The sequence below is a fragment of the Rattus norvegicus genome, chromosome 8 (genome assembly GCF_021556685.1).
Source record: "Rattus norvegicus strain SHRSP/BbbUtx chromosome 8, alternate assembly SHRSP_T2T, whole genome shotgun sequence".
NCBI classification, from domain to species: domain Eukaryota; kingdom Metazoa; phylum Chordata; class Mammalia; order Rodentia; family Muridae; genus Rattus; species Rattus norvegicus.
The window spans coordinates 114,669,732-114,811,836 of NC_141541.1; the positions used below are offsets into that span (position 1 = coordinate 114,669,732).

At 51.3% G+C, this 142,105-nt stretch overlaps 2 protein-coding genes across 5 annotated transcripts; both read left to right on the forward strand.

Moving 5' to 3' along the window:
- Positions 1 to 1,743: 1,743 nt before the first annotated feature.
- Poc1a (POC1 centriolar protein A) lies at positions 1,744 to 70,234 on the forward strand. 4 transcript variants are annotated; one of them, XM_087563400.1, is made up of 12 exons: positions 1,998 to 2,111; positions 3,468 to 3,552; positions 5,643 to 5,814; positions 6,173 to 6,352; positions 7,857 to 7,964; positions 9,164 to 9,279; positions 16,376 to 16,509; positions 26,484 to 26,552; positions 29,294 to 29,386; positions 34,708 to 34,751; positions 50,800 to 50,943; positions 70,023 to 70,234. In XM_087563400.1, exons 1-11 carry the CDS (start codon positions 2,094 to 2,096, stop codon positions 50,894 to 50,896), a joined length of 1,116 nt encoding a protein of 371 aa, XP_087419526.1. In that variant the 5' UTR covers positions 1,998 to 2,093; the 3' UTR covers positions 50,897 to 50,943; positions 70,023 to 70,234.
- An 18,838-nt stretch (positions 70,235 to 89,072) lies between these two features.
- Positions 89,073 to 96,106, forward strand: Dusp7 (dual specificity phosphatase 7). Its single transcript, NM_001100547.1, is given in 3 exon segments — positions 89,073 to 89,589; positions 91,004 to 91,438; positions 93,937 to 96,106. Coding segments are annotated over 3 exon segments (1,260 nt in total). The 3' UTR covers positions 94,245 to 96,106.
- The last annotated feature ends 45,999 nt before the right edge of the window (positions 96,107 to 142,105 follow it).

Sequence of the window (142,105 nt, forward strand, 5' to 3'; positions counted from 1 at the left end):
CAGTTCCCAGCACCCACATGACAGCTCACAACTGTTTGAAACTCCAGTTCCGGGGGATCTGATATCAGACGTAAGTGTGGCACATATTCATACAGGTAGGCAAAGCACTCATGCATATAAATGTAAAAAAGTAAAAATAAAAACAACCCACAGGGGGTTGGGGATTTAGCTCAGTGGTAGAGCGCTTGCCTAGGAAGCGCAAGGCCCTGGGTTCGGTCCCCAGCTCCGGAAAAACAAAAACAAACAAAAAAAAAAAAAAAAAAAAAAAAACAACCCGGAGCTGCCCGAGGAAGGAAAACTAGGACTACGTAGAGAGACCTGATCTCAAAAGCAGAGCAGCAGCAGCAAAGTGATACAGCGTGTGAATTTATTGACATTCAATACATTTTGACATTGTAGAAATACACAAATGTGGCCATCACGTTTCTAGCGTTGGGTGCTCATGACACTTACAGACTAGAGACAAACTGAACACTGTTTATGGGAAGACTTGGAATCTGTCCTCTCAACAGTACGGAATGATCCAGAGTATTGTATAAGTGGGCAACTATTTTTGTCTTGGGACTTTCATAATTAATGGCCTATGTTAAACTAGCTTAAACATTCCTAACACAAAGGAACCAATTCTATGCCAACATAGTTAAAATAGGTTCAGATACATATCCTGTATCTCTCATCAAAACACTAAAAATTCGTTTTAATGGTGTGTGTGAGTGTGTGTGTGTGTATGTGTGTGTGTGTATACATGCGCGCGCGCCTCAGGAGACAGGAGGTGTTGAATTGCCTCTGAGCTGGAGTTACAAACTGGAGTTGTAAGCCATCTGATGCGGGAGCTGGGAATAGAACTTGTGTCCTCTGGGAGAACCGTATACACGCTTAACCAATGAGTCATTCTTTTAGATCCAGATACACTTCCCCACATGCCAGTTTACTGAGTTTACTGTCCCTGCAGATTTAGGGACACAGTTTCAAGCCTAGACATGTGGTAAGAAATCTCAGGACACAGCCAGATCCTAGTTAGTGTTTGATTATGGACAAGTTGGCTTCCTCAGGAGAGGTGATAGAAGGTTCTTGATTCTTACAAAACATCCAGTACAGGTCAGATGTATAGGTCACTCCGGGCCTTCACTGCAGAAAGTGGGAAAGGACGACCTCTGGTGGTCGGGTCCGAGGATTGCTTCTTTTACCTTTTTTTTTTTTTGGAAGCTCGGGTCAGGCTATGTAGCACAAACCCAAGATTATCCTCAGACTACCCAGTGATGGGAATATATCGACTTCTTTCAGACATACAGTATGTAAAGGCTTCTTAAGGCTAAAGAGTTCTGAGCAAGACGGGACGCAATCACAGTCCTCTTAGGACAAATGGGGAGGCAAGTCCTCAGAGTAGATGCATTTTTCCTGAGGTCACTCAGTAGAGAATTAAGAATTGAACCTAGGTCTCTCTAATCCATGGTTCTTATTCTGAGTGACTCCGGTTTTTTCTTTTTTTTAAAAATATACCCTTAAGAGCAGGAACGAACCACTCTGGGGTACCAAGGCGCTAATAACTGGTTTTCAGTGGCGCCTTGGGCGGAAGCTTTAAGCCAAGAGCAATACCAGTATCCTCCTTCCGGAATCCTTAAGGCCGTCACTCAAAATGGTAAAAATCCGCCCGTCCCGGGGCATCTTGGGAAATGTAGTTCTACCTTTATTAAGACTGTGGGGTAAGTGCTATGTAGAACTTCATTTCCCCGATGGCTGTGTGCTTCGTTACCAGAGCTAGAGCTGAAAGGCCGAAACCTTCATCTAGGATTTTTTAAGTTCTCAGGAGTTAAGTGTGACAGCGAAGTGAAGCTTTTGGCTGCTCGGCCGGTTACCTCATCTGGCAGAGCTAGAGGACAAGAACGTGGCGCCCATCGAGCAACCCAACTTCCGGTCGGAGGGCAAAACCTAGGGCGCTTCTCCTTTAATTGCGGTGGGCGGGACGCGGCGACGCCACCGGCGTTGCTATTGGCGGCGATTGGGGGCGCGGAAACTGAACTGGCACAACTGTCGACCCAGCTATCTCCCGCATTTGGGGCGCCGCTGGTACTACCAGCCCCGTTAGCCCTGCCATGGCTGCTCACAGCCAGGTAAGTCCCTGGAGAGTGGGCGCCTGGCTGGTTGGAACAATGGCCGCGAGAGGGGCGGGTGATGACGTGGGGTTCTAAGGTGACCTCCTCATCCAAGATTACAGGGTGGGCCGGGCATTGACTTAGCACCCCAAGTGCCAGGCTAGATGCTGGACCACCAGGGCGAACAAACAAGTCCCTGCCTCTGGGATGTACGATTTATCGAGGAAGACACAATCAAGGCCCGACCCTTGTCGTGGCCCCAGACGTGGCCCCAGACGTGGCCCCAGACGTGGCCAGGGTGAGCCTCGTAAGTTTGTCCTCTTCAGAGCAACAGGTCTTTTTGGAGGTGACATCCTTTCCCAACAAGTAGAAGCAGTAGGCCTTTGGGATGCCTGGGATGGCGGAGGCCTGCAGTGTGACATGGGCTTGATTCTGACCCCTCTTCCCAATCCAGAAAAGGACTCTAAATTGGTCTTTTAAATAAGAATTTGCTTCTACATGACCAGGTGATAGCTGGTGGCGCCTGAGAAGACTTGGGTAGAAATAGGAGCCAGACTTTTGATTGCCAATTTGATATTCTGTTTACATTTAGCCACACACAGATTTTAGGGGAGAGGAGGCCTACAAGCAGGAAACCGCTCAGGGAAGAAGGCATTGGGAGGGAAGGGGTCTCACTGATCAGGGTTGAACGTGCTTCTGCCCACTGAGCCTAGGATGGACACGACCTCACCCGTATGTTTCTAAGAGGCTCTGGTGAGGACAGGAGGCAGAATGAGTGAGTACTTGCTGCTTAGTTGGAGCCTCCCCCTGATCTACCCCACCATCTGTTAAAAGGCGTGGTCCTGCAGGTGTGCTTGGGCGGAGCTGGGCACTGGGCCTCACCTTTGTTTAGGGTAGGTATAGCTTTGTGGAATAGCAATGGCTTTCATAGAAATATCCTTTCCCAAAGTTGTTTTGTTTTTTGTTTTTGTTGTTGTTTTATTTTGTTTTTAATTTCTGATGTTTGAGATAGAGGGAGATAACTTACTATGGTCTTGGCTATTTTGGAACTTACCTTGTAAACCAGGCTGGCCTTGAACTCACTGAATTCCACCTACCTCTGCCTCCCAAGTGCTGGGATTAAAGGTGTTTGCCCCCACACTGGGCCCATATTCATTAGTTGTGAATTTATTGATTCTTCTGTTCGTTCTTGGATGCGTGTTTGCTGATTGTGTACCTATTCTTGCCATACTAGTTTTTAGTGGATTCCTTAGGATTTTCTACGTACAAGATCGTGATTCGAGTGCTTTTAACATCTCCTGGTTATAGGAAGAGTCTTGGTTCCAGAGAAGCCTTTGTTTCTGGTTACAACCATTTGACCTTGCTCTTTCCCAGGAGGACCCCTCACTGGAGAGACATTTTAAGGGCCACCGAGATGCAGTTACCTGTGTGGACTTCAGTCTCAACACCAAGCACCTGGGTAAGGGAAGGCGAGTTTTTCTCTGGGAGATGGGAACACCAGTGTACAGCTAAGACATGCTGCTTTTTCTCGCCCTTGGCTTTGGTTCTAGCTGCCAGCCTTCTGGACACTGGGCTGATTAGGCTCCGTAAGCTCCTTTTGCATGAACAGAATCTAATGTTCAGAGAGGTTAGGAGCCTTGACAAGGTCATGCAGCATTTATTTATTTAGGTATTCATTCATTCATTCATTCATTCATTCATTCCTCTTATTGAAAATAGAGTCTTTTCTCACAAAATATGTCCTGATGACAGTTTCCCCTCTCCCTACTATTCCCAGTTCTTTCCCACCTCCCTTCCCATCTGGATCTGCCCCCTTTCTCTCTCTCATTGGAAAAGAACAGGCTTCTAAGGGGGGGATAATAATAAAACATAACAAAATAAAAGGTAATAAGATAAAACAAAAACTATCACATCAGATTTGGACAAAACAAATAACAGAAGGAAAAGAGCCCAAGAGAAGGCACAAGAATCAGAGACCCTGGACTGGAGAAATGACTTAGCGCTTAAGAACACTGGCAGATTTTCTAGAGGACCTGACCCAAATTCAGTTCCCAGCACCACATGGCAGCTCAAAACTGTCTGTAGCTGCAGTCCCAAGGGATCTGACACCCTCCCACAGATATACTTGCAGGAAAAACACCAAGTGTACATTTTAAGAAAAAGTATTAAACACTTGTTTACACATTCAGGGATCCCATAATGACGTTAAATTGGAATTTATATAATGTACCTTGGAGGGCCTGGGTGCAGACCCATGCAGGCTCTGTGCATGCTGGTAATGGAGTTTGAAGAGAGAAACTAGGGCCAGGCGTGGTGACATGCAGCTTTAATCCCAGCATTTGGGGAGGCGAGGGAGGGGAGTCAATGTGAGTTCGAGGACAGCCAAGGCTACACAGAGAAACCCTGTCTTGAAAAAACCAGCAAAAGGTCTGAAGAGATGGCTCAGCGCTTAAGAACACTGATGTAATGGTTTGCTCTAAGCAAAGAAGGAACTGACACCATTGTTTGTTCTCTCCTTGGGCTTCTTATTAGGTTTGGTTCTTTCTTTTATTTTTATCCTATCTATCTCTATCCCGATCTATCTATCTATCTATCTATCTATCTATCTATCTATCTATCTATCTATCTATGTATTCTTTGGGAGAAGATTTCTCTGTGTAGCCTTGGATGTTCTGGAACTCACACCATAGACCAGGCTAGCCTTGAACTTGAAGAGGCTTCTTGCCTTTGCTCTCAAGTGCTGGGAATAAAGGTGTACATTGCCTCCTCCACCACCACCTGCCTTTCTTTTATTTTTAACTTAGATTGCCTTATTTTATGCACATGAATGTTTTACCTGCATGTACGTCTGAGTACTATATGTGTGCCAGGTGGCCCCAGAGATAATATCAGATCTCCTGGAACTGGAGTACAGAACCATGTGGGAATTGAACCTAGATCCTCTAGAAGGGTAGCAAGTGCTCTCAATCACTGAACTATCTCTCCAGCACCAAGTTGGGTCCTTTCTTTTATTTTTTTTTCTTTCTTTTAAAGATTTATTTATTTATGTATCTGGGTGTTTTGCCTGCATGTACATTTGTACACCAAAAGAGGGCATTGGATCCCATGTGACTACAGTTCTAGATGGTTGTGAGCCACCATGTGGTTGCTGGGAATTGAACTCAGGTCCTCTGGAAGAGCAGCCAGTGCTCTTAACCACTGAGCCATCTCTCCAGCCCCAAGTTAGGTCCTTCCAATAGTACAGGGCCTTTTGTGTCTGACAGGCTCTTAGAGTATCAATGGTGAGACCAAGGGCCTTGGGTTGTAGTACAGAAATGTCATGCAAATGTCCTGTGTTGGCCTGCTACAAGGAGAACTGCCAGGCCATAACTGTCCAAACTATAGGTCAGTAATCACAGATGCAGGCCGTCCCAATGGGATCCTGTCATCGTCCTTTGGGGAATGCCTGTGATGGTGGAGATGGGCTGTTGTGCCCCTGCATCCCTGGCATTGAGGTGGGTGCTCGTGATTCTTGAGATCTGAGAATCATCTTGTTACTACTCTCTTCAGCCAGTGGCTCCATGGACTCAACCCTCATGATCTGGCACATGAAGCCCCAGTCACGTGCCTACCGCTTCACGGGCCACAAGGACGCTGTGACTTGTGTGAATTTCTCCCCATCGGGACACCTGCTTGCCTCAGGCTCCCGAGACAAGACCGTTCGAATCTGGGTACCCAATGTGTGAGTTCTGGACTTCAAGGGACTGACAGCATCGAGGGACTTGGTATAAGAGCTGTCCCTCCTTGGGTCCTTATCCTGGCTTTGAGCTTGTCACAGTGGGACATGTGACCTCTGAGGTGCCATCAGAGGCTGAAGCTTCGCTTGGGCTGTCTCCTTATGTTGGAATGGCTGCTACCTGGTGTTGCGGCTCACACGAGGGTGGTGGTGGTGGGAAAAGCGCTTTGTTTCTGTTGGGCAGCTCTGGCCTCTTTGGGGTGAGACCAGGACACTTAGGCCTAGGGAGTTGGCGAGAACTTTGGTGTCCTTGTAGGTTCTCATGTCTGTTATGAGTCTCCTGAGTCTGGATGTCTATCCTCAGCAAAGGTGAGTCAACTGTGTTCCGTGCACACACGGCCACAGTGAGGAGCGTCCACTTCTGCAGTGATGGCCAGTTGCTCGTGACAGCCTCTGATGACAAGACAGTCAAGGTGTGGTCAACTCATCGCCAGAGATTCCTGTTTTCCCTGACCCAGCACATCAACTGGGTCCGCTGTGCCAAGTGAGAATTTCCTGTCTGGAGAACCTGGGAGCGTGAAGGGTTTGGGGTCAGAAGGGCTTGCAGGTGTCAGCTTGTAACCTTGGGCAGGTTGTTTACCTCCCTTTAGTGTACCCCTGAGTCTTATTTTTCTGTACGGGTAACTTTTTTTTTTTTTTTTTTTCCCGGAGCTGGGGACCGAACCCAGGGCCTTGTGCTTCCTAGGCAAGCACTCTACCACTGAGCTAAATCCCCAACCCCGAGTCTTATTTTTCTAATCTGTAATATGTCAATAGTGGTTGCTGTATTGAACTTGTTGGGGGAGCATCATTGAGCTCTATGTGACACATATTAGTCAGCCATGACCCTCTGTCAGGTGTGTGGAGCACTCCCAGGCTAGCAGATAGCAGCCGCAGCAGCCACAAGTCCTCTCAGTACCACGGTGTGCTTTCTCCTTGTTCCTGAGGACAGTTCTGCCAGCTAGGTAGCATCTTCTTTAGTTTGCAGAGAGAGAAACAGGCTTCCAACAGAGCAGTATCTACTCAGCTTAGTTATACTTCAGAGCTGCTGGGTAAGGACTTGGTGTGGAGGCCCTGGCTCTGGTGTGGGAGGTGGGATGCCAGTGGCTTGAAGAATTACAGAAAACATATTCCTGCCTGTGGTTTTGTCAGCTTCTTTAACAGAGCTTTCTCATGTCACAGCTCTGCTCCAGAGGAGGGTGTCCAAGGAGCACTAAGAAACCATGAAAGTCGGAGGTTGGGGACCACTGAACTATCTTCCTCTGGAAGTTTCTTATTCTCTATGACAGAACCATTCTTATTCTGGGAGGGCCCTGCTCAGAGAGCGGGTACTGATAGGGAGGGCAAGCCAGCAAAGTTGGGTGTTAAGTCCTCAGTAGACCTTGAATAATAAGTCTCAGGACCTCCATGTGTTTTGTTGGCCTTCATATTTTGCTGATGTCCTCATGTGGTGTTCCTGACCACCGCCATGTATCAAGCAGCACCATCTGTGTACTGCTATAGGCCATCTGTCTCCTGGGCGTTCTGTGCTACCGTGTGCTTGCTACGGGTGGGCACTGCAGAGGGTCTGTCTCACAGAGGAGGCCGCTTGTCCAGGATCACTCAAGGTATCAGAGCAGCACATGCCCGTAGGTGGTTCTCGGGTCAGGCAGTTGCTGGTACACACTTGGGAGGACTTGGGAGGCTGAGGCAGGAGGATTGCCACAGTTTGATCTACATATAGCGTTGCAGGCCAGCCAGTGCTACACAGTAAGACCCTATGTCAAAACAACAACATTAAAAAGCCTTAATGCGGGGTTGGGGATTTAGCTCAGTGGTAGAGTGCTTGCCTAGCAAGCGCAAGGCCTGGGTTCGGTCCTCAGCTCCAAAAAAAAGAAAAGAAAAGAAAAAAAAAAAAAGCCTTAATGCCAAAGAGTTCCTGGATCAGGCAATAGCACGCTAGAGGAAGTGGCTGTAGAGAACACAGTGTGGTACTCAAAGTAGTGTGACTTATGGTCCTGTCAACCTAGGTTCTCTCCTGACGGGCGGCTCATCGTGTCTGCCAGCGATGACAAAACTGTCAAGCTGTGGGACAAGACCAGCCGGGAGTGTGTCCACTCATACTGTGAGCACGGCGGGTGAGTCTCTGTCGTCCTCCCACTGCGGGTCCTGCACAGAGTAGGTCAGGGCATGGTGACCCAGGGGCCTTCAGGGGCTGGGCTGTGCATATATCAGCCCTGCTTGCTGCTCGTCAACTGAATATGCTTTTCATACGCACTTTTACCTTTTCCTTTGTAGATGGAGAGTTAAGCCCCATCCTTATCCCATAGACAGCAGAAATTTTTTACCTAGAGTTACACAATAATTTGGTCTCTTTTCCCCCTTTTAGTTTCTAGTTCTCAAAATTATAATGTGTCTTTCTGAACATTGAATCAACCCCCTAAACTGTATGTCAGAACTTAGTGTTCCCCCATGGTGATGATTTATGAATGAAAGCCTCGGTTCTCGTAGCTGGTATTGGCTCTTTGTCCTATGCCGCATTACTCAGGCAGAGTAGGCGGGGCCTCTGAGCTTTTCTACTGTCTAAGCAGACTGCCGCTTCACTCCTCATGCCTTAAGCTGGGCCTCTCCCACCGCATGGCAGGGATCCCTCCAGAGTGCCTGAGTATTTATGCATGTGCACTGGAGGCTCTTGACTGGTCTTCCAGAGACAGATGGGCGAGCAGCCCTTGTAGCACTGCCAGACCTTCCCACCCACAGCTCAGTTGGTGGGACCTGCCTTGGAGCTAGCCCTGGCAGAAGGACCCCAGAGCACCTTGGCTGACCTGCTGGTCTGAAGATAGCTATCTCCACTTGTATTTAAAAATCAGCCGGGGGCTGGATGTGGTTACACACACTTGTAATCTTAGTCCTGAGGAAGGGAGGTAGGAAGGTCGGCCGGGCGACATACTGAATATGGAGGTGTTGTCTCAAAAAAAACTTAAAGACAATGGGGTTGGGATTTAGCTCAGTGGTAGAGCGCTTGCCTAGCAAGCGCAAGGCCCTGAGTTCGGTCCCCAGCTCTGAAAAAACAAAACAAAACAAAACAAAACAAAAAAAAAACAAACTTAAAGACAGAAGAGGAGGGGAAGGAGGGAGGAACATGGTTCCTGATAAGTCTACTTTATGTCACTGCTGGTCACTGTTGTCAGCTGCTTTTTGGTGTCTCCTGGCTACCTGGTAAAGAAGCATGTTCCAGGTTGAGGGACCTGTGTGACCAGACACACAGGGAAAGGGCGCTTTGGGTGCGTCCTATCCAGGGAAGAACTCTTACAGTATGTGACTGTTCTCTCTCCAGCTTTGTCACCTACGTGGACTTCCACCCCAGTGGGACCTGCATTGCTGCTGCTGGCATGGACAACACGGTGAAGGTGTGGGATACTCGGACTCACCGGCTGGTGCAGCACTATCAGTGTGAGTGTCGAGCAGTGTCGCAAGCCCACAAGCCGCCACTGCTGAGACGGTGTGAGGGCTGGGCATCTGCTTCATTACTGCGCTGCTTAAATAGGCCCAAAGACAGCCCCGAGCTGGGAGGATTCCTGCGGCTGTTGGGTCCACCAGGATGAATAGTTGGTGTGGTAGTCATCTTGGCTTGGAACGTTGGTCAGGTGGTGCCCTGCTATAGCAGAGTCTCACACACGCTGTAGCTGCCGAGTCTTTGGTGAGTTTCTGGCTAGGACTGTTCCTGAGGCCTGCTCCTTGAGAGCGCTATACTACTCATCTCTCCCTGTGACGGAGGTGACTTCCCAGGGCCAAGGAGATGGGCTGCATAGAGGTTGGTGGGACCTTGGCCTCATGTTACCTTCCACAGGTCTTCCTACAGCCATGAAACACGTAGAAGGTTGCTTTAGCTGAGGGCCAGCCCTGGTGCCAGGCCTAGGCCTATGGCCCCTTCTTTAACTGTCACCTGTGGATACAGAGCAGCGGGAGTTGACATTGGGTCTGGAGTTCAGTCTTTAGCACTCTCTACCCCAATATTCCCGTAAGACTTCTGTGGTTGCTTCTCAGACATTGGAAAGCAGCACTTTCTTGGGCTGCCGAGCTGAGGAATCCAGGAACTGGGAGAAGTTCCTGGTTCGGGACAGGACAGAGTGGAGTGTGGATTCTGTAGCCAGCTTCAGCATTCTCAGCTGTGTGACACTAGGTGGTGGGTCAGTGACTCCTCTGAGCTCTTGGGACAGTGATGGGGTTCATCTTACAGGTGGCAAGCCAGGGCTTGACTTACCTCTTGTTAAGAGGGAAGAGTGGCTGGCACAACATGGCTACAGTGACAAAGATGCTGTTGCTGCTGGCCCCAAGTGTTCAGCAGGAGTCATCAGTCACTTGTAGAGACATACAGTCCACGGTGCCACCAGCAGGTGGCAGGCTTAGCCACCAGAACCAGGCCTTTCCTAGTCAGAGCCAAGGCACCTCCCGCTGCTGTGCTTTCAGAGGCTTCCAGAGCAGAGCAGTCAGGTGCACGTCCACCCTCTTTAGACTCAGAGGCTTGGTTTCTGTCCTGGCCCAGGCCCGAGTTAAAGGCTAGGGCTGGAGACTGGGCGCTGTCTCCATGTTGACTGGTGAAGGTGGCAGAGCAAGGAGAGTCTGGGCAGGGAGAGATGAGACAGGAAAGGGACCAGGGAGTGCAGTGGCCAGGAGCGCAGGCTCCTGTGTTCTGTGACCCTTGCCCATGAGGTGATAATCTGCTGAGAGAGTATGTAGGGGTATTACGGTATAGCGCTTGGTGTGGTTTGTGCCACACAACCCTACACTGGGAAAGAGGATTTCTAGCTGTCTCTGGAAGAGTCTCCCTGATAGATTCTTGAGTTCTAGCAGCATGTATCCATTGGAAGATCTTTGAATGCCACCTTTAAACCTAAGGTCCCAAATCCTAGTGACTGGTAACTTTGGGGCGTGACACTCGAGGAGCAAATGGAGGAGGGACATTTGAGAAGACAAGTGTTGAGAGAGATTCTGCTATGATGTGTGGTTGATAGACCCTGGTCATTGGTGCACGGATTTCCATGCTCAGTGTAGAATGAATCAGAGTGGTTAGGCCAAGGGCTGCTTATGTAGAACGAGTAGAGGCGGAAGCTGATGCCGTGCTGGTGGAGGGGCCACCTGGGCCTTGGGATCTGGGACATGAGAAAGAAGGGCCACTGCCATATTCTGAACCATTATGGCTGGAGCTGGAGGACCACTAAAGAGGAAAGGACTCCACAGCAGCCATGAGACCCATGAGACAGCTGGGGAGGGCAGAGTCCAGAGGAGAATGAGATCTCAGGAGGGGGCTGGCAGGAGGTGGAAGAGTTCAGAGGAGGTAGGGAGAGGACTGTGGGTTTCAAGGGAGTGGGCAGAAGTGCAGCTCAGGGCTAGCAGGGCCAGGAGGGCCTTGGGTGAGCATCAAGGCCAAGTTCCGAGTGGACGGGAGTGCTTGCAACCCACAGGTTCCTCTGAAAGCTTTCAGTGGGAGTTTGCTGCTTCTTTGCCTCTTGGGATGGAACTCCTCAGCAAGGCTGCAGGGTCATATTTCTCGGCTGTCCTGCTGTGTGTCGGAGCCTTGTGGGGACTTTGTGCAGCCTATAAACACAGCCGGCTTCCTCCTGAGCTTCCTGCCCAAGGCTGTGGCACCTGGTAGGTGTTCACACGAGAGCAAACTCACCTCTCAGCTTTGGGGATCACCTTCCGGGAGTGGGAGGGGGTTACAGCTCACTCTACTTTCCGATACTGTACCTCTGGCTAGGTCTGCTCAAGTCAAAGGCCTTCACAGAGAACTTGGCTAAAACTCTGCCAGGGAGGGTCACCCTCTTCAGTGCACCCATGGGTCTGTTTGGAAGCTCTCAGCACCGTTGTGGTAGCAAACCTCTGATCTCTCCTCTGTTCCAGATTCCTAAGAAACCCAGGTGAGAGATCTAAGGATACAAAGTTCAATGTCTCCCGCGGTGGTGCGGGATAAGAGGCTGGTGGGCTCTGAGAGAGTGTGGTTAGTGCTTGCAGTGAGTACCCAGCGCCCCGCGCTCATGCTTCTGTCCTCGCCTCGGCTGTTGGAGTAAAGCTTGCTTCAGCTGTGAGTTACAGCATGTAGCCAGTGCTGTTGGTCTAAGGTGGGCTGAGTGTCCTCCCCGGCAAGGTGTTTCTTGGCTCCTGCCTCTCACTGCAAGGAGCAGTTCTGATTTCCTAATTCAGCGAGGAGCCGATGGGCTGGTGGAGCCCTGATAGTGCCAGTTCCCGTGGAGGTGGATTAAGCACCATATGCTCAGAGCCCACGTTAAGACTGTTCAAACATCTGAGCAGCAGCCCCCGCCATCCCTGAAATCCAGAATGTGCTTTGTGGTTTTCGAACATGTGCAGGCCCATGATCCAAGCACAGGCCTGGGTGACCAGCAAGGCATGGCCTCTCCCTGCTTCATCCTCAGGTAACGTGAGGCTTGCCTAGAGCCACACAACTGAGAGCCAAATCTAGCTCTTCAGTAGGAAGGGTCTGGGAGTCTGCCCACTGTTCCCACGCTGAGTCCTACGCACTCTAGTGTTTTATTTACAAAGCTCCTGGGAGAGACGGGTTTTCTTGACAAGTTGTCAGGAGGCTTGGCTTGGTCATTTCCAGAAACTTGAGTTGCTAAGTCTTTGAGTTCTCTGGTCACTGGCTCCTGAGAACATCTGTGTACCTCCATCCTACCCAAGGGGTCTTTGCTTAATTGTATTCATTTTTGTAGGTATGAGTGTTTTGTCAAACATGTACAATACCCAAAGAGGCCAGAAGAGAGCACTGGGCCTCCTAAGACTGGAGTTATATTGTCTTGAGCAGCCATAAGGGTGTGAACCATGACTTGAATCAGGGTTCATCAGAAGAGCAATGAGTGCTTGTGACCACTGAGCCATCTCTTTTAATGTGGTACTAGGAATTGAACCTAGGACATCAAGCATGGCTTTCACCAAGCTATATACCCCAGTCTCATTACGAAGGCCTTTTTGCTCTGTTTTGTTTTTTGATTTTTTTTAAAGTGTGTGTGTGCGTGTGTGCGTGTGTGTGTGTGTGCGCGTGTGCGTGTGTGCGTGTGTGTGCGTGTGTGCGTGTGTGTGTGTGTGTCTGCAGAGGTAGAATAGGATACTGGATCCCCAGATGTTAGGAACTAAACTCAGGTCCTCTATAAGACCTGAGTTATAGGTTACCTGAGTTATAGTTATAAGCAGTACACATTCTTTTTTTTTTTTTTTTTTTTTTCCAGAGCTGAGGACCGAACCCAGGGCCTTGTGCTTGGTAGGCAAGCGCTCTACAACTGAGCTAAATCCCCAACCCCAGCAGTACACATTCTTAACTGTTGGGCTATCTCTCCAGAGCATCATGGAGGGCTTTTAAATGACTTTGCAGCTAGCAAGATACTGAGCCTTTTATTTGGTGTTCTAATTTTTTTAATTACATTAATTGATTTAAATGTTTGTTTGTTTAGAGTGAGTGCATATGTGTGTGCACGTTGCATGTACACACATGTGAATGTGCCATGGCATACTTGTGGAGGTCATAAGACAACTTTGGGGAGTTGGTTCTCTTTCTGTCATGTGGGACTCAGAGATTAAACTTAGGTTGTCAGGTTGTTATTTCTCTGGTCCTATTTGGGGTGTTGGGACTTAATGTATTAGTCAGGAGCAATGCTGGCTAACCTTCTTCACTGTCTCCTACCATCCCAAAGTGGCCATTTATGTGACCTTGCTTAAGGTGACTTAAGGGTCCTTGCTGCTAGTGTCAGGATACATTTAGGTATATTCAGCATTCCTTGGAGACCCAGAGCCACAGGAATACGAGTTAGCATCATGAGGAGCATGTTGGTCCTTGGAAGTGAGCAGACCTCTTTGTGACAGGATGTGGAAAAGGAGCTCAACCCCAGCACTATCTATCTCAGAGAATCCATCCTCCCAGGCACCAGGCTTTATCTGGGTCCCTTGGTATCCCTGGACTCTAGCAGGCTCAGGTTTGCCAAAGGCTTCTTCCTGTACACAAAATAGTGTCCGTGGAAAGGATTGTGTGTACTTAAGTCTCTCTCCAGGTTCTCTGCTGCCCATAAGCTGTAGCCATTTCCTGGTGTTTAGGGGCAGGGGCTACAGGACCCCACTGGCTCTTGGTTGACCTAGAGCAGTGTGCTGCTGAGCGTCTCTGACACAAGTTACAGTTCCCACTCTAGATCACAGCTAGGAGCACACAGCTACCAAATGATAATCTGTGTTGTCCCTGATATCTGCCATAAAGCTAAGGCGACTTGGACAGCTCAGGACGTCATAAAAAGGAGGTTGTTCTTGGACAGTCACTGCTCAAGGCATTGTGACGAGAGGCTCATCCCTTCGTTGGCTGTGAGGAGAGGCTCACCCCTTTGTGGGCATTTGAGAGAATATTATGCAGTGATGGCTTTTGGGGTTGGAATAGATGGATCCTGCCTACTACCTCAGCAGAAGCAGAGTGGAGGAGACTGTGGCCAGCAGTCAAGGCAGGAGAGCAAATGGGGATAGTGGGGGTGGGTTCTATGTCTGGATGTCCCTTGAGCCTGATGTCAGGCTCAGCCCTCCTCGGGGGTCAGTGGCTGTAGAACCCTGGCATTTGTAACAGAGTGGGGCTTCTGTTTCTTTCCTTTGGGGACAGTTTTCTTTCTCAGATAGTGATGGGGTACATAGTTTTGTGTCTACATAGACTGCTGTCTTGGTGGTTCTGGGGAAGCCCAGGGCTCCCTGAGCATGTCTTACTGTGCTCCACCTTTCTGCTACTGGCTGTGCCTCTGCTGCTTTGTCTTAGGTGGATCAGGGGTCAGGGTGGCCTTCACTCCAGGGCAGGCGGAGGGGTCTCTATTCTGTCTCCAGGAGTGGGCTGTAGAAACCTTGAGATCTTTTCCATGCTGCTTCCTGGAGTTGTCATTGGAACGTGTTGCTCAGATATAAATATCAGGTTACATAAAGCCTTGGCTGTCTCCCTAAGTGTTCCTGGGAACATGTCTGCATACTCCCCGCATTCATACACCAATGCGGCTCGCATCTAAAAGGCTCCTTGTAATCCTTGTGGGCTCTGCTAAGGGCCTCGGAGGCTCCTGAATGCTCTCAGAGCCCAGGTGAAAGCCTGGTTTTGAACTTGTCTCTATGTGTGGTGATGCCTACCTCAGGATCATGGTGACCTCAGCTCCACTGTTTCTCCACTAGATCAGTGGTAGTGACTAGGAAGACACTGGGTCTTACCTTTGCAGCCTTTAACAAGCAGGTCCATGCGTTAGCTATGATGTTGCTCCTGACCGCATGGGTCTACCTGTTTCTCTAGCTCCATACACAACATACCCTTAACCTCAAGGAAGGGCTGTGTAGCCCTCGGGGCTTCTGAACATCCATCATAAGTAACTGCTTCCTCTCCATTTTCTTTTTTTTTCTTTCTTTTTTTTTTTTTTTTAAGATTTATTTTATTTATTATATATAAGTACACTGTAGCTGTCTCCAGATACACCAGAAGGGGGCATCAGATCTCTTTACAGATGGTTGTGAGCCACCATGTGGTTGCTGGGAATTGAACTCATGACCTCTGGAAGAGTAGTCGGGTGCTCTTAACCGCTGAGCCATCTCTCCAGCCCTCCTCTCCATTTTCTGAGTTCCGCTTGGTGGGAGACACCAAGCTAATGGTGAGGGACTGTGCTTGTTAGTCTCTGTCTGATAAAGGTTGTGATGCCATGAGACACCCAGGAGTGAGTAGAGTGGGCTGGTGTGAGGCTTGTGGTGTTTTGGAAGGGAGCTGAGCAAGCTTCCTAGGGGGGTTTGCTTTGTGATCACAGACAGGGCAAGAGGCTTCTAGACCCATTGGGAACAGGAGGTACAAAGTCTCCACAGATGGGTAAACCACCAAAGTTGAGAAGATGGAGATTCTTGGAGAGTAAGGGACACCAGAATAGTTGGTTGGTTTGGTGGGAAAGGAGTCTTGAATGGGTAGAGGAGAAGGACACAGGGGCCAGAGGATAGGGATACCCATGCTGGCACTAGGGCAGAGGGTTCAGTTTGAGATTCACTGGTAGCATCCGCATGCCAGCCCCAGCATTGCTATGGTGCCGGCAGAGAAACTGCTCAGTTCAATCAGAGTGATGGTTTGGGATCACAAAGCAGGCTAGTGATGGGGGCCCAGGCCCCTCTGGCTCCTGAAAATCTCTGCATCTTCTGCTTGCTTGTCCCCATACAGGTCCCCTCCTAGAGGACAGCATATTGTGTGTACGTGTCCTCTTCTCTTCCAGCTTTCTGCTGAGCATTGTGGGACAAGGTGAAAGGTCATTTGATCCTTTCACTTGCTGTATGTCTCTCTTCCTTGTGTCTTCCAGTGCCTGCCTTTGGTCCCCATCCATAGATTGTGCCACTCTCCTGGGAAATCCATGGGGGTTCCTTACCTTGCTCATCAATGGCCATCCTAGCCCGGTCCCCTGAGGCCGATGCTGAAGTGCTGTTGACCCTTTTCACCTGTCTCAGGCTCTGGCTGTATTCTGGGGGCCTCTCAGCCAGTACCTGATGGCCATCTTTTCTCCAGTACACAGCGCAGCCGTGAATGCCCTCTCCTTCCACCCATCGGGAAACTACCTCATCACAGCCTCCAGTGACTCGACCCTGAAGATCCTGGACCTGATGGAGGGCCGGCTGCTCTACACGCTCCATGGGCACCAGGTGAGGGGCATTGGTGTGGCGTGGGGCAGAAGCACAGCTTTGATGTAGGTGCGGGGCTAGGTTTCACCTAAGGGGATTCATCTGAGGGGCATTCCCTTGGAGTCAACCGTGGTTCCATCTCAGCCTGGACAATGGAGTGAGACACAGAGATAGGCCTGGCACCAGCAGGAGCCAACCGGCCTTTTTTGTGACCTCAGTTGATTGCTGGGGTTGAACTTGGTGTGCCTGAGGAAGAAGTAGGGAACTGAGGTGGGGGAGGTGTGGGCTGAATGGACTCAGTTCCTAAAGAGCTCCTTGGTCTGGTGATTGAGTAGTGTCCTGGAACCTTAGTCACCAATGGTGTTCTGGGACACACTGATGTCCCATGACCTCAGAGACAAAGATATGTTTTCCGAGGTTGGGGCAAGAGAGGGAATCTGCATGTTTGTTTAAGGACTTCTGGCATTGAATCAAGGGAGCAGAAGTTTTCTACCTGAGCAGCTTCAAAGAACGTTAGCCCTCTGAACTCTGGTGGGTGGTGGCTAGTGTATGGCTCCTGCAGTCATCTATGGGAATAGGTCTGCTTGCAGCTCTCACTGGCTGTTAGCCCGGGGCCAGGCCTCAACCGTTCCCCTACCAGGGAGTTGTGCTGTAGCTGTCTTCTGCTAAATGGATCAGTCACCAAAGTATCGTCTGTTGGAACATCGTCACTGCGTGCAAGTCGGGTCCAGGGATTTTAAGTTTGTCCTTTACTCCATCTGTGAGCTGGAGGAAGGCAGGATAAAGAGTAGGTCAAGTCCTCAAGGGCTATGGGGGCCCTGGAGCGAGGTGTGGAGGATCTGGCCTAAGGCTTCTGAGCGGTTTTGGAGACCTGTTATCTGCTGTTACGTTACATGGAGTCTTTTAGCCATGGCTCAGAGGTGAGGACATAGCCTTTTCTTCTTTCTTGGGCCCTGAAAACTGCTTGTCACCCAGTGTAGTGGTGAGGCCTGTCTTCGCTGTGTTGAGGAGCTGAAGGCCCTGTCTTCCTTGGGCCACCACAGCCAGGTACAATGTGCAGTGGCCTGGAGTGTAGTGACTGCAAGCCATTGCTTAGACTCACGTGTAACCAGTGTGGGTCTTGGAACAGGAGAGCCCGTGAATGTCACCTCTCCTGCTTCCCATGGGCAAAACAAAAGCACTCCTCAGAAGCAACACGTAAGCAGGTGCATATCAAATGATGGCCCTGATTTTCCCTCTTTCTCTGAGGGTCCAGTGTTCTGGTGCATTATGCAGCACACAAAGGCAAACCTGTTGACATGGTTCTCCCTGCATCTGTCTGTCATCTGCTCCCTGCCCACTGGGTCACACAGGAGGGAGACAAAATGAATGTCGTGGTCCTATGCTCTGGTGCTTTCAGCACTTAAGGCAGAGGAGCTAAGGAACTAAAAATGGGCAGGCTGAGCCTTAGAAAACTCAAAGGGTTGGGTAAGAGTGGGCAGACCTGCCTGTCTCCTATGGTGTAGCTCAGATGGAGGTGATAGTCAGAATAGAAGTCCATGTATTTCTCTCTATTCATCCTCTAAGTTCCCCAGCCAACACAGAGACAGGGCTGTTTGTCACAGGTTTTACGGGTTTCTCTTCTTGAGGTCTATGATGCCCAGTCCTCTGTTGTGGTACTGCAGGCCCAGGGTATCCTAGGCTTGGCTTCTTCAGAGTTCTGCAAACTGGCCAGGAAGTGAGGGATTGTCTGGCCCTGCTCCATGCCCAGGTTTCCCAGGATTCCTGCCCTTTCTAGAGACACTTATTTTTAGTCTACCTACTTCCTCTTCAAGACCCCTGTGCACTCCCAGCTGGTGGTGGCCGCTCAGTGCTGTTCTCCACACCTGGTTTCCTCGTCCTCTCAGCAGAGGGTGGCTGTGTGAGCTTTCTCTTGGGTGCTTACTAATGTAGAAGTGGTTTCTGGTTTGAGAAGTTGAATGCCAGGGTTAGGGCAAGGCAGTGAATGTGAGGTCAGGGCTGAAGGGAGAAAAGGAAGGCCACGACTGCTCATATGTGTGGTAGGGGAGAAGGCTTATTGTAGATAAAAGAGAGATCATAGCCCGAGGCATACACATCTCGGAGAGGCCAGAGTGAACATGATCCTAAGCCAGGCCATGTGAAGAGGGAGAGGAGAGGAGAGCCAGGAGAGTAAAGGGCAGACAAAAAGGATTGGTAATCAAACGGCTGGATTATATAGGGAAGGGCAGCCCAGCCATACTTGGTAACCGAGGAATGCTGGCTTCTCAGTCCGCTTTGTGATGGTTTGCGACCTAACAAGGGCTGCTTGGGCCTTATTTATCCCAGCCCAGTCCAGCTCCCCCTCCTGGCTCTGCCCTGTTTGGAGGTTCAGTGTCAGCTTCCTGAAGAGGAGAATGACCTTGACTATCTGGGTCGTTGGTTAAAAAGCCCACCAGCTGGAGGAATTCTGTGCATATGGAGAACTATGGTCAAGAATGGTCTGATCTGGGGCTGGGGATTTAGCTCAGTGGTAGAGCGCTGATCTAGGAAGCGCAAGGCCCTGGGTTCGGTCCCCAGCTCCGAAAAAAAGAACCAAAAAAAAAAAAAAAAAAAAAAAAAAAAAGAATGGTCTGATCTACTCCATGCTTGGAGGTTAGTCTGGGCTATCTGTGACTTGAGAGTTTGTCAGCTGCTACCAAACAGGTTTGGCTCAGCTGCAGGAAGTTCTCTGTACTCTTCTGGTTGAGAGAGGATTTGCTTGTAGTCACATCACAAGAGGCTCTAGACCACCAGTTCCCAGTCCCAAGTACTACTCCACCTGGGAAATCCATTCCTGCCTTGATCTTCCAGAGAAGTGCAGGTGGGCTCTGGTGCCTTAAGCTTTCACATCCTGTTCCAGGGGGCAGTGACATGGTGGGAGATGAAGCGCAGCTGTTACCCCACACCCAGCTTTATGCAGCTTAGGAGCTCTAGGGCTGGCAAGCGGTTCCGCCCTGCTGATAAGCAGTGTGGCAGATTTGGAAGCACTTCTGAGGACAGGTGACACTGAGAGAGCCTCACGAGCTTCTCAGGACAGCCTCTCACGGCACAGTTTCTGCCGCACCCACTTGCCTATCACATGGTTTTGACATTTGCATTGTGGTTCTTACCCTTGGCTCTGCATCACTGATCTGGTTAAGATGCCAACAAGTCTCATGGTAGCTGTATCCCTACTTTATTGTTGTGTAACCCTGTTCTGGCCTACTGGGAAGGATACCCCATGAAACTAGGCTAAACTTGGGAGGACATCTATGGGTTATGGGGCTCTCACTGTGTGGCAGTCCCCAGGCATAATCCCCAGACCGCTGTCACAAGGATGTCCATTGAGAGAGAAAGCAACTTCCTTCTGCTTCCATTTCCACCTGAGGGAAGAGGACCAGCATGGGCTGAGGGTGGGGCCTGCGGGAGGTCAGCCTCAGTCATACCAGGAAATAGCCCTTGACCAGGAGGGAGGGGCTGTGCATGCTAGAGAGCTGTGCTTCCATGTTCTGTCAGGGCAAGGCCTAAGCAAACCTTTTGGGGAGACTGTAGGGAGGGTCCCACATAGGAGGAGGAAGGGCCAGGGCTGCAATGCTTTGGGTGACTTTCTTATCTGGGTTGAGGCCGCAGCTGCCTCAGTCCGTCTTCCCATCGTCTCCTTGGACACAAGGGCATTAGCATGAAGTAACTTGCCAAGCACCAGAACGAGCTCAAAGTTAACTCAGTCGGTTTTGGGTTTCTTAGATTGGACCTGTGTGCAAATGTGGAAGCAGATATTAGCCAAGGAGTCTGACCGTGTGGCAGTCTGGTCATTCTCTGGTGTATGATGGACCAGACTTCCCAGTGGCCCACTTGAAGGGCATTCTGTGTGCAGCAAGGGGTTTGATGTAGGGTAAAGGACCCCCACTGTGAGAATAGAGTCTCACAATGTGGGGCAATGGACTTAGTTTTGCATGAGTGGCTTACTTTGTTGAGCTAAAGGCTCACTCTGAGTTGAGGGGCTCACTCTCGGATGAGGAATTTGCTCTGTGTAGGAGAGCCTCATTTTGGGATAAGGACTGAGTCTGTTGAGCTAAAGACTTCCTCTGTGGGTTACGGGGCTTTCACTGTGTGGAGTGAGCTGAGGGCTCACTGCAGGGTAAGCAGGATTGCCTAGCTCCACGTCTTGTTTGTTATAACAAATGCCTTAATACCATACCTCCAGGCATGGTAGCATACTGTAGCGTCCCAGGATTGAGGACTCTAAGCCAGAAGGTTTATGAGTTCAAGGACAACCTGAACTACATAGTGAGCTATTGCCTTAAAACAACAGCTATAAATAAAAAAATTCCCTAGTTGGGCAATCGATGAAGATAGAAGTTGTTTCCTCACGCTCTGAGCCTGGGAGGCCCAAAGTCAAGGTGCTGGCCTTGGTGAGGGTTGTTGCTATTCTCGGCTTTCGAGGTGGTACCTCCACACCACCTCCTTCTGGGGAGGAGGCCAGGGTCACATGTTCTACCTCACTTGGCAGAGATTAAGTGGGCAAAAAAGCTAAGTCCCCTGTCCCCTCTGTCCATTTATAAGGCATAGCCTGACCACCTGATTTCTCTAAGACCACACTTTAGAACCCTCACTGCTTTGGGACTAGATTTTAACATGAATTTTTAGAAGAACAAAAACATTTGAACCATCAGAGGGATAGAAATTGGTAAGTTTATTGTAGGCATAAAGATTGCTGGTGTTGTCCTGTGGACCTGGCTTTGGAGCTCAGATTCCCGTAGTCAATTTTACAGTCTACGTTGCTTGCCTGCACCTGGGGCGTGTGTGGCTGGCTCTTCTGAGGTCCTTTGGGAACACTGGGGTGACATGGCTGACAGGCCAGACAGCTGGATGAGTTCTTCGCTGACTTGGACTTGCCTGAGCCCTGGACCTTTCTCGCTCTGCCTTAGCTTGGAGCCTCTCAGCAATGGCGGGAGGCAGTGGCCTGTCTACAAGGCTCTAGATGCAAGCCTGAGTGGACACTGTCACTGTTTCATTCACTGGATCAGGTCAGCTCCAGAGAGGGGCCTGCTCTGGGTCTGAAGCTTGGGGGTCTGCCTCGATGGTGACTGAAGCAGGAAGGAAGAATTCCCAGCTTGTGTCTCCAGTCAGTGCAGATTTAGGGAATTGAGAGTGGTGTGCCCCCTCATTTTACATCAGGGAACACCAGCAGGAGAGGGAAGGGCTTTCCCACTAACCGCAGCTGTCATTTAAAGCTTCGTGCCCTGAGCAGGTCCCTCACAGATCCGTGTGGCAAGTGTGGGGGCAAGATGCTAGAAATACAGATTTATTTTTCTGTGTTTTCTGAAGCGTAGTCTTGAGCCACGCTCATTTCGGTTTAAATCCCCTGGAGCTATTTGGGAGAGGATCGTGGGTGGGCGTGGGCAGAGAGTTAAATCTGGTATTAGTGGCTGTGCACTTGTATGCGTGTTACTGCAGACTGTTACTGTGGAGAGACTAAGCTGCACGCCATCCGGTGAGCACAGGCGCCTGCCCTAGTGTGGGTGGGAACGTTTGCATTGGACAGAGGCTGCTAGCTGTCCTCGGTGGGCTCCTGAGGGACCCACAAATGTGTTCTGGGCATGTGGACCATGCCAGGTTCTAGGCTGGGCTTGGGGAACTGGAGGAGAAAGAGGAATCTTTGGTGCTTGGGCAGCCCCTGGAGCTTCAGCAATGGAAATGAGATTCTGGAACGTGTCTCTTCACCCCGTGTCTCAAGTGCACTTAGTCATGTTCCAATCACTTCGTTTCTGAGTATGCTGGTAGTCAGCAGGGTCTACTTGGGATTGGTTGGACTCCTCTGGGAAGTGTAAGGGGCCATGTAGACAGGGAGTGGTAGCTTAAGAAACCTAGAGTGGGCCAGACCTTTTGCCTTCTAGCAACCCAGAGTGGAGAACTGGGAGCAGAGTCCTGGGTTGAGAGAGAGACTTGCTGTTCCTGGGTAGCACCTCCTACACAGAGTTGTAATGTCCCTGTGGGTCACCACTTCGATTTATCAACACCTGATAGGCTGGACTGAATTTCAGCACAGGGTCAGAGGCCAGAGCACCCACACCAAAAGTCCGCTGGCCTCCTAGTCACCACATCTCTGATGGCCACTCTTCTTTTTGTCCTTCTCAAGGAGTGCGTGGTGTGACAGCCCTGTTTGTTTACTGGTACATGGTGTGTCAGGGTACCCGGCTAGACTTTGGCCAGCATAGCTCTTAGGGCACCATGGTCGGAACCAGGTGCCATAGAGTCTGGGGGGAGTGAGGAGAGTGCCGAGGTCTGGACAGGCTGCTTAAGGGTAGTAAAGTATTCAGTGGAATCACTATGGAGCTGTCTGCCTACCCTCCCTCCCTCCATCCCTCTCTCCCTCTTCCTTCCCTCCTTTTTCTTGTTTCACTAATGCTTGCTGTTTAAAGGAAATAGACAGGGAACTGACCAGATGGTTTGTGGGTAAAGAACCTTGCTGCCAAGCCTGATGACCTACATTCTATACCCAGAACCCATGTGGTAGAAATAGAGAAGCGACCTCTGCAAGTTGTCCTCCTACTTCCACATGCGTGCCATGGTGCACACATGTTCCTGCCAAATAATTAAAGTGTAGAGGGGAAAAAAAACAAAATAGCATAGATTCTGTGAGTCTGGAAATTGACAAAGGAAAAGAGGCATGTGGTGAAATGACTGGATGTGAGTTCAGCCAAGCACAATAGGGTGACGAGAGAAGACAGGGTAGATAGCATGTGTATGCAGTGTTCATGACGGATTAAGAAACATCACCTCATAAAACCACTTCGGGGAAGGAGAGGCGTTGGCCCTAGCCGAGCTTAGGAAGCATCTACATGGATGCAGTCAAGAATCAGACAGGGTTGTCAGCACAGGGGCTGCTCTGCTAATGTGGGGGTGCAGGGCAGCTGGACTCTACACTGCTGAAAGCCCATCGAGAGATGATGCTCGGGCCACATTTAGGACTCAGTGTAGAGGGACCAGGGACAGACCTATCCTTGGGAGGGAAGAACTCAGCAACATCCCTGCTTGGAGCTGGCACAGTGCACAGGAGTGATTAATCAAAAGGGAAGAATAGGCCACCACAAAGCCAGAGCATACCATATTTGATCAGTGACATGGATAGAGGAAGATTCATTCACTTCCAAATAACTCACTGCCTGAAGAAGAACTTGGGTCAAAACTGGCAATCTGGGAGGGCATGCCAGTGAAAACATTACAGACTAGCGACTTCCTGGGGTCTGGCTAAGGTGGAGTCATAGACAGATTTGTAGCCTCAAATTTATTTAAGATGAAGGAAGATTGAAAATGACTGAAGAGCTCAACGTTGGAGGCTCTTGAAGGGATGATGAGGAAGAGTCCTTTTGTGGCCTAGCCTTTGAGGAGCAGTGAGCAGTCAAGTTAGAATGCTGGCGAAGGGAGGACAGAGGCTGGCAAGATGAGCAGAGGCTGGCATGTTAAGGCCTGAGAGCCGAGGCCAGAGCATGTCAGCATGGAGAGAGCCTGGTCTGCACAGTCAGTTTAAAGAACACATCATCATGTGATCTTGTCATCAAGCAAACATCATAGCCCGTACTTGACAAACCGAGGTGGCCACAATGGCATGGGGATGCAGTCTGACAGGAGTGCAGGCTACACTCAGTGCCCCAGGCTGCCTACTTGGGTCTGGGCTGCCTCACAAGCTGCTGGATGAGAGTTGTTCTCTCTAGGAATGCAGAGGGTCCTGGTTGCAGGTGCCCTGCGGTCCTCTTAGTAGACGTGCACTGCTGGGGAGGAGTGTGGGTGGGCCCCACAGAGCCTCCTGGCTGCTTGTGCATCCCTGAGTCTCCTGAGAAAGCACCAGAACTTCAGCCCCTGGCCTCTGGCCCTGATCTCCCTGTAAGCAGGGTGAATTCTCCAGTGAGTCACTGCTGTTGCTGCTGACATCTTGTTCCCAGCTTGGCATCTGGTGGTGGAGTGATGACAGGCAGGGGAGGGAGCCACAGTGTGTGTTTGCTTCCTTCATTGCTGGCCCTTCCTGGGGCTCTTCCCATGATCTCCGGGTGGGCAGAGGGGCCTGTCTGCTTTTGAACCTCTGTGCTCTGGTTTCCTTCCTGTTTCTTTCTTTCCTCTTTGTTTTTCCCGCTCACAGTAAAAAGCATTTTGTTGTCTTTATTATTATTATTATTATTATTATTATTATTATTATTATTATTATTATATCACTGCCATACATTCATCAAAAACTTCCAAATATGAAAATGGCCAAGATTGTCAAGAAGCAGGTAGCCATTCTTTGAAAGTGTGTCACCTCTCTCCATCAGCTGTGTAATCCCTTGCCAACTATCCACTGGAAGGGACATTCCGTACCTTTACTCTGCAGATGCAGCCAGTGGTGCTCAAAAATGGAGTCACATGGTCCAGGATGCCTTGCACCTGGTATTTGACACTCACTGTTCATGGATGTGAGTGGGCAATGTTCCCTATCAGTAAAAGTGGGTCCACACTATCTTGGTTAATGGTAGCTTAGAATTCCTGGGGCTGCCAGGGGTAGGGTATACCAGAGCCTGTGGCTGCACTTGTGTGGAGAAGGGAGATGACAGGCCTTGGCTTTAGATTGTGTCCACTTGGGCTTTGTTTCCCCCATCGTGGAGTAGTAAAGGCACACAGTGTCCTCTGGGGATTAGATGGGTTAATGCAGGTGCAGGGCTCTGATGCACGAGCTGATGTGGCACTCTCTCTGTCTCTCACTCCATTCTGTACACCTCTTAGAGAAAGAACTAGAAGTGGATTCTGGAAGTGTGAGCAGGCATGTACGCTCTTGTCTCTGCTCAATCTGCCTGTCTCCTGTGGGAGGAGAAGCTGCTCACGGCTGTAAGGTCTAACCTAAGCCATACTGAATGCAGGAAGTTTCCCTAGGCTCCCCTTGTCTCTAGTCCAGGCTCTGCTGCTGAAGGCCCTCTGCCGGGCAGTTCTTGTTACACTCTGGCCATCTAGAGGAACTGAGATGACCTTTGTGACAGATGTAGGAGACAGACTTTGACCTGGTTTGCCTGCAAAATGGCAGGCACTAGCCATGGTAAATGTATGGCTGGAGGAGAGATGGTTGTGTCTGTGGCTGTGACCAGATCCTTGCTTGGATTATCTTTCTGGAATAGATTCCAGGCATATGGGGAGGAATGTTCTTTCTCTATTGGGAGATCACGATCCTCCCCCAACCCCTCCTGTTTGTGTTTGTTGGAGAGTGCTGCATAGCATGTACTTGACATTCCCCTTTAGATGGTCACTCTGACCTTCAGTCCCTAGGAAGCCGGAGCAGCCCATCACCCAGTGTTCAGGCCCAAATGTAAGGAGAATGCATGGGCGTGGGCAGAGACATTGGCACCATTTGGTCCACTACCCAGGTGCCTTCAGTGTTTTCCTCCTCAGCCTGCTTCCTGTTGTTCATACCCCTGACTTTGCCTTGTTCGTTCGAGCCGTTGGCTTCTCCTTGGGCCTCCCATTTCTCTGGGCTGCAGCAGGGCACTGTTAGGCCTACATCAGAGAGGTGAGTGCTGATCTCAGCTGTGCATCTCTGATCTCCTGCTTCTTACTGGGGAAGCCATGGAAAGGAAGCCAGCCTGCCCAGCCTGCCGGTGTGAGCATCCTGCTCCCTCCCCTCTGCCTGCCCTTGATCCTGCAGCCTGACCTCTGTGGAGGTGTTTGGAGGCTGAGGCCCAGCCGTGCTTCTTGTACCTGAACACATGCAGGCTTCTTGGACAGAGGCTAAGGAGGCTGTGTGCTGAACAAGTGCTCAGACCTTTGTCCCACTGCGGCTGCCATTCAGGAACTATGCGTTTAGACTCAGAGTGACAGTTGGGGAGGGGTTGCACGGTCTGTATGGAGATAGGGTCTTATGTACTCCAGGCTGGCCTGAAATTCCTGATCTCCCCAGCTCCACCGCCCAATACTTGGACCACTGGTGTGCCACTATGTCAGCTGACCTTTGGTGTTTGTTCTATTGGTTCCGCCAGGGCCCTGCTACCACCGTTGCCTTTTCAAGAACGGGGGAATATTTCGCTTCTGGAGGCTCTGATGAGCAGGTAAGAAAGAATGGCCTAAGGAATCAGAACCCCACAGGAGGCTGGGGGCCAGATGCAGATGGGCTGTGGTGGCTTTTGGTGACTATACCCATGGTGAACAGACTGCCGGAGTGTGGGTGGGGGTACCCAGGTCCAAGGCAATGACTGTCCCTAAACAAGTCTTCAGGGATGACCTGTGGAAGTGTCTTAGAATAGAATGGGTTGGAAGGACTTTGAGCTAATTATCATGGTGAAAAAGTTGAAGATTTTCAGGTTTCTTTTCCCCGATTGCATAAACAGTGAATAATTACTGGATACTTACTGTAGATCTGGTAATGTCGTCAGTGTGGCAAGAATTTCATAGCTCATTTAGTTCTCCTGAGTCCTGTGGGGCGAGTCTTCCTATTTTATTCTTATAGATGAGAAAACATCCCAGCAGGCAGCAGAGACAGGATGGGCCCTGAGCCCAGCTGACTGCTGGGCCTCGTATCCCTGGAGCCTCTGCGCCATCCTTTCCCAGGAGCCTCTGCACCATTCTCTGTGTCCTTTTGCTTCCCAGCTCACTGCTCATCTAAAGGATCAGCATTTTCTGTATCTTGGCTGCAGAGAAGTCCTGTCCCACCTTATCACCACTTGACTGGGCTTCATCCTGTGAGCCCAGGCCTCTGCCCCGTCTGCTAAATGCCACGGACTTGTCTGCCCTTGGTGTCTAGCTCAAAGCCTGGCCCGGGAAAGGTGTGGAGCAGCGAGGGATGCACCTGTCAGCAGTCTCCCCGAGTACACACAGTGCCTTTTGTCCACACACTGTGGAGAAAAAGAGTGGTGGCCGAGAACACACTTGATCTGGTGGGCTGCCGAGAATGTTCATGCTCTGGGTGCTCAGCCTAGACAAGTCCTGTTGGCCTTCACAACTCCCAGCTGCAGTAAAATACTGATTCTCCAGGAAGGCAGAGGTTAACCGAAGGTTCTTTGTCCACAGCCTAGATAAGAGCCAGCTTGTATCTTCCCATCCAATCACTAGGTCCTAACTATCAGCCAAAGAGGAGGAAGGTGAGAGAAAACCTTGAGCCTCCAGTGAGTGTGAAAGCATGCTCGTGCTAACTGTGTAGCAGAGGTGCATGCTAAAAGCCGAGGTACCACAAGTCACCCGGCACAAGCAGGCTGCTTGCTGTGGCCATCCTCAGACAGCGAGACCGACAACTCCCTCAACCTTTTAGTTTGCTCGTGTTTTTCTGGGGTGACACTGGCGTTATGTCTACATTCATGCTGGCCACTGTGTTGCTGGTCACGTTAGGACCTTGTACGTGAGGTGTGTATGCCAGCATTCTGTCTGTAAAGGGGTAGATGAGGTACCCGTATGCCCGTCTCTCGGGGTGGTGTGAACAGTGGAGCTGTGAGGAGCCCTCAGAGGAACCACGTTCGTTGCTGTGTCCCAGTCAGTGGGGCGCACCTCGGGCATGTCAAGTCTTCACTGGGTGATAGACTGGTGGGATGTTTTGTTTTGTTTTGTGACCGCCATGGATGGCCAAGCCACCCACCCTGCAGATAAGCCTCGCAGCACCCAGCCTCCTGTGGCTTCTTAGCCACCACTAGGGAGTGCTCTTGCCTCCTGGCAGGGTGGGCAACTCAGCTTTTGTGAGGTGCTTTTAGGCATTATCCTGTTTGGGGAAGATACTGAGTGTGGCTAGTTATTTATTTGGAGTTTTGACATTTATTTATTTATTTTTTTTTTTTTTGGTTCTTTTTTTTTCGGAGCTGGGGACCGAACCCAGGGCCTTGCACTTCCTAGGCAAGCGCTCTACCACTGAGCTAAATCCTCAACCCCGACATTTATTTTTGTATCTAACTTTTTAAAAAAAAAATGTGAATAGGTGTTTGGCCCCTATGTAAGTCTGTGTATCGTATTTATGCAGTGCCTGTGGAGGCCAGAAGAGGGCGTCGGGTCCCCTGGTACTAGAGTTACAGAGGTTATAGTAGCTATGTTGGAATCAAACTGTCTGTCTGTCTGTCTGTCTGTCTGCCTATCTATCTATCTATCTATCTATCTATCTATCTATCTATCTATCTATCTATCTATCTATCTATCTATCTATCTATCAGTGTTGAGGCAGGATCTCATTCTTTAGTGCTGGGTGACCAGCTTGGCCTTGAACTCACAGATTTATCTGCCTTTATCTTAAGTGCATATGCTACTGTACCTGGCTAAGAGTGTATTTTTTTTTAATTGTTAAACTTCTTGGACTTAGGATAATGAGTGTGTTACTCCATTCCCTGGTGCCAGTGACTGTGTCACACTGTATCCTTCTAGTAGCTCTGGGAGGCGGAAGCTGGGATCTTTTCACAGAAGAGGGCGTAGGACATATGAGTCCCTCACCTGAGGCCCCACAGTAGGGGCTGGAGCCAGGACATTAATCCAGTAGTGTGGGCTGGAGTTTATGTTCACTGCTTCCCACAGTGTCCTAGGCAAGCCAACACCTTCAGGCCTTCCTTTCCAGATAGACAAGATAAATGGAAAGGGAACAAATGGATTTAATAGTGATTCTGACATGAGACATCTATGACACTTGGGTAGAGGGACAAGCAGGTGCTAAGATCTAATCATGCTACGTGGTAATACTCCATCTGGTGCCCCAGAGACGCCTTATCAGGGATGTGGGGCAGGCCCCAGAGTTGAGTTGTCATATCAGGTGGGAGCCACTACAGCTGAGAACTTCGGGGTTGACTGATTACCTCTCTCATTCTCTGCCTGTTGCTCTTGGTAGGTGATGGTCTGGAAGAGTAACTTTGACACCGTTGATTATGGAGACATGAAGGCACGGAGGCCCCCACCCCAAGCCAGCTCTGCTGGGACTCCGGTAAGTGTCTTGGCAGTTAGGGCTTGTGCCATGTGACTCTGGGATAGTCACAGTGATCAGGACAAGGCTCGGAGATGGGGGGCTGGAGGCTTCTCTGTCATGAGAAAGGAACCCGGTGTACCAAATAATACTTTGAGCCTTGACTCCAATCCAGAATGAACAGATCAGATATAAAGGCTACAGAGCAGTTTTAGGGTCCAGGATGCCCACCCTTTTGGTGGGGGTACTTTTGGGGGGCATATGCTGCTGCTGGAGTGAGGCCAAGGCATACAAAGGACCTGTCCCATGCCAGGCCTCCCTTCGATCACAGGACCCACGCACATGAGGTTCCTAGAGGGCTTGGGGCCCAAAGCCTCAGCTGGGACGAGTGGGAACGACACTGGTTTGGTTAGTCTCACTTCTTCCCCCCTCCCCCCTTAAACCATGCAGAGGAAGTTCCTTACCCACAAACTATTTTTAGTACCTTTGGTGATAAAAGGACATTCAGTTTTCCTGAGTAAAAATAATCTAATGTTGTAAAATAAATAATTGGGTGAAAACTGGTAACTGATAAAGGCTATCACTTATTTTAACTTTGGTTGAAATCCCAAAGGCTTTAAGCTTCTATGGCCGTGGACTGTTATCCTCTCCTCTGCCTGGGCCAAAGAAGTACTGTGGCCTCCTGGGCAGGAGGAAACTGGCTCGAGCCACAGGAAGTGGCTCGCCCAAACCCCCAGCAAGTCAAGGCTGGAACTCAGAATAGAACCAGGAAGCCTCCCAGTCTGTCCCAGGTTTACTGTGGCTGAATCTCTCCTACCACAAGGCCCCCAGTCTGCACAAGAGCTGCCTCTGGAGTAGGCCACATTGTGCCTACAGTGTTCTCCCAAGAATCTCCCGCTTGCCTGGCCACTGTGACTGCAGGCTTTCTTTCTGCTTCGTGTTTGAGCTATGGGCTAGTTGGAGCTCTTTGGGTGGCCCCAGAGTTCTCCTTGCTGCCAATCCCTTTTCTGCCTAGAAAGAACTTTGAATGGTGAGGCTTGGGTCCTGTGTGGGTCCTGCCCTCTATCCTGCAGCTCCCTGACTATTGGGCACTTGCAGTGAGACCAGCACTGCCAAGGCCTTTGCCTGTGCTCATTGCCTGCAGAGTGAGTGGGTGGTTCTTGCCCTAGTTCTCAGGTGAGACTCTCAGCTGTCACCATGCTGTCTCCTCAGAACAAGGCTAAGTAACCTGCTGGTGGCAGGGGCCTGCTTGACAGCCCTTCCTATCCTAGGGGGCTACTGCCATCTGCCTTGGGAAAATAGTTAGCATTCTTCAGGTAGAAGAAAAACTGACATTACTGACATTACTTCTATTTTATTATTGGATTTTTTTTTTTTTATTCTTTTTTTCGGAGCTGGGGACCGAACCCAGAGCCTTGCGCTTCCTAGGCAAGCGCTCTACCACTGAGCTAAATCCCCAACCCCTATTTTATTATTATTAAAAAGAATTTCATGTAATTATTGAGCATATTTCTCCCACTCCCTGCCTTCTCCTTTCTCTTCCCTCCCCTCCTGGTAGTTATCTTTGTCCCCTACAGTTTAACTTGTACTTTGATGTCGTATGTATGTACATAGGTTTATGAATCTGTATATAATGTAAGAACTACAAATGAGAGAAAACATTGGTGTTAGCCTTTCTGAGACTGCCTGATTTATTTAATCCGGACATCTCTGATTGCATCCATTTGCCTGCAAACAGCATTGCTTCATTCTTTTTGTAATTTAGTTGTTGTGAGTAAGGCTGCAGGTGTCCCTGGGATATGCTGACTTGGAGCTCCTCTAGTAAATACCGAGCAGTGGTAGAGCTGCTTTTAGTTGTTTGAGAAGCCTCCATTCTGAGCTCCACAGTGGTTACTAGCTTACATTCCCACCAACAGAGTGTAAGTGGTCATTGTGTCTACATCCTTGCTAATCTTTGTTGTTTGTTTGTTTCTTTTTTTTTTTTTTTTTTTTGGTTCTTTTTTTCGGAGCTGGGGACCGAACCCAGGGCCTTGCGCTTCCTAGGCAAGCGCTCTACCACTGAGCTAAATCCCCAGCCCCTGTTGTTTGTTTCTTAATGGCAATTCTGGCAGTACTGGGGTGGGGGGGATCTCATTGTAGTTTTAATGATTAGTGAAATTGCCTGTATTTTTTTTCTTACAGTTATTGGGAAGTTAACTTGGACAAACTGCCTAATGTCCCTCAACCACACGCAGAATGGGGAACATACCTGTCTTGTTTCCCAGAGCTTCAGGGCCTGAGAGTCTAGGGTGAAGTCACGTGGGTGGAGGAAACCAGCATGACAGGATGGAGAGTTGAAGGTGAAGGGCTCAACAAGACCCAAGGAAGCCAGCTGTCCCCAAACTACCCTGAGGCCCATATCAGGGCTCTTATTGTAGTCCTACCAATGGGTGGCCCTACATGGGACTCAAGCAGGGGGCAAGATATGAGTTCTGGTGGCCTCTGAACCCTGTTGGGTAGTCCTGGACATCTTCCCAAGCCTCCATTTCTTCAGCAGTTCAGAGTACTCCACAGGCATGTAATGAAGGCATCTAAAGAGACACAGTAATCTTAGAGTTATTCCTGGTTGAAATAGGAACTTCTTGTTCTTTGTCATAAGTCCCTTCTAGAGCCTTGAGAGAACAGGTAGACCTTCTAGACACCCCACCCCACCCCCATCAATGCTGTCTGAGGAGTTTCTCTGAAAGGGACAAAGAAGATGGCCCAGGGGTATTGTTCTGTCTAGTTTTATTGTGGGGGCATATATGGGTGTGTGTGTGTGTGTGTGTGTGTGTGTGTGTGTGTGTGTGTGTGTGTGTTATGTGAATGATAAAATCAACCATTTTAACCATGTTTCAGTGTCTATCTTAAGAAGCCATGAGCATCCAGTTGCAAAAACTTGCTTTCTCCAGCACAGGAGAATAAAAAAATTGTGGAATTTTCTCTCCTGTGCTGGAGAGAGCAAGTTTTTGCAACTATAATGGCTAGGTTCTCCTGAGGTAGGAAGGTAGCTGGTTAGTGAGTTCCCATCTTCCCTGGCACTCAGATCCTCTGTATGGCCAGAGAGCTCGGCTCCCCAGGGGAGCCCGGGAGCACTGCTTTGTCCTGTGAACTGGGTCCGACGAGCTCCCTCGCTTCTGGTAACCCTGGTTTGCTCAACCTCAGCAAGTTGCATTCAGGGCAGATATTCTTTGAGTGCAGTGCTGTGCACCGTGACATCTTTAGCATCCCTGGCCTTTACCTAATGGATTCCAGTTGCATCCTGCTTCCCAGTTGTGATGACCAGAAATGTCTTCAGATATTGTCAGGTGTCACTGTTGAGAATCACCGTTGAGCCCAGAAAGAAAGCAGTTGGGAGGTGTGGGGTGAGGCTGCGGGAGGAGTGTGGAGGGGACACTGCTCTAGAGGTGGGCAGCTCTAGAAGCCTGTGCAAGGAAGGGTTCTGCTCAGTTGGGTCAGGTTTGGATTCCCACCAGAAGACATGGACCAGAGCTCTCAGGTCTTAGTCCGTTTTGTAGAAATGCTGTTAGGTTGATCAGATTTCAGGCTCCCCTAGAGACGTTGGTAAACAATAAGAAAAGACACTTCACCTTTGCAACTTGGCTTTCTTCAGATTGGCTATGTCTTGCCCTTCCTGCTCAAAGGCTCAGATTCAGAGGCAATACCTAATGAGAGGCCTTGGGTGCCAGGGTGGTTTACTTCTCAGTCATGCCTGGACTATGCTGCCCCTCTGAGGCCCTTTGTTCCTCCAGCTCTGTGTTCCTTAGGCACCAAAGCAAGGCGTGCACCCCTAGGCATTTGGTGCTGTCAGGGAGTCCGTGGGGCCAAGTAAGTGTGGAACTTTGGACCACATGCGTTCTCCACTGTGGCCATTGGAAACCAGAGGGACAGACCTTGCCTGGACCCTTGCTGCTCTCCCCCACCTCCTAGCAGAGACTGGCAAGGACATCCTTGTGAGCCTGTAGAGGTCCTTCACCCTTGAGCCCCCCGCCTGTGACCGAGTCTCTGAACGTGACTTTCAGCTTTCAGATCTTGGAGTGAAGGCTGTCCTTAAACTCACTCCGAGCCGAGCTGCGTTCACTGTGGAGCTATTTTCAACCTCTGGTTGAAATTCACAGCTTATTTTTAGGCACATTTCATGTTGAAAAGCAAAAGCCATTTCCCAGCCATTCAGAATGAGAATAATGGGTGCCATTTTCCCTCTGTTCTTGGCTGAGTTGTACAAAGGAGGGATTTCAGGGCTCGTGGCTGGGGCTCTTTCTCTGCTTGGAAGGTTGCACATGAAGGATTCCAGGCCATGCTGCAGGCTGAGAGTGGGCAGGAATCTCCATGTTCTGCCCTAAAAGACTGGAAGGACTACTTTTGGGCAGATGAGTACCTCCTGGAGGGGGTATGTGTGAGTACCCAGAGGGCTTCTCTGTAGCAGCAGATGCTTGACTGGTGTTCCAGGGAACCACTGCTTTAGCCTGGTCCTTGCTTTAGCCCCGCCCACCATCTGTTCTTATTTACCTGCCCTCCTGCTCTCTGGACTTGAGGGTCTGTTCCTTAGGTTGAAAGACCTTGGCCAATTTCAGAGTTCACATCTTGCCCTCCTCAAATCTTCTCCAGGACAGATTTCTACCTCAGCTGCAGAAGTACTTTTACACTTCTTGTTTGTTTTGTTTTGGACAGGGTCTCACAATGTAGACCAGGCTGACTTTGAACTCAGAGATCCGCCTGCCTCTGCCTGCATAATGGAATTAAATGAGCGTACTACCATGCTCAGCTTTTTAACTTACTTTTTTTTTTTTTTTTTTTTTTTCCGGAGCTGAGGACCAAACCCAGGGCCTTGCATTTGATATCCAGCGCTCTACCACTGAGCTAAATCCCCAACCCCTTTAACCTACTTTTAATGAACAAGAATGCATTTATTTGGATCTATCCTTATCTTTGCCACAGTTAGAAGCCCATTATGCAATTGAGAAGTTGTGCTAGGTGGGGTGGAAGAGGAAGAACACCACGTTCTAGATAATTCAGTAAAACTGACAGAGGTAAAAAACCAACCCACTTCCTGAGCTCTCAAGGTTGGCTGCTCCAGGTTAGACATTAACCTTGATCTCTGGGTTGAGGGCTTTTCTCTGCTCTCCTCTCAAGATTGCATTTGAAGGAGAAAAGCTACCTGTGGTTAAGTGCTTGGCTTCTGGCTTCCGACCAACCAGTGATTGAATCCCATCCCTGCCTTGTTTGGGCTGTGACCCCAGCCAGTGGCCGGATCTCTGAGATCTTGTTTCCTCTTCTGTCAACCTGGGAGACACTGGGTCCTCCTCTTTTTGTACATTTCACAGGTGGTATTCAAGCAAGCAGCACTTGGCCCTGTTCCTGGCACATGGTGAGTGCTCAAGAAGCATAGCTATTTCGAGAATGTTCTTTTCCCCTTTAGGTCTTCTGAGAGTCAGAGTGATCAAGTGTTCATCAAATCTTCTGGGGTGAGGGGCATTGAACAAAGGTGTGGGTGCATTGCTGACTGGGGTAATTTCCAGTGCTGGCTTCTCCTTCAAGTGATTCTTATGAGGACCAGGGAGGATTTTAGACCCCTCCAAACATATATTGTTCGTTTGTTTTAACTGACAGATACAAAGTCAGATAAGAAAGTAAACGGAAACAAATCACACATAATACACATACACATCACACCACACATGTACACACCACACCCATCCATCACACCACACAAACACACACCATACATACACACACATATGCCATACACACCATGCCATACATACACACACCACACAAATACATACCATACATATACACATACACACCACACCATACAAACACACACCATACCCATCCATCACATCATACAAATATATACCACATATACACACATATACCACACACACAGTACCCCCACACAGCACATGCACATGCACACGCGCGCACACACACACACACACACACACACACACACACACACACACTCAAAACTCCTTAGGACAAGGAACCTCAGAGCCTTAGTGCTAGAACTTTCCCCAGAAAAGCGGTTGCCCTTAGCCCAAGGCCTTCTTGAGGCCTTCCTCTTCTGCCCTGTGCCTCAGGTTCTGAGGGCAAAGTCCTAGACGCCTGCTCTACCTTTGTTTTGTTTTGGGTTCTGCCGTGTAGTTCTGATTTTGAGTGCAAAGGGATCTGATTTCTTCTCCATGGCTACTTCCCCTGTTCTGAGGCTCTAGAAGGTCCTCAGTGCTTGCGGGGGTTGGCGGGGAGGGGGTGTTTCAAGACCTAGCTTTTCCCTACAGAAACCTCACCTAAGGAGGCAAAGAGGAGACCCATTTCCATCTGCCTCAAGGATTTCATCTCAGTGCCTTTTGGCTGCTGAAAGAAAATCCTATGGGCTAGGTAGCTTTTAAACAACAGAGGAATGCCATGTGGCATTCATGTCTCAGGGTTCTGGAGGCACAGGTGAGGGCGTGGTGGCTTCTTCTGTGTCCTACTGCAGTCGACAGTGCCCGCTAAAACCCTCTTATAAGGGCAGTAATCCTAATTGTGGTTGCTCCGTCCTCGTGACCCAGTTACCCCCAAAACCTTAGTTCCAAATGTGCTAGGGATTATGATTCTAGCATAAATTTTATAGGGGATACAAATATTAAGCTATTAGCAGTTTGATTTCCCTACTTGGGTCCTTTCCCCAGAATATAAATTTCTGGTCTTGGCATTTGCTCTTTGTGGGGAGAAATAAGGACTCAAGCTGGGTGTGATGGCACACGCCTGTGATTCCAGCCCTTGGAAGGTGGTGGGAGGGAGACAGGGGCCAGCCTGAGCTACAGGGGAGCCTGCCCCCAAAAAACAAAACACAAAGTGAAGGAAACTCGAATTCAAAGGCACGCTTAGCAGGCGGGTCGCTGAGGGCATTTGAAGCAGAATGAACCCCAGATTTATATGTCTTAAAAAGGAACTTCTCCCTTCTCCACTTGACCCCATTTCTGGCTCTTTTTTTTTTTTTTCCTCTCTCAAGACAGTTAAAGGGAATTCTTGGCTTCCTGTCTGCTCCCAGTGAGTCAGATACCCAGAAGTTACGCAGTCTGGAAAGGGGTTGGTTTTACAGGGCCCATCGCCCCATCACATGGTGCTGCCCCTGCCTCTGGGTTCAGGGCATCTCTGGTTGTTGAGCAGTGTCTCTTTATGTGTATATGTTGTGCATCTGACTGGTTGGCCAGCTTTATCCATTGTACCCTCACCTCTGTGGGTGATAGCTTGGTGGGTAACAGGGAGTCAGGCTCTCTCCTGAGGGGCTCCAATCCTCCCTTTGGTGTTGGGAGTCTGCAGATGTCAGAGGGCTCTGAGGGGTGACTTAGGGACAGTGGGGATGCTGATACCTGGTTGTACATTGCTGTGTGGCTCCTGGTACTGTTCATTCATGCCTAGACTAAGTCATATGACATTCTGGTGAATAGTTCTAGACCCAGTCAAGTACAGGCCCCTGGGGTGGGTGCAGCAAAATCAAGAGGGCCTTGAATGAAGAAGCGAAAGGTGTCTCCGCATTTCTCCTTCAGCATCCTCAGATCTAAGACAATACCCGGGCTCAGTGTGTGTGAGTACACACTCACAGGCTCAGTGTGTGCGAGTACATACTCACATGTAGAACTGCGGCATTGCTGTCTTAGGGGCCTGTGAGGTCTGCATTCCTACCGTCTGTGGTCAAGTGTGATCATTAGTGCCTACCGCTGCTGCTTAGTGTTACTCTGCAGACATGGGGTACTGTGGATCCCAGCACAGGACAGGGGACATCAGGCTACTCAGATGCCTTCCTGGTGTGAAAGTGGGAATCTTACAAGCACAGATTGCATTTGCACAAGGTGACATTCGCAGGAATCCATGTTAGCTGTTGGGATAAAGACAGGATTTTTAAAATCTTGGCCGCTAGCCTCAAACTCATAGAGATTTGCCTAGTTCTTGCTGCTTCCCCATCATTGGGATTAAAAGTGTGTGCCACCATGCCCAGCCAAGGCAGGCTTTTTAACATTTGACATTTATTCATTGTCAGAAGCTCCTCCAACTGGTTCTGAAACTCAGCAGTGCATCATAGCGCACATGGGGATGTTAAAACTTAGCTGCCGGCTGGGCTGTCCCCAGGGCGTCTGATTTGCCAGAGTTTCCACGTCTAACACATTTCCAGGAGACACTGATAGAGCCAGTGCAGGCCCCACTCTGGAAACACTGTTTGACATCCTAGACAAGGAGCCCTTCCTATCTTAGACATTTCTGTGACTGGAAGGATCTGGCCAGCTTTGTGGTGTGGAGCAGAGCAAGCATGAGAACGGGCTTCAGGCTCCAGGCATCTGAGGCTCGGCCTTGTCTCTTTTTTGGCTCAATTCTATTTTTTAAACCCAGGAAGCTGAAAGTGGGAGAAACAAGCCACATGTAGAACAAGGCCAGATGCTTGAGCCCCGCTCTGCTTCTCTGGGGCGCTGACACCTGTTCCAGGCAGAGCAGCTCTCTGCCATTGGCTCTCCCAGATGGTCGCTTCACGCAGTCTTCCCAGGTGTTCAGAGACTGGAAATTCTTTCTCTTTTCTTTTTCTTTCCTTTCCTTTCCTTCATTCCTTTTTTCTTTTCTTTTCTTTTCTTTTTTTAAAAAAATGAAACAAAACAAAACAGGATCTCTCTGCATAGCTTGGCTGTCCTGAAAATCACTATGTAGACCAGGCTGGCCTTGAACTCAGAAATCAGTTTGCCTGTCTTCTGTGTACTAGGATTAAAGGCCATCGAGTCTGGCCCTTTTTATTTTTAGATAGGTAGGTAGGTAGGAGGGAGGAAGGGAGAGGGAGAGAGAAAGGGAGGATAGAGAGAGTGAGTTGCAATGCAAGAGTGGAAGTCCAAAGACAACTTTCAGGAGTTCTCTCTTTCCACCATGTGGGTCTTGAACTCAGGTCATCAAATTTGGTAGCAAGCACCTTGACTCACTGAGCCATCTCACCAGCCCTAGAAATTTTTCTGACTTCACCTGCCCAGAGCAGCCCCTTCCCAGAGTAGGCCCCCTTCCCACATCAGTTATTCCCAGCCCTAGGACTGAGCTTCATTCTCCCCACAGCGGCCGGTGTGTGCTGGAAAAGGATGCCAAGGAGTCAGGGTGTGGAGGACGCGCACCTGGGATCCCTGAGGAGTGAGCTTGAGTGTGTGAGCATAGTACCTGGCAGGCTTTGGCCCTTTCCTTAAGGCGTTTGTTGTTTGTTTGTTTGTTTGTTTTGGTTTTTGGTTTGGTTTGGTTGGTTTGGTTTTAGGATTGGTTTTCATGGCTCCAGACTAATGAAGACAGCCTCTTTCTGGCTGTTTGCTCCTCTGGCAGCTGATGGCTGGGGTGGTACAGCAGCCCTCAGGCCACAAAGGGAGGCAGAAGCTACACGTCTGGACTAGACTACAGAACTACTTCTCATCTGAAATGGAAAACCCCTCTTTGCATTTTGTATTTTCCAGGTTGGCTAGTAGTGTTGACCATGTGGTGTAAGGGTGTTGGATAATACTTATGTTTATGTTCTTATTGGTTACCATGGCAAAGGGAAAAAAATCAGAATAGATGGTTTCCATGGAGATTATCTTACAGTTAGTTTCCCTGAAGGTCTGGACACTGCTGTGGGCTCAGTAAATACTCTTACTGCCGTCAGGGGCTTTCTCTAGGAAGAGCCATCGCCTTGTGCAGACATTCTTTGGACTTGGACAAAGCCACCTGCCCCCACAGGCTTACAGACCCTAAAAGGGTGGTGGCCCTGCAGCTCTGCTTCCTGCTGGAGTTTCCCAGCATGGCGTCAGCCCACAGCACTTGTTATCAAAACAAAAACCCTTGTGTGACAGAATAATTCAGATTAGCACTTGAGTGGAGCAGGTAGCATCCCAACCCCTTCCCCAGGGTTCTCTACTTGCCAACCTTACATCTTCCCCACACATTTTAGAAGCCCTCAGCGCATTTTTTAATTCCAGATACAATATTTTACTCTAAGTAAGGATCTTCCTTGACTATATAACCGTGAGGCTATTGTCACATCAACACAATTAATAATGTCTTCATAACAAGTACTTAGAACATGTTCACATTTTTCTACATTGTATCAAGAATGCCATTTCATGGGGCTGGGGATGGGACTCAGTTGGCAGATTACTGTGTTTGATTCCAAGCACCAAATAAAAACAAGTGTGGTGATATATGCCTGCAGTCCTAGCCTTTGGGGGCAAAGGCAGGAGGATCACAAGTTCAAGTCTGGGGTGTGGGGCTGGGGGCGGGGAGGGCATCTCTTCACTCAAGGAAGGATATGAAGACTCGCATGCCCATGTATATCATCCTGCTGTCTGCACACTCCTCTCACATCCATTGTTCAGAGTCAGGCCAGGAACAAGGGGACCTCCTGGACCCGCTGTCCTTAGGAAGACCCAACTTCTCCTGGAGCTATGATGGCTACATAGGCAAGCTACTGCTAGGTGACCTGGTCCAGGCACGGGGTAGGATTGCTGGCCTTCTTTGGAGCCTGCAGGGGGAGGGGAGGAGGGATGATGTAACTGTAGTTCATTCTGCTGCCTGCAGCTTCATTTTCCAGGAAAGAGAGGCCATAAGACCCCCTGGGACACAGCCTCCCTGGGAAGACCGGGCATTGGCAAAGGGCTCTAGCTAATCCGAGGCCAGCTGCTCTGCTGATTGGCTAGAGTCAGGCCTGGGTGTCTCTCGGCAGGCTCAGTTCACATACTTTTATGCTGTGCAAAATATGAATTAACTGAACTTGGGAGTGGTGCCTGGGGCATGGTCGGTGGCTCTGACACTCTCCATTGAACTAAGTGTGAAGAAAGTTTAAAATAGTCTAGCCTTTGTTCCCAGAGTTTTAAAATTCAACTCCAGTAGTTACAATGATCTGTCTTCGAGTGGATCTATAAATAAACTGCTACTGTTCCTCTTTGTCACCAAAGCTTCCCAGTCTTCCAGCGACATCCCTGCCGCTCATCTTCGTTAGGTGCCTCTCCTCTGTAGGGCAGCTGCAGCCATCAGCAAGCTGGGCTGACACATGGGGTTTGTAAAGACAGCAGCACGCTTCCTTTTAAAAATCCAGTTCCCCCAAATAACTATGGAGGGAGAAATAACAGCTTTGCAGTGGAGAAACTTGGAGAGGGGACAGTGCCCACAGAGCCATCAGCATCAAGTACTGGCAACACAGACCCTGCAGTGTCAAAAGGCATAACCTGAATCCAGTCCCAGGAAATATCAGGCACACAAGAATCGAGAAAATAACTGACCAATACTGTTGGAAAGAATTGGTCTTGAAAGGCCCGGGGAACTGACACGGAGTGCAGGAGGCTGAATAAATAGTAAAGTATGGTGAAAGGCCAGGGAACCGGTGGCTGGCACAGCCTAGCACACAACCCTGAGGACCTAAGTGTGGAACCCCAGCACTCATGTAGAAACACAAGCACACACACCACACACATTATATATACATACATGCAATACACCACACACACACACACACACACACACATACCACACACATTATATATATAGATAGATAGACACACAATGCACTCCACACACATGCATACACATTATATATATAGATATATATAATATACACATACATACCACACACTATATGTATATATATACACACACACACACACACACACACAATACACACACACATGAAATCCTGTATAGTATTATAATATTCTGTCTAGACTAGAGATTGGGGGATATCAGCTGCAGAAACTGGCAGAACTCACATAACTTTGGTTAGTGGTATTCCCAATGTCGGTCTCCTGATCTCCTGACTGCTGTGGTTATGTAAGATGCTAACATGGGGGGGCAGGGAGTAATGGAAATTCTCTGTACTATATTTTGCAACTTTTCTATAAGTCTAAAATTAGTTCAAAGCAATTTAATCCTTTATTAAAAACCAACTACAGCCAACACTAGGGCTTTATTAGAATTCTTCATCTCCTTCCTCCCAGCCCTCAGGCCCTTGCTGTATGGAGACTCCATGTAGCTGTAGTGGACCTTACATTCTATTTGTAGGGCTGGCCTGAATACAAGCTGTCCTAACTGGGACCCCTGTGTGTCCCAAGGGAACAGTCTTTCCCAAAGAAAGAAGATTCCTGTGCTCTGACCACTCACCTTTATTCTGATTGTCTTCCTTAAATATTAGCTCATTTTTATTTTTTTGGTTCTTTTTTTTCGGAGCTGGGGATCGAACCCAGGGCCTTGCGCTTCCTAGGCAAGCGCTCTACTACTGAGCTAAATCCCCAACCCCATATTAGCTCATTTTTAAGACTTTTTTGTTTGGGTTTTTTCTGTTTGTTTAGTTTTTGAGATGGTCTCTTTAAGTAGTCACGACTGGCCTGAAGACCAAACTGACCTTGAATTCAGAGATCTACTTGCCTATGCTTCACATGTACTGGAATCAAAGAGGAGCCACTCCATCATGCCTGGCAAACATTTATTTATATGTGTATATGGTCTGCCATACTTGAATGTGGTGGTCAGAGGTGAATTTGCAAGTCTGTTCTCTCCATTCACCGGGTGTGTCCCAGGGATTCAGCTCAGGTCTTCAGGCTCAGTGGCGAGCTGAGCTATGTGAGGGTGCCCCAGAGGCGTGTCTCACATAGTCCTAGCAGACTATATGAGGAAAGTGGGCTTCACTGGGATGGCCCTGCCTCCTCTGAGGCTCTTGTAAACAAGGTTAAAGGACCTAGACCTCACTGTCTGCCCTCTCCCTGTGTGTGTTCCTGACCCCACCTTACCATGCTGCCACCAGTGTGTGTCTCTTACTGTGCTATGGCAGTGATGCCCTGAACACCAACCAGAAGGCTGTGTTGTTTGCCGTCCCAGGAATGAAGGTCGGGGACCTCCTGGGAGCGCTGTGGTTATATGATAGGCATGGGCAGTCGCTGTCTCAAGGTGACTTGGCTTTCTCGTTTCATCTTGTTCCCCCACACCTCACTTCCCCTGAGAGCAGAGGTGAACCCTGCCTGCCAGGGCATGCTCTCTCCTCTTTTGAAGACACCCCTTCACTCGATGTGGAAAATACTCGGAAACTTTTGCAGAGCCAGCCTCGTTGTGGGCCCAGGAGTGGCTGTCTCAGGCTGGAGGTGAGCCAGGCAGAGTGGGCTCTGTGCTTCGTCTGTTCATTTGCTCCATAGCCCAGATGGAATGGAGTCACTGGCATTCCCTGCCTTTCTGAGGGAGTCATGACATAAAAAGGAACACCATGTTGCCTTTAGTCCCAAAGCCTAGATTGCACTGATCTGCATGGCAGGAAGAACTCATCAGTGTGTTGATCAGGCCCGTGGATCCTTTGCCCTCTATTTTAAAGACATACTCAGTTTCCAAGCAGTGAGAACCTTGTAGAGTCAAGGTGTAGCTGGTTGGGACCTGGCTGGGATCTTTGGTTGCAGAGTATCCCTTTCAGCTGTGAGGCTACTGTTTTGGCCTCAGACCTTGTACTTGACTGTCCCTCAACTTAAGCATGACCCAGCGCCCTGCCCTCTTCAGAGCCTGGTGTGGGGAACAGGCATGTTCATAAGTTGAAAAAGCCAGCAGCTGTAAGGAAACCCTAGGCTCACACTTGGGCAAACATTGGCCAGACTGCCAAACAATTAGATGCTTTTAAGAAACCAAAATTCCTTGTGGCTTCAGGCTATGTTTAGAACCAGAAGTTTGCTCCCCTATTGGATTCCAGGCCGGAACCCTAAATTACAAGACAAATAAGCGTATAGTTTATCTAGTTTGCAAATGTGTGTGATTTAAGAAGCTAGCCCTGCCTCTCCCATACGAGAATCGGGTGTGAGGCTGAGTCCAAGTGAGTTCTACCTTTTAATTCCCTCCCCAGGGCCCGGTTTAGCAAACCTGAAGGCAACTGTAACTTCTGAGAGAGAGCAGCTAATGGTCTGAGGTCAGGACAGAGACCTCTGAGCTCTCCTTGCTAAGTGAGTAGACTGCAGTGAAAGAAAAAAAGCTGAAGAGATTTAATGTGTGCGTGTGTGTGTGTGTGTGTGTGTGTGTGTGTGTGTGTGTGCGCGCGCGCGCGCGCGTGCGTGCGTTCTAGTCCTTCCAACATGGCTCTCAGCTGTTCTTTGGAAACTCTGAGATGCTTTAATGTGTTAAGTAGGCAGTGACCAGGTAGACTGTGCAAGGAAGAAATTAGTGAAAACCCAGGCCTGGGTCACCTCAGCCTCTCCATTCTGGCCCCATATGAAGCCATGGGTCAGTTCTTAGACACCTGTCCATTACAGAGTTTTTATAGGAGCAGGCCAGGCAGAGGACAAGGTCCAGAGTGAACAATTAAAAGAAAAGAAGAAATGTGTACTCTGGGCAAACATTAATCATCTCCCATCCACCCACCTGCAGCTCTGTTCTGTTAGCTCAGCATCATCCAGTCAAATGGCAGATGCTTCTGGCTCCTTGCCCACCGTGTGCAGTCCTTGCTTGATTCTGCATGAATCCCTGTGTAGCTAGGGGCTGCTTGGGGAACCCTGCCCATAGGAGTGTGCTTCTTCCTCTCTTCCACTGAGGAGACTACACTGAAATGAGATGCTCCGCTCTACCCATGTGGAAAATAGTTCACACACTGATGGCAAGCCTCCTGGGCCTCTCTCACCCAGGCATCAGCCTGCAGCTTAGCGTCTTGGCGCTGCTCTGTGGGGAGGCAGTGCTCGTCGCCTTGAGTGTAGAGTGGTACTGACAGACCACTGGGCTCCGAGGGGCACTGGAGACACAGTACCAGCTTTAGAGGGACTTGATCAGGTTTTGTAATTACAATAGTAGTAATCACCGTGAAGAAATGAGCAGTTCTGAGTTTTGTCAAACAGATCCAGTTAGATAATACCACACCCCAACACATGATCAAGATACAGAATATTTCATTTGTTTCAAAAAGTTTTCTTGTGCCTCTTTGTATATACAAACAACACTAATTGACACACACCCCCTCCGCCCCCGGAGCTGAGGACCGACCAATTGACCTCCTTATTGTAGGATTTTGTTTGTTTTTGAGACAGGGGCTTGCTATGTAGGCTTTGCTGACCTGGGACCTGCTATGCAAGCAGGCAGGCCTCAAACTCTTAGAGACCTGTCTGCCTGTCTGTACTGAGGTTATAGGCATGAGTCTGCATGCACAGCTGTTGTGAGGTGGGGTTTTTGGTTGGTTTTAGGGGTTTTTTTGTTTGTTTGGTTTTGCATATATGCGTGAGTGACATGTAAACATGTTTGGGTACATGTGTATGCAGTTGTGTGTGCACATGCTTGTGGAGGTTGACATTCAATTATCCACTGAACCCAGAGTTTGCTGATTCAGCTAGCCATCTTGCTCTTGGAGTTGTGTCCCCAACCTCCAGAGCACTGGGATCACCGGCTGGTGGAGCACCTGCTCAGATTTATGGGACTGTGAATACAAACTCCAGTCCTGGTGCTTGCCTGCTAGGCCCTTTTACCCACTAAGCCTTCTCCACAGCTCCACTTACTGACTTTGCTGTCTAAGTTAGTTTGCACCTCTTAGAATTTATGTAAGTGGAATCATACAATTACTTACTCATTTGATCTGGTTTCTTCCAGCCTAATTATTTTGAGGTTGACCCATGTTGTTACATGTATAAGTAGTTCATACCTTTTACTGCTGAGGAGGATTCAATGGAGTGGATGCGTCACAGTCTGTTTATCTACCTGAGGGTAAACATTGGATTATTCTCTGTTATTTGGTTGTCACCACCAACAGCAACAGCAACAAAGTTGCTGTGAACTTTCATATGCATATTTTCTATGGATATATGCTTTTGTTTTCTTTCTTTAAAGAAAAGTTTGTTTGTTTGTTTAACGTATGTAAGTACACTGTCTCTTTCTTCAGACACACCAGAAGAAGGCATCGGATCTCATTACAGATGGTTGTGAGCCACCATGTGGTTGCTGGGAATTAAACTCAGGACCTCTGGAAGAGGAGCCAGTGCTCTTAACAGCTGAGCCCTCTCTCTCCAGCCCTGCTTCTGTTTTTCTTACAGTGTATGGCTGACCAGATAGTGGGTATTATACTATATAAGCTTTTAAGTAACTATGACTGCCATGGGCCACTGTGCTAGTCTTACGTGGTACAGGGGTCAAACCAAGGGCCTTGTGCATGCTAGGTAAGCACACTGAGCTGTATCCCTAACCTTAGCCCTTTCGGAGGCTGACAGGACAGTTCTTTCTTTCTTTGAAAAATTTATGTGTATGATGTGTTACCTACATGTATATACATGCCTTGTGTCTGAGGAGATCAGAAAAGGCTATCAAATCCCCTGGAACTGGAGTTCAGAGTGGTCGTAAGCCACACTGCGTGGTGCTAAGAACAGAACCCAGATTCTCTGGAAGAGAAAAGAGCTTGGTCTTTTAGGTTATCCTCTTTTCTCTTCTTAGGGTAGCATTGCTGCTTTCCCCCAGCTCCCAGTATCCTAGGCCCGTTGTACAGTCAGCCAACCTAGACTAGCCAGGAAGTTGACCACAGTGATTTCTCTGACAGTGAAGACCCACAGCCTGTTCAGGTTTGGTTTAATGAAATTTCATGGGTTGCTTTCTCGCGTGCCTGGATGACTGAGAGCTATTTTAATGCATCCCTGCTGTGTATGAAGGGCGGAGCCCTTGGTGGCATATGACAGGGAGCTGACAGAAGAAAAGAACCCAGGCAGACACCCTTTAAACATGCTGTGAGAGCCTAGAATCACGGTGGCCTCAGAAGAGACCCCAACAGGTCCCAAGGGGAGTTTCCACATATTTTTTGTGGTTTTGGAATTAAAATAATATTTGATGTAAATGGCATAGTATGGAACTGTACATGTGGACTGATGCTGGTGGGGGTTTACTTATGATGCACTGGATTATTAGTTTCTTTTCTCCTGCTGTAGGGAAGTACCTAACAGAAGAAGGTAAGGAAGCAGGGTCTATTTCAGCTCCCAGTTTGAGAGGGGATACAATGGGTCATGCTGGGAAGGCATGGCGGCCGTGGGTCATGCTGGGAAGGCATGGTGGCTGGCCGTGGGTCATGCTGGGAAGGCATGGTGGCAGAGCGTGAGCCTAGGCTGCAGGTCAGGAAATGGAGGTGGGCGGATGCTGTTGCTCCACTCAGTGCTCCTTCTACTCAGCCTGGGACCACAGCCTGTGGGATGTTGCTGGCCACATTCAGGGTGGGTCACTCCTCCTCTGTTAAACTTTTGAAAACACTGACAGTCAGGACCAAAGGTGTGTGCCCTGATGACTCCAAGAATAAGTATCACATCCAAGAACCACTGTGGCCCCTAGGATGCTTCTTGCTAAGCTGCTGTGACCGTTGCTCTCCCACGCTGTGGAGGCACCTGCATCTCCATTACTCCACAGCTACCTGGGCACTTAGCTTTCCTATGACTGCCTTTGTGCTACTCACGCAGCTTCACAGGGAATGCTGCAGCTCTTGGACACTGCAGTGCAGGTGGGTGACTGCAGGCTGTGGGGGCAGGGCCCATGGCCCACGGCCCTTTGCTGCAGTGCAGATGCTGATGAGGTTTTGTCACAGGAATTTCACTGTTTCTGTGGGTTGAGCCCTTCAGGGCATCAAGTATTTGTGGAGGGCTTCTGTTCTTGCCTGGGCAGGCATTCCAGGCAGTGATGTAGAAACTGTTAGGCTCAGAGGAGCTGGTGGCCTCATAAAGATACTAAGGAGAAAGTGCACAAAGAAGTCCAGTTGCAGCCAGTATAACAGACATGTCACCTGTCACGGACTGCCTGATACCCAGGAGTTTGTGCTTTGAGGTTAGATCCTAGGCAAATGATTTTGAGCAAGTATGTAGCGTGCCAGGGTGATCTTTCCTGAGAGAGCACTTAGACTGAGTGTCCTCTGTCTGAAAAATAATAAAACAACCTCTACTGTGAAGGACCCTCAAGGATCTAGTGAGGTGATGTTAAATCAGGGCTTGCAGTAGATGGCAGGTAAACAGTACTGGCCAGCCTCAGTGCTGTGATGCCCCCTTTGATCTTTTGAGACAGGATGGCCTAGACCATGGCCTTAAGTTCACTTTGAAGCCTAGACTGGCCTCACATTTGTGATCCTCCTGCCTCAGTTTCCCGAGTATTGGGGTAACAGGGACCATGCACAGCTTCCAGAAACCCCACATTCTTTTAAGTTGTTTTCTTATTATATTTTTCTTATTATATTTTTCCTTTTCTAATTAATTCCACCACTCAGGAAGCAGGCGGATCTCTATGAGTTCAAAGCCAGCCTGGTCTATAGAATGAGTTCTAGCACAACCAGGGCTACATAGGAAACCCTATCTCAAAAAACTCTGTGTGTGTGTCTGTGGGTCTGTGTGTCTGTTTGTCTGTGTGTGTTTAAATTAAGTATACATGTGTGTGTAGTGTAGCATGTGCTTGAAGGGTAGAGGACAATGTCTGTTAGTCAGTTCTTTCCTTCTGCCATGGGTTTGGGATTGAACTCAGTAAGTACTTGTCTTCATTCCGCCACCCCATATGTCTCCATATGTAGCCCAGGCTACCCTGGAATTCACAGCCCTCTTGTCTTAGCCTCAGAGTGCCAGGATTTGCATTTCTTTCCTCAGTTTCCTCTGTTGTGACGGGAAGACAGCCCATATCCCTGGTATCCATGGGAACACATATCTCCCCTGAAGCCACGTCTCCAGCTTGGAGCACCACGGCTCCAGTCTTTGCTGCTCCCTTGGATCTGCTCAGCTTTGGCTCAGAAGGAGACTGCTAAAGTTGGCGCTCACTCCCCACCCCCACCTCATCATCCCTGGTTTCCAGAAGCTCAGTTCAGCACTGGCAGCCTTCGGGCTGCTCTGCAGAAACACTCAGAATTTCCATTCCCTCCTTCCCAGGCAGCAGGGAGCACCAGTCTGGCGGTCCCCAGGAAGATGCCTGCCCTCGGGACAGGAAGCCTGTAACCTTTTCTCAGAAGTCTGTCCTAGTGGATCCACAGTTCTCCTGCCCTGGGGAAGAGTATGTCTGTCTGAAAGGAGTGAGCAGGGGCACAAGGCTTGAGGGTGACTTCAGGTGCGCCCGTCTAAACTCACTGACCCTATTTTACAGATGAGAAGGTAGAGGCACTAGCTAGAGTGATGGAGCCAAGGCCTCTCCAGCTTCTCATTCCTCACCCGAGGCAGAACTACCTGAGCCTGGAGATCACTGTGCTGGGTCCGAGCTGTCTTGGCAAGGCTGGCAGGCTTCTGAAGTGTTTCCTTATGCAATGGGCTTCTGGGTAGGCACTGAGATCTAAAGTACATTGATTCCACAATGGAAGAGCCCTGGTTCTGATAGCCAAGAGCTTAGGAAATGGCCACATCACACAGTAGGCGTGTCAACAGTGGACATGTGGTCATCACACAGTAGGCATGTCAACAGTGGACATGTGGTCATCACACAGTAGGCGTGTCAACAGTGGACATGTGGTCATCACACAGTAGGCGTGTCAACAGTGGACATGTGGTCATCACACAGTAGGCGTGTCAACAGTGGACATATGGTCATCACACAGTAGGCATGTCAACAGTGGACATGTGGTCATCACACAGTAGGCATGTCAACAGTGGACATGTGCTCATGACACCAATTTCATTCTCAAGAATGTCCCTCTGGCTCATGTCTCATACACTCAAGTTCTTTGGCCACCAGAGCTGGCATTTTTCAAGTTCATATCAATATGTCCTTGAAAGTTTGTGGTTTATAAGATCAGAACTCTTTCCTAATAAAGAAAAATATTCAGGTAGATTCCACAGCCGACTTGCTGTGCATTCCCTTGTCACCTGAACCCTCTCCTGCGTCCATTCCTTCCAAAGACTGTGATGTAATCACGGTGAGCATTGCCAGGCCAGACCATCCTCCACAGCTGGTTAGTGGATTAGTCTAAGGGAAGACACATGGGGGAGGTGTGAACAGCCAGCTTGCTGTGGGTCTCCAGGCATCCCAGAACTGTCAGGGCTGGGCAGTGTTCTAGGGAGGTGTGAACAGCCAGCTTGCTGTGGGTCTCCAGGCATCCCAGAACTGTCAGGGCTGGGCAGTGTTCTAGGGAGGTGTGAACAGCCAGCTTGCTGTGGGTCTCCAGGCATCCCAGAACTGTCAGGGCTGGGCAGTGTTGGAGGTGAGTCCCAATTGTCCCCAGTATACTCCACTGCCTATGGCTCTGGGAGCTGGGTAGCTTCTCGGTACAGTAGGCTTAGCTCTGTGGTACATGGGTGGTCCACAAGCTTTGACCCTCGTGATGTCCTAGATTTGTGTGGAAAGGGGTGAGAGCACAGCCCACGCAGGAGGCCCATGAACAGGGAGCACCAATTCGTCTGCCTGTGTGCTAGCCCTTGTTTTCAAGATGAAGTGGCTAGAGGAATGGGGCAGGAAGGAGGCCTGGGTATGCAGGAGCAGCGGAGCCCCTGATGAGGAGGGCAGGACACTTTTAGCAGAGGGAGAGGGTGAAGCAAAGTATCCATGAAGAGAGAAATGCCGTGTGAGTGCCAGGGCACAAGCAAGAGGGTGCGGAAGGAGCTGGATTGGACTGGCAGAGCCCTGCGGGTGACATGGTACGTCTGGAATGTCCACTAGACACGTGTAGGTCATCAAAGTTTGGGAACTGACCCAAGCACGGGCTGTCAGTTTTACACAGTGGAGCTGCAGGATTGGGACTGTGGCATCTGCTGAACTGCCTCCAGGCACCCATGCTCAGGGAATCCTGCTCCATACATGCAGGCTGCTTCCTGAGGCAGGAGAAGCCTTCCTTTGAGTATAGAGAGGGGCTCAACTTTTATGACTTGGGGGCTTAGTCACCCCTCGAGTCATAAAAACCCAAGTGCCTCCCATTCCTGGAGTCCTGTTGGAAAGAAGCCAGCTGTGGCTGTCCTGTGGATTCAGGCTCCTGCCAGCCATCTGGGCACAAGAGTCACACAAAGATCTTGGTTTTTCAGGGAATCTGGGGCAGGGCAGGGGTTGGAACATCCCCTCTCATTTCTGGGCCACAGCTGCACGGCCGTTGGGAGGGCAGGATTGAAATCAAGCCGTCTGGGGGAAGAGGGACTTGAGGGCTTTGCAGTCTTCTCGTCTCTGGCTCCTCCAAGACGCATCCTGGTTGGTGCCTGAGAAGGAAGAGTTGCGAGCTGGATCGGCCTCCCTGAGGACCTCTGAGATGTGAGAGTATTCTGAGCACTCAGGGGTGCCCTGCCCCCGTGCCCAGTAGTATGGATTGCAGAGCACTCACCTCCACTTCTCCTCAGTCTCTGCCATAAGATGGGCACATGAACCTTGGTGTGAGGAAGGGGTACTTGTCCTATCTCACTGCGTTCCCTGCTGACGTAGAAGCCATTTCCTCAGCTCTCCTGGCTTTTCAGATAAGCCTCTAGAGATGGTTCTCTCTCCTTGTTGTCTCAACCACTAAATAGACTGAGGGCCTGGTCTCTTTCTGTTTTTAGCCAGAAATGGATTTGCCCGTCCCACCAGGCAGAGACAGGAGTCTGGAGTCAGTTCATAGTGACGCCCAGGAGCCCATCAGCATGCCCCAGACACTGACCAGCACACTTGAGCACATCGTGGGCCAGCTGGACGTCCTCACACAGGTAGGGCCTGCTGGGACTACACCCCTCATCGGTGTTGCTTGGTGTTTGTATCATTTGATGGTGGTTAGCAGGTATTGACTTTTATTTTAATGAGTCAGGGTCACCTTGGATGGCCAAGGCTGACCTTGAACTGGAGACCCCTTACTCCAGCCTCAGTACTGCTGTCACAGGTACTATTGTCACAGGTGTGTGGCCATCACGTTCCCAGCAACCGCTGGGTTTTTTAAGACAAGCTCAGGGTGCCTTTGTGTTCCTCATGAACTGTATCCTTCACTGGGTCAAAGGCATGGTGCCTGTCTTGTTACGGTTTCTATTGCTGTGATGAAATACCATGACCAAAAACCAAAACGTGTTGAGGGAAAGGGACTTATTTGGCTTACACTCTCACATTGTAGGCTGTCATTAGAGGAAATCAGGACAGAAACTTAAAACAGAGCAGGAACCTGAAAGCAGGAGCTCACGCAGAGGCCATGGAACAGTGCTGCTTACTGGCTTGCTCAGCCTGCTTTCCTATAGAGCCCAGGACCACCAGCCTAGGGGTGGCTCCACCCGCAGTGGACTGGGCCTTCCCTCATCAATCACTAAGAAAATGTCCTAGAGGCTTGCTTACAGTTTGATCTTTTTTTTTTTTTTTTTTTTTTTTTTTTTTTTTTCCGGAGCTGGGGACCGAACCCAGGGCCTTGCGCTTCCTAGGTAAGCGCTCTACCACTAAGCTAAATCCCCAGCCCCACAGTTTGATCTTATGAAAGCATTTTCTTAATTAAGGTTCCCTCTTCCCAGATCATGATAGCTTGTGTCAAGTTGACATAAAACTAGCCAGCATGGTGGCTTACACCTTTGAATTTAGCACTGGAGAAGCAGAGGCAGTGGGTGTCTGTGAGTTTGAAGCCCGTCTGGTCTATAAGTCTTAATAAGTTCCAGACTGGCCAAGGTTACATAGTGTGAGACTCTGTCTTTTAAAATAAATAAATAAAGTGTTTCTGTGAGTGTAAAGGGGGTGAGGAGGAGAATGGACCTGTTTTCCAGGGGGAGGTTACATAGTTTGAAACTCTGTCTTCTAAAATAAATAAATAGTTTCTGTGAGTGTAAAGGGGGTAGGGAAGAGAATGGCCCTGTTTTCCAACTGACATTAATGAAATAGTAGTGTCTTTCCTGGGATTCTGACTGATGGAGCTATGTAAGCCCCAGCCACTAAATTCCACACAGGTCTCTGCCAGAGTTTGCCCACCGTGGTATGGTAGGGTCACAACAGTGCTTTGAGAGAAATCCTGTCCATGCTGTTCTCGCCCGCCAGGAGCTGGGCGCAGTGAGTTGGACTCTCTGCAGGCCTGGCCTTGAACTCAGCACCATCCATGCTTTTTCCCAGGAGCCCTTGGAACGACCCCTTCAGTTCTTTAAACTCCCGTCCCCTGACTAATGCACAGGTGGTCTGAGCGCTGGCCTTTGCTATTTTCGGTAAGGGTTAGCAGATTTGAATCTCTGCAGTGTTTGGCTCTTGCCTGATTCTAGGTATCTGCTGAGGAAGTGTTTATGTGACCGATGGTCTTCTTCAGTGAGGTAAATGTGGGTCCTACTCTTTGGAGCTTAGCTTACATTAGTAACTTGCAAATTACAGCATGGCACCTTCAGTAAGCAAGAACCCCAACAGGAGGTGGTAGCTGCACTGTGGTTGCCAGAAGAGCATCATATCTGAGGGAGGCCTTGACGAAAGAGCAACTGCTGTGGTCTGGAAGAACCAATCCAGGGTAGCTGACATGTGGCACTACGAGGGGGGCCACTGGGCAAGCCAGTGCTGAAAGACCCTCTGTCTTCCTGGTGCCTTGGCTGTAGATGCCTGGCAGGGACCCTACAGATCCCGACATCCCATGCTGGCTGTGGGACAGCCTGCAAGGAAGGGTTGTAAAAGCAGGGAGAGGCAGGATCTGTCCCTAGTTCAGTCCTACAGGAGAACTGTAAAGGACAGCTAGTAGAAATGGAGCTGAAGCAGCCTGCTGTCCCTTCCCTGACTCTAAACCCTGGGCTAAGGGAGACAAGCCACTCCATCTTGCCTTGGGCCATGGATGGAAGCACCTATGGGAGAGGCTGAGTGGCTGGGCGCCAGGGTTGTGGGACTCCAGAGCACAGTGGACAGACATCCCGGGAAGCCCGAGAACCCCTGAGAAAAAGAAAGCCTTCTCCGAAGAGACGTGAACAATGTGCCAAGGTTTTCAGATGAAAACCCCACTTCAAGCCCAACAGAAACTGCCTCTTGTTCTTCACAGCCTCTTCAAGTGAGAGGTCAGGGGAGGCGGAGTCATTAGGACTTTACAGGATAAAATTGGAAATTAAGTCTGAGAAGATGGCTAAAAATACAGGCGTATAGCACGCAATACGTTTTCTGTTGCTTATTTGGGGGTGCACATGGAAGGTTGTTTTGTGTTAACGGTCAGGAGTATGATAGTAACTTTGTACGAAGCCATCTCACAGAGTAGAAGTGGCCTGCAGCTGGGTGTCTGGATGTCCTACCTGACACTGGTCTCTTCCCAACTCCATAGCGGTCTTCTCCTCTGACAGCGCCTTTGTGTTCCTTGGTACCACAAAGTGAAAAGTGTTGCCCTTGGACCCACTGTGTCTTGAGGAAGCTTGGATTCCTTAAAGCCCCACACAAGGCCATGAGGTTCAGCCCCGTTTTCTACATGGTACATTTGAGATTGTGCTCTTTGGAGGCCCCGTCCTAACCGAACCAGCTCTCTCCTGAGTGGCAGCCCAGGCAGCCACTGCCACCTTCCTTTTCAAGTGGTTTGTGGAGCAGGGCCCCTGTTTATTCTGTGAGTGCTGGCCTTGAGTGCTACCCCTCATCAGTTACTCCTACTATGTGCTTAGTCCTCAAGTTTTCTGTGCTCTGTGCTCTGGCCACCTCAGCACCAACTCCTGCTTCAGTGATATATCCATGTGACTTATCTATTGTGCTGTGTGAGCATACTTACTGCCTTTTCCTCCTCTTCAAGAAAGTCTACACTTCTACCCCACAGAACATCCTTCCAGAGCCACGCTGTTGAACTGGATAGTGGGCAGGGATGATTTCTGAATGAGTCACGGGTCCTCCAGTACCTATTACCAAGGACCCTAGGGGTGTTTTTTCTTTCTTTCTTTCTTTTCTTGTTTTGTTTTGTTTTGTTTTGTTTTGTTTGGTTGGTTGGTTTTTGTTTTGGTGGCAAGATTCTCTATGTAGTTTCAGCTGTCCTGGAACTTACACTGCAGATCAGATAGGCTTCGAACTCACAGAGGCCTCCCTATGCCTTCCAAGTGGTGGGATCAAAGATAGCAACACCACCACCCTAGTTCTTAAAGTTCACACTTGGCACTTGGATTGCTGAGGCAAGAGGATCAACAATGTAAGGCCAGCCTGGTCTACAAAAAAATATAAAACAAACAAAACCTACCTTCTTAGTCAACAGTCTGGGTGTGTGGGTGTGCAGTTCCGTGGGGCAAGACAGCCTGTGTGGACGTTTGTAGTCTGTTTACCACGAGGCTGAGGGACAGATACAAATTCTCAGCCCTTCTCAGGGAGACACTCTGCCCCAAGCAGCCCTTCTATAAAGAAAAGTCCTAAATTCAGGGAACTGAGCACCACCACCACCGCCCCTTGGGGCTGGGAGTATGTCTGGCTTCACTGCAGCCTCCAGTAGCGATCGTAGGAAAACCCAAGCCTCCTGTAGGTCTGGAACGCAGTGCTACTCCGGCACCCGCTCCCCGGGTCTCTGGGAATATAAAATATGCCCCCCGTGGGACTCATCAAGCAGGGCCCAGCTGGGCTCTGTGCTTTTGTCATGTTAGGAGCTGTCCTGCTGTCCCCATGACCCAAGGCTTGCTGGGCCAGAGCCTCGTGTATGACAGCACCACAAAGCCTTCCTCTAGTCTTCTCCTGCCTCCTGAGGCTAGGCTTTCCCAGGGCCCAAGAGAGCCATTTCTCAGCCCTTCCAATAGCAGTCATGGTTCCCCTATGAACACACATTCACTGAGCCCATTCTGTTTGCCCCTGTGTGAAACCCACTGCCATCCCTGAGAAGTCTCCTTAACTGAATGTCATGTCAGAGCCAGGCTTTAAGGAGAAGCAGGCAGCTAGGGCCATTGTGAAAGCCAAGAGCCAGGCATAAGGAGCCCAGCCAGTGAAGGCATGGAGGCCTTGGGTCCTCTGGTGGGGGTTACAGAACAGCAGCCCAGGAGTGATGGGACACTGAAGACAGCAGACCTGGAGCCCACCTAGCCTAGCAGAAGCTGGCGGTATGTGAGAGACAGACAGACAGAAAGACAGAAAGACAGAGACTTAGCAAGAGGCTAAGCTGTCACAGGCTTGCTCCTGGTAGGCAACTTTCTTTTTTTTTTTTTTCTTTTTTTTTTTCTTTTTTTTTTTTCGGAGCTGGGGACCGAACCCAGGGCCTTGCGCTTGCTAGGCAAGCACTCTACCACTGAGCTAAATCCCCAACCCTGGTAGGCAACTTTCTAAAACCTTGGAGTCAGACTTCACCACAGGTCAATGGGTGATGACATCAGCATAACTGAGGCTTCTAGCCTCCCAAGCTGACCAGGTGGTTGGCCCCTAGGGGTCAAGAGGCCTTGCAGGTCCTCAGTTTCCCAGCTGCCCTTGTGGTGAGTGCTGCATCAGAAATCAGTTCTCTAGCCCTAGGTTGGGGTTGAGCTGGTTTTACCTTAGAGACTTCCATGTTTATAAAATGCACACATTAATTTTCAAACGCGCACTTCTAAGGCAAGCGTAGTGGTGCATGCCTTTAATCCCAGAGGGGGTGGGGGCAGGGAGCATCTATAAGAGGAACAGAGCTTTTGAAATGACCTTGCAAGGTGTGGGTCCGTTTGCTCGTCTCCTCCTGGCTGTGTTTTAGATGGAAAGCCCCTGAGTGTGCACATCCTGACACTTGGCTGGAGCCAACAGGTCTTCTGGGCTCTCCTCACCATCAGAGGAGCTAACCTTCAGATGCATGGAAGCCATGAGAGAGGTGCTGACAAGGCCTCAACAAGGGTGGCCTCACCTGGCTCCACCCAGCCTGTGGCTTTGGCAGGAAGCAGGTAATCCTGATCTTAGCCACCATGGGCAGAGCATCCCTGCATCCCTTGCTAAACAGTTTGGGTGGAATTTGGGATGTCTTCATCAGGAAGTTTCCTGCAGAACCAGCAAGATGTCTCATCAGTAAAGCACTTGCTGGGCATGCCTGCCAATCTTTGATCCCTGAAACCCACATAAAGCTGAGGGGATCATCCTCTGACCTCTATGCACATGCGTGGACTTTGTGCACCTTCCTTCACTAATAAATAATTAAAAGAAGAAGTTTGAGGTTGGAGAGATGGCTTAGCTGTTAAGAGAGTTTAAATAAAAAATGGTGGGAACATAGGTAGTGCTTACCCAGCATTCACAATACCCTGACTTCAACCTCTACGACTGCCCACCCGAACCGTTCCCTGTAGAACAAACTTAGCCTTCCTGAAGGATGATAAAGCCTTGGGGCTCTGTAATGAGAGCACAAAAGGCACATGAACACACACATACACACCATATATTCATACCCCCCCACACACACACACTCATTCACTCACTCACTCTCTCACTCTTACCCTGGCATGTGCTTGCTCTTGGTGTAGAAGAGAGCTCGTTCTTACTATCCCTGTGAGACTGCTCCTTGGGGCTTCACTTGCTCCTCTGCTGAGCTCATGGAGGATCTAATCCTAGCTGGATGCCATCCATGCTTAGAGCAGGCAGGATTCTTCAGCTTCATTCATACCCACCAAGTATGGAGAAGCCTACTGAGTAAGCCGCCTGCCTATCAGACGCCTCGGCACATCACTTTCCTAGATTTGAAGCCTGAAACATGGGAACAGCTTTATGTGGGTTTCTGTGTGCCTTGGACCTTTGATACCATTCCTGTGGCCTTAGTTTCCTTCCTTCCTTCCTTCCTTCCTTCCTTCCTTCCTTCCTTCCTTCCCCCCTCCCCAACACCCCCCACCCCAGACAGGGTTTCTCTGTGTAGCCCAGGCTGTCCTGGAATTCCCTCTGTAGACCAGGCTGGCCTTGAACTCAAGAGCTCCACCTGCTTCTGCCTCCTGAGTGCTGGGTGTAGCTAAACCTGCTAGGATCCTTGGTTAACTGGTAAACTGCACAGGGGCAGCAGCTGAGGTAAAGATCAGCAGTTAGTCCAGTGTCGTATGTGGCACCGGGGGACAGCCCTGCGAGCCTGAAGCATGGGAGCAGCAGAAGTGGACATTCAGGAGTGCTGTGAGCTGCCAGGGAAGTGCAAGTGTCTGGGGCAGGGGCACACAGGAGGTGACAGTGGCACTGGGGTGAAGCTGCTGTTGAGATTACAGGTGAGTCTGATCCTGAACTAAAGCATCCAGGGCCGAGGAGATTGACGTTCTCCTGAGATGAGCACGTCTCATGACAGTCTTTCTTAGAATCCAGTTACCTAAGTAACTGGGAGGCCAGCAGCGTTTATTACTTTTGTCTTAGACATCAGCAGCAACTGGCTTGGGGAAAATGTGGGTGTTCCTTCCTTCTTTCTTAAGATTTATTTATTTTTATTTTACGTGTATGGGTGTTTTGTCTGCTTGTATGTCTGTGCATCCCATGTGTCTGGTGCCCATGGAGGCCAAAAGAAGGTGTCAGACCCTCTGGAATTAGAGTTATAGGTTATTGTGAGCTACCATGTGGGTGCTGGGATCCAAACCTAGGTCCCCTGGGAGAGCAGCCAGTCTCTTAGAGGCTGAGCCTCTTTCCAGCCCTGAAAAAAAAAAAAAAATGGAGGGGAGGAGGGGCGGAGAGGCAGAGTTTTTAACCTGTAACCTTGGCCGGCCTGGTACTCAACTTAAAGATTAAAGGCATTTCCTGCTGTGTGCTTTCTCTCCCCTGGAGGACTCTGCTCTGAGCTCATCACCTCATCCCCTCCATAGACAGCATACATATGGTACCCACATCACCCTCACGATTGGCCTGCCTCAGTCATTTTGCTAACAAAGCAGGTTCTACCCTAGAAGCCTAAAGGGAAAAGCCAGGAGTTAGAGCACTGTGGTTGGGCTTTACTTCTCAAGGCCTTCTGTGGGGTAGAGCACCTGGTGCGGCAGTTAGAGCCCTTGTAGTGGCTGTCCCTGCTGTTTCTGCACTACTGACTGTCCCACTTCGTGCACTGTCCTTCAGAAACATGGGTGCAACCACCCGGCTTTCTGCCTTTGTGTCTTCTGAGGTAGGCAGCAGACATCAGCAATGCTGGTAGAGCCAGGTCTTCCCATGAGGCCTTGTGAGGTCTGCTCTGCTGCCGTGCTAGGCTTGTCCCTCATGACAAGACCTGGAGGACTCAGTCCCGACCCTGGGGCTGCCGTACTTGCTTGTGTGACATCACACATCGAGGGGCTCCAGCACAGGCTCTGACCTGCGTGTTCTTTCCCCTCGTGCCCCCATATTGATGCTATAGAGGTTAGCTGGCAGGCAGGTAGAGTCTTGATCAAGCTCAGCTGCCCACTGGCTCCCTTGTGTTACACTGTGGACTCAGAATCCTGAAGAATTGCTGGGTGGAGCCTTGCTACTCTCTTGAGCTTTCGAGGCCCTGGTTTTCTCTTCAGGACTTGGGGTGGAGCATGGAGTGTAGACAGTGGAGATCCTGGAAGCCTGGGAGGCTTATGTGCACAGCCCAGCACAGGCTTAGCCAGGGGCTCAGTGGTTCTGTTTCAGGAGCCGACAGCAGAGTTATTTTTGACTCAAGTTTCACATCTTGCTGCTTTTTAAAAATACCAAGCCATGAAATTCTTGCAAATTCTTGCTCCAAGTGTTTTTTTAGTAGCACGCAGTGCTTCAGGCCAGCCCCAGCCATGCCGTGATGTCACAGTTGGGTCCCTATGGCTCATAGAGACTGCTAAGCTCTATTCTAAGGCTTGAAATTAAAGCAAGAAGAACCAGGCCGTAGAAGCTCTGCTGATTTGAGGCTCCTTGGCAGTCACGTTTGCCAGATGTTGAGGTCCCTGAACTCTGCTGATGTCGTTCAACAAGGCCAAGGGTTTTTGTTTGATTTGGGGATTTAGACACCTTTAACCACCCCCACCCTGCCAAGTCCCAGCAGTTCCCTGCTTAATGGGCTACTGGGGTAAAGTGTCTACTTCCACCCTACTGGAAAAGGTGGGGGTGCTAGCCCACACCACTGTGCTGTGGGCCAAGCTGTGTGACTACTTCCTGGAGCTCTCAGTGTCCTTCTTTGTCATGCAGGCCAGCTGTTGTTTGTAGGAACAACTGGATTTTAAAAGTAGTTACACCATTTTCCCTATGAGTCCTCTCGTGGGATCCCAAACCCAATTTGTGGGGAAGGCGCAGAGCAAGAGTTCCCTTGCATGCCGCCTGGCAGTCCCTGCTTACAAGAGGGTACTCGTTTGTTTCCACTGAGACCAGCCTTTGCACATCAGTGTTTGCTAACAGGCACATCTAAGCACGCACGCACACACAGGCAGTCCAGAGTGAGTTTGTCATGCTCTCCAGACGGACATTTCTGGGCTACCCTTCAGCACAGTCAAGTTCAGAACGTCCTGAGCCCCTGCCACTTGGGGCTTTGGAGAGGGAGGCTTGCTTGTCTTCCTGATAAGAGGTTACTTCTTGGGAGACACTGTATAATGTGTGGTGGGGACAGGCTTGATGCCTGCCTTTAGCTAGTTGCAGACGCTCCAGGGAAGAATAAGAACATCTGTCTAGTCCCTGGCCCCTCATCCCCAGCCCTGTTGCTGGCTTTGGCATTCAGTCCACAGGCTCCTGTGGCTTTACAATGGGGAAGGGTGGGGGAGGCCATTCCTGCCTCAAGTACCCAGTCAGGGCAGTCTGCAGCCTCCACTCACAGCACAGCTTATTCGTTGCACTCCAAAACGAGCCTGCACTTGGTATTGCATGGAAGGCTGGATGCAGCTCCCTGGGGATCTGGCAGACATGGCTTGCTTTCCGTCTTCCATCCCGTCTGCGGTTGTGGTGAAAAGTAACCCCCTACCCCCCAAAGAAGCTGCAGATTGAAATGGGCCAGGCAATGGCTGCGGTTACCTCTGGAGCCTGGGAATGTTCACGGTTGGTCATAGGAGACTTCTGGGGCTCCAAGCTAGAGTAGTGGGCGGGCTGGAAGACGGTGAGCAGGAGTTGGGAGTGGGGACATATGAGATGCCATGCATGGACCCCTCATTCCAGCTGGTGCAGGATGTGCTTAGAAATGGGTAAGGGGACTCCAGTACCTGCTCTTGTTCATCTGGAGTCCTCTAAAGGAAGGGTCAAGCACAGAACACGAAAGGGGCCTGTGTAAGCTTTAGGTCGGACAGCTGCAGACAGGCTGTGCTGCCTTGAGATTAACCAAGCCACAGCTGCCCCTGTAGGCTGCCAGGTGCTCTCTCTGCCGAAGTTCCATTACAGCAAAGCCAGGAAAAGCTTGCTGTTCCCATCCACTCACTGACCTAACCGGTACTGAGCACACAAACCCTTTTCATCCCGGGGGCTGCAACAGTGTAAAAGTGTTGAGCTTGGCCTAGCACAGTGATTGAGAACAGTTCTACATCTCGCCCTGGATGGGCCAAGGCTGGAAAACTCAGGGCAGGGAAGTGGATTTTCCCTGGTAGGTCCAAGTGGCAGAGGAAGCTTAAGAAAACACATCCTGGTGACACATGCCCTTCTCTGTCCCTGCAGCTGTCCTATTGGGCAGGAGCTGTAGCGATGTTTTGCAGGCCTCCCAGCGCAGAGCAGTCTTCTGGGCGTGGGATGCAAAAGGTGGCCAAGGTCCATGTTGGACTCAGTATAGACTCAGTGTAGCAGAACCTCTGGACAAGCATGCCCGCGTCCTGTCCCTTTCCCACGGCTGGCAAGGAGAGGCACTAAACCCAGGTCCACGCTGGCAGGGCTGTGTTCTGGTCTCCTGGGGTATGAGCCATGCTCCAGGGCCCTTGGAGCATCTCGATTTACAACTGCTGGAGGTGGGTCCTTTTCTAGCATCTCCTTTTAGGAGGCTCTGCTTATTGAGAGGTGAAAGAGGAATTGCTATGAAGCCATGAGAAGGTAAATTAGTCAAAATTCCTTAATCCAGTGGCTAATCCAATGATAGAAAATAGCATTTCGTGTACTTCCCTAAGAGAGCTAATTCATCAGAGATGGGGACTGGGGCAGGGAGAACCGTCAGAGAAATCCTATACCCCTGAGATAATATGAAACAGAGCCGGGACCCATGGGCTCCAGGAGCGAGGATTGCTTGCAGCAGACTGTGGGCTAGGGGGGAGGGTGTTAGAGATTGTGGGGGATTTCTGTAGATTCTTGTGTTTTGTGACCCTGGGTACTTGAACATTACAGATGTCATCATTGGAAAAGAGGACCTCCACTCCCTGCCGCCCCCCATCCCCCCTGTCCCCCTTGCCGCCCCGCCCCTGTCCCCCAGGCCTTAAAGTCATCAGTCAGGGCTGATGGGAAGAGGAGGAACTAACTCACTGATTCTTCATTCCAGCTCTGACTTTGTCTTTCCCCATTTCCTGCTTTCCTAAAGTCAGGGTGGGGGGCTCTCCCAAGGCCATGCTTGGGGTGGGGCAGGTGGGGTCTGGCACCCACCTTCCTCCCTGACACACTTGCTGTGTCGAGGGATTAAAGTGAACAAAGTGCTATTGAGAAGCAAGGCCGCCCATCGCCAGCCTCAGCTGCCCTTTGCTCTAGGGAACTGCGCTCCCTACTCCTGACATTCAGGACTCAGCATTTGTCCCTCACGGGCTTTCTAAGTGCCACCCATGTCTTGGAACGGGAAGACTTGGAACTTGTCTATGAACAAGATTTATACAAAACCCTGCCCTAATGGTGTAGACACTAGATGTCTGACTGACAGGCTGCCTGAGGGCCAGCGTTGGCACCTCAGAGTTAAAAACCCCTGTACAACAAATCCTTCAATGTGGGCTGTGACCAAGAGCCTGGGTGTCAGGAAGGATTGGACTCAAACCAATAGCCTGTCTCCAGGGAGCTAAGTTGGCCCCTCTAGTTCCTAGTCACCTTGACACGTGACTGGCCAGGCACTGTCCACCATCAGCAAAACAGGGCTTCCTGTGTGCACATGTGTGTGCACACATAAGGCTATGTACCAAGAGATGGGCTAGCACTTGCTAGGGACAGGGCAGAGCTGGGACAGAGCCCACTCAGCATCCGTACTTTGGTTTTATAGCTCATAAGACCTCACACCAGAGAGAGGCTCTCCGTTTGTGGCTTCTGTTTTAGGTGTTGAGAATTTGAGTGGAGTCAAAACCATGTGACAGAGAGATTAATTCCACATTTTCTGTCTTTAAAATGAACAAAGGAGTTAGAAGTGTGTAGCACAGTCCAGGTCATGTTCTTGGAGCCAGTGGCCATCCCCAGAACCTTCTCCTAGACATACCACTTTTACTCACAGTGGTGTGCCAGGGAAACTGCACCTTCTTCTTTTTTTAAAATGATACCCCTTAGCCTTTAATAGAGTCCCGAATTTGGGGGGAAGGGTACTGGGGAACCCAAGATCCTCCACAGAGACCTCCTGGGAAGCCCAAATCAGCCACAGTCCTGGAAATGATTAAGAGCAGTTTTCCATCGTAGGGGAGCTATAAGAAGCCACAGACTTTGCACCCCAGTGGCTCAGACCCTGCTAAGACTGATCACAGAAAACTCTGTTTGGAATGTCAGTGTGTCCCAATATCCCAAAGCCCAGCCAGGCAAGAGCTAGGGGCATCATGGTGCCCACAGTGCACCCTATTCCCACCCCAACAGTATGTGTGGAATAAACGTGAGTTGTTAAGTGAGGGTTGCAGTAGCCTTGAGAGCTGTATTTTACATATAAGAAAACCGAAGCTCTGAGTCCGGTAACATAGCCAAGGCCAGTCGGCAAGCTGGTCAAGTTCAGATTTGAGCATGGACCATCAAAGTCTGAATCCTGTTCTTTTGCCACACAGGCCAAAGCTTCTCACCGAGAATTGCTGTGACATTTCTCAGGTGCTCACACCCCTGCTTCAGTCACACACAAAGGAGAAGAAGGCAGGCCCCAAGTATGATCTGGGGCCAGGAGGGATCCTGGGAGAGAAGTTGTACCTGGGTTTCAGGAAGCAGTAGTGACCTATACCACACAGAGCCACAAGTGCCATGTGAGTGTCCCACACAGGAGTCTGATGTTTTGGGTAGGAAGGGATGTGTTAGAGGCCATGGGAAGGGTGGAAATCAAGGTGAATTAGGACATGAGTCACTTGGCAGCTGAGACGTGGTGTCAGGGGGACAGACAGGAGGTAAAGGCCAGAGTATGGCAAGGAAGGTGTGGGTCCATAAGGTGGATGTGGTGTGTGCTAGTGCAGGAGCCCTTTCTCCACAGAGCCCTGCTATGGCTACCTTGGTTGCTATGAGACAGCCGAATGCTACCTTCTGCCCAATGCTGCTGTCTTTTCCTAGCCAGAGTAGGTCTCTATCTTGCCCTAGACTCCCATACTAGACTACAGTCACTCCTCCTCTTGCCCAGGCAGAAGGCATGTGGCTGGGTGTCAGCATTCTACTTCTATCTGGCTGCCTGGCTTAGCCACCTTGCCCACTTCCGTGTTACCTACTTTCCAGCCCCTGGAGCAGGCCCAGGAGGTGCCTCCTCTCAGGAATCTACTCTCTCTCCCAAGAGGGCCCAGGGTTCTCCTTGGAATAAGACCTGAGCACAGCGAAGTGCTCTGTCCAGGGTAGGGTATAACTGCTGGGAAGAAGGTCCCCAGAGCTCGGTGGGGAGTGGGGGAGCCGAGGGAAGCTGTGCTGAGTCCTGTACATGTGCAGATCCTCCTAAGAGCCTAGCCGTGTATCTGAGAAGCATAGCTAGAGTGGCTGGCCTACCACATGCCTAATAGCTCACTTCTTAACTCTTTTTTTTTTCTTTTTTTTTTTTTGGAGCTGGGGACCGAACCCAGGACCTGCGCTTACTAGGCAAGCGCTCTACCACTGAGCTAAATCCCCAACCCCAATAGCTCACTTCTTAATTCCTGCTAAGATATATATCACTTACCATCGGTGATGGCAGAGCAGTTTTACCAAAACTCAACCCTTCCAGACTGGTCCTGGACACAGCAATGTCTAGAAGCCCTGGGGAACCAGAGTCCCTTGCACTGAGTGTGGTAGGCGCCTGTCAAGGGTGTGGTGATAAGAGTTGTTGGATGTCCTGAGTGGGTCAAGGGTGTGGTGATAAGAGTTGTTGGATGTCCTGAGTGGGTCAGAAGGGCCTCATGAGTGTCCTGTGATTGATACTTCCACAGGACAGGCCTTCTGCACAGGTGGTGACCGTGGCTGTGGGGAGAAGTAGCTCCTGGAAGCTGTGTGGCTTTGAACATTATCCTTGGTCTATTTTCTGAAGGGCCTTCCATGCCTCTACTGGTGGAACCAGTGGTTAGGTCAGGTCTTCACCCAGAGTTCCTTCAGGCAGCAGCAGACGCCATATGATCTTTCCTGACAGGACCTGCTCAGACCTGGCTTAGTAACACAGCAATAGGAAACAGAAAATGGAGGCTTCCTCCTTCCCTCTCCTTTTTTGGCTAGGACCCCTACTCTAACTTCCGTCTTTCTTTTCTTTTTTAAAATTGTTTGGTTTTGGTTTTGGTTTTGAGACAGGGTTTCTCTGTGTAGCCCTGGCCCTCCTGTAGACCTCTGTAAACCAGGCTGGCATCGAACTCAGTGATCTGCTTGCCTCTGCCACCCAAGTGCTGGGATTTAAAGGTGTCCCCCACCACCATGACCAGCCATATTTCTATCATACATCTCTTCCTACCCAACTACACTGGCCAGAACAGGACCGTTTGCCAGCTGTCCCTTGGCCTTTTCACTCATCCTATCCTTGAGAAGCACCATAATGTGCCACTCTGTGACAGTTGTCAATCCTCTCCCAGGGACAGCAGCCTCCTCAGCACTGAGAGCTGCAGCCTGAGGCCCACAGCTTTATGTCAGGGGCACCGTACCGGTGGGTAAGACATTCGAGAGCTTCCCTTACCTTCTTCCCAACACAGTGAAATGTGAGATAGAAGAAGAAATAACCAGGAAGAAAGAGTTGTAAGGAGATGCAGTATCAGCCTACTTTGAGAACACCAGACCAAAGAGGGAAAGAGGCCAGTGAGACTGTAGGGGGTCAGTAGTGGGGAGACAGGAGATGAGCAGGAGGTGCAGGAGGTGGCCATCAGGAAATAGAAGGGACAATGAAAGGCCCATGCAACCCAGGGAGAGAGCACGAGGGTGTTGGGTGTCCCTGAGGTAGGGGGACAACCACCAAGTTGTACCTGACCCTTTTCACTGTTTTGCCTTCCCTTAAGGAAGAAATCTGGTCTCGGGGTTCTGGACTTTCTCACTCCTCCTTAAAGTGGACAGAAGACCCTTCTCTGGGAGTTTGCAGGGATTGCAAGCGCAGTGTGGGTCACTGGTGAGGCCCTGTGAAGTTGCCCTAGCTTTCTAGTCACATCTGTCAGAGAAGCCAAGCGTCTCCCCTCAGCCGCCTCAGGCCATCAGAGATACCCAAGCCCACGCACGGCATCTGGTCTGACTACTGTGGGTTCTTGGTCCTGTCAAGGAGCAAGATTCAGCTGTTAGGGGGTCCTAGAGCTTTCTTGGGATCCTGGCAGGCCTTCAGCAGACACCTCATAACTGATGCTGGTATAGAAAGCCATCATCAAAACGACCCTAGTGCTGTTTCTCTGCCACTGGGGGGGGGGGGGAGAGCCTAGTGCCAGACGTGTCAGGCTTGGCATTTTGGTGCAGCTTCTTTGAGAATCACCATGGTTCTTAGGTGACTAAAAATAAAGGCTGTCACTTTAGAGTCAGTTCCTTTTAGACTGTTTAGAAGGCCCTTCAGAGTGTTACGTAAAATATCTTACTCGTCTTGAACTGTGAGTGAAAGAAGCCGCATTTGCTTGGGGAATGTTGCCCTAACCGGAGGCAGATCGCTGTCTCCCCTCCCCTTGCAGGAAAATCAGGATGGAAATAGAATACCATTGTTGAGCCTATCCTAGGAGGATTTTCCTCCAGAAGCCCAAGATGAGTCACACTGGCAGCCCCACCCCCTGGCCCCAGCTCCTAAATCCTTAGTTGCCTCCCTGAGCCAAGGGCTGGCCCAGCCACTTGTCATTGCGCCCTTGGGTTTTGTCCCCAGCACCTTACTCCTATCCGGTCACCTACGCTGGGCAATCCCTACCTGGCTGACTCCTGCAGGGCTCTGCAGTACCCTGGATTGCTGGCCCTCCTAGGCTGGATTCCACTTTCCTTCATCAGGGGCTTGTGGATGCGCTGACCGCTCCACTCTCCCAACTCAGAAGCGCTTGTTCTGCCGCTGTTCACTGTGCCTCCTCCAGGCCACTACAAGGCCTACTGTGTCCCTCTGTTCTCTCCAAGGGACCTCACACTCCCTGTCTCTCCTGGGCTCTCTTCTCTAACCTGCATCTTGGCTCACTCTCCAGAGAGTTCTCTAATTTTGTCTAGTTTCCTCCAGGGCTTCCCTTTCTCCAGTCTGAACCACCCCCACCCCTCACATCCGATTACACCTTGCCTTCCCACAGCTATGCAGCCCCTCCCAGACTCTTCCCAGGCAGCAGCCACATCCTCTCACACTCTTCCTGCAGCTCTGAGGGCTGTGGGGCCTGGGGCCCTCTCTCCTTGATCCACCGTGTGTGACGTGTGACACGGTGTGAGCTCCTGTGGTTGTCTGCCTTGCCTGGCCAGCTCCTCCCCAGCTCCTCCTCCTGATCATGTCTCACTCCCTCAGCCTAGCGTGAGGCCAGGCGGGCCAGCACAGCCCCCGGCCAGCATAAAACTTATTTGTCCCTTTGAACCAATGGGCACTTGTCCACCCCTGACTCCAGGACAGCATTGTCCCTGAAACATTACCTCTTTTTTTCTTCCTTCTCTTTCTTTTTAAACTGTATATGCAGGATGCACACACATACACATGATCACACACATACCACAGCATGCATATAAAGGTCTGAGGACGACTCTGGGGATTCAGTTCTTTCCTTCAGCCATGGATTCTGACGATCATACTCAGAGTGGCAGTCTTGTGGCTGCCATTACCTGAGGAGCCATCTCACCAACCCAACATTTTTTTTTTCCTTGCCCTCATGGTTTCTGTGAAAATTCCAAGCCTAGGCATTTAGGCAAATGAAAGACCATTTGCCTGAGGTTTGGGGAGGGGATGGCTGCAATCTAGAAAGTGTGTCTCGGTGTTACCAGACGTGTGACAAGGCCCTGAGCAAACTGGAGTTAGGGCCTCTGGAGGCCTCCACCTTTTCTTCGGGCTGCACATGTTTAGACATTGTGACTGGAAGTTGTGACAGGCAGGCGTTCTGCCCCTCGGGCACCTGCAACCTGATCTGACTTCCGTCTGAGGGAACCGGCCGGGGCATAAATCAATGGATGACCTGGGAGGCCAGGTCTTATCTGCCTTTGTACTAAAGAAAGTCAAGGCAGGTAGGCCATGGAGTGTGGACTCCCAGTACTGCAGGTGTGTTTTTATTAAAGTCCCATTCACATTCTGAGAGTCGGATATGGCCTTATGTGCCAGCCCAGACAGATCAGACTTTCTGTGACAGGAGACTTCCATGGGCTTGAAATGAGGTGGGTAGCTAGTCGCCTGTGTGACCAAGCTCCCCTGTAAGGGCACTGGGTAATCAGAGTCCTCTGGACACTGATGCAATACATACTTACCAAGCTTTCTGAGTCCCAGACACTGGTGTAGACGTGTGCTCACCTCAGGTAAAAGTCCCACTATGAGAGTAAGATTAGTCCTTGGCAGGGAAGCCCCAGATGTCCACCATGATCCCAGATGTTTTGTCCTCCCTCCTCTAGGTCCTGGCAAAGTGGCAGCAGCCTGTCCTGAGTGTTCCAGTCTGTGACCTATGCAGACCCCAGCCAGGGGCTTGCTTAGTTACCTCACCAGACTGAGGGTGTGTAATCCTGCTACTCAGAGGCCCAGGTGGGGCCTTTCCACAGCTGGGAGAACCCTCTCCTTTGTGGAAGAGAAGAGCAGCACACACTGGAGAGATAGCTGAGTTGGTGGAGTATCTAGCATGCACAGAGCCCTAAATCTGATACCCAGCACCCAAGTGGGCATTAAGCAGGCATGGTGGTTCATGCACATGTTCATAACATGTTCATGTTAAGGCACAAAACATGTTAAGATGTATCTTGGAACTGCCTGGTAAGTTATCCCTGGTGGTGACTGCCACCTGACTCTTGACAGAATAGGCTCATGGACAGAGCAGACAGAGAAAGTGTGTCCAGACACAAAAATGGCATGACTTTTCTAGCTTGCCTGGCAGGGAGCAATGCGTTAGAATAGTAGTAGGGGGAGATGCAAGTATAAGGCACACACTGAAGTGTCCCTTGCCAGACATGGTGTTCTTGTCTCTCATCCCAGCACTGGAAGGGTTGAGGCAGGAGGATTGCCACAAGTTTGAGGTTTGGGGTACATACATCAATACATCGTGGCTACAAAACAAGAAGTAAGTACCCCTTCAGAACTGCAGGCAAAAGTGTTCCCAGTGGGGCCGGCACCCTCCATTAGTGAATGGTTGTGAAACACAGGATACTTTTCTATTCAATTTAATCTAATATAGACACATTTAATGACCACATTCCTGCTGGGCTAAAGTCTGGGCCTCCCTCCCATGGAACTGAGTAGAGGCCCCACTCCTGCCATTGGCCCAGCATCTCTTGTTTTTTAGGTCCGCAGTCTCTGCATTTGGAAATTGGGTTCCTATTAAAAGTTTTAAAGGGGAAGAAAAAAAAAAAAAGCAGGCAGAAAAGGAAATGCCATCAGCGCTGCTCCCCACTGTGGCCTTGAGTCCTGACTGACTGTCGGAAAGGGGCTGGAAGAAGACTGATTCCGGCAGTGCACAGTTCACAGCAGCCAATGGAAACTTGCAGGAATGCTGCTTGGGCCAGCCGGGGGCTTTTTCCACTGCCACTTTACGAGATGCAGACCCGTTGCTGGTTCCTTGGCTGGCCAACTTGGAGACGTGAGGAGTTCTTTGAGCTTAGCTCTGCCTCAGGGGGTCCAGTTCATGTTCTACAGGCAGTGACTTTTCAGGTTCTGTCCTCAGACCTAGAGGGACAGAGTCCTCCCATCCCTGGCCAGCTCATGTAGAAGGGACCCTTTGTAACAGCTGACATCCACACAGGATGCTGTGAGAATTTATAGCAGCATTGAAGGGGAAACTCTTTCTCAAAATGTCTGTTTTAGTGAGTGTATGAAAGCTTCCTTTCTGCTGTATCAGGCTCAGGCATCCATGGAGCCTCAGGGGATGAGACACATTACCTGGCCTTTCTAGTGACAGTGGGAACCTAGCTTGTTGCGCTCACAGTGACCTTACGTGTGGTGACCTTATCCTCAGTGGCTGGTGTGGCCTTCATGTATGAAGTGACCAGCAGAGCCTGGGTCAGCTTAGCGTTGTTAGGGTTGGCGAGACTGGTGGGACAGGCAGAGTGACAGTCCTCTATGAAGTGTGCAGCTGCCCAAAGCCAGAGGAAGCAGACAGATTTCTACAATCTTTGTGGGAGCCCCATCTGCAGCTCTGGCCTTGGTCCTTGAAGTACACATAGCCTGGGTGCGTGGAAGTGGTTCCATGTGGCATTGTCCCTTGCCAGTGATCACCCTCGTCCTCACCCCCAGGTGGCACTGTCTCACTCTGTGCTCATAGGACCCACACAAGTAGAGCTCCCACCCTCTGGGCTTGGGCTGATAGGATGAATGACACTCACTTTGTCCCCTGCCAGTCTTGGAAAGAGTGCCCTTAGCATAGAGGGGAGGGCTGTGTCCTGGGCAGGAGTACCAGACTAGGGCTCAAAATTCCTTATTCCATGGTTGTCTTGGAGAAATGACTGAAGGCTATGAGGTCTGCCATCTGTCTTTCCTCTTCCTGCCCACAAATTCTCCAGAGGCACAGAGGGCATGAAAGGCCAGGCAGAGCCCATTGGTGGGGAGTGAGGCACGTGGCATTTGGGTACCAGGCTGAAGTGGCTTACAGTGATTCCTAGGGCAGGGCAGCAAGGTAGGCCCTCCATCCTGAGCCTGATACCTTTTATTTTGCAGACAGTGTCCATTCTGGAGCAGCGGCTGACACTGACAGAAGACAGGCTGAAGCAATGCCTGGAGAACCAGCAGCTAATCATGCAGAGAACACCACCTTGATGAGGGGAGCAAGGATCAGGAGCTCAATTGATTGGGGGGATAGCAGGCCAGGGATTTGTACGGGAACTTGAGTAAATAAATAAAGGGATCCCACCCGAGGGAGCCACACCTTACCCAGTCTGGGATTGGTGCCCTCCTCCCTACCCCCTCCCCACCCCCACAGGTGCTGTTGGTACCTGGACCTCTCCATCTGACAGTGGGAAGCTCCCAGTGGGCAGAGCCACTCAGAAAAGACTGGAGACCCAGAAGGCAGGGCCACACTCAGTTTAACAAAAAGTACCCATTTGAACTGTGTGTTTACTCAGAAGCTTAAGATGATGCATGTGTGGGCTTGCTCTGCCCCACCCCCCCACCCCACCCCCCATCCCTCCACCACCCCCCCCCCCCGTTCCTTCTCTCTCTCTCTCTCTCCCTACACCCCACCCCCACCCCAGGTCTCCATTCACCTCACCTTTAGCCTCCTGACTGGCTTCTAAGTTGACTGCTCGTTGCTTAGATGAGCCAAGAATCTCTCCATCTGACCCCTCTCCCCCCCAAAGCCCCCACGAGGGCCATCTAAGTCAGGTTTGTTCAGGAATGAGCTGGGTGGAATAGGTAGATCCTTTAGCATGGCCTTAATTTCTGTCACCACGTATATTCACCAGGACTCATGGCTTCTTGCTTTCTATATGCATGAGAGTAAAGGAATCTGAGAAGTAAAACTACTCTGACTGACCTTTGTGCAGTTCTGGATAAGACCTCATCGGTCCATCCCAAGGTCCTAAAGGGAGAATGACAGCAACAGGAAGTGGGGTGTTCAGATTGTTTGCAGCTGTTTGGGTACTGGGGTGCAAGAATAGCCAAAGCCTCCGTGTACTACCCACACCCTCATAACTGGCTTCCATGGGGATCCTGTCTTCCCAGGCATCCTGTCTCCATTCATGAGGGCTTCCAGGGGCCTCTTCCTCCACCTCTGGACTGGGAAAGCCATAGTGAGTGCTTTCCATCTGAGCTGCTGAGCCTTCAGCCTTGAGCATCTTGGGGCTTAGCCAATCAGGGAGGTCCTTGTCCCCTAGCTTACTGCCCTGCACCAAGGTGGGTCTTAGTGCTGGAACCTCTCGGAAACTGTCAGTACAGTGGTTAATACAGTCAGTCCCAGCCCACACAGCTTCCAGGAGAAGCAGCGCCTGAATGTCTTAAGCGTTCAGGCTGGCAAGAGGGCCAGTCTGTGTTGATTTCTGATAAGCCGTAAGTGTGGGAGGTCACCTCCTCCAGCTGCCATTAGGTGAGAAAGGCTAAATTCCAGAGCCAGACCTTGGTTCCACCCATCCCAAGCTGTACCCCTTAATACTGTAGTCTAACTTCTCTGAGGCTCTGATTGATAGCAGTTTTGAAGAATGATCCTATCCTCCAGGTGCTGTACCTGCCCAGCGCAGACTGCTGGCACAAGGGAACCTGTTGCTCTGTCCAGTCCCACTAGATGGCAGAGCCTCTTGTCAGGGACAGGAGGTAGGGAAGAGCTGGGGCTCTCGGGATGCCCTGAGAAGCTGCAGTGTAGGGAGCCCAGTGGCCTCTGGCAGGAAGGGCACTCAGCTGCCTCTGGAGATAGTAAGCACCCGATCCTGTGAGCCTTAGCTGGTGCCAACTCCAAGGGCACAACTTGTGTGGCCAGCCTTTTCATCCCCTGCCCTGCTGGCTCTGCCACCCAGCGAGGGCTCTTGGTGGAGCCAGGCCGAGTGCAGATAGGCCCATGTGGAAGCACATGCCTTAAATTCCAGCACTCAGTAGGCAGAGGCAGGAGGATCTCTCTGAGTTTGAGCCTGGTCTCACCCAAAGCACAGGTTGGGGCATGGGCAGAGCATCTGTGTCCACCCATCCTTCTCTGCTTCCTGGCTGTGAGTGCGTGGTAACCAGCTGCTTCAAGCTCAGACTGCCATGGCCTCCCTACTGTGATGAATGTGAACCAAATAAACCTTTCCTTCTGAAGCTGCTTTTCCAAGTCTTGTCAAAGCAATGGAGAAAGTAAGAGAGCTACCCTCATGAGGTGCTTCTGCAGCTCACACACCTCCCTCAGTAGAGCAGCAGGATTCCCCAGCCTACATACATGGCTCTTGGAATAAGCAGTGATCTTTACTTCCATACCCAGGGCAGATTTACAAAAGGGCTAAAGCTCATTGAAGACCAAGATCTTCAAAAAGATTTTGTTTTCCTACCATGAGACCCAAACTCAGAACCTGCCTGGTTGGGGTGGGGTTCTACAGTGCTCTCACCACGGGGGACTGACTAGCTACACTGCCAGCTCCTACCCTTGTGAAGAAATTCTAGGCTGCCTGAATGGGACAACTATCTGGAGTGGTAGAATGGCCTGAGTGTCCTGCAAGGTTGGAGGTCATGTACCTGGGCCTCTCTGGCAATATTTGTCTCCCAAATAATACTACCAACCCTACCTGATAGCTACCCTGGCCCTGCTCGCACCCGCTTTTGAAGGGTGTCAGGCACAAAAGCATCCCTTCTGAAAGTTCAGCCAGAGGCTCCCAGGAAGGCAAACCGTAACTCCCACCCCCAATATGCCCGTCCTTACCCTTCTCTCCCTCTAAGAAGTGGCTAAGTTGCCATGGCCAGCATCTCCAGGCTCTAGGACTTGGACCCGCACTTCTTGTCAGAGAAGCAATAGTGGCAAGCCAGGTAGGCTTTGAGAAGCACCATGCCAGGAAGAAGTTGCCGAGTCTGACAACCACAGGCATGGTTTCCTAGCTTGCTTCCACTACTGTGGCAAAACATTCTGACCCAGAGCAACATGGGGGAGAAGAAGCTGACTTGGCTTACACACCCTGAGGGAAGTCAGGGCAGGAACTCAAGCAGGAGCCTGGAGACAGGAACTGAAGAGGAGGCCATGGAGAAACACTGCATTTCAAAAGTCAGAACCTTTTATACAGTCCAAGACCACTAGCTGAGGGGTGGCACCAGTGGGTCTTCCCACATCAATCATTAATCAAGAAAATGCTCCCAAGACTTGCCTACAGGTGGCCAATATGATGGGAGCATTTTCTCAGTTGAGGGTCCCTCCTTCCCAAATGACCCTAGCTTGGCAAAGTGACCCAAACTTGCTGGCACACAGGGCACATCCACCTGCCTCTCATCTTTGCGTACCACCCCCAGGGACACCTAACAGGCAGGTTCCAAGGACCCCCAAAGGCCTCTGGCCATTTTCGCAGTCTCCATTGGAACTCCATCCTGGTTTCCTGCCTTCTGTCCTGGGATCTCTGTCATCCGACAACTTTGCCTTGGCTCAGGATTTCTTCCTAGTCGTGGGCATCTGGGGCAGGGGCAGCGCACCGCACAGGTGAGATGTTCCTCATCCATTGCGCGTGGCCTGGCTCTGTGGTCTTGGAAAGCCCTCCCTTATTTCCTGGCCTCTGTAAAACCCTCGGTGAATGTGGACAACATAGGACTGTCTTTCACCTTATAGCCAGGTCCCTTTCCTGGCACTTGGCTCTTCGTGTCAGTGGGGAGAGGGGACTTGGTTCCAGGGTCTCTCTGGCTCCCATTCTAAGTGGCCTTCATTCCCTAGTGTTCTTCTCCTGCCACCAACATCTCTGGGGACAGAAGGAAGTTGGGAGTGTGAGGAGGTAAAAACTCCAGAGCAGCCACCTCCTCTGCCACAGGGAGGGGTAGGCAGGCTTCGGGGTGGATGTTTGTGATTACCCAGAATCCCGGAAACCCAGCCCGCTGAGCAAGCGAGGACACGGTGAGTCACCATCACCCTCATCCCAGCTCCATCACTGACCTCATCTTTCTAATGATTTGCTCAAGATAGGCACTTGATGGCTCCAGCCTAAACTGGTCTGTGACCATTTGAGGGGGACCAGAAGCACAGGGGTAGTTTCCTCGCCCCTCCCACTCCGCTGCCTGGAGAAGTCTGTTCACCGGGAGGAAGGAAAGAAGCCGGTCTTCCTACCGCTTCCTGTTCTCAGCCTCAGCTTCTCTCTTTCAGGCGCAGCATGTGCTCCTGGAAGGGGCGCTTTGGTCTGTTTGGTGGGTGCCCTGTGACAGAGATGGGCCTACAGGTCAGTGTCACGAAGGCACCACACACACCAGTGCCTTACCATCTCTACCTTCTAGACGGGCATTGGTGAGTTAGACTTCCCTAAGCGCCCAGGCCTTTGTGTTCCCTTGATCTCAAGGTCTAGCCCCCGTGGATGGTGGGTACCCTTGATTCTAGATGTCCTTGCCTATCACGGCTCTCTGCCTTCCACCAGACTTGGCTTGGCCTGGGATCTGACAGATCTGTCTAGAACAACCCTCCTGTTCAAGAACTTGCTGCAGTCACCCAGCCCACATCCACCATGAGCCTCTCAGACTCTGACGCCAGCCAAGGCCATGCCCTCATGCTCAGGGCTGGATGGGATCGTGCACTCAAGGCTTGCACATGGTGACCCCTCACCAGCCCTGCTCAGGATCCAGTATCTTGTTCCCATGACAGCTGCAGAGTGTGTCCCTCAGAAGCCTCTGAACTCCGGAGCCAGAAGCAATGTGTGAGCACTCCTACCCCTCCATGCGGCAGCTCACGTGCGCCCGCACCTATGCCTGCTCTCTGGAAACAAGGTATGTCCTGTCCCAGTAAACATGGCTGCTATGAACTCTGGCAGAAGCTGGGAGACTGACCTCTTTTCTTTTTTTTTTTTTTTTTTTTTGGTTCTTTTTTTTTCCGGAGCTGGGGACCGAACCCAGGGCCTTGCGCTTGCTAGGCAAGTGCTCTACCACTGAGCTAAATCCCCAACCCCCTGACCTCTCTTCTGACACTGCCCCTGGAGTGTGGGCTGGGATGCACCTAGAGCAAGGCCAGTCATGAGCTCCCACGAGGATGCTCACAGCCCTGTGAGAGGTGGCTGGTCTCCTGTTGAGAGCCAGTGCCTTTGATCCGAAGGAGATGAACTGGGAATAGAAGTCTCAGGCAGGACCACCTGAGGACCACCAACGTCCCCAAGAGCATGAACCTGTTCCCGTCCTACAGATCGAAAAAACAAAACAAAAAAAACAAAACAAAAAACAAACAAACAAAAAAAAAAACAAACAAACCAGCAACTAGCCAAGGCCTTTCCAACCTTTCTCCCACGCCTGCCCCTGCCTGGCTGCACAGCACTCAAGCTGCCAAAGGGTCAAGCAAAGTGCGGATAATAGAAAAGCCTGTAAGATGGCTCACACCACTCCTGCTCAGCCCCAGAGAGGCCAAGTGGGCCCTCGTTTTCATCCCCCACGGAATACCATATATCATATATCGTCACTGTTCAGCCCCAGGGTTCCTGCAGCCAGGAATGCAGGACCTCACCTCCGAGCCTCCGCCCTCACAGAGCGACAGTAGAAATAGCCTCATCGACTGCTGAGACAACTCACAGTTCTGAGAGCTGGGTTTCTCTGCAGTGAAATAAGACCCAGGAAGTAGATAGGAACCCAAGAGGCAGGCCTGTATTATTGGTGCTCCCCCACCCCCATGCTAGCCAACCTGGGCTCAACTGGGGCTCGGCTGGTATTCCTAGGAGGGGTTCCATTGTGTGTCAGCATGCCTCAAAGATCACTGCCCAAATCTCACACATCTTTTAATGAACTCCACCGCCCAACACAGACCAACATGGCCTCTTCCCAGTGGGATTTCTAACCATCAGGCCAATCCAGGTGCCAGGCCTTTCCATGTACTCGTTGTGAATGCCAAGTTGGGGTTCAGACTGGTGATTAGCTCCTCAAACCACCAGGCCTGGTAGAAGGACAGAACTTGAGAGGACAGCTCTGTCACTAGTCACTGGAAGTGAGGAGGAAGCTTCTATCCCCACCCTCTCCTGCCTGCCAGGTTCTATACCCACCAAACCCCTGAGGTCCAGGACCTAGACAAGCAGAGCCAGGATTTTGGCTTTTTCTATCTGAGAGAAGAGCAGCCTCCTAGAGGCCTCCTGCACCACCCCCATCGGATCACTGGCCTGAGGCCTCCTGCAGGGGCCTGGGAGCCTGCCTGCCAATCTGGGGTGCGGTAGAGCTTCTGGGGACTGAGCTTGCCTTGGCTTCCTCCACTGCCACATGTTTCCAATCCCTTCCCAGGCCCTTCTCCCCCTCCCCAACCCCTTCCCATTTCCTCTCAGCCATCCATGTGGAACTCATTAAGAGACCCTCAGGGCTCGTAACCCAACTCTGGCCTGGGCTTGGGGAGAGTGCTCTGTCCACGGCCTGCATGCGGACAGACTCAGCCTCCCCATGTTCACCCCACAGCATCTCTGTCTGGCCCCGAGGAGCTCTAAGCCGACAGAGACCACAGAGAACTGCCTAGGACCAAGAGTCCGCTATGCTGAGGAAGGAGGTATAGCCAAGGCATCTCTTGTCAAGGCTCTTCCTGTCCTCTCCCTTTAAATAACCCAGCCTCCTCCTCAGTAAGTACCTCAGCCTCCTCAGCAGCTGGGTTAGGAGCCCTGGTCCTAATGGCTAACTGGATTGTGTAAAAGGCAAAGCCCAGTGTCGCTGAGGGCAGATTTTGAGGCTTCTGAGCCACTGGCTTGATGACCTTCAGCTTCCGGTCTGAAAAGTGGGAAAGTCCAGGGAATAAATCAGTGCCGTGTGGAACATAAGGCCACATTGTCCTGAAAGCCCATTCCATTGGAGCTTACGCATGCATAGACAGACAGACAGACAGACAGGATAGACAGACAGACAGACACAGATGATAGATAGGCAGGCAGACTGACTGACTGACTGACAGACTGACAGACAAAAACCTGATACTGATCACTCTGATCACCAGAGTTTGGGAGATACCAGGGTGAGTGTGTATGGCTGACACCCTCCCTGCAGGACTTGTCAGAGTTTTCAACTCATACCTATACAGTGGAGTTGTTTCCAGATGTGTGACCGCATGACCTTTTGTGTAGAGGTATACATAGTGAGGCTAGAGTTGTGTGGAATCCATTCTAGAAAATACTAGACGGTCAGTGGTCCCTAATAAGAAAGACTCCTGTGGATCCGAACAGTAATTTTCTTCTGGCTCTTAGGAAAGCTGGACACTCGATGGTGGTGACAGCTTAAGAAGGGAGCAGGAGCCCATGGGGGATAGGGGACGTCTATGGTCAAGGAAGGATGATGAAGGAGTCAGGCCAGGGCCCTGATGACTCTCCACCTAATCTTCCTTCCTCGTGGGAGAACAGGCTAGTGGGTGGGACAGGACAGCATCGGTGCTGAAGCGCAGGCCGGCAGGCAGGCAGGGCCTTTCCCATGGAGCGAGGCCTGCACAGGCAGGCCCAGGGTGTTGGGAGTGTCCGCACTGCCACCCCACGGCAATATCAGCCTGGGGATGGGGCGCCACTGGTTCAAGGTTCAAAAGAGTTCCTTTGTCTCTGTTTCCCACCCAGTTGGGGCCAGCCTCTGCCCAGAGCCCACCGTACCTACATGCTGGCACAAGTGCCCCTCACCCTTCCTGGATCTCTGTTCCAGAAGGCCTCCCCACCAGGGTCCTCCACTAGTCTGCCCTGACTAAACACAAGACACATAAGAAGGAGAAGCAGGCAGGGCTGGACTTTCACACACGTATTTACCGTTTCTGTCTCGTGGAGGGTCTGCATGCATCTTACAGCCAACCCGCTTTTACAGAGAAAGAAACAGGTTGGGGAGAGGCAATGATGGCTTCGGGCTGGAACCAGCTACCTTAGCTTAGGCCTCACAGTTTCCACCTCACTCCGTTTCACCCCTACTCTGTCTTGAAAGTCACATCGAGGGCCTGCAGGTGTCTGCACTTGATCTTACCCAGCGTGGTACCAGGCCAAGACACTGCTACATATATAGAGAAGAGAACAGAGTCTGCTCAGCCAGCCCCCTTGGCCACAGAGGGCTTCTCCAATATTTCCCACTAAAGACCTGCCAGACTTCCCTCTTCCCTCTGGGAGTTAGCTGGGCAGACGGAAAGATGGAAGGCCCCACTTGGAGCCATCTGATTGATAGCACACTTGTGTCTTTTCAGCTCTCCAGGTCTTTGCGTGGCTCCTGGGAACTGCCTGGGAGTCCCACATCTGGGCAGAGCCTGGGCCCTGCCTGAGGAATCCAGCCACTTTTTGCCCTGATGTCTTGCAGTGGAACAGTGTTCCTGGGCCGTCTGCTGTTTCAGAATCTCTGCTGAATGCCTATAGCACTGTAGGGCCCTTTCCCCTGCCCTAGGGTCCAGGCAGAATGTCAAGCTGCCTGGAGATGGGGGGTCCGAGCTAGGTTTTGTTGTTGTTTGTTTTGTTTCTGCTCTCCTGCTCTTCCTCCTCCTCTCCCTTCTCCTCCTCTTCCTCTTCATTTTTTATTTCTTTAAGGAGACAGGATCTCACTATGTAGCTCTGGCTGTCCTAGATCCCAGCGTATACACCAGGCTGGCCTTGAACTCACGGATATTAGAGATGACCTGCCCCTGTCTCCCGAGAGCTGGGATTAAAGGTATGTGCTACTATGCCTGGCTCATGCCGTCTTCTGAGACTCCATGACATGAGCTGTAATAGCTAGATGCCAGGAGAAAAACGAGGCAGCTTCCAGCAAAGCTCGCCTCCTGCCCATCCCCTCCTCACATTAGAGAACAATCAGAGCTCACTGAATCTCTGCCCTGCCAACAATCTTTATTGCGTGTTTCATGAGGTCGAGGGGCCTTCCTTGGGACACTTGCTGATGTATCAGGAGTAGGACTGGGTGCAGCCAGGTCAGATAGGACAGCCCAGCTTGTATGAGATGTACTACTAGGTGTGACACCTAGGACCGGGACCTCAAGCCAGCACCCATGTCTGGGCCAGGCCAGGTGGTTCCCAGGCCATTTCCCTAGCAGCATCATGGTCACTGTCATTGCCACCATCAATGCCTCATAGGAGGGATTCCTGAAAAACAGGGCTGCGTAGGCTGGTAGGGAGAGGTACAGACAGGCCCAGGCGACAGGCAGATGCTAATGAGGCAATTAGGCCTAGCAGCTACAGAGAGACCTGCCCACCCAAGACAAGCCCAGCCCAGGCCCCTGGCACATCCGCCAGCCCAGGCCAGGTGCCCTGGGAATTCCTGGCCTGCTCCACCCTCCCTGCCTAGGAGGGAGGCGGGACTGGCTTGATAGTCAGGAACCTTTTCACTCCTGCTTCCCTAGTTCAAACACCAGGGTGAGTTTGGAAAGATAGATCCAGGGGACCTCTAACTCCATCACTGCTTTTTACAAATGAGTGAGAGGGTTTATCGGGGGAGGCCCCAGCCCATCCGTACCCCCTGGCCAAGGTAGCCATAAAAAGCCATCCTCCTACCCCCCGAATCTATTTCCTGGTATCACCAACCTGGGGCCAGGCCACCTAGCTCTTGATGCCAGAGGCCGAGAATGATGTGGTGAGCAGTTGCCCGCAGCCAAATACCCTGCTCCCCAAAGATGTCCAGGATGGGCTCATGGGAGTGCTGCCTCTAGCCAGGAACTGTCAGAGAGGAAGGACAGAGTGCTTGGACTTTCGAAAAGGGAGATATTTCAAGACAGTGGCCTCTTTCCCTCTCTGCCCAGCCTACCTCTGAGGCCCAAGAAAGTTTTCAGCCACCTACCTGATTCCCCTGGCTCTCTAAGGATGACTTCAGTGTCCAAAGATGGGGCATCTGGCTGAGTCAAAAACCCTCCACACCCCTCTTTCAGGTTTAAGGGGTACTGACTGGTATTGGGCCTGGAAACCAGGCTCAGGACCCTAAGGATTTGACATCTACAAAGAGGCTAGAGTTTTGGTTCAGCCTGTAGAAGAAAGGTATGCCACCCTGTTCCCAGCCCGGGAGGGAAGACCTCTGACAGAACTCGAGGCCCTGACATGAGGGAGAGCAGAGGCTAATGGCAGGGAGCTCCAGAAACTCCTACTGAGCAACTCCAGGTAGGTCAGATGGGACGAACTGAAGGCCACATGGGGAATGGAAGTTAGTTAGACCATGTGGCAGGGGAGGCCCCAAAACATTTAAAATCACAGGAGCACGTGCTTATGGCTGACAATGTAGACGCATGCTGGGGTGGGTTCTAATCCCGACACAGCCACTTTGCAGGTACCTACTCAGGTCCAGAAGGGGACAGGAGAGTCTGGGAAAGAAAAAGAAGATAGTCAAAGGAAAAACCTAGAAGATAAATCCTAGCAGAGGGATTGATACCTTACCCCCCAACACCCATACACCCAAGAAAGAACCAGCAAAGGTGTCTGAGAGGAAGCTGGGTAGACCTTGTCAGAGTCTAGCCAAAGGGAATGTGGTGGACAGCTGAGGCCCTGAGGGAAAGTACAGAGAGTCAGGGCTAGACTGGCCACAAGTGGTGAGGGTGGGGGCGGTAGGGTAGACTATACAGGGGCAGCTGAGGCTAGCTGAGGCAGGGACCAAGGGCAGGACCAGTTCACTCATTCTTAGACATGCTGGGGGCAATGTATATCATAGCTGTAGGGCTGGAGACAGGAAGTCTGGATAGAGACTGGAGGGACCCACTGGAGAGGTCAGGAGCCTGGGCTGTGGTGTATTAACTGAGTCCAATGGTCTCCAGGTATTGGGTACATTACCCATGTTTGCTACAGAAGTAGAAAACACCCTGTGGCCTCTCTATGGGGCTGCCTCCCACTCCCAGTCTACCCCCACTGTACTCGTCCTCTGACCTGGGGTGTTGAGGGGAGAGCAGAGGACCCTGGAACCAGATGAGAATACCTGGCAAAGGAAGAGGAGTTCTGGATTTTAGTCGGACCCAGGCCTTGGCCACGGCTTGACTTGTGACCATGGGCCTCAGTTTCTTCATCTGCCAACAAAGCTGGCAGCATTCCCATAGCTGACACAGAGCCCAGATGGGAGGCCAAGAGGGACTATGTTAGACACAGTCAGATGTGCACCTGGCCAGTAAGCCCAAGGGGGCCGGTGTGTGGGAACTCATACTGGGAGCCCCAGGCGGTCCTCCACCCTCTCCCTAGCCTGCCCTTCCCACTTGTTCATGTTTATATGTTTCCTTCCCATCACCTGGGCCACCATGACTCACCCCAGGCCCTGTGGGTATATGAGTAACTTGCTGGGACCAGAGCCAAGCCAGTGGGCAAGACACTTCCCTTCTTGTGCCTCAGCTTTCCCATCTGTAGAACGGTCAGAGCCCTGCTCCACTCACCTCATTGAGGAATGTGGGGCAATCACAGGGCTGAGAAGGTGAAAGCATGAGAGGCCATGGAAAGAGGGCAGCGTGGGTCTCACCTACCTGGGGCTGACCATCCTGACAGTCCCTATCTTCTCAGGGATACCAAGAACTTGGAGTGGCCACTGGGACGCCTGGCTTGACACTGGCTGGCAGGACTCTAGGGATGAAAGGGACCAGACCCAGTGGGACCAACTGTCTTTAAATGGGTAAAGGACCCTATACAGGGAATTTAGATCTTTGAACAAATTCTACAGTGACCAGGCAGAAAAACTGACCGTGCTAGGTCCCTCGGGAACTAGAGATGTGATGGGCATCGTGGAATGGTCGTGTAATTACAGCAAAGGGGATACGACTTAAGTGAGACTTGAGAGTTCAAGGCCAGCCATAGGTACAAAGTGGTAGATAGCCTTTCTCAGAAACAAAATGGTCCAGAGATGTAGCTCAACGGCAAAGTGCCCGTCTATTGTGCGGGGGTTGGTAAGTTAAGTACCTGGGAAGAAGGTGGGATGAGTTCAGAGGGTGGGGACAGAAGCTCTGAGTCTGGAACAGGGAGTAGGAGGGGCAGGAAGACATAGATGAGGTGGTGCAGGGATGCCAGAGCTGCTATGGCTATGAATTAAGAGTCCACCATAAAGAAGGCCTGAGTACCAAGGCCTGAGTATGGAGTCAGAGAACAATTGTGGGGATTGGTTCTCCACTTCTATCATGTAAGTCCCAGGGATCCGACTCATCCAACCTCAGGGTCAAGTGGCTGTATCCAATGAGCCACTTCACCAGACACTACTTTTTCTGAGCCAAGTTCTCACTAAGTTACCCAAGCTAGCCATCAGTTCACTCTATAGTCTAGTTAGGTCTTGTGAGCCTCCCACCTCAGAACTCCTGGATAGCTGGAGACTACAGACATCTGTCACCAGGACTGGCCACAATCCTTTATCCTATCACAATTATTTGGCCTGGTAACGTTTGCTGTAAAGAATGTGAAGCCAAGGTCTGGCTTAGCAAGAAGTGCTGCAGTTGACTAGTAATGTCTGCCTGGAATAAAACATGGATGACTGCCCCATGTGGATTCCTGCTTCCTATTTTTCATTCTCAGACTAGGCTCTGGAGATGGGGACTCCATGTAGAGAGGTTCTGCCCTGTCCCCCTGAGTAAGGAGGACTTAAATTCATCTGACCTTATCCAAATGCCCACTCCTCTGTCTTGTATCTTTCCTGGCACAGAGCAGGCTCTCCAAAGGTGTTTGAGAAGGAGCAGGTGGAAGGCTAGCCAAAGACTGGCTTTTTCCTCTCCCCTCTTTGCTTGCTCAAGGCAGCCTTGGGGATCAGATTCCCACCGATTTCCCAGGGCCATCATGTCATGTGCCTGGACATGGCCCTATCTCTTGCCTGGGTATTTGTTCCCCAAGGCTCTGCATTCTCACCTGCCCACACATCTGGGCAGATGTGGCTCCCACTGAGACCCTAGAACTAGCCAATAGGAGACAGTGAGTCTGGTGAGTAGGGGTAAGAGTATGGTTCCCACTGGGTTGGTGGGACATATCCTTTGGCTGGCCTGTCTGCTCTACCCAACAAGAGCAGCAAATGCCAGAGAGGGATGCTGAGTATGTGTATGAACATAACAATGTATGTACATGCTATCTATCTTCTTTTCTACATGCACTTAGGTGCCTGTGGTCTATACCTATGACACATATCTACAAGATGTATGTGTGTGTGTCTGTGTATGTATCATAGGTAGATCCATGTCTTGTGGCTGTGTTGTGTATTCTTGAATGTACATGCGTGTACAGATGCAAACATATGAGCCTGTGTGGCAAGAGACTAGTTCAGGACTAGTCTTTCACAGATCACCCCTGACCTAATTGTCTGGACCTCATCTCCCCAAGTGGGTGACCCACCAAGGGCTGAGCAAACTGCCAAGGCAAGCAAAGTGAGCAAGTTTCTGGTCGTGGCATGGGGAGCATCACTGGGCACAGGGTGGCTGAGCTAACATCAGGAGGAATCGTTGACTGCACTGTTCCTCACTAACCTGGACCTGCTCATTTCTCACAGGTGACAGCAGCCAGGACTGCTCAGAAGCCCTCTTGACTGGAATCACAGAATACACCGGTAGGCCCAGCAGTCAAGGGGCTGAAATGGGGATTGTTAATTTGAAGCCAGTCTCAGCTACAACCCAGACTATGAAAGAGAGATCTTATCTCAAAAAACAAACACAAAAGGAAACAAAGATGGAGGGTTTGCAGAAGGGAGAAAGCGTATCTAAGTAGGAATTCAACCTAATTATATCTAGCTTCTTTGGAGAACAAGAAAGGACTCCTCTCGATAGGCTATGTCACTCAAAACATGATGGCCCATCTTGAAGAAATCCTCAAGGATCAGAGGATGCTTTAAACTGACACAGCAGCGGGGTCGCCAAGCCACACGAGGAGTGGGGGCTTGGGGGTACACACCAGTTCACATCTGTTTTTGGGGATCTCCAGTTCCTGTAGAAGACAACAAAAGGCAGGAAATGCCCCACACATCATGCCCAGGCTTGCCCCCCCCATTCTGTGTTGAATGTGCATACACATCATGGCCAGGCTTGTCCCCCCCCTTCATTCTGTGTTGAATGTGCACACACATCACGGCCAGGCTTGTCCCCCCCTTCATTCTGTGTTGAATGTGCACACACATCATGGCCAGGCTTGTCCCCCCCCCCTTCATTCTGTGTTGAATGTGCACACACATCATGGCCAGGCCTGTCCCCCCCTTCATTCTGTGTTGAATGTGCACACACATCATGGCCAGGCCTGTCCCCCCCTTCATTCTGTGTTGAATGTGCACACACATCATGGCCAGGCCTGTCCCCCCTCCCCTTCATTCTGTGTTGAATGTGCACACACATCATGGCCAGGCTTGTCCCCCCTCCCCTTCATTCTGTGTTGAATGTGCATACACATCATGGCCAGGCTTGTCCCCCCCTCCCCTTCATTCTGTGTTGAATGTGCACACACATCATGGCCAGGCTTGTCCCCCCCTCCCCTTCATTCTGTGTTGAATGTGCACACACATCATGGCCAGGCTTGTCCCCCCTCCCCTTCATTCTGTGTTGAATGTGCACACACATCATGGCCAGGCTTGTTCCCCCTCCCCTTCATTCTGTGTTGAATGTGCATACACATCATGGCCAGGCTTGTTCCCCCTCCCCTTCATTCTGTGTTGAATGTGCACACACATCATGGCCAGGCTTGCCCCCCCCCATTCTGTGTTGAATGTGCATACACATCATGCCCAGACTTGCCCCCCCTTCATTCTGTGTTGAATGTGCACACACATCATGGCCAGGCTTGTCCCCCCCTTCATTCTGTGTTGAATGTGCACACACATCATGGCCAGGCTTGTTCCCCCTCCCCTTCATTCTGTGTTGAATGTGCATACACATCATGGCCAGGCTTGTCCCCCCTCCCCTTCATTCTGTGTTGAATGTGCATACACATCATGGCCAGGCTTGTCCCCCCTCCCCTTCATTCTGTGTTGAATGTGCACACACATCATGGCCAGGCCTGTCCCCCCCTTCATTCTGTGTTGAATGTGCACACACATCATGGCCAGGCTTGTCCCCGCCCCTTCATTCTGTGTTGAATGTGCACACACATCATGGCCAGGCTTGTCCCCCCCCCCCCTTCATTCTGTGTTGAATGTGCACACACATCATGCCCAGGCTTGCCCCCCCCCATTCTGTGTTGAATGTGCATACACATCATGGCCAGGCTTGTCCCCCCTCCCCTTCATTCTGTGTTGAATGTGCACACACATCATGGCCAGGCTTGTTCCCCCTCCCCTTCATTCTGTGTTGAATGTGCATACACATCATGGCCAGGCTTGTCCCCCCCTCCCCTTCATTCTGTGTTGAATGTGCACACACATCATGGCCAGGCTTGCCCCCCCCCATTCTGTGTTGAATGTGCATACACATCATGGCCAGGCTTGTCCCCCCTCCCCTTCATTCTGTGTTGAATGTGCACACACATCATGGCCAGGCTTGTCCCCCCCTTCATTCTGTGTTGAATGTGCACACACATCATGGCCAGGCTTGTCCCCCTCTTCCCCCTCCGTGTCATTCTGGGTTGAATGTGCACAAACAGGGAAGGCAGCCTCAAACGTGTCTTGTGGCTTCCAGGGAATTAGGGATGAGACAGGGACAGGGAGTGGAGGACCATAGATACCACTGGGCATCCAGACTGAAGAAGTCTGTAGGGGTATTGCCCGGTAGCTGTGATGGAATGCAGACCGGATGGGAACAAGGGTCCTGGAAGCTCACAGCAGCTAATCTGGACTGGAGGATCAAAGGAAGCTTCTGGACAGGGACACCTAAGCTGAGATCAGAGAGTAGACAAAGGCTAGGGGTAGTCGATAGACGGTTGTGTAACAGTTTCCTCTGAGATTGAACTACTCCATCCTGCAGGGAAGCTACTTAAACAGGAAGGTAAACAACTCAAAATAGCTTTAGGAAGTCCCTGTCACCGACCAGATTCACTAGGCCCCTCCCTGTCAGGATAAGCAATAAAAGCTGAGAGTCCCTCTAGAAAGACCAGAGGAGAATTTTGAGACCAGAACAGCTGCCCAGAAGCTACCTAAAAGAGGTTTAGAACAACCGAGTCACTTGGAAAGGACACTCTCCAACCTGTTGAGTTGCCTGTAGGCTGCACAGTGAGCTCCAGGTTCCCAGCTTTTGTGAACTGTCACCCTTGCTGGAGTGGGCTTTGGTGAGACATCTGTCTGCGAGTCACTTCTGCTCCTGTAAGTAACCCCAATAAAACTCGTGGTTTCCCAAGTGGAACTTTGGTGGTATCCATACTTCGGTCTGTCGTGGGGTTCCTATCTGGGGGGAGCAGATGTGTTTGTTGCGATCTCCTCAAGAACTCTTGGCACAATGCTGCAAAGGCCTGGAAGTGTGGAACAGGTTCTGCCTGCAAAGAGCTAAAGTAAACCCACTTGCATACCACCTTCTGGGGTCTGCTAATCCCAGGGGTACAGACCTGCGAGGGAAGCCGTAGTCTGTTCTTCCTTTCCCTCAGGGACAGCTTGGTAAGCTAGGCACTTCTATGAGATGCAGGAGGGACTAAAGAGAATGGGGGTGCCAGGTTCCCAGTGAAACAAGTATCTCTTTCAAGGTCCTTCTCCCAGTATCTTTGAGGGAGGCACACAGGTACTGGGTGTTCACTCAGAACCAAGGTTTTGGGACTTTGCTCCACCTGGGTGGGTGATGGAGACCCTGATCCTGCAAGCATCTCACAGGCTTGTTTTTGCTGTTCTTTGTCCCAGCCCTTTGTCTCACTGTCAGCCCCTCCCCATACGGTCTCCCCCATCCAAACTCTGATGCTTTTCCCGTTCTTACTGAATACACCCCAACCCCACACAGGACCATTTCCAGTTCCCACCATCCTGCAGGTACGCGTCCCTTTGAGAGACTCCAGAGGGGGATAAAGGCCAACCAGTGAAACATCACAGCTAACAAAGAATGGCAGGCCCTCTAACCTTTCTTTAGGACATGGTGTAGAACTATGGGTGCAGCGTTGCCTAGCAATCGCAAGGCCCTGGGTTCGATCCCCAGCTCCGAAAAATAGAAAAAAAAAAAAAAAGAACTATGGGTGCACCCAAAAGGTGTCTTTTTTCAATGGAGCTGTCACTGGATAGAACCTAGCTATTTGCCCCCACCTCCCATTCCGAGACCCTCAAAAGCAAGCATGCGTTCCCACAATGGGACCCCAGCCTTACCTGAGGACAGCAGGAGACTCTGGCCTGCCCCTCTGGGGGTGTCTCCCTAACGGCATGTTAGTAAACCATGAAATCATCTGAGGAGAGGCCCCAAGCCCATCTTTCTCCTAAAGAGAAAGGTCTCTGGGTTTGATTCCCAGCACCATGCAGTGCCTCACAACCATCTGTAATTCTATTTTTGTGGGATCCTTCACTCTCTTCTGGCCTCTATGATACATGGACATACAAATAGAGAAAACACTTAAATCTTTTTTAAAAAAAATTAAAAGAAGACAAGAAGTTAAGAGGATGTGGTGCACACCTTTAATCCTAACACTTGGGAGGCAGAGGCACCAGGCCATCTCTGAGTTCATGGTCAGCCTGGGTTACAGAGAGAATTCCAGGACAGCCAAGAGGACACAGAAAAACCCTGTCACCACTGCTCGTCTGTATTTAGCTCTTGGCAAAACTGAGACCAAGACCGAAGAACAGTACTCAGGATATACCACACATCACCAAGTAGCAGGACAGATTGGGACTTAGCACTTGGACTCTGAAAGCTGTCAATAAGCAGTGTCCAGTACAGTACTCACAAAAGGGTCAGTTCTTTACCTCTACAACCCAGCCCTGGCTGCCCTACTGTGACCTTTCTAAGAGTGAATGTAGAAGAGGGCTCCAGCGGCTGGGGAAAACAAAACAAAACAAAACAAACACCTTTAAGTGGGAGACCGGGACTGAAACTGCAGCCCGGGCAACACTGACACCGTAATCCCCGGTTGGGGTCAAGATGGCTCAGAGATGACTAGCCCGGGACAGAGTGAGGAACTTTAAGTTGAGCCACTCTGCCTGTTGAGAAGTACAACTCCCTCCAAGGAAAGACCGCCTTGGTATGGTCAAAAACGCTACGCGCGCTCGCGGCCCGAGTCCCAGCCGCTTTGTTTGAGCCCTACCTGCAGATCCCTTTACCTCCTTCGCCCCACCCGCCAGAGCCCGAACACCACGCAGGACGAGACCCCGCCCACTACCAGCTGGGTGGACCCGCCGCGGGCCCCTCCTCCTTTCCCCGCAGCCTCTTTCGGCGGCGATTGACTGTCTGCCGAGCGCGTGCCCGCCTACCGTGAAAGTTGATTGGTGCATGGAGAGAGAGGTAGGTGAAGGAAAGCTGATTATGGAGCGCTCCCTCCCTCTTACCCGCCCCAATGGGAAAGTCACGTGGCGCTTCACTCCGCGCTAGTCACCACCGTACTTGTAAAAGCTTTCTTAAAGAGCTCGCGTTCCCTTACCCAGGGATGGTCCTTTCAAATTCCTCCAGTTCTGCCTGCGGTATGCGAGAGCGGTCCTTGAGCCATCCCCCAAGCCACCTAGGTGATGATTCCCTCAGCAGACCTCAGCAGACCCTCCAACTCAGGTCTGGAACCTATGGTCTTCGGGGGGATGAGGCGGTCATCTGAAACTAAGACTGCTTAACACAGAGCACGACACATAGTAGGACTTCAGTTTTCATTTGTTGAATGAACCCGATCAGAGGATGAATGAGGATAACAGGCAAGAGGAGGGAAGATGGGCTCTGGGTGACCGCACCCCCTACCCAATCCTGAAGAAATTCTGCTTCTCTAAATGTTAGGTGGGGTCCCAGTGCAGCCTTGCTGCAGGGCACAGTTCTAGGCGCTCGGCCAGAGGGGATCTGCGAGGCCGCCTTGGCTCGCCCCTGGATAGGTGGTAGCCAGGTCCCGGCTAGGCGGGACCGCAAGAACCGGCCGAGGGCGCTCCCGCGCTGCTTGCGGGGGAGGGGCTGCGGAGGCGCGGTGCCTTTAAGCCCAGACGCCGGCCTCACGGCCCCGCCTCCCGGAGGACGCCCGGGCGCGCGGCCGCCGGAGCCGCGGTTTAATTGGGACTGTCAGGCCGCGGCACGCGCGGAGGGCCGGGCGGGCGGGACTGAGGCCGGAGGCTGGGAGGCCGGGACGGCGGGCGCGCGGCTCGGCGGGAGGCGGGCGCCCGGAGACGCGGCTGGGGCCAGCGCGGCCGGGGCGCCGTCCCAGGGCTGGGTTGCCCGGCCCCGGCCCCGGCCCCGGGATCCCCATGAAAAACCAGCTCCGCGGGCCCCCAGTGCGGGCGCACATGTCGACTTCGGGGGCGGCGGCGGCTGGGGGCACCCGGGCGGGGTCGGAGCCCGGTGCGGGATCTGGGTCCAGCGCAGGCATCGGAGCTGGAGCGACGACGGGAGCGGGGGCCATGCCCTGCAAGAGCGCCGAGTGGCTGCAGGAGGAGCTGGAGGCGCGCGGTGGCGCGTCCCTGCTGCTGCTGGATTGCCGGCCGCACGAGCTCTTCGAATCGTCGCACATTGAGACGGCCATCAACCTGGCCATCCCGGGTCTCATGCTGCGCCGCCTGCGCAAAGGCAACCTGCCCATCCGCTCCATCATTCCCAACCATGCCGACAAGGAGCGCTTCGCCACGCGCTGCAAGGCGGCCACCGTGCTGCTTTACGACGAGGCCACGGCTGAGTGGCAGCCCGAGCCCGGCGCCCCCGCCTCGGTTCTCGGCCTGCTCCTGCAGAAGCTGCGAGACGACGGCTGCCAGGCCTACTACCTCCAAGGTAAGGGCAGAACCTAGACCCCAGACGGCATTGGGGCTGCGCCGCTGCTCCCTGGCGCCCTCGCTGCAGGCTGTTTCCTTTCCACTCGCTTGGCCAGGCCGGGCGCCACGTCGCCCCTGGTCCGAATCCGCCCTTCTGGGAGCCATCCCCTAAGGTGTGGATTTATTTAACCAGGCACGGGGAACCCAATCTGTGTCCTTTTTCTCAGCACCATTCAGTGGCTGAAACAAACTTTTCCTTTCCTATTTATTTTTTCCTCTGTTGATGGGTAGACAACAGCGCACAGGCTCCAGCTGAGCTTGGAGGAGGGGAGAGATCGCTGCTGGAGCCCAGAAAGGAGCAGAGCCCACAGGCTAGCCTGGAATTTGTGTCATTAGGAAGCTAGGATCGGGAAGGCACCTTTCACAGTATCACCCACCCTCCTGTGCATGGGGCCCGTTTATGTCGGTTTCTCAGGGATCCCAGTATGACCCCTATCAATCAGGATCGCGGCTTCTTGGAGGCACTTTGGCAGGATATGGGCAGTGGCCCAGGTGTGTGGGTGTGTTGGGGGGTGGGGAGTGGTCCTCAGTTCGATGCCCCTGAGTTTATTGAAGGGGGAGGTAGGCAGCCTGTCGGCTGGGGGTGGGGGGAGCTATTGGCTGCAGCCGGTGTTTCCAATTAACATTCCAAAATGGCCTCTTGCTGGCAGCAGACAGGCAGGGAGGGGAGGGGAGTCCTGCGGCACCCTCGGGTGCCGCAGGGCCATGTCTAGCAGCATGGTGCTCCTTGTCTCTCCTGTCCTTGTATAGCCCCCATGGCCCCTCTCTTTGGGTCACACGCAGTGTGCGAGGGTGCTTGTGCTGAGGAAGGGCTCCAGAGAAAAGTGGATAGCTAGTACCCATTTCCCCTCTTGCTGGGGAAAAGGACTTCACACCACCCTCCCTGAGTGTGGTTGCTTGAGCTCTGCCTCTGACTGGCCCATATGTGTTCTGGTTACTCTTTGGAATAGGGGTTTGCTGACCTACAGGTGCTGGCCTGAGATGGGATTGTTGGCCTTTCTTTGCCCATTAGCCACTACTGAGCACTCAGGTGTGTAGGTTATATGTGGGAGCTATGGGAGAGAAATGAGCTGGTACCTGTCCTCAGGTGATCTATATCAAGTGATAGGGCTAGTGTACTTTTAACGGTTAGGGAACCGGCTGTTTAAAGCTTAGGCCTCAGTTTCCTCATCTGTGAAGTGGCGATAGCGCAGATGGCCAGAACCTATGAGTTGGGTACGTGTGTGATGCATTTGGCTTGGTCGCGTTGCCCTTTGACATGGACGTGTTGTGTGTGGCCTTTGACATGGGGAGTCCTGGCCATTAAGTTTTTTGTGACCCATTTGGACTCACCAGACTCCCCCTCCCCTCCCCCAATCTTGCCCGGGCCACAGGTGGTTTCAACAAGTTCCAGACGGAATACTCAGAGCATTGTGAGACTAATGTGGACAGCTCGTCCTCCCCGAGTGGCTCGCCGCCCACCTCCGTGCTGGGCTTGGGGGGCCTGCGCATCAGCTCTGACTGCTCAGATGGAGAGTCAGACCGGGAGCTGCCCAGCAGTGCCACTGAGTCGGATGGCAGCCCTGTGCCATCCAGCCAGCCAGCCTTTCCGGTCCAGATCCTGCCCTACCTCTACCTCGGCTGTGCCAAGGACTCTACCAACCTGGATGTACTTGGCAAGTACGGCATCAAATATATCCTCAATGTCACACCCAACCTGCCCAATGCCTTTGAGCACGGTGGTGAGTTCACCTACAAGCAAATCCCCATCTCTGACCACTGGAGCCAGAACCTCTCTCAGTTCTTCCCCGAGGCCATCAGCTTCATTGGTAGGTGACTTTGTCTGGGCAGAGTGGGTGGGTGGGTGGGTGGGTGGGCGAGGCAAGGTGTGTGAGGGACGCTGGGTGTCGCCCCTGCCCAACTGGGTACCTCTGGGCCTGTCAAGACCTGTGTGTGTTCTGCATGTGCTGGCGTGTGCCCGTGGGTGTACCCGTGCTTGCAGTGACTCACGGAGTCCCTCAGGCCCCTCTGCCTGTTAGGACCTGAGCAGCCCCCTGAATCCTGGACTCCCCCAGCTCTCAGTACCTATTGGACTCTCTGGTCCAACCTGTGTTTTTCTGGCTTTGCTGTAGTTTCCAGCGCAGCAAGCTGAAACATCACAGCTCACAGACTCCCACGGGTCTCACTTGATCTACCTCACGCCTCGGCACATGTGTCTCTGCAGTATGGGGCTGTCACGATGCCTCTTTTGGCTTTATTATGCTTCTGAAAGGGCTGGAAGGTAGCCCAGGGAACCAGATTGACCCTTAACTGCCATGGTGCTTTGGCCATGGGATGCCCTCAAGGGTCTCTATTGGGATCCAGATGCCTACATAGAGAAGGTAGAGGCAGCCTGAGGAAGGTCCCTGTCCCCAACCTCAGCTGACTCAGGCTCCTCCTCCTGCTTCCTCCTTGGCCAGCTGGCCTGGAGGTCATCTCTTCTGGCCTCAGGTCTTAACCGGGCAGCCAGGAAAGGACACAGGCTCAGGATAAACATAAACCTTGTGCTGTCTGAGCCTGGTGCTTCTGTTTCTACTCAGCTTCCAGTGTCAGGGTGAGGGAGGACCTAGGCAGTGTTTTCCAGATTGGTGACCACTGTGTCCAGCTGAGGGCGTTTAGTGTCAGCCGGGCTGGGCGAACTTTAACAACAGGAAGTGGGAGGCTTCCCCGGCCTCATCCGCTTACTGGGAACCAAAACTAGGTGCCCGGGCTGAGAGGAAGGAAGGAAGCTGAGGTCTGGGGGAGGGGCTGCCCAGAGCTTCCAGCCCTGCCCCAGGGGACAGACGCAAGCCCTCTGGAGGTGCTGCCTCAGCATTTGGGCTCCCACAAAAAGGGAAGGTACAGAGAGGAGGACCCCAGGTTGCTCGGGACTAAAGCCTGGCCTGTGGGTGGTTTTAGCCTTAAAAGCTGTCCTCTGGTGAGAAACAAGGAGAACAGGATGCAGAGGTGGAAGGGAAGGTTCCCAGATACAGTTAGTAAATCGGCCCCCCAATCCGCAATCAGGACTCCCTGAAACAGGGTCTGAGCCACACTCTCAAAGCTCTAAGAAAAAGTTTTAGTGTGGGTCATCTGGGAGTGACCCTGCTGTGTCACTCTGAGGGCTTTCCCCTCACCCCTTCCCCAAACTTCAAAGTCAGACCACTTGACTCCTTACAGAGTCACGTCTGCCACCTGTCCTGCCCCTAGGACCAGTGCCATGGGCCAGCCTGCCAGTGCTACTGTTTGCTTAGGAGTAGGTCCCCTAGATGAACAGAGACGATGAGAGGAAGTTTGGCCAGGCCAGAGAATAGAGAATAACTGGCGAGTGCATCCTACAGGAAAGCATCAGTTGTCAGCTATGTGCCTGCCTCCCAGGAGGCTTAGAGGCAGGGACCATAGGGAGCCTGGGGCTGTCTCTTATTAGCTCATGTCCCTAGCAGCTGTGGTACAGACAGACGCTTCTGCTGTGGGGTCTAGGGCAGAAGACCTGGTGACCCTGTTCAGCAGCTCAGTCAGTATTTGCAGCGTTCATGGTGTGTCTCAGGCAGAAGTGCCCTTGGTGGCTCTGGAGGAGCCTGGAAGGGTGTGGGGAGGAAAGGGACTGGCTGGGGCAGATGTTATCCTTATCCCTGAGTCTTCAGGAGCTGGAGTTAAGACCTAGGGACTGAGTACAGTACGTAGCCATGCTGGGCCTGGCTGTCCACTTCTTTCCACAGGCTCCTGCCCCAAGCCCCCATCCCAGGATATGGTAGAAACCCCTGGGAGCAGGTGCGGAGGGACCCCCTGTGTGCCCTTGTCACTTCATTTCTGCATCCGTTTGTACTTTGACTTGATGGGCTGACTGACTGTAGTATCATCAGGATGTGGGTGACACCCTGTGTACCACTTGTGGCCATGTGGGACTAGAAGCAATCCCAGGGGTGACAGTAATTTGTGCTTGGTGAACCCCCTTGCCTCAGGTCCCTACAAAAGCACTGACAATACCTGGACAGTGGTAGGGACACCTTTCATCCCAGCAGTCCAGGAGGCAGAGGCAGGTGGATCTCTGAGTTCAAGGCCAGCCTGGTCTACAAAGTGAGTTCTGGGACAGCCATGGCTACACAGAGAAACCCTTTCTCTCTAAATCGGGCTGCATAGTCAGGGGCTCAGTTGTAGCATGGTATTGTCCTCCAGTGTCCATCCACACTGGGCTTATCAAGCCCTTAAAGCATCTGCCTGTGCCTCTGCCCTTCTGTGTGACCCGTCTGCCCACCTGCCTTGGGGATTTCTCGGAGATGGCTCTACTCTGACCCATGTCCTTACGTTTCAGATGAAGCCCGCTCCAAGAAGTGCGGTGTCTTGGTGCACTGCTTAGCAGGCATCAGCCGTTCAGTGACCGTTACCGTAGCCTACCTGATGCAGAAGATGAACCTGTCCCTCAACGACGCCTACGACTTCGTTAAGAGGAAAAAGTCTAACATCTCACCCAACTTCAACTTCATGGGGCAGCTGCTGGACTTTGAGCGGACGCTGGGCCTCAGCAGCCCGTGCGACAACCACGCACCCAGTGAACAGCTCTACTTCTCCACACCCACCAACCATAACCTGTTTCCGATCAACACGCTCGAGTCCACGTGAGGCCTGATGCGCTCGAATAGGCGCAGCACCAGGGTCTCCCAGCCCTCCACAGGGCCTGGTGAGGGGCCCTAGCCTGCTGCCCCTTCTGGCTTGAAGAACCCACAGATGTCACCTGTGTCCGGAGAACCAGGCTGAGCAGTGGCCGAGCTCACATGCCATCCTGTGCAGGACCCACAGCAAGGCCGCCTGTGATAGCACTTGCCAGATGGCCTCAGCTTTCCAGACATGTTGCCGAAGTGAGCGTTGGCCTCAGCTTGCAGACTTGTGGCTTGGGGGCCAGCGGGGCCTTGTCTCTGCCCCAGGACATCCATTCTGCTGATGGCCCAGCCAATCTGGCAATTTTTAAAGACATATCCACAAACCTGAGTTTGCTACTTTTAGCAGGTAAATCCGAGCTCCCTGGAGCAGTGTTCAGGCTCTCCTTGGTTTTTCTTTTCTTTTCCTTCCTTCCTTCCTTCCTTTCTTTTTTTTTTTTTTTTTTTAACAAAAAGTGTTATTTTTCAGGCTAAATGCAACAACGGATTGTATAAACCAATATTTCACCCCCTTTCTTAGAGAGAGAGAGAGAGAGAGAGAGAGAGAGAGAGAGAGAGGTGTTCTCCGTTTCTTTTCTCGTTTCAAAAAGAAAACCATCGCTGTATTTTGTTTTCTGTGGAAAAGGCAAACCCCGTGTTCTTGACCAAGTGCATTTTGCACGTGTGCGAAGTGAAGTCTGTTTTCCCAGCAGGCCATTCTTGAAGGGTGAGTCGTAGCTTTCCAGGCATAAGGACCCTGGTTACACCATCTCCTACCCGTGGTCCTGCCAGCTCAGTGCCACATTTGCACGAGCCAGTTGCTGTGAGCTGTGCCTGGTGGGCACCAATGGTCTTTGTGTTGTATGCTCTCCTGCCAACCTTCTGAGAGTCCTGCAGACCTCTCTGCCAAGTCCTACTGGAGGTGGTGCTGCAGGGGAGTGCCAAGCAGTAGCATCAGCCATCTGGGCTCAGCTCCTCAGAGGGCTGGGCCCTGGCCCTTTTATAAATTACCCACCACTTCTGTCCTCATCTCTGTCTCTTAACTGGGAATAGAGGCCCACAGTACCTGAGTAAAGCACTTCCCAGCCCCTCATCTCTGCTGTAGATTCCGTCTAGGTCCACTCCCAGCCCCCTTGTCCAGGTGCACACCTGCCCTGGCCTGTGTTGCCCAGGCCTTTTCCATGCAGGCAACTTAACACCTATTGCGTGCGGCACCAAGAGACGGGGCAGGTGGGGCAAGGACTGGCCAGTGGGAGTGTGAAGCTACCACCCACCCCAGTATCCATAGCACAAAGCCACGGGCTCCATAATGCTCCTTCAGTTTCATTGCTTCTCAAGCCTTGGTTCTCACCAGGCACCATGAGGACCAAGAAGTGCTGAGGGGGACCTGCACCCCCAGTGGGCAGTGACTGAGGCCACAGAAACTCCACACCACCATATCTTACCTCACAGGGGTGGTTTTCAGGGATTCTTTAGGGAAGCAGTTTAAAATCTTGCCACAGTTGAGAAATTGACAAAAAAACTTCTACTTTGTACATTGTATGTTCTCGTGTTTCTCTCTCTCTCTCTCTCTCTCTCTCTCTCTCTCTCTCTCTCTCTCTCTCTCTCATTTTTAAAAAGAAAATCCAGAAAGGTGTATCAGATCAGAGTGTAAATGACAGTATATCAGAGGGTGGCCAGTTTTGCTTTAAGATCTTATGAAGGAAAGTTTGTGACCCTACATACATACATACATACATACATACGTACACACACAAACACACACACACATACACACATATATATATAGGTCCCGAGCTAGCATGGGACTTTGTTTATATTGCAAATAAATATTATTTTTTCTTTAAATGGAGTCCTGGTGTTCACTAAGGACCTGGGAAGGCGAACAGTGTCGCCTGTTTTGTGAGAGTGGGGCCTCATCTTGCCTAGAGTGGGCCAGGCCAGGAGGTGCTCAAATATAGGAGGTAGCAGCAAGGGTTTTTGGATGAAAGTAAATCCAAGCCGGGCAGTGGGGATGCATACCCCTAGCATACCCTAAGCCTAGCATTCAGGCAGAGGAGACGGATCTCTGCATTTGAGGCCAGCCTGGTTTACAGGTCTGGTTCCAGGACAGCCAGGGCTACCCAGAGAAACCCTGTTTCGGAAAATACAAAGTAGAACCCAGCTCACCAAGGCACTGAGCTCTCCTTGGTCTGGCATGGTGAGCACCTGGTTTTCTGGTGAGAGCTTGGGCATGCTGGGGACAGGTAGAGCCGTGTGCTCAGGCCTCCCCTGGGGCTCCCACTCTAACAGGCTGCAGCTGGGAAGAAGAAAGCGACTCTGGTGAGCAGGAGCCACCGTGTACAGCAGCCCCCCTGGTGGAGTGTTTCAGCATGCCTTACCCCTTTGCCTCTGCCTGCATCGGCTGGGCACAAGTGCAAGGAGGGTAGACAGACCCAACCTGTCCCAGGACTCGGTTCTCTGTCATCCTGACTCTCCTCTGACCCTGTCTCCTTGCCCCCCCCCCCCCCAACTGCAGAGCACACAACAGTCGCCATCCTCACAGTGTGGCTTAGGACAGAGGGGCCAGGCTCTGCCATCCATCAGTGGCTCGACTGCTGGGACTGGCGCCCTGAATTCAGTGCTCAGGACTCCCGAGTAAAGGACCTCACATCCCTGCAGGCTGAGGGCCAGTGAAGTGGGGTTCTCGCAATGTTGGCAAAGGGGAGGTTGCTACTTTTGCTGTCAGGGTTCCTCAGGGCCCTGGTCCTTCTGTGCCAGGGGCAGGCAGGGGGTGGGTGTCTGAGAAGGCAGAGACTGCCCCTTTGTTCCCTCTCAGTGCCCTTGCCTGAGGCTAGGGAAGCCCGAGGGCGCCTGGCTGGGGGCTGGGCCCTTAACAGGCCGGGTAAGTGCCTGGCAGTGCCAGTGTGCCCAAGGACATCGTGGGGGTGGGAGCACAGTGACTTCCTGAGCAGACTCCTCAAGCTGAGGACTGAGGGCTTGAGTGTGCATGAAGGGGGCCAACCCCATCCTTCCCAACCATGAAATCTTAAGCACAGTGGTCTGTCTCGGACCCACACTACCCTCATTCTTTGGAAACTCTGCCCTCACAGGATGTTCACTAAGGCTTGGGGGCTGGTGGGGGGAGGGGCAGTGGTCCAGATTATGGCTGAGTGGCTGGGCCCCTGGTTCCCTGTTCTGAAACCTTAGGCTGGGCCGTGCAGCTCTAGATCCTAAACTCCAACCTTGTGCACTCACACACTGCCACTCTACCCTGTCACAGCCAAACCCCATTGGTGGGCTCCGAACATTTCAAGCCCATCTTCAGCTGGGCCCCCTGAATTTCGGGTGAGCACTTACGGGCTGGGCTGTTCTACCCTGTCACTCGCTCTCCTGACCCTCTCTCAGCCATGCAAGGTCCCTGTTTCTGTTTTCTCAGACTCTTTCCCCCAGGAACCCAAGTTCCACTTTGCCACTCTTTAGCATTCTCAGGGGAAAAGGATCCCAGCACTTACTCACGGGCACATTCATGCACCAGCCATTTCCTGTGCTGCCTGGGCAGCCCCAGGAATGGGAACATGCCCCGGGGAAAGTTCTGTGATGTCAGCCTGGGTGGTAGGATAATGGGCCCTCAACTTGTCTTCTGATAAATGAATCAGATTGCAACAGCAAGAGTGACTAAGGCCAGACACCAAGAAGGACTTGAAGCACTATGAACTAGTCATCTTGGCAGGGGGGGTGGATGAGGGGGGTGGGGTGGCTGTGACAAGGAGACCTCATAAAAGATGAATATTTTCCCTAATGGTCTTGACCTGAGCCTGGGTTGGGAAAGACAGCCTGTACGATAGGGCCGGCTCTAACTACCTGCCACCCTTAGATTGAGAACTTAATGAAAATAAAGTAATTGAAAATGCCTCCCTCCTGAATGGGGTGAGCAGAGGGGTGGTGGCAGGCTGTGATGGAACCTCCCCATGCCACCGTTACTTCCCATCGAAACTGAGTGGCTCACTACAGCCACCAGCACTTGCACCAAGCAAGCCACATGCTCTGTGTAGGAGTCTTAGCACGAACCTCTGGACATCCTGGTAAGTGAAGCACTAGTTTGTACCTCCTGACACTTTGCTCTACGCTTGTCCTACGCACCACCAAGGCCTAGGACTCTCCTACCCCAGAAGCCTCCTGGATGGGTCCTGTCTGATGTCAGGTACCCCCACAGTGGGGCAGGGGGTACTGCAGAGCAAGTCACTCCTCACCCCGCTGCCTGTCTTCTCTCAAAGCCCTGCCTCTGCCATCAGTCTGGCAACATTCCTCCCTCAGGCCCGGACACACACACTCACGTGTGCACATGAGGCCTCCTCATTTCACAGGCTGAACAGGTCCAAGCAAGTCCTACCGAGATGAAGGAGAGCCTGTCTCTTTGACTGTTGCTTCCTCCCATCCTTTAATGCCCTGAGTGACATCAGCCCTTCCCAGACCTGGACATTAAATCCCAGCATTTAAAAGCTCTCCAGGGCCTTGCCCTCATTGTCTCTTGACTGAGCCACATGAGCCCCTGTCAGGCTCCCTTGGGGCTTCTGTGGGGACACTATCTGCAGCAGGGCTTCTGGGCTCCATGGGCATTTCCAGGGCCACATGTCCTCTCCCCTGGTGGCCTGCAGGCAAACCAGTAGGAGTAGTTCCTTTCTACATGGGGCCCAAAGGCCAGGAAACCTCTTAAGGGGGCAAAGGTCCCTAAGGGACTTGCAGTTCAAGGCTTTCTGGATGGAACTGTCATGGTGAGATGGTCTAGTCACTGATGGCAAGTAGCCTGAAGAACAAATGGCCAAGGGACGTTAAGGGGACTACACAGTCATTCAGGGTGGGTCAGAAGGGCTGGACCATATGGCTCAGGAGCAGACAGCAAGAGGACATAGCTTCTCTACCAACAAGACTTGGCCCTATGAGAAGCGGATGTCACATGTGAGCAAAAGGTGCCAACTTGTCTGGCTCCGTATCCAGAGCCTGAATCCTGACTGCCAGCCTCATGGGTCCAAGCCTTAGGAGATGGTTCTAGTAACTAGGAAGACAAGAGGGTTTAGTCACGAGGCCTTGGATTCCGATGTCCAGCATCCATATAAATACCAGTCACCACAGTGTGCAACTGTTATCCTCAGCTAGGAAGGCAGAGATAAGACGGTCCCTCAAGCTTGCTGGCCAGCCAGCCAGCTGAATCAGTGTGTGCTCAGATGTTCAGTAAGAGAGTCTGTCTCAAAAAAAAAAAAAAAAGGTGGAAAAGCAATTGCAAAAAACGTTGGTCTGCCCACATCTGTCTGCAAACACATGAACACACATGAACGTGCACACGCATGCGCACAATGGCACTTAGCCAGGGTTTGTGTGGGTCTCAGTCCCTACTCATATCTTCTGGGGGGGGAGCCTGTGCCGACCTTTTCCATACTCTACACTGGGCTCCCAGGAGAGGCAGCATCCTTAAGGTTCTTCCTTCTTCTGCTGCCTCCCAGGCAAGAAAAGCACAGCCCTGATGGCCCTGCTCAGTCTTAGGGATGTGATCCATAGTGATGGTCATCTGCTAGGACCTCCCCACCCTTGCTGAAGGGCACCTTTCAGGGGACAGCCACTGCTAATTCATTGGGTAGACGACCCTCATACAGTCTTGATGACAATGATCTGGGGAGACCTGGCCCTCAAACACAGACCCCCAACCTTATCCCAAGGACTGGACAGCTTGGCCTCAGTACCCAAGAGCCCCAGGGGCCAGTACCTTAAGAAGGCCAGTGCTGAAGTTCCATGGAGGGTCCAAGTACTGAAAGGATGAGGTGAAACCAGGCTAGACCTTTTGCCCTCCTCAGTAGCTTCTCTGTCTTCCTGTCCCTCCTGTCTTTCCAGGGGACACCCTCCTTCACTTGCTCCCCAGGTCCAGGGGAAGTCAGAGTGTTCTTAGCAGAGGGTACTTACCCTCAGGTCTCGGTCCCACTAACTGCTCTGGTCTGGGAACCATTCAAGCATGGATTCTAGCTATTCCCATGTGGCCACTAGGGAAGGCTTTAATCCCAGCCACTCCCTTCCACTCCTGTCTTTAGATCTGCTCATTTCCTTTCCTATCTGACACACACACACACACACACACACAAGCTTCCCAACCTACCCACCCTTAGCCCAGCATCTCTGCGAGCCCCCTCCAGTCCCCCTAACCAAGACTCTCTTGACTCTCTTCCTTTCTGAAGAGCTGGGAGTTGGCAACGCTGTGTGCCGTGCAAGGGGCAAGCACAGGAGCAAAGCCTTGCCCACACCTAGCCCAGACCCCTAGAGCCACAACTCTACGCTTCTCTACCCTGTCCCTGCAAGGCGGAGAAGTGGGGACAGCTGAATGATAACCGATCCCCTTGGTCACTAGAAGTTCTGCTAATCCAACGTCTGTCCTTCCAGAGTCTGAGTGTGATTTCTGTACATCTGTGAGTCTCTCCCTTGGGCATCGTGCCCAGAAGCTGCATTTCTGGGGCAAACACCTGTGTTCTGTTTTTTTGACTTGGCTTCCAAAGGGAAAGGAACAGGGCTGTTCGACTTTCCTGTTGGCCTATTGTTGCTGACTCGAGAAAGCCAAAAGTCAGCTGTCCCTGGCAGAAGCTAGAGACCTAACTAAGCACCCCTCCTTGGCCCGAGCCCCTGGCTAGCCTGCACTGCCCCTCCCAGGTGGCCCTGCCTGAGGGCTGTGCTGACTCGTGGGCTCCTCCACAGTTCTAACTGCAGCAAGAGTGATGTCAATAATAACGCACTCAGCTTGGCCCTCGCTCTAGATCTGGATGTCCTGCAGGCTTAAGATGATAAACTCATTTAATCCTCCCTGCAGCCTTCAGAGGGAAGGGCTGGGCTAGCCTTGATGGGCAGATGAGAAAGCCGAGATAAAGCAGTATAGCCGTGGTCAGGAAGATGCTACACTAGGTAGGTTTGGGCTGGTGGATGACAGGGACCTTCAGTATTTGAGATCTTTTTTTGGGGGGTGGGGTCTAATTTGTTTGTGTGGTCATATGGGTACTTGGGCATGCTTGTGGAGGTCAGAGGGCAACCTTCAGGAGTCACTTCTCTTTGTTCGTCACGTGGGTCCTGGGGATAGAACTCCAGTTTTCAGGCTTGGCAGCAAACACACTGACCCATCTCACAGGCTCCTAAAGGGACTTATGGTCTTCATTCCCCTCCAAAGCCATAACGATCACCAGAAGCAGCTGAAGCAGAACACTGAGGCCCCGACAGTGCTCCTGGAGGTTACTGGGAAGGGGACAGTTAGCAACAGTGAGGGGAGCTGGGAAGTGTGGGGCCAGCACTATCACCTACCACAGCACATAACCTGGAAGAGCAAAAAGGTAGACGCCTGGCTCTAACAGGAGACACCCTGGAAGGCTCCCCAGAGGAGGTGGCATTTTCCAGTGAGCCAGAACCTTCTTAGCATCCTGCCTCCAGTCCTTGTCTCGTGTGTGTGTGTGTGTGTGTGTGTGTGTGTGTGTGTGTGTGTGTATGTGTGTGTGTGTGTGTGTGTGTGTGTGTGTGTGTGTGTGTGTGTGTGTGTGTTTTTCTCTTTCCGGAATGTAGAATCACCCACTGTCCCTTTCAAACCGCTAGCTACCTCTTATCTGGCTTTTCTCTGAGCCCATCTCCAATAGCCCCACCTCTTGGAAGCCCTTCCCTAAGCTCATTCTCCAAGGTGGGGTCTGATGTCCCTTCTGGTTTCTATGGGCCCCTGTGCAGTATCAACCCTGGGCCAGACTCAGCTGGTCATCCCCTGGGCCACCTGGGGAACACGATGAACTCTGAGTGTCTGTCTGTGTGAACTGTACCCAGGAGGTATTGCCTAGGTCCTCAGAGGGGTTGCCCCCAAATGCCTTCGTATGGTCAGGTGACCCGATATCCTGCCTGTCCAGGCTTGAAGTGATAGAAAAGTGTGGCACTGAGCACCCCCACGGTGCTGCTCCCCTCCCTTCCCCCACCCTGATTGCTCCCCTACCCTTGGCTAGAATCCAGCCAGAGAAGGTTCTGGTCACTCTTGTTCAAAAAGATCTGCCATTGCCCCAGCTAAGTGGAGGGGTCTGGAAGCCACACTAATTGATTAATTAAACCCTCTCGGTTAATTAGCTACATTCCTCCAGGGAAAGAAGTGGAGAGCTGAGCCAAAGCCTAGTTGGGGCTGGGGGAGGGGTTCATTAGCTGGGGTCAGGCACAGCCTGAAGCTTGATGCTTGATGGTTGGGGAGGCAGTGGAGAGAGGAGGGCTGCAGAGGTGTTTGGAGGAGTTCTGGGCTCTGGAGCCAGCTGGTCCACCTAAGGGAGGGAGAAGGGGGCCTTTAGCTTTGTCCTGGACACTGAGAGCATTCCTGAACATAGACACTGAGCTGAAGACTAGGAGATAGTTAGCCCTGGGGAAGAGAGAGAAGCAGAGAATTGCAGAAGCAGAGGGCTGAAGACTCATCTGGCAGGATAAAGGCTGTGCAGGGCTGGAAGGATCAGGGTAATCCTGTCCCCCATTGCTGTTTCTATGCCTTGGGGGGAGGCTTTGAACACCAGCACCGGAACCCGGGCTGGGGGGAGGGGCAGCCTGCAGCAGGTCTGAAGCAGGGGCAGCACCTGATCAGGTTTAGGTTTTAGAAAGAGTGCAGGGGAAGGGCTTGGAGAAGCAGGAGAAGGGTGGGAGCTGGGGCAGAGGGGCTTCAGGCACCCATGGAGCAAGGATACCCATCCAGTCTGGGGACAACAACAGATAAACACCCACTGCATTGCCTAGGGACACCCAAGTTCTTCCCTTGGTTCTCTTTCCTCATCAGCAAGGTGTCAAGGGGGTGGTGAGTGGGGAGGAGGCAGCCCTGAGGCCACAACCTTGGGATATGAATGCCACCCAGTATGTTTCCTTGACCCAGGACAAAGCATCTTCACCTCTGCGCTCTGGTGGCACTTACAGGCACTGAGGTGCACCTGCCATGTGAAGTGACTTGCCCAGCCCCCCAAGGATAAGCACCCCATTCAGGATCTGCAGAATTCTGATTCCAGGGTCGCAGAGAGACACCTGTGTCTAGCCTGGCTCAAGAGGAAGAGGGATTGGCCATGGGTCAGAGGCAGAAAGCCCAGGACATCCCGAGCAGCCACAGGCAGCAGGCAAGGGCTACAGCCTTGGCACAAAGCCTGCCCTGGGCTGGTCCTCCAGCTCCCTGAGTGGCTGCCCAAGTGGGAACAATGACCCTTTCACGTCACGCCTCCTCCAGTCACAGCAACTTTGGCGCCGGAGGACAAAGGGGCCATTTCATCATTGTTGGGTTGGATCAACAGCCTGCCCGACAGAGCTCTACCACCCCCCACCCAGTCAGGCCAAGGACTCTGGTCCAACCTCATGGGTCCCAGAGACCCTCCTGATTCTCATCTTCCTTCTTCTGTCTCACTGTGAGAATGACAGGCGAGCTTCTGAGCGTCAGTCTCCCCGTGTGGAAAGAGGCTAGGGGCAGTGCGTTCTCAGGCTCCATTCAAGTTCACCGCACTAAGATGTGTCACCTTCTACCTGTTGTGTTGTGCCTTCCGTCCCCCAGTCCGTGCTGGCCCCAAGGAGGAAACAGCACAAAAGTGGAACAGTGCAACACAGCCTGTGGAAGAGGCCCTGTCCTGAAAGGAGACCCTCGTCTGAGTCCTTGTCCCCTGCCTGGCCTTCTAGAGCTAGTGACCTTCCATCATGTGAGCTAGTCCAAGGCCAGAGTTATTCATTTTGGAGTTAGCCTCAACTCACGTGTATACCTGACTACACAGAGAGCCAATAGGATGACTTGAGCCTGGCTCGGCTAAGGGGAGAAGTGCAGGAAGCCTTACCTGTGTGAAGAGACACACAGCCTCCCACGATCAGCACTAGAATCTTGCCCTCTGAGGCCCAACTTCCCCACAAGGCAGGGGCCATGGAATACAGGGTGGCCTGTGGTCCCATGTGTCTTTGGGCCTGAAGACCACAATAGTATTACTAAGGCCCATTGGTCCAGGGACCCAGACACGAGTCCAGGCAATGGATCTGGGGATCACAGCTGTTCACAAGCACACAGTGTAAGCCATTCGAGCAGCCTGTTCCAGCAGGAGCACATTCAGCCTTCTGCTAGGCCTGGGCAGAGACTCAGGTCCCTGAGAGTGGGACGCACTTGCCAAGTGGCCTTCCTATATTGGGGATGGATGAACTGGGGATGTGTGTGTTTCGCCCTCACGCCCACTTCGCAGGTGAGAACCTGGGACTCTGAGGTAGTGTGGTCTGAAGCCTCAGCCGTTGAGAGCACACCCTATGCTTGAGTTTGGTTCCCAGCATCCATAGTGACAGCTCACACACAACCCCTTGTAACGCCAGCACCAGGGAGGCACAATGCCTGCCATCTCGGGCACCCCCACACGTGTGCTCACCGCCCACCACAGACGCATGTTTATTTATTTTTTGTTGTTGTTTTGTTTTGTTTTTGAGACAGGGTTTCTCTATACAGCTCTGGGTGTCCTGAAACTTGCTATGTAGACCAGGCTGGCCTCAGACTCCGAGATCTGCCTGCCTGTGCCCCCAGAGTAGTGATATTAAAGGCATGGGCCGCCACTGTCCAGGTTACATATTTTTAACAAAAAAAAACTTAAGAATAATTATGCGTACCGTGATATCTAACCTCTCTGGCAGGTAAGGGGCATAGTTAAGGAGGGAGCTAGAACATGGTGCTGGGCTCAGAGTAGCTGCTGGGCACTGGGCAGCAGGATAGATGTGGAGGTCAAAAACGGCCTGTGTGGGTGTGGGAGCCTGCTGGGCTGGGCTGCCTCCATAGTTCCTGCTGCCATGGTCCCTGCAGGCCTGGCGGCCCTACATAGGCACTACCCATTTACCCTGCCTCACTTCCTCTGACTAAGACTAAAGAATTACGGCTCCAGGGGAGTAACCTGGCATCTGTCCACAGGAAGTGCCCAGCTCAGCCTTCCCCAGAGCCACGTGCCCTGGCATCCTCATCTGGGCTCTCGCCCAGGACTCCTAGGAGCATAAGGTTGGAGGTGCTGCCTTTTCTGAACATTGCCGAGCTCAGCCGGGGCCATCATTAGACAGTCTGGAGTAGAACAGGGGGTGCCCTCTCATCCAAGGCTGGCCAAGGATTCCCGTGCCCTAGTCTTGCTGACACCCTACCTTTTAGAAATATCTAAGAACCCAGGGCCTTGAGAGGAAATCAAGTAAGTGTTCAGCCCCTAGCAGACAAGCAAGGCCAGGACATTCAAGGACTTTCACCTTCCTCCAACTCCTGGGTAGTGACCAGTGTGTATCCCAGGGGCTGAGAGGGTAAGTCTGTCACATGGCCTGGAGAAATCAGACAGTGGAGAGCAACTCCCTTCCCCCTAGGATGCCTAAAGGATCAGGGTGAAGTAGTGTGAGACTTGGACTTTGAGTAGCTTCTAGATTGAGGGCACCTGCCCAAGTAGGGCCTGTCCTAAACAGAGACCACTGAAACCCTAAGGAGAGGTGCTGCAAACCACAGAGATCCTCAGAAGGCCCGGGAGGCTAAACCTCTGGATTCTCACTGTAGCTCTAGCCCTGAAGAGACACAGGCTTGCAGCCACATCCTGCTGGATCTCAGTCCCAGTGTCTCCTAAGGCTGCACATTGGCCAGCCCGCTATCGACAGTGACCTTGGTTCAGACTCCTGAGTTCTGGTAAAATAAGCCACCGGGCCAAACACTCGAGTGTCTTGCAGCCAGCAGGCCCAGTCAGCATGTTCTCAGGGAGTTCCTATGAGAGGATTCCACTCTGTCCTCCCATGGAGTGTCAGTCTGAGAAGGACACAGTGGGCAGCCAGCGTTGTAGCTGAGCGGGATGACAAGGCACTCTTAGATGGAACACTGGAATCGGCTGCCTAAGACCTGTGTAACACTCACACTGAGGTTTATGCAGAGGACCTGGAAAGCATCTCACCACTTGAACCATAAAATAGTCCAGCCCCAGGGTGGACATGGGACAAATAGAAAGTCGCATAGTGGCTGGGCCAGCAGCCTGCACCCCTGAAACTCCTTAGCACCTCCTTTCTCATATATGGACATACCACTGCCTGGGTTAGTTAGTGACTCCACACTATGTGATCCAGAACCAGCCAGCCCTGCTGTCTCTGGGCTGTAACTGCAATTCCTATACAGTGAGTCCCTGCCCTCCCTAAAGGGTAGGCAAAATCAGAGACCTCGGATGAGCAAAGATTATGTAAAGTTTTGCCATCAGACTGACCTGGAGCCACCTGTCAGAAAGGATCCTCTGTGGGACTCTTGGGTAGGTCACTTCACTTCTCTGAGTCTCACGTGAATGATAACAATGAAGATACCTCAACAGACCTGGGGTATCCTGGGGATCCAGGGGAGACGAGGACAGCCCCTCCCAGGACAGTGGTAATGCATACACAGAGGATGCTCAAAAGTTTTAGGGTGTAGGCTTTTTGGGTCAATGGCATTGGATTGGTGGTGGCTCCTGGGTTCCCGTCAGTGCCTGTTGCTGTAAATCTAAACTGCAAAGGCCTCTCCTGCTGAGGGAAGGGCCCAGGATTGGGAGTTGCATTGCTGGGGCTGTGCAAAGTGCAAACGACCCCGCTGTGGCATCCACCCCAACTGGAGGACACAGGGGATAGAATGTACCCTGGTGATCCTGTAGAATGGTGGAAGGAACAGAACACCAGGCCACTGTGCCTAGTGGCAGCGCTAGAGGAGGGGTTCCACCAGTAAAGAAAAAGGTCTCCTGGTCATGATAGTCTGAGCCTCTGACCCGGGGAATCCAGGGTCCTGAACCACTGGCAATGGATTCTACCAAATTCCCCTCCCAGAAGGGGTCCCTGACATCTGAGGCCAGCAGTGACCAAGTTGAAGACTTGGCTCAAGTTCTCCAACTTGCTCCATTAAGTTCATACTTACTATGAGTGTGGACACTGAGACCAGTGTTTAATAAAGGGGGTGGGATGGGGGACCCATGGAGTGGCAATTGGAGTTTGGGTTTCTTTAAAAACAAAACAAAACAAAACAAAACACAGAGATTAGAAAATGTTTTCATTTTAATACCAGGTGTGGAATGTGGAACTTCAGATTGTTCACAGCAGCTGACTATGATTTGCCCAGTGCTCTAGCAGAGGCATGACTTTGCCAGCTGTAGATAATTTCTGTGATTGTGTGGTGTTTGGAATTCTAGGAACTTTTTAAGAGGGTCTATAAATGCTGGGCTGGGTGGGTTGTTGGTTGTTTGTGTTTTTTAGTAGTCGTGAATAAAGAAGAAACAATAGGGAGAAATTAGATATCCTGGCGGTGAAGATCAAATCTGTCCCAAGGAACTCTATGCTCCTAATCAGTAGTCTAATAACATTGCCCTTTTCACCTTTATTCTTCTTTATCTGTCTAGTGGGATTAAAGGAGTGGAAAAAGGGTCTAAGAAAGAAGAACCACAAAGTAAAAGTTACCTACCACAAGTGGCACCCAACTGTCGGGCTAGGCCGAATGGGAAATTTTATTTCAAATGCTGTAGAGAAAACGGAAGGGGATGAAGGATCCCTTTTCTTTTCTTTTCTTTTCTTTCTTTCTTTCTTTCTTTCTTTCTTTCTTTCTTCCTCCTCCTCCTCCTCCTCCTCTTCCTCCTCCTCCTCCTCCTCCTCTTCCTCCTCCTCCTCCTCCTCCTCCTCCTCTTCTTCTTCTTCTTCTTCTTCTTCTTCTTCTTCTTCTTCTTCTTCTTCTTCTTCTTCTTCTTCTTCTTCCTTATTCTGTTTCAAAAAAGGTGAGGGTCACTCCCTCGTTTCTAAAAAGGTTGTAGAGTTGGTGAGCCACACTGGAAAAAGGCTCAGTCCCAGTAACTGAGTAAGATAGAAGGAAGTTTTCAAAGGAGGAAAGAGGGAAAGAAACTGTGCCAGAGGGTGGTCAGGTCAGAGAAAAGCTGAAAAGGCAGGAGGACAATCTGATGGAACAACCAGTTTTGAAAGAAAGGGTCAGTCTTGAACCAACTGTGCCACCATGGTTCAGGGAGGGGTGGTCCTGGGTTATCATCAGCTTTCCCATTAGTCATATAGCATATGCCTGCTAAGAGATAGGATAGCATGCTAAGGAAATGGCAGATCTAAGACCATTTAAAGAGGTCATTATTTCATATGAGATGCACTCGCCTTACGTGAAGCAAATTCTAAATAGCTGGGCTACTCAAAATAGAGTTATTCCACAAGACGGGAAGAGATTGATAGCACCTGTACTAGAGGCCAGTCCACAGTTGCAATAATTAACATGGTGGAGGAAGAAGCTGTGAATATTGAACCACAAAGTGGAGTGAGGGGAATGAATATAGCAAAAGGTCAGTCGCTGGGAGAACAGTGGTACTCTGAAGGGATGCAGTCTGATGACACTACTGTAGAGCAACGCCACTTAGTGGCTTTAAGAGCTTGGGACAAAGTTGAGCTTGGAGGAAAGTCCTCCTCATTTACAAATATTATACAGAGCTCTGGAGAATCCTTCACTGGTTTTCACAAAGATGAGTCTCAGCTGTGAACAAAGCCCTATCAGACTCTGATGCAAGGCCGGTGTGTGGAGAGCTTTTGGGCTGCTTCTGGAAACTTGGCAAGAATTGGACATCAGGTCAGGACAAAGAAGTAAGCTCAAGGCGGGAATCTGACTTCCGGGCTAGGACTCAGGAAATAGGCCCAGATTAAGAATATTTACATTTGAGCTAATGCAAACCTCAGAGCAGGCTCAGCGATGGCACAGGCGCATGGCAGTCCTTTTGTCTTGGTCATCCTGATTAACAGCTATAAAGGTATTACGGGATTTTGTTTATTGCCTTGCTTGTTCCTTGACCCAGAACTGATCTCATTATTTCAGTGTACTTAAAGTGATATAAAAACAGACTAAAAAAGAAAGAAAAACAAAACCACTTCAGCCTCAGAACTGGCTGGGGTCATGCTACAATGTTGTCTAATTGTCTTTTTTTTTTTTTTTTTTTTTTTCCTTTTTAATCCTCGCTCCTGCTCTGGAGAACCTGTTGACTGACTGAACTGGCTCCGTCACAGGTGCTGATAGAGACCTTGGCATCTGAAATGTAAATACTCCATGTAAAAATGTTATTAGACCATTAAAGGTATGAGGAGTGCCCATGGACGAGTGGATAAGGGGCACGTCCAATAGTGGTGGCTCTAACATGTACAGCTAATATAGGCCACACTTCAGCTGGAGACCCCAAAGCCCTGGCCCTTGCTTGGACAGGAAGGATAGACTGAGCTGCTTTGTCTTACCTTGGCTCTACCCCAGAGAGGCTTAGGAACCAGGCTGCCCCATGGGCCACTGTTTAGTCTATCCCACTGTGCCAGAGGCTGCCTCCTGCGAGAGCTGGTGTCACCTCTTCCAGGGACAGATGAAGGCTGTGACTTGGATGTAACCTCTACCCTGCCCCTCCCTCCCTCTACAAGGCAAGATGAGCTCATTCACTCTCAAGTCTCCAAAGAAGTAAGTAAAGTGGAAGGAGCCACGAGAAGGGACCACGAGGCCATGGAACCTAGGGGTCAGGTCAGGGGTCCTTCCACACTGGTGTCTGGGCCCTAGGTGACCTCATTCCTGGCCCCAGGAATGACTGAACTATCAGCATGGGGGTAGGTGGCTCAGCTGTCTTATAATTTCCGAGGTACACGAGAGCTGCTTTTTGGAAGCCGTTTGACCACTTGAGTCACAAGGTCTGAAAATATACACAGATCTTAACCCAGAAATCTCCTCTATCCTTGTCTGTCTGCCCCAAGGAAAGTGCCCCTTGAATGCACAGAGAGGGGGAGGGGTCTAGCTCTGTGATCCCTGACTCACTGTTACCCAGACTTGGCTGTTATCCAGACTTCCTCACTGGGATTGTCCCCTCCCACAAACTTGAGGTCCCATATCTATGCCCTTCCCTGCCCAACCCGGCAGGATATCCGTTTCTCAGGAAGACAGATACCCACAGAGGCAGGTAAACGCTGGCTGTGAGCTTTAGCCCTCTCGCTCCACTCTAGGTGCGTAGTGCTCCATCCTGTCCTCGCAGCAAGGTCTTATTCTCCCCGTCTTTCATGCAATAAAACCAAGGCATCCAGGGAGGCTGAGGCAAAGAGCCAAGGAACTCAGCTGTAATCCTGCAGGCAGCAGAGGGAGACCTAAGAGACACCGTGGGCAGGGAGGATGTGGAAGCCCCTCCAGCCCCCTCACAGCCCATCTTGACTCTGCAGTATTTCCCTTTCACAACACTATAGCAGGTGCTAGAGGCAGAGGGTGGTGCCCCCCTCTCGGCCATAGACACCAGCCCTGGTGTCCCCCCACCCCTCCCCACCCCCCACACACATACAAACAGCCTCTGCTGCAGCCTCTGGATGTGCCTGGAATCCCAACGTTGAGCTGCAGCGATGTCTGGCCAGAGCCGCAAGGTCAATCCCTCCCTCTCTTAGCTCTGTACACACTACTGCAGCATCTGGCCAGCCTCAGGGGAGCCCCCACCCCCACCCCATCTTGAAGAAACAGAGAATGAGTCAACTGTGGTCCTACCTCTAGACCTGGGAGACTATCATGGGAGAGAAAGAAGCAGGGTCCCTACAGAGCCCTGGACCCCTCTCTCCAAGGTACCTGCTGCTGAACCATCCACAAGGCAAAAGCTCCCCTGGGAACCCCCAGTTTAACAGAGAATCCCGTGAGGCAGGCTCTGGTCCCCTGAGGGCCACATGTGGCTTCTGAGTGGAGAACAGGGTCAGGATAGTCAGGTTGGAGCCCCAACTGTGCTTTCTACAGCTATGTGATTTGGGACACTTCATCGTAGTATGTCCCAGATTCCTGTGTGGAAAACGGGAAGAGGCTGATCAGAACCTCAGAAGTTTGGAAGAGACAGGGCAGGACCTGACATGATCATGAAGGCTCCTGCCACCGCCACCTGAGTGTGGCAGTGGTCTGTTCCATCTCTGCACAAAGCCTTTTGTGTGCACACTGAATCATCACAAAGAATCCCGTGAGACACACCTATTCTCCTCAAGCATGCGGCATGCTCCGTGGGTCACAGACAGACAGTGGGAGAGGGCTGAATCACCTTGTGGTGAGGCCAGTGATGGGCGTGAGGGAATATTGACTTGAAAGCTGGTGGAGGTGGGGGAGGAAGAGGACAGGAATGAGATTCAGATAGTAACTGCTCTTTGTGGGATGGTAACATGAAAATGGCAGTCCAAGTATAGACAGGTGCTAGACCAGCTTGTTCAGAGGCCAGTGTTGGTCTTAGTCAACTTTCCAAAGTGCTACAAAGGGGCTGTTCCTGGGGTCCTGTTCTTAGTGGACGCCTGAACCCACAGCCCTGCTGTTGTGGCTGTCGGTCCTGGTCTCTCCTGTGTTGCTTAGCCTGGTCAGGCTGAGACAGATATGCTCAGGAGGTGTTGGGCTTAAATGGTTGATTCCAAGTGACCAGGCTCCTGTCCAGACCCTGACTATCTTTGGGACACAGGTGCAGCTCCTGCCTTGTCCCCCTCCCCCAAGTCGCAGGCCAGCAGAATGCTCAACCATTGCTCTCCGGCCTGCACATGGAGCTGGCTAAGCTCCCAGAGAAGTCACCAACATGAATGGATTCCTTGCCCTGCCACCCCAGCCCCCAGTGGATGAGGGGTAGCCAGCATGGAGACAACAGCAGGCCTGCTTCTGATCAACCCTCGTAACTTCCTCCTTCCTTTGGAGAAAGTGCCAGCACCAGCCTGGAGACTCCAGGAAGGCTCAACGTTGCCTGTTCTGCACTACACCCTACCAGGTAAGGATCAAAGTTAAGAGTTAGAGAAAGTTCTCCACGGTCCCTTGCCCTGGACCTTTTGCTCTCCGCATCATGTGACATCCTTCTTGGTCCACCAGATCTGACACTAGGCACCTGAGAGGTCCCTGGGGGTGGAATTCAAGGCAAGGGAATGGAGTCTGAGCCCGCTGAGGAATGGGTCTCATTGCTGTCATGAGTGGGGAGGTCAAGGAAAACTTGGAGGGGCAACATCTGGATAGGGTTGGTCAAAAGGGCAGTGGCCATGCATGACTGAGGAGAGGATGTGCCTGGCTTGGGTCTGAGGCTTTAGGACCTGCTGGTGATTGGAGGCCAGTGGCCCTTGTGGCTTGTGAGTTGCTCTGGGCCTCACCAAGCTGAGATGTGGGACAGTGAACATAGCAGGCTCACAGAGACCAGTGGGTTGCAGCAGCCCCGTCTCAAGCAGGTCAGGCCACAGATTTCCAAGAAGCAGCCTATCAGATCTTGGCACCAGTTAAGTGATCTCAGGCCAGGTTGAGTGAAATAAGTTGGAGTATTTAAACAAAAGGGGACCAGGAAGGCTGTGATAACTGGGGTTTGGCTGTGACAGGTCTGTAGTTGGCAAAAGTTGTCCTGTTTTTGTTTGTTTGTTGTTTGTTTGTTTGTTTGTTTTGTTTATTTGTTTGATGCAAGGACTCCCTACATAGTTCTGACTGTCCTGAAGCTAAATATGTAGAACAGGCTGGCCCTGAACTCACTGAACGGAGAGATCCTCCTGCCTCTGCCTCTGGAGTGCTAGGTTAAAGACATGCAACACCAGGCCTCGCCCATTGATCGTCTTCTTGATGCAGGTGGCTGTCCCTGAGGCCTACACTTCCCACACTCTCCTATCCTTTGTCCCATTTGACAGATGGAGAAACTGAGTTGAGGATGATGCCCTCACTGGCCGAAGGCCATAGGGAGTCTGTTTCAGAAATGATTTAGCTTGCCTCACCTTGGTCTCCTGGGCCACGGGAAATAGTCAGGAAGGTGTTTGGGCTGGTGGCAGAGATGGGAAACCCCAAAGCCTTAACCTACTCTCTGGAAAACCATGGTCCTCTCCAGCCTCCCTTTCACCCGTGAAGCTTCAACCCTTTCCCTCTAGCTTCTGATGCTAAACCAACCTTGAGCATCTTCTATCTTCCCATAGTGCAACCAGGCTTAGGACTGCCACAGGAGACAGACGCTGAGGCCTGTGGTTCCCCTGTTCTTCCTATTCAAGCTCAGCCCAAGGCAAGCATGAAGCCCAGCTGGAGTGAGGCTCAGGCAACTTTACCCCAGACAGATGCCCCAGAGGTTCAAGAGGGCACTCATGTCAGAGGAGTGTCAGAGGTGACAGAAAGGGGAGGGGGTAAGAGGGTAGGGAGTGAGGAGGTGGGAGGATGGGGGTGGGGGAGTGACTGAGAGGGAAGAGAGAGGAGCTGAGGGACAGCAAAGTGAAGGTTCTTAAGCTGCCAGTCATGTCTAGGCCAGCCCTGCAACTCTAGTCAGGATTCATTCCTGGAGCTCTTCTCTGCTCTTCTCCCTTTGTTCACAGCAAGGATGCAGAGCCCCAGTAGACAGAGAGACTGTGAGGGGCCCCTGGTGGGGGATCTGTGTGTGTGCAGGCACACAGAGGGCCCTGAGAGCTCTTCTTCGGCTGTCTGTACCCAGTGTGGCCCTGTGTATATGTCTTCAATGCCTCAGCTAGAATGGTGGGTATGCTCCAGAGGGTTGATCCACATTGCTGAAACCAGTTTTCCTCTAGCAATGGGCTTGGGTTGCTTTTCTGCCTTGTCTTGGTCCCACTACCAGTTCCTGCACCCATCTGATTGGCATCCCGTGGAAGGGTCCTGAGTGGGGGACATTAAGTCCCCCAAGATTCCACACTGGGGATCTTGCTGGCACAAACCCACTCACCAGGACTGTGCTCTTGAGCAGTGAGGTACTCCCCGGGGAGTGTGAGTCCCTCTGAGTGTGTGCACTGGGCATGAGGATTATTGATGCTCTGGGATGCCGGGCAGGGTTTAGCCCCTCTGGGCGTCTGCTCCTCATCTGTAAACAGGGGTTAATGATTGTGCAAATCTCCCAGGGTCATGAGAATTAATTAAACAAGAGAGTACCAGAAAACGGAGCCCAGCCAGCATCTGGGGCAGAGCCAGAGCAGAATGCGCTATCCTCTAGGTTTCTTGGGTTATCCTGTGACCGCATGGCGTCACCGTCCCCTGAGGAGACCCTCCTGCTCTGCCTGTGCCCTGCAGCCAGCAGCACCTTCACTCCCCCCATACAGATACCAGAACCACTTTTTTTTTTTTTTTTGGTTCTTTTTTTTTTTTCGGAGCTGGGGACCGAACCCAGGGCCTTGCGCTTCCTAGGTAAGCGCTCTACCACTGAGCTAAATCCCCAGCCCCCAGAACCACTTTCTAAGGCTAAGACTTTTCTGTGAAGGGATTTCGCTGGCTTCTGGTTCAGAGGCCGGCCAAAGAAAGTACTTGCTAAAGACCGGAGGCTTGTGTCTCCCCATGGCTTAATGTCAGGTCATTCAACCAGTGTCGTGCATCAAAAATTCTTTCCACAACTTCCGGTCCATGCAAGCCCATCTTGGAGTGCAGGAGGAGGCCCCTGGCCAGACTGAAGGAAGAGCAACTCAGTGTGGGAGCCTCCAGGGGCCCGCAGCGGTCAGACTGGCACCCATCCATCAGAGATTCTTTCTGCGTGACTAAAATGACCACAGGCTCCCTTCTGAGGCCCAGAGACCCTTCTGGGCCCAAGCTAGACCTTCATGCCTTCCTAGCATGGCCCAGGCTAAAGAGAAAGGATACAGAATCCTCTAGAAGATATATAGCTGTGTGTCCCCCCAGCCCCCTGGGACTTCTATTGCCCGTCAGATGAACTCAAAGGGAAATATGTCTGGGTTAAGTCTACTGCCTGAATGCTAGAACATGGAAGAAATCCAGATTATCTCCCTAAGACTTTCCCTGGATCGTGAGGCCTAGCCTCCTGTATCACCTGAATGCAGTAGCCCTTAGGGATGCCAGGAGAGAGGGCTGCAAAAACATTCACCCTAGGGGGATGATAAATCTGGCTCCAGCTAGGAGACTCCGCTCACTCCTTCCTCCTCCTCTTCCGCCATCTCTGAAATCCAAGGCTTAGGCTCAACTTCTTGGCTTCCAAAGAGGTCACTGTCATTTTTTTATGGGGCATTATGGAGACCCAGGAGATGATGGGCCAATCAGGAGCTTGTCCTATGCTGGGAAGCTGGCTCCGTGGGTAAAGGTGCTTCCCGCCAACCCTGAAGATCAGAGTTCAACATCTAGAACCCACGTGGTGAAAGTGACTCCTGCAAGTGACTCCTACACATGAACCACTGTGCATGCACACACGTGCCTGCGTGAGTGCGGACACACATGTACACATACATACACTAAAAAAAGAAGTGCAGTAGAAATTGTTTTTAAAGGTTGTTGTTGCTTAGGCTTTGTTCAGAAGTTTTTTTTTTCTTTTCTTTCTTTTATTGACAGAGTCTTATATAGTCCAGGCAGTACCCAACTCTCAATTCTCCTGCCTCAGCTTCCTGAGCGCTAGATTACAGGCATGTGTCACCCACCGCATTTGGCTTTTCCAAAGCATTTATTGAACCCCACTGAATGCCAAAGGAGAAAAGAAAGGTAGGCAGAACAACCCAGGTCCCTCAGACAATTTAGGGTTGATAGCTTCTGGGTGGGCAGAAGGACCCCAGAGCTGCTTCTGCACGGTGGCTTTGTTCTAGACTCTGCCAGCCAGTGCCCAAGTGCACAGTGGTCTATTCTGGCTTAGAACACTGTCCCAAGTGCTCAGCCTTCAAACTCAGTGTGACTACTCCCACGAGATGGGGCCTGGGCCTAGGGACGTCACTTGTCTGGGCACTGTTTCCATCTGGTCCGCACAATGATGGGAATTGCACAGAGGTCACATGTGGTGTGTGTGTGTGTGTGTGTGTGTGTGTGTGTGTGTGTGTGTGTGTGTGTGTGTGAGATGTGTACACACACACAGAGATACACACACCACACACACAGATACACACACACACACACACACACACACACACACACACACACACGTGTATATCCAGTAAGGTTAGAAGGTAGATCGTGAGTTTTCTTCCCACCCACATTGTTCAGCCAGGCAAAGGGCAGGCTCGGGTCCAGTGTTTGTTTGTTTGCTTCCTTTACTAAGAGGAGGCCAAAAGACCCTGTACCTCACTTTCCCATTTATAAGTCAGCGATACAGAATCACAGGGGCCGTGCTACTGAAGAGTTTAACCAAAAGGAAACAAAGACCAGGCCCCTGTGGCCTGTGGTTGCGGGGGCAGGATATCACAGTATGGGGCACAGGTAGGAGGTGTTGAAGTGAGCCCAGGATGGAGACATGATTTGTCCCATGGCCTCTGAGTGACCCTGGGTTATCTCCTGCAGACAGTTCCTTCCAGCTATGTTCTCTGGCCACTGCTTATCTTTCCCTGATAAATGGCCCAGTGTCCTTCAGGAGAAGAGCTATTGGTGTCCTTTAGAGCCTTCCTTGCCTGGCCTGGGCATAGCAGGGCACAGGCACATGGCCTCTGACCAAAGAGTTTGCCAGGTAAGGATAGGGCTCTGTACCCAGGGAGGTTGGCTCTCCCCAGATTGTCCTAATGACCAGGATCTGATAGGAGAGACAAGGTCTGGTTCTCACAATAGGTTTTCAATCCTTCTCTGAGTGCCTGTTCCCTGCGCATGCCCACCTGATACATACACCACTTAGTCTTGGCTCCTCAGACCTGGACATTGCTTTGAATTGTGATCAGTATGTGACTCTTGGCAACCAGAGCTGGGGACAGGAACCTACCAATGATGCCATTAAATGGACGTCTACAGAAGAGGAAGGCCTGTGTCTGTCTCTGTGGAGTCCCTTGGTCCTCACAGCTATTTGAATACTGTCTCTTGAGGGCCAGGGCCAGATTCCCAAGAGAAACAGAGAAACTTGAGGAGCCTGCAGACCCCAGTCCTTGTCCTGCAGATAGCACCTATCCAGAGAACAAACAGCAAGAGAAGTAGCCTCCCTTCCTTTTGGTCAGAGGGCTAAAGATTGCTGGTCCTGCTTCTCCTCCTGGCTTTAGCTTGATGCCCACATAGGCAAAGCTAGGTTTTGTCTGTCTGTCCACATGCCCAGTCCTCATCCCCCATGGCATGTATTAGAGCTGAAGGAATCTATCAATGGGTGGACACTGGCTCCATATGCCTGAGTATCTCAGTATTTTCACTCAAAAAACATTTTTGAGTTATGAGATAGGGTCTGACTATGGAGCTCAAGCAGGACTCGAACCCCTGATTCTCCTGCCTCCACTTCCTAACTACTAAAATTACCAGTGTGTACCACCATGCCCACTTCAAATACAATTTTTCATTTCATAATGAAGTGGCCACTGATTTAGCTGGTGTCACTACTGTTGTTGATCTCTTCATGGCTGCCCCAAACCAGCCATGGGTGACACTGTGTAAGGATCCAAAGCTTGTGTCCCCGGGGGTTAATGTTGGGTTATTGAGGCAATGCCATAGAGCAAATTCCCTTCCTATACCCTCCACTCTCAAACAGCCCAGTTTTAAAGTCATTGGTGCTGACTCTTGGATGGCATCCTTTTGTACGCAAATCTAATCTTGTCTAAGTTACTTTGAGATTGCTGTGAAGAGACACAATGATTGGGGCGACTTGCCAAAGGAAAGATACTGGGCTTACAATTTTCAGAGGGTAAGAGGCCATGCCCATTGTTAAAGGGAGCGTGGCAACAGGCAGACAGGCATGACTGGTGCTCTAGCTGAGAGCTTTCATCCTTATCCGTAAACATAGGTGCATGCGTGTGTGCTCGAACGTACACACACACACACACACACACACAGAGAGAGAGAGAGAGAGAGAGAGAGAGAGAGAGAGAGAGAGAGAGAGAGCGCACTAACTGGGAATGGTGTGAGCTTTTGAAATCTCAGATACCTCTCTCTAACTTCAGTGACATACCTCCTACAACAAGGCCACACCTTCTAATTCTCCCCAAACAGTTCCATTAACTGGGGACCAAGAATTCAAACATATGAGCCTATGGGAGCCATTTTCTTTCAAACACCATAAAACTACCTCTGTAAACATTCTCAGCAGGTGGATATGGGTTGACACTGCCCTCTTACCAGCTTGGGGCACCTGAACTTGTGTTTTTGTTCTAGAAACACTGCAGTTTGTACATTTATTTACTTAGTGTGCACATATGTTTATTAAGAACACTCTGGGTGAAGTGATGAGATACAGCAATGACTGACAAAATCACGGTGTACTGTCTGTAGTGGAGTCCGAGTCTCTCACACATGCTGAAGGATCTCATTCCATGCTGAATGCTCTGTGGAGCATGTGGGGGCAGGGAGGCCGCAGTCACAGGGACCTTTCAAAGCCTTAGGAGCCAGGGAAGCTGTTTTGAGAGTGTGGTAGCTAACAAAACAGGGCCAGGGGCACACCTATAATGCCAGCAGCACTCAGGAGACAGAGATGGGCGCATCTCTGTGAGTTCCAGAATAAGCTGGTCTACATAGAAAGACCCTGTTTCAGGGGGGAAGTGGGGGAGGGGAAGGAAGAGGAAAGAAAAAGAAAAAGGAAGGAAGTGAAGGAAAACAGAAAGGAAGGAAGGAAGAAAAGAAAGAAGAAAGGAAAGAAAGGAAGAGAAAGAAAACAAAATGGAGTGATTCACAAAATGGAGACACTCCTGACATCAGAACATGCTAGCAGCAGAAGCATGCGCCTCAGCGTAACCAGCAGTACCCTGGGATCAGTCAGCCCTCACCAGTCAGGAGCAGGCCAAAGAGTCTGCAGCTACGCGATAGCCTCAGAAGGACCTAAAATCCCAGACTCCAGGCAGCTCAGCTGACTGTGGTCTCCAACGAACTTTAACACGCTAGTCACATACTCCAGAGTAGACCTTTTCAGTGACTTCATCTCCCACCATGATATCCTGACTCTGGCCTGGCTCTCACTGTGTGACCACTGAGTGTCCGGCACTCTGGTTGACATGGTTAAGCATAACTGAGGCCATGAGCAGTTAGCTTCTGTCAGTCTTGAGCCAGCATCCACTACTCTCCTTCCCCTGACAGTGGACATGTCAGCTATCTGTGCACTGGACTATCAGACTTACAACCCATTTGTGCCTCCTCTGCCCACTGTCCGTGAGTCCTGCCTCCAGATACTGGTGGTATCACTTAGAAACTAGATGGTTAGATTCATCTCTTATGAGTTGTGCCCGGCCCCTTTTATGTGTGAAAAATAAACTGAGTGTTTGAAAGGGACACCTGGTCGTCTACCTCCCTGTAAGGTCCAAGTCCTATTTGAGACAGGAGGGGGCTGAGAAGCTGGCTCTTGAGAGGCAACAAAAGTAAAATGAGAAGGGAAGATGGGGCATTGTGTTGACACGTGGGTTTAAATTTCAGCACCGGAGAGGAGAAGCAGGTAGAGCTCTGTGAGTTCAAGACTAACCTGGTCTACGTAGTGAGTTCCCGGACAGTCAGGGCTACATAGAGAGATTCTGTCACAAAACAAAATCACAAAGAGGTCCCTGGCAGAAGGAAAAGTCTAGCACAGGCAGATGGCCAGAAAGATCATTAAAATAGAATGGGCAGTAGACTTGAAGGCAGGGGAGGAAGCAGGTTTCCAGGAAGAAGCAGGGGAAAGGTGGAGCAAAACAGCACACGGGGCCACTTGGGAAGCTGTGTTAGGGTTTTGACGAAACATCATGACCAAAAAGTCAATTGAGGAGGAAAGGGTTTATTCAGCTTACACTTCTACATTGCTGTTCATCACCAAAGGAAGTCAGGACCAGAAATAAAGCAGAGGAGGATTCTGGAGGTAGGAGCTGGTGCAGAGGTGAGGGAAGGATGCTACTCACTGGCTTGCTTTCCCTTGGCTTGCTCAGCCTGTTTTCTTATAAACCCCAGCACCACCAAGCCAGTGGCACCATCCGCAGTGAACCGGGCCCTCCCTCATTGATCAGTAATTGAGAAAATGCCTTACTCCCCCCATTGATAACTAATTGAGAAAATGCCTTACAGCTGGATCTCATGGAGGTATTTCTCAACTGAGGCTCCTTCCTCTCTGATGACTCTAGCTTGTGTCAAGTTGACACAACCAAACCAGCCAGTAAGGAGTGAGTCATGGCAGGTCAACCTGAAGGAGCAGGAGACCAGGGGTGATTTTGAGAGGCTCCCCTCTGGTTGCCAAGGAGGAGGTAGATTCTAAAGGACTTTACTCCCCAAAGTCTGGGGCAGATTTTTCTATTATGGCCAGGGACTTCTTGTCATCAGCTGCCTCCCTTGTAACTGACTAGACAGAGAGCACCCAAGGGTCTGCATCTAATTCATTTAGCTCTTCTCCCTCTCCTTCTCTTCCCCTACCCCCTCTCTTTGACAAAAGGTCTCACTATGTAGCTCAGGCTGGCCTTAAACTTACTATGTAGCCTAGGATGGCCCTGAACTTATGATCTTCCTGCCTCTGCCTTCCAAGCACTGGGGTTACACATGAATATTACTATGCTAGGCTGGCATTTAGTTAATTTCTAGAAGTTCAGAGTTAGACACAGCAGAGGCTGAGAGAGGAGCTCACTGATCAAGTGTCCATCTATCTAAGGATAGCCCTGAAGTTGTCTATCTGGCACTGCCTCTGCCTATGGGCTGGTATCCACAGTTTGGTCAGGCACTATTGGGCCAGCGCAGTCAGAATGTGCGAGGCATCCAGAAAGCAACATGGGCACTTCCGATGCTCACATATTGGCTGTCAACTGGGGAAGTATCACCTAGAACCCCACAGCCATACGGCCAGAACCGCCAGTACCACCCATCACTGACGAATCAGTCTGGGAGACAGGGCCATGCAGAACTCAAGGTCCTCTCCAGGTCCACCTGTCCCCAGCCTTGATCAGGCAAATGAGGTAAAGGAGCAAAGATGGGAGCTGGGGGTGGCTGCAGGTTGGTTTACCGGGATCCATGGTTGGACGCTTAGGGAGAAAATAGCCCCTCATCCAGAAAGGATGAAGCTGGGCACATTCATAAGCGGCCGGTGAGCAATGAACTGTCTGTCAGGAGAGCTGTGTAAGCCACAGGAGATGCTAGAAGAACCTCCCAGCTCTTCTTCAATCCACCATGTACCCTCTGCCCCACTGGGGCTTCAGAAGCCATGCCTTCCTGCCCCCTGCAGCCAGTTCTGATGATTGTGGTGTCTGTGGAGGAGGCTGGTGTGAGAGAACCCAGAGACGGCCCTTCTTGTCCTCCTTACACCACACACACACACACACACACACACACACACACACACACACACACACACACTGATAAGGTCCTCTGATCTGAATGAACCAGTAAGTGCTCCCGATCACTTCTCGTGTCCTCTCCTCAGCTCTGCTCCCATCGTGTGTACTCTGCTCCCCTAGAATTCTCTTCCCCTGGTGAAGAACACATTTATCCTTTAGGTCTCAGTTCATTTGCCTCTTCTTTCAGGGAATCCTCCCTAGCCTCATCAGGAGTTCCCACAGCATCTTCCTGCTCATCCCCTGCTAAAGCTACTCACTCTGTTCTGTAACTGTCTGGCCACATGTGACGTTACCTTCATTGCCACTTGGTGTTTTGGAGTTCAGCACAGTATCAGACAGGATGTAAATAAATGATCTCCAAAAATCCCTCTGAACTTGGGGGCTGGTCTTGACCGGACCTCTTGATTCTAAGCTCACTCTCAAATACCCTCAGAGTACAGGCTTGACCTGAGTACTGATCGGCGCCTGCGACCTGGAATCCCTGCACTGAGAAACGAAGGATGTGTTTAGGACTCATTCGTAGCATGGTCCTCACTTGGGAGCCGGCCTCTGAGAGCAGGAAACAGGAAGGGAACTTAACCTTCTGTTCTCCCATCCAGTCTCCAATTGAGAAGTGGCGCACCCTGTCAGTTGGAAGGCTAATTCAGTGTCGGGTTAGGAGGAAGCACTGTGTACCAAATGATGTCAAGTTGTTGGAGCCATACTTCTTCCTGCCCATTGGATTAAACCCATGTCCGAGCAGTCTTCTCTGGTGGGTACACCACAACAGACAGGTCCTTCTGTGAGACCGAGGCTGATCTTGAACTTGAGTCCTTCCCGAGTCAACCTGCGGCGATTAAAGGTGTGCATCATGGTCTCCTTGCTTCAAACATGGTTTTACCTCCTCCCCTGTAAAATCCTCCGTGACGGACAGGAGGCTGACTCAGGTTACCTGTCTTATAGATGCCTGGTTACCTTCCCCCATCAGGACATGGATTAGTGAGCACGATTGCTCTGTGCTGGCCCAGAGCCCTGCCCAGGGTCTGGCCTGGCAGAGTCATGATATCTGATAGGCAGAGAGGCCACTCCACTCACGACTGCGTGGCCCTGGGCCATAACTGGCACTTTCCTGGGCCTCAGTTTGCTTGTCTATGGGCCAGACACAGAGCACTCATTAGTGAACGCTTTAATAACAAGTAGAACTGGCATAGCCTAGGCCATCCCTAACCCTCTAATCTCTAAGCCCTGCTCCCCTAAGGTACAAGTCTCTTAGCCCAACACATGGCAAGGAGCTTCATCCACCTAAACTGGGCAGAGAAGCCTGGGGAAGGGCGGAGCAGGTAAAAGCTGAAAGCCATGACTGAGGTGTCAGGTGACAGACTCGGGAGAGAGGGATGAGAGACTCTTTAGAGTGGTCCCCACCAATGACCAGTCCTTTCAGTTCAAGGACCCCAGATATCCTGGGGTAGCAGAGCATCCTCATGCTTCACGGCCCCCACCTTCAGTTCACCCACACCCTAGCAACTCTGAAACTCCTGCTAACTGGGCTCAAACCGTCTGTCGCTGGTGATTCACACACCGCTCCTCTTTCCTCTTCCTGGCTAATTATAGCTCTTGCGTGTTTTTCCTCCTGGAAAAAAAATGTCTTCTTAAAAAACGTATCCCCAAGCCAGTGGTAATTAATTTGGTGAGCCTCGCTGTATGCATGCATTTCAGACTGACTTTGAGGACGGGCAGGTACCAGCGTGGGGGTATATACCATTCTACAGAGGAAGGGCTGACATGAGCCATGGAATATGTGTCAGGATGTGTAGAGCAGAAGCTCATCCCATCCCTCACAAGATCCATCATGGCTTTAGGGACCCTGGAGAGTAGCAGTACCAATCGCGGGGACTCTGCTGAACACAATGTCTTATGCTTAAGAGCAAAATGTCTACCATATGTATAGACATGTGTGTGCTGGTACTTGCTAAAGCAAGTCTGGATATAGACACAACCCTTTAGAAGAGTGTCCCACAGTCATCGGTGACCTAAACAGAGATAGGCTCTAGGGAAATTAAGCCCTCCAAGGGCAGGGACTTCCCTCTCTCCTGGAACAGGGCGCCATTCTCTAAGCTTCTCCAAAGTTTCAGCTGGTGTCCAAGTGGGCAGCTTGGGAAGGAAGGGGGGGCCCAAGAACAATTGTGAAAGAGGAAATCTGACTGGATCAGAGAGTGTCAGGCAGAGCCTAAGAGGAGGCAGCGAGCCATAGGGTATCCACAGAGACAGAGAGGAAGCCTCAACCAGAGACAGGTCTGGGTCCAAGACTGAGATAAAGATAAATAAAGCCTAGAGAGACAAGACAGGAGCAGGGACCCAACAAAGAGAGTTGGGAGTCCTGGGACAGAGTCACAGGGATAACTGGGATGAGCAGGGAGCCCAGATCCTGCATAGTAGTAGGATGGGCCCTGCCAAAAGAGCAGGGGCTAAAGGCTCGGATGGACCCAGGCTGAAGACCACTGAGAAGAAAGACTCAGGCACAACGCCTTTATAAGACTAGGGCTGTCGGAGAGGCTCCAAAGGGACAGGGCAAGCATGGCACTCCAGATCGGACTTCAATCATGAACATAGTACCTTCTGCTTTGATCAATTCAGGAAGACCGTTTGGGGGGTTGGGGATTTAGCTCAGTGGTAGAGCGCTTGCCTAGGAAGCACAAGGCCCTGGGTTCGGTCCCCAGCTCCGAAGGAAAAAAAAAAAAAAAAGAACAACAACAGGAAGACCGTTTGGGGAGTATCCCAGGGTGCACTCTGGCCTTGGGAATACAAGAGCTAAAGTTGATGTTGTGAGGGAGCTGGAATGAGGTAGAAGCAAACTCATGCTAGGATAGTAAATTCAAGGGCAGCCTGGGCTACACAGCAAGTTCTAGGTCAGCGTAGGGCACAGAGTAAAGCTCTGTCATTTTTTCTTCCTTTTTGTTTTAATTAAAAAATACTTTATTTTATTTGCATGTGTGTTTTCTGCATGAATACCTGTGTGCCAGGTGCGTGCCTGCTAACCAAAAAGGCTCTCAGAGCCCCTGGAACTGGAGTTACTGGCAGTAGTGAGCCTCGTGTGGCTGCTGGGAATAGAACACAGGTCCTCTGGAAGTGCAGCCAGGGCTCTAAACCACTGAGCTATGTCTTAGCCCTGATTCTGTCTTAAACAAATAACAAGGCATCTAGTATCGTGGTGCACGCCTATAATACCAGTTTTCGGTAGGCAGAGGCAGGAGGATTACTGGTAACTTTGGGACCCACCTGGTCTTTATAGTGAGTTTCAATTCAACCAAGGCTACTTAGCAAAACTTTGTCTCAAAAGAACAAAAGAGGCGCGCCTGGCCGGCGCGCGGGGCTTCTCCATGAGATAGGAATAAAGTATCACTCATAACAAGAAAAAAAAAAAAAGAACAAAAACAAGGAGCTGGAGAGATGGCTCAGTGGTAAAGAGGTCCTGAGTTCAAATCCCAGCAACCACATGGTGGCTCACAACCATCTATAATGAGACCTGATGTCCTCTTTCTGGTGTGTCTGAAGACAGCTACAGTGTACTTATAGATAATAAATAAATATTTAAAAAGAAAAAACAAAATAAAAGAAGTGTGTGCATATACATATGTATATATGTATGTATATTCTTTCTGCCAACCCCTAACACCAGGCTCCTCAGACCAGATGGGCTTCCTTCAGCATAGCGCATGCCTACACTTCTTTCCCTGGGCCCATAAAGGCAAGATCTGTCTCCTGCTTAGATCCCTCAAGACAAAGTCTGTCAGATCATCAGGACAAAACTTGATGTCTCCTCGGACTTCAGAACAGGATCTGTACCTCCTCTGACCCCTCAGGATAGAGCCCTGGTTGCTTGCTCAGATTCCTCAGGACAAAGCCTCTTAGACCCTCCCTCCAACCATCAGGATCAGAGACAGACCCCTCCCCCAGCTCCTGGACTGCCTGGCTCGGGCAGCTGAGGAGGTGTTGACAGCTTGCTAACCACAGGCAGAATGCCTCTGACATCATCCATCACCTCCCCCAACTTCTCTGGACACCTGACGTGGCCTCCCGCCTGGCCAGGGTCAGGGCTGGGTGCCCAGGACCTTTTAGCCAGGCAGCTGTTGGGATTTCCGGCAAGGTCTCTCAGCCACTTTCTTGTCTGGAATCTCTTGGCCAAGTCTGCGCTCTTCTGGGGTCTGTGTCTGAACTGTGGAGCATCTGCCGTTAGAAAGGGATACAACAGAAAGCAGGTGGCCTTTGGTGGCCTTTAGCCCAGAAGGCTCAAGGACAGTGCCCGTGAGCCCAAGGAATGGGGGGAAATGGCTGCCAATTCTGGGGCAGGGTTTTAGCCAGTGCATGAGTCAGGAGGACTGGGGACTCACTGGTGGTCTGGGCAGCCCATTGGCTGCCATACAATGGGCCAGAAATTTTTTATGGGAACTGATGTTTTTTTTCATAGGCCCACAAAACAAACCAGAAATTTTCCTTTTGACTTATAACTAGAGACAGCACAGTTTGGGTTAATCCAGCCCACACTCTGGGTACCACCCACCTCAGTTTATCTGTAAAATGGATTACAGTAAACCCTCTTCTATTTTTTCTTCTCTCTCTCTCTCTCTCTCCCTCTCTCTCTCTCCTCCTCTTCCTCCTTCTCTTCCTCCTCCTCCTCTTTCTCTTTGTTTCTTCTTTTCTTTTCTTTTCTTTTTTTTTTTGAGACAGGGTCTCTCCCTGACATCTTGGTTATTCTGGGACTCACTCTGTAGACCAGGCTGGCCTTGAACTCACAGAGAGCCTCCTGCCTCTGCCTCTTGAATCCTGGGATTAAAGGTGTTTGCCATGCTGGTCAGTGCTGGCAGCCAAGATGCTCCAAACCTTTCCCTGAAGCCATCTTTCTCCTGCCAAGCAACTAATGGCTTAAGCAGATAGGCAGCCCTTAGTTACCCCTAACCCAGTGTAACCCAGGGCACTCACATTGAGTTCTGCAGGAAAAAAGAAGCCTGAATGGGCTCTTAAAATTGAGATCTAGAGTGGAATCCCTCCTGGAAAGGAACATGACCGAGCCCCCTCCCTCCCAGCCTCTGCAAAATGGGGAGCTGTTGGCTGAGTGCCTGCTCCTCTGATGTGGAAGCCACAGAGCGTGCCCAGAGGTCTTCTCTCCTCTGTCCTCCTCTACCTCCCTGCCTTCTAAGCTGTTCTGACCTTTGGCCCCAGCTCCTTCAACAAGAGGAGGAGGAGAAGAGATGGCCACCCCCATCCCAGACCTTTTTTAGCCCCCTGGGAACTCGGCGTCCTCCCAGCAAGGGTGCGTGGGTCGTGGTGAGTATTAATAGCTTGGCTGGAGGAGGTGACAGGGACTATCATAGCCAAACTCTGGAAACTTCACTTCCTAGGCAGGCCAGGAAATTCTCCTGTCCCCATCTCCCCTACTGGCTCCAAGCGTCTCCATTTCTGTCCCTCAGGGGCTCTCTCAGCCCCACCAGCCCCCACCCCCTCAGGCAAGCCTCTAACTGCCTCTTGGTTTGAGCCTTCCTGAGATCCTCTTGGGCCAGAGCTCTAGTGGGTTGATGGCTTGAGGCTGATCTGTGACCTGCCCATGGGAGATGAGAACAGGGGTTGGGGGAGGGCTGTCTGTGACAAGGAATTTGTTTGCGCCCTTCCCTGTCCCCTGGCTGACTGCTCCTTCCTACAAACTTCCTTCATCTTTGTTTCTGATGGAACTGTGCTATGTCCTCAATTTTTTGTCCATGCTCTATTGAGCAGAGGAAGAAGAGGAGAAACTGAGGCAGAAGAATGGGAGTCTGGGAAAAGTGCTGGCGTCCTGTTCAGCTGGGCCACCTCTCGAGTAGCTTGGTAAAGAATGACACTCTGAGCTGTGACCGGGGACAGTGCCTTGGCCCAGTGTTGCCTCTAAGGATATGCTGTGGGGGCAGCCACAAACCCCCACACCCCGGTCTGGAGCACTCACCCCCACCTTCCGAGCTCACCCTCCTCACCCTGCAGCCTTCCGTCTTGGGGGAAGGTGGTGCAGAATCCGGCAGGCAACACCGAAGGAGCATGGGAAGTGCTGGGTGTGACTTAGAGTTCAGCAGGGAGCAATGGAGACCTGGAGAACAGGGGGCATCTGAGGGCAGGAAAGCTGAGTTGGAGCCTCGGAGCTGGGGCTTTGGTCCTTAGCTCTTTCAAAAGTCACATTCAACCCCTGGAAGCCTCATCTTGCTTAATACAGGAGTCTGTCTGCTCCCAACCAGACTGATTAATTTCTAGGAAATAGAAGTTTCTGAATCTCTGAGCAGCCTCTGACTAACATAATCCTCTGACCCCTGACCTCTAACCCTACCTTAGTCTACCTCCTAGCCTTGACCCCAGGCTGAGCTTGCACCTCTACCCTCATCAAATCTGAATGGTATGCCGGCTCTGTGGCCCTGGATTTCAGATCAAGCCTGGACCTCTGCTGCCAAGCAAAGTCCAAACTGAGGCTAGACACATGCAGGATCTCTGACCTGTGACTCGAGTGAGCCTTGTGCCAAGCCTAGGGAGGCCAGTCCCTCCTCCCTTTCTCAACGTCTGTCCTTGGTCCCTCACTCTGAGGAGGCCCTCACAGCCACCTCACTCTGGGTCTTGAGGCAAGATGACACTAGGGACACGTCACACCAGGCGATTTGTGACTTGGAAGAACAGAGGTGGAAGCAAATGCTATTTCTGGGATGAAGCTTACTGGTTTAGACTGAGGACAGAGAGAGCTCTCCGTGGGATAGGGAGGGGGAGGAGGCAGATGGACCCTCAGACACATAAATACAGCAAGATGGATAATCTGAGACTGGGGCAAAACTCTCCTGGGGCAAAAAGGTGGACATCCGTACCCCAGCCAGGGGGCAACAAATTGTAATAATACACACCCTAACTCCTGCACCTGCTTTTCTCACTGGTGAAGGAATATGTATTCCTGGTGGCTCCGAGTGGAAACTGGGTTTGAGTCTTCCTTCTCCTTCATAGGAACAATGACCTGAGCCAAACTGCAAGAGCCCATAGTAGCCTCTGTATTCCCATCTGTAAAGTGGAACCCTCTGCTACCTTCATTTCAGAAGTTTACAACTTCAAAATGCCATTGCCTAGTGAGTCTCTGCACATGCCCAATACACATGGAGAGCTCAGGAGAGCTGGCCCAGTATGGTGATACACATCTGTAATTGCAGAACCCCAGAGGTGAAGGCAGGAGGGTCAGTTCATGTCCAGTTTCAGCTCTGTAATGAATGTGAAGCCTGGGATACATGAGATCCTATCTTTAAAAAATAAAAATAAAAAAAAAATAAGGAGAGCTAAAATTAACTCTGATTGTGAGATGAAGCCCATTTGCTGCCCTGCCATGGGCGCTCATCTCACCCTCTGAGCCAAGGAAGGGCTCCTGAGAGACACACTTCGGAAGCCTCGAATAAGATCCTTGGCCTGCAGCAGAAGCATGAGCTAACAATTACAGGAGCTGGGACAACATGGAATTAGGTCACAGAACTCTTAAACCAAGAAACTACAGAAGCCCCAATAACTCCACATCCTAGGGGACAATGCTCATGGAATTTCCTGAACCAAGCACAAAGGCCACAAACAGACCAAAAGTGGGGGGAGGGAGATCCTGCAAGGCTACTCTCAGATCCTGAAGCATAAAGGGAGGCTGAGGGTTCAGAGAGGGTGAGGGCTCCCTGGTTTCACCAGGATCTTATTTTTTTTTTAAAGATTTATTTATTCATTTATTATATAGAAGTACACTGTCACTCTCTTCACACACACCAGAAGAGGGCATCAGATCCCATTACAGATGGTTGCGAGCCACCATGTGGTTGCTGGGATTTGAACTCAGGACCTCTGGAAGAGCAGTCAGTGCTCTTAACCACTGAGCCATCTCTCCAGCCCCAGAGTCTTATATTTTAAAGATTTATTTTATTTTTAATTATGTGTGTATGTATGCATCTGTGTAGAGTTTTATGTGCACATGGGTGCAGGTGCCTGCAGCGGCCAGAAGAGGGCATCAGATTCCTCTGCCGCTAGAGTTACAAACAGTTGTAAACTGATGGACCTGTGTTCTGGGAACTGAACTTGTGTCCTCTGTAAGAGCAGTATGCACTCTTAACAGCTGGCCTATGCCTCCTCGCACTACTATGGACCTGAATCTCCCCATTTCTTGGTGATTCTTCCCTGCCAGCTCAGGTTCCCTGATCGTCCATCTTCTAGATCACCTTGCTGGCTTGTCCACTCTCTCTGACTCCTAGAATAACATATTCAGCTGGGTGAATCTTTGGGGCTGTCCCTGCTTCTCTGGGCCTTCATGACAGTATCCTAGAGTGGAATTCTGATATACTGGTGACCACAAGCCCTCTCCTCTCTCTGGCCTCCTTCACAAACGCAGAAAGTATTGGCCTGTAGGAAGGATGCAAGCACTGAGCATATGTGAGACACCTGCTGTACACCAGGGGTTTACACACATCCTCTCTAATCTGGGAGCCTGAAGAGCAGGCGGGAGAATTACACACCCAGGACAACTTTGCTGAAGGTGGCAAGGGAGTTCTGAACTGCAGCTAGTGTCCTGATCGGAGAGAGGAAGTTATGTAACAGCTGTCAAACAGGTTACGGTTTAAGGGGCTGCAACAGTGACCTGTGGCCTGATCTCTGGAGGGAGGGGTGGGGGGTGCTAGCTTCTTCCATGGCTGGCTAAGCCCTTCCCCTTGGTGCCAGTCCCGCATGACCTTTCTAGGTGGTTAATGAGGGCCCAGACACCACTCGGTAATTGGACTCATTAGGTAGCTAGGACTGCTCAGGGGATGGGGTGGCGGATGCTGGGGCCCTGTGGGGACAGGCCAGACAGCAGCCTGTTAATTACCTGAGAAATCAGACAATTAGGCTTTCTGCCACCCGCCTGCCCATGTCCTGCTGGCCCCTAATTACTGAACGGCTGCTGAGCAGGCCAGGAGTGACCTGGATTTGGACCGGGGACCAGCCCCTGCTATTTCCCCACCTCCATTCTCTGCCTCCATGACAGGCTACAGAGACTTGGCTGGGTATCTCCTTCAGGGATCTACCCCTGCAGACCCCCTGACATCCACTTCTTTCCCAGCCCTTGGACCCTCTTGTGCTATCTCTCCTGCCAGAGGCAACACTGAGCAACATGAGACAGATGCTGAGGTGTCCACCGTGATGGGATGAAGACTAAGGGTTGTGAGAATGGGACCCAAAGGGGGGACTCCAGAAGTGAGAGGGTGATGAAGCCATTCAGGGTCTCTTTGCAGGACTTCCTCAGGGAGGAAGTACAGGCAGGGCTGAGGAGGTGAAGTTGGGGGCCTGAATGTACCCCCTCCCCAAAAGCTGCGTAGGCTAGATCCATCCTTGGGGATCCCTTCCACACAGAAGTAAAGAGAACAAGATTGATGGGCAGCCTGTGTTTGGGGGAGGTACAAAGAGAGGACTATGCTGGGAGGTTCTGGAACCCTACCAAAAATGGAGTGATCAGGCTGAGTCAGGTAAGGACAGCTTAACAGCACATTTGGGGACCTGGAGGTAGATTGTCAAGCAGCTGTTGTGCACCAGGCAACTGACTGGAGGGAGCCAGATGGGCTCTGCCCTGGGATGATGATGAGGAAGCTGGGTGGTTCAGTGGGCAGGGCAGAGACACGGGCCTCATCTCATCCTGAACATACAAGGAGCTGCTGTCTGTCGTGGTCTGAAGGAGGAGGTGAGATCATGAAGAACCAGCTTGTAGGAAATACCTGGGTTTGCTGCTTTTCTTACTAAGGCTCTTTGCTGGTTCTGTTGTGGAACTGAAAATTCCATCCACTATCTCTCCAGATGATTAAGGGTCCCAAAATTACCTGCCACTCAGAAAAGCACACCCAGCCCTGAGAAGTCAAGAAGATAGGTTGATCAGTCTAGGGATGCACCTAGTTGGTAGTGGTGCGCACAAAGCCCGGGCTTCATTCCGAGAGCAGCACAAACCCAGGCACTCTGCATACAACCCCTGCATACAGGAAGAGAGAACAGAACAATCAGAAGTTCGATGGCATCTTCGGCTACGTGGCAAATTTGAGACCAGCCTGGGCTATGTGAAACCCTGTCTCAAACAAGAAAAAGAAATTAAGCTAAAGAAACATGGCCGGCTGGCTGGAGTGGGTCTCAGAGAGGCATCCCAGTGCCATCCTGGCCCAGCACAGGAGGCACTACAACAACAAGGTAGGAGAGAGGCAGGTAGGATTGTACTGGCATGGCTGGACACTGGCATTTGAGAGCTGACAACAGTCACGTAGATCCTTGTCTTTAAAGTGCAACTTCAGTATTGGGGAAGGGGTGTCATCTGGAGGACTGCACCCCACCTTCTCCAGAGAAAAGGCCTAGGAAACCTTCGTGAGCTTCTTCGTGGGGCTAGCACTTGAGATTCACTGTGGCCTGAGGCCCGAGGCTGAGGGCTGAGTCTGGAGCACACAGCCACTGAATCTCTCTTCTCCTCACTGGCTCAAGGGCAATCTCTGGATAACCACGGGTGCTCTGTAGTCTCCGTTGCTTAAGTATAAAGGTATTTCCTGACAAACACATGCAGTACCCACCTCAGAGATGTGGGGCCTCAAGGCTTCTGCCAACTGTTTCCCAGAGAGCCAGCCTTGTCACACACACACACACACACACACACACACACACACACACACACCCAACTTGCAACCTGTAGCCCTAACTACCTGTCGGCCTCTGAGCCCAACTGGGTTGAAACATCACTATTCATTAGAACAGGTTGTGCCCTTGTGCCTTCAGGGCACCGTTCCAGACAACAGAGTCATTGTCTGGCTGATCTTATTCGACTGGCCACGTGCTTTCTCCTGTCCAACCTCCAAAGGCGGGCCAGGCCTTGCTCCATGTCCTCTCCCTATGGTACCTGGCTTGGGGTACACTACACAGAGGGAGAGTTGTTTAAGTGTATGTTAGGCAAATAGAATGCATGTGTGTCAGGGGGTAGGAGTGGCAAACAAGTGTTTCCAAAGTCCCTTTAACAGTGTAACATGTGTAGGACCTGTCACCTAGGACCTGCACTTACAAGTGCTACCTGCCTTATCCTGCACTTATCCCCCTCGTATGATGTCTACACAATGGGGGACCTTCGATTTGTGCTCTCTATTTTAGCTGACACTGGCCAGGGGAGATCACCAGGTTGTGCGTGTACGCGTGTGCATTCTGTTCTGATACCAAGCATCAGACCCCAAAAGGTGGCGCTCACCTGGAGAAGGAAGATACTGCCTAGTCCAGAAGTCTCCCATGCCATGTCACCTTTAGGGTCCAGAGCTGGCAGAGAGCACAGCTGGGAGCTGGGCAGTGAGAGGGGTGAAGGGAGGGAGCCAGGCAGCCTGACACCCACCCCAATTCAAATTCCACCTTCTCCATGCCTCTCAGTTCAGTCAGCCCACCCTAGGTAGGACTTGCTTCTGCCAATCACTGACTCTGTGCCCTCGAGGTGCCCGCTGCCTGGTGACTCCTCAGCTGACTCACCCACAGTCAGGTGAACTATGAGAGAGATACAGAAGTTGTCTGGATACAGACTCTGGGTCTTGTAGGGTCCACAAGTATGGCTTCTCTGTATCGCCCCACTTTCTGAAAGGAAAAAAACCAACGAGGCAACGACAGGGCTAGGACTAACGCTCTGATTCTTGTAAATGTGGCAGCATGCTCACCACAGCGACTCCTGACCATGAAGGTTGGGTCTCGTAAGGCCCAGCAGCTGAAATCTATGGTAGAAAAAAGTCACTCATGTTCAGCCAGTGACCATTAACTACTGTGCCTGGGTCACCCCCATGAAGACTTCCCTGAAAGGAGGAGACTCTGCCCCACACACAGATTTGCCTAAAATTCTACCTGGAGCGGTCATTGTTCCTTCTCCGTGTTAAACGCTGCCCCCACTTCTGTATACCAAGCCTCCCAGACCACTGCCCAAAGGCTATCTTGGGCCACATTCTTGGCCTAAAATCTTCTGGATGTAGCTAGACACATGTCTTGCCTTTGAAGACATTGAACTAAGATGGCCAACACCTTATTGGCTCATTCTCAGAGCCACGCCACGGTACAGGCTGTTCCTGGAAGACGGTAACCTGAGCTGGTTGGTGAGGCAGTGCCCACGGCCCACAAGGACCAATTCAGCTCTCAGGGGAGGAGGGCCTGCTGGCTGTGCTGTGATGAGGCTCTAAAGAACTGTACCCTGGCAAATCAAGGCCTGGACTTCAGGGAGGACATTAGACGTTTACTCTTTCCTCGCAATAGCGGCTAAATGCCATTAACCCGCCCCCCACCCCCAGTTTCATGGAGCACGACAACTTTGCCCCACACTTAGAGTCTCCAAAGGACAGCAATATCACCTTTCCCAAGTGGGCATGGCTGTGGGGAGTTGTGTATACCAGGGCCTGAGCAGGTTGGGCTTCAGCTCAGTTTCTCTCTGCCGTGGCTGACTCTGGGAGAAGGGGCCACATTATTCTCCCTCCACAGAGAGAATGGTCCGTTGTCCGAAATCACACACTCTCCCGACTGGACTCAGCCTAATCCCCTGAGCAGGTGCCCTAGCTACCGCCAATCATTCCCAAGGCATAGCTAACAGATGGACTAGAAGCACGGAGAGCAAGGCTGAGTAGCATGGGGGCCAGAGGCCTTGCACTATGGAGAAGGAGGTAGATGTCACCCCTGGATGGCATCCTGGTTGGATGTATCTCTTTGCCTACTCATTGAGCAGGGTAAAGAGCTCTACAGTCCTGAGGGGGCGATGGCAGAGGCGGCAAGGACATTAGCTCCTAGCAGACAGCCCTCAGGGAAAGTGTTGGCTGCACAGACTCACAACTGTTTTGCAATAACCTGTCTCATTCCTGTTACTAAGAAACGAAAAGCCTAGCTAAAAAGATGGCTCAGCGGTTAAGAGCACTGGCTGCTCTTCCAGAGGTCCCAGCAACCACGTGGTGGCTCACAACCATCTGTAACGGGATCTGATGCCCTCTTCTGGAGTGCCTGAAGACAGCTACACAGTACATTTTAAAAAACCCGGACGAGCCATGGAAGGTCTCATAATCCTCTCCAAAAGCCCCACTCCTACCATCAGTGCAGAGATCTCCAATGGAAACCCTGTGTCCACCTCCCCAGTGGGTGGAGTGCTTGAGTCAAGTAGTCGCTGTTCTCTTCCACAGCTTAGCAGCAAAAATGTGTGTGTGGTAAAGCCATGGGATGGTTGGGCGGATGAATGGAAGGTATGTGCAGTTCCTACGGCTGCTGTAAGAGAGTCCCACGAATTTATCGAATTGAAACAATGTATTCTGGAAAGGGTGTCTCCATGGGCTGAACTCTCCCAGGGAGGGCTACATTCCAGTCTCTCTCCAAGAGCATCCCTCTCCTTACCTTTCAAGGCTTTCCTTTTATGTCCCTTGTCTTCTGGCCCTGTTTCTTCATCTTTAGACTCAGCCATGTTGGCCAAGTCCTTCTCACTCTGTATCTCTCTGGACCATTCTTCAGAGACCCTCTCTCCTCCTTGAGACCCTCGTGATTACATTAGGCCCCCTCAGAAAAAATCCAAGATAATCTCCCTATTTTGGCTCCAGATAATTAGCAACCTTCATTCCATCTGCTGCCTTAACTCCCTTTTGCCATGTTAAATAACCCCTGTGGGTACTGGAGATTAGGGCATCTTTGGGGTACCATTATCGTGCCACTCACAGATGTGAGTTGTATGGCTGTGCGGATGGTGGGTCGAAGGATGGATGGAATGATGGATGCTCGCCAGACTGAGTGCCAGCAGTGGGGATGAGCAGCTTGACACAGAGAACGTGTATCTCTTCCCACCTTGTTTTCTGTTCAAACCGTTAAAGAGCCCTAGGCCTGCAGGAGGAACTTTAGCAGACCCTGCTCTTCATCCCTTGTATTTTATCTCCCCATCTGACACTGGCGCCCTCGAACAGAGAGAACTCCAGTCCACCTACCAGCCTGATGCTCTAAACTGTACCTACTCAGAGTGAGTGAATGACTAGAGTAGGCTATGGGGTATCTATTGGGTTTGAGAAAGAGGCTCAAAGAATTGGGCATTTGATTCCCAGTTGGAGGGGGGACTGGGGGGCATTGCAGCCTTCATGGAGGCTTTGAGAGTTCATGGCCCTACCCCATTTCCAGTTCAGTCTCTCTGCTTTACACTTATGGCTGAAAATGTGATAGCTTAGGCTTCTGCTCCTGCCACCACCAGTCCTACCACTTGCATCCATGCCTTACCACCACGATGGATTCTTTTTTTTTTTTTTTAGATTTAATTTATTTATTATATATAAGTACACTGTAGCTGTTGTCAGACACACCAGAAGAGGGCATCAGGTCTCATTACAGGTGGTTGTGAGCTACCATGTGGTTGCTGGGATTTGAACTCAGGACCTCCGGAAGAACAGTCAGTGCTCTTAACCGCTGAGCCATCTCTCCAGCCCCACCACGATGGATTCTTATCCCTCTGGAATTGTAAGCCCCCAAACCTCTTCCTTCTGTAGGTTGTCTTGGTCACAGTGTTTCATCCCAGCAACAGAAAAGCAACTAAGCCGGGTGGTGGTGGTCCACGCTTTTAATCCTAGTACTCAGGAGGCAGGCAGATTTCTGAGCAGGAGGCCAGCCTGGTCTACAAAATTGAGTTCCAGGACAGCCAGGGCTGTTACACCAGGAAACTCTGTCTCCAAAAACAGACAGACAGACAGACAGACAGACAGACAGACAGACAGACAGACAAAGTAACTAATCCCAGTAACTAAAAGTAAGGGTCTAGAGTTGGAACTCCCTGGAATGTGTCTGAGTTCAGTCCTCAGAACCAACTTACTTGTGTGGGACTTTGTACACAGGTGAAGGAGGCCAATTAACTATGTGTCTATCTCCTGTTTTTCTGTTACAATGTAACAGGACTGACATAAACAATACCTGCAAGGGACAATAAATAACTGTAAGGAACACTAGTGATTTACCCCAGACCTAAATAAAGACATGAGCCCACGCTGCCAGTGCACAAGCTCCCAGAGGTCTAGGATAGGCTCTGCCGGCTCACACCCGTGTCTCCCCATTATTATGAAGAACGCTTGGCACCTGTGGGCCCCTGACAGGCATCCAGGGGTGGAAGCTTCCTGGTGTGCCTCCTTCACCCAACCCTGCTTCCTCCAGAGTGTCCCAAATCGCCGTTTGTTACTTCCTGGCCTTTTAACAATTCTATCATGTTGATACCAAATCCTCACACTATATTGTTTAGTTTTGTTTGGGGCTTTGAACTGAATGTAACTAACCCCTTGCAATTTGCTTGCTTCCGCCGCCGCATTAATATAGTTTAGAGGCTGCTGCTGCTGCTGCCGCTGCTGGTGATGGTGGTGGTGGTGGTGGTGGTGGTGGTGGTGGTGGTGGTGGTACACGCCTTTAACCCCAGCACTCAGTCAGAAGCAAGCAGATCTCTTTGAGTTCAGGGCCAGCCTGTTCTACAGAGCAAGTTCCAGGACAGCCAGGGCTACAGAGAGAAATCCTGTCTGGGAAAACCAAAAATAAAATAAAATAAAGTTTAGGATTCACTCCTGTGGCTAGGGGAGCTGCAGTTGATAGTTGATTTCTGAATTCTGTCACTGCTATTCCTGGAGTTCCTAGTTTCTGCTTAGGAACAGAGCTGCTAAAAATGTCCCCAAAGCTGGGCTGAGTTATTGTTCTTAGAATTATCACTGATCTTGTTCCCAGGCAGGTAGACACACACACTTTTTTTCCCTTTCCCTAGACCCCTTGCGTGCACCAACAGGTCCTAGCCACCGACCGACCTGGCTTTTGTAAACTCAAGGCAGCCAAGGGTGAGCCCTGGGGGGTGGGGGGGATGTTGGGTCCGAGGCACAGGCACAGGAAATGTCTCACATGAGAACCCATGCACTCTACCTCGAGTCCTCCACAGACACGTCAGATTCTGCTGGCCCGATTGGAACAGGAAGAAAGAGAACAGGAAGGAGACCTGCTGCCAGGTGGTGCTGGCATCAGATATCCAGTTCTTCCTCATGGCTTCAGTGTCTTCATGGAGGGAGGACAGATAACCTCAGTACTATCCCCTCAGGGGCGTTAGGGAGCACCCTCGGGTGCTCCGTGGAGGCTAGTTAGGATGATTTCCTGGCTCCTGCTTCAACTTCATTCCAGTCCACCCTGAAGTTCTTCATTGACCCACCCCTTTCCAGATGACTTCCGTGCTGCCCTCCTGCTGAGTTGCCTTGGGCTTGCCTTCTGGCCAGTTGTGTTCCTTCTCCCTGATGTGTCCCAGTGGCCCTGGTATATGGAGCTGGGGATGGCTTTGATAACATCACTGCAGGTAAAACACCCACCAGATCCACACATGTCCCGGCCTCCAGCCACCACTGTCTGTCCTCCACAAACCCGTGGGTCCCCCATGCTCTCCACCAAGCCTTCTCTATCCGGAAGACTCCAGGTCTGACAGTGTCCCTACTGTGCTCTGAAGGGTGGTCACAGGGCAGCCCCTTCAGCTGGCAAAAGAACCTGACACACTATAGACAGGTGAGATGTGATTGCACAGCAGGGACGGAGTCCAGCGCTTGGTTTCGTAGTCACACCTAATTTTCAGATGGGGATGCTGGGTTTCAGTGTCTCACACAAGGAACAAGACTTAAGTCCAGATGCAGGCCTTTGCCTGATGCCTGGTAGGCCTGCATTCCAGGCAAAAAGCCAAGAGTGTACAGGGGGTGGGGAGCACTCTTGTCCAAACAGACTATGCTATGCTGTTGCAAAGAGCCCCCAAGCCACACCTCAGCCAGGCTAGTCATCCTGATACAAAAGAGCAGGGGTGATAGCTACCTGCCTCCAGCCCTGCTCCAGAAGCCCAGCCCCTGAGGCGTAGACCTGGAGGCTAGAGGGAAATGAGAAGGGACCAGGCTCCCTTCTTCAGACTGCACCCTTTCCCACCTGCCAGCACGCACTCTTCTCCGGCTTCCTTTCAGGGAACCCCCTCCTGGCTGCTGCCACATTCCCTACAATGCCGCCCCCGCACCCCCAGGCCCCTCCTCTGCGCCAGGGTGGGAGCCGCAGCGATTCAAGTTATTTTTAGCCAAACTGCCTCCTCCAGGAGATTCAAGTCAAGGGGAAGCCGCCCCCGCGCCTCCAGGAGCTGCTTGCGGAAAGCGACCGATTAAAACCAGTGCTGCGCGGGCTGGGTGCCAGGCGGGCAGCAGGCGGTGAGACAGTCCTCTCCTGAGCTGGCTCCGAGTGCTGCTGTGCGTTGTTAAGAGTGCCGGGGTCCCCATATGCCCTTTATTGCCACCACTCAGCCTCTGGCCTTCAGCCCAACCTACCGGTCCTTCTCCAGCCTCCGTCCCAGGCCACACCCTCATCGCAAACCCATTCCAAGCAATGCACCAAGAGGACCGGCAGGGCAGTCTCTCCTCCCATCAGGGGGAGATTTAAGAGTAGGGAAGAGTAGCCTTCATTTTGCCTGTCTGGGTTTCTGCTCCATCAATCTATCCATTCATCCATTCACCCATCCATCCATCCTTCTTTCTCTTCCTCCTTACTTTTTCTCCCTCTCCTAATTGTCCCTCTTCTCTTTCAGTGAGGTCTCCTGTAGCCCAGGCTGTACCAAACTCACGGATATCCTAGACTCCGTGACTTCTGATCTTTCCGTATTTCCTGAGCACTGCGGAGTTACAGATACATATCATCAAGTAGGGCTCAAGTCACCTTTCGTCTCTTGGGTGAACGGCCAGAGAGCACCTGTGTGAGCAAGTCATCAGGGTCTTGTAGATGCTTGGAATGGATTGATCCTGAGACCCCACCACAACCCTCCACTGTGGGGTGGGGTATTTGGTCAAGGCAACAAGCTTCTGGAGAAGGATTCTGGCAATGTGAGCGTGCCTGAGAATATGCAGAGGAGTGGGGACTGGGATAGGACATCTTGGGGATGAGGGGGCTCTACATCTCCCAGCTGCAACGGCTGCCTCAGCTCCCTCTACCTGAAAGCCATTTACAGAGAAGGCATCAACTTCCTTTTTCAAGCTGTCCACAGAGTTCAAGTCCAGGAGAGTGCCCAGGAGTAGTTTGATGGAGGAGAAAAGGCTCAATTCACTTTCCGGAACTTCAGTCTTATCTGTATCATAGGATTATCAAAAAGTCCCAGTGAGAGATGGCTCAGTGGTTAAGGGCACTGACTGCTCTTCCAGAGGTCCCGAGTTCAAATCCCAGCAACCACACGGTGGCTCACAACCATCTGTAATGGGATCCGATGCCCTCTTCTGCTGTGTCTGAAGATACAGTGTATTTATATAGAATAAATAAAAAAAAGTCCCAGTGAGAGTGTAGCAAGGTCCGATCATAACCATACAAAGCTTCCCAGAACACACACATACACACACATACACACACATACATACACACACACACACACACACACACACACACACACACACACACTGTCAGCTCTCTGGAGTTTCAAAGATGTAGTATCAGTTCAAGGAAGTCTGGATCAGCTTGGAGAACTGTGGGAAGCACCTGGCCTTTGTCCTGTCCACCCTGCTATGCCCTTCTTCCCTCTGTCTGAGCCCACAAGGGGGTTCAGAGGCCTCTTCTCCATCTCTCGCTCCCTTTCCGCTCAACCTCTCCACTCTGGGTGCTGTGTTCCGCAGCCTCCAGCCTCTTGGTGGTGGCAATAGTGCTTTGCCACTCAGACACAGAGTTTGGGACTTACTTACCCCTTACAAAGCAGCTGCTAACAGCCAGGTGGAGCTGGAGGGTCCCTTTGTATCTAGTGTCACAAGAATTTCCCCAGCCTGTGTGGAGGGGAGTGGAGAGACAAGTGGAAAGGTTTAGCAGTCCCTGGACAACAGTTGGTTGAGTGTCTTATCCGGTGCCATCCAGCTAGAAAATAAGTATGCTGGGATAGGAGCCCCAGTGCTCACTGCCAACATCTCCCTTCTTAGAGGACACATGAGGCATTTAGGGGCACCCCCTGCAGATCTCCCACTCTTCCTGTAGAACCAAGGACCAGAGGCAGATTTCATTCTCCTTTCAGCACATGCTGCTTTGGGTTGATGGTGGGAGGCAGGGACTTCTCAGACTCCAGGAGCTCATGGAGGTGGGGCAAGCTTTCTGGGGAACCCCTAGGAGGAACTGCTTTCCCCTCCTTTCCCCTATTCCTTCTGTGGCCTTTCTTGCTTGGCATGCCCTTCCCTCCCTGCCTAACTTTGCCACCGAACCACCTCCTTCCCTGCCTCAGTTTCCCTACCCATAAGCCTGTTGCTCTTCAAGCCCGTTCAGGGATTGTGTCCCTAAACTTGGCAAGGGAGGCTCCCAGGTCACAGCCTTGGGCTCCTGGAAGAGGGCAGGAGCTCAGAGAGAGTTGAAGCTTGAAATCTTTGGGCCTTGATAGTCATCCATTCAGAGGAATTCTTTGAAAGGTCACGTCATCCTGCCCTCTCCCCTTCCCAGAGCCTTCCAGATGATCCCCAGGGAGGGGAGGTCCTGGGAGGTTGACAGAGCTTTAACCCTAGGGCTGCTTGGTGAGCAGAGTCCTCTCTCCCCTATCCCCAGGTCCTTCTTTAGCCTGGGCTGGGGTTTGGAGGTGAGGGGGATGAGAGGGGAATCCAGGCAAGAAGGGGTTACAGGAGAAAGGGGAACTGGAAGGGGGTTGTGGTTGCCAGGGCAACGGCATTGCTGGGACCAGTGGAGGCTGCTGGGGAGGGAAAGGAGAGGGATGTCCCTCTCAGCTCGCAGCTTCATTCTTCCTGTTCTTTTGCTCTTCGTTAAAAAAAAAAAAAAAAAAAAAAAAAAGGAATCGCCTTACCCTCCTTTTGTGTCTGGAGGTGGGAGAGGGGAGCCACTTCAGGGATCTGCTCTGCCTTGCTAAGCTCACCTAGTCCAACCCTTCTCTCCTGCCCTCCAGTCTGCTCAACTTCTTACTCTGAGCTTGGTTCTCACCTGCCAGCCTATCCTCCCAGAGCAACAACATGGCCCTGACCTGAGCTGGTAGGAGCTTGTTCCCCTCCCGGGGACACACATAACTCCTTTGTGAGCCCCATGAAGGTTGAAAGAGGGTCTGAGTAGCAAAGCCATTCCTACCCCAGACTCCAGATATTCCAAGTCATTGTTGGCCAGAGAATCCAGGGACTTTTTATGTCACCTGGATGTCATGTGCTATTCTTGCATGGCCTCGTGGGAAATAAACTATCTCACGTTCCCCTGGATCCTAGTGTGTACCTAGACCATAGTAGCTCTCCTCGGGGCTGTGGGTTCTCCAGAAGGACCCTCTTTCCCCAGCTGTGATGTGGTCGTGACCAGGACATCTCTGTTGACCCCAGCTGCTCTGCTATGCTATATCTAGAGCCGATCTGAGGCTTCCTACTCATTCAGTGTTGGGTGCTGCAAACTGGGGTTCAGTGAGAGGAAATGCTTTTCTAGCCCATGGAAGTCGGAATTTAAATTTAAGTGTTGAAGACTGTCCCTTTAACCACCGGGAGCCACAGTTTTGAGAAACCTGGAAGTGGCTCAGAGAAGCTGTACCCAGTGGTGCCCAGGGATTGACCTTTTCTTCTGTGGGGAAAGATAAGTCACTACCACCTTTAGTCTTTAGTCCAGGGTGACCTGGACCAACCTAAAATCCAGGGGCTGTATCTGCAGATCTGTCAGCCAGAAAGGAATGAGAGGTGGCTAAGTGGGTGGCTGCAGGATCTTCCCAAGGAAGGGAGCAGAGCTGCTGTTAGTTGGCCTGCTTGCCTGGAGCGGCTGAACTTCATCTATGGTCCC

What these genes read in the sequence shown, in the direction of transcription:
- Poc1a (XM_087563400.1), top strand. An exon ending in AACTGGGTCCGCTGTGCCAA is followed by an intron (nt 6,353 to 7,856) that starts GTGAGAATTTCC and finishes CTGTCAACCTAG; the next exon opens with GTTCTCTCCTGACGGGCGGC. An exon ending in ACACGCTCCATGGGCACCAG is followed by an intron (nt 16,510 to 26,483) that starts GTGAGGGGCATT and finishes TGGTTCCGCCAG; the next exon opens with GGCCCTGCTACCACCGTTGC.